A 144,179-nucleotide genomic window follows, 5' to 3' on the forward strand; every position below is an offset into this window, starting at 1 on the left:
AAGAGATATTAGAAGAACAACCCCCAGCCAACCCTGCTGTTATTTTCTTGTTTGGTCATATCTAACTTTTCATGACCCCATTTCAGCTTTTCTTGGCAAAGATACTGGAGTGGTTTCCCATTTTCTTCTCCAGTTTATTTTACAGATGAGGAAACTGAGGTAAACATGACTTGTCAAGGTCACACAGCTAGTAAGTATTTGAGGCCAGAAGTGAATTGAAGAAGATGAGTTTTCCTTGTTCCAGGCCCAGGGAACTCTATCCACTGTACTACCTAACTGCGCACACCTCTCCCTACTTCTTTGCAAAGGTAGGGAACCATGGGTGTGGAACACTGTATACAATGGCAGACTTTTTTTTTTTTTAAAAAAACAGTTTTGAAGAATTTTTTTTAAATGCCTTTTTCTTTATGCTTTAGTATGACAGATAGCTTTCTGGGAGGGAGGATACAATGGAAAATTTAAGTGACTTAACTTTTTAAATGTCAATAAAATGTATATTTAAAAAGATACTATTTTTCATAAATACTTTTTCATGAATCAGTATTCCAGAGCCTTTCCAGAGTCATAGTTAATTGAAAGTAATAAAAAAAAGAGTAGAAAGAAAGGTCAGGAAGACAAGGTTCTTCCCAGGGAAGATCTACCTGTGTAATAGACCAGGTAGCAGCCAGGAAGCCATATTAGGCCATATCAGGGAGCTAAGAAGGGCAATTCAAGAAAGGAGACACAATTCTGTAAAGGCCATCTCTGGCCTATGACCCACCCTGAAAATGATCTTGATCCCATTAACCTAGTAATGGAGAAAAGACTTCTCTTCTTGTGACACTGAATCTCAGGTCTTCTCTTATTTAGAACCTACAAAATACCACTGAGGAATATATTCTCTACCTAAATTGCTACCTGAAATATCCTAGTTATCTTACTGAAGGAACTGTGGAAATCATTCCAAATAGGAGTAAGGAAAAACAAATTACTTCTTGACCAGTGCTAGCCCTAGCCTGGAGCTAAGGAAGCTAGTTTGTCTTCATCAATTCAAAGAGATCACTTGTGTACAAATAATGTCATGAGAAATATCAAAATATTGGAGAAATACAAAATAACAGAGAAACAAATAAGCAAAAAAAGATTACAGGGTCCTTGTCCTACTAGAATTTTTCACTCAGTGGAAGACAAGAACCATATCTCATACTATTTGAATTGCCCAAGGTCTATCACAGTGCTTTGAAAAGAATAAGTGCTTGATAAATACTTGTTGAATGAATGAATCAAATGGATAGATTCACAAGTCATCTAAACCAAAATGGTGGTAAGCATATGTGTTTTTAGTAACTGTTGTGCCTATTCAGTTGTTTCAGTTGTGTCTGACCCTTCATGACCCCATTTGGGGTTTTCTTGGCAAAGTTACTGGAAAGATTTGCCATTTCCTTCTCCCACTCACCTTATGGATGAAAAAACTGAGGCAAGCAGGGTTTAAGTGATTTGCCCAGGGTCACACAACTAGTGAGTGTCTAAGGCCCGATTTGAACTCAGATCTTCCTGACTCCCAGCCTGGTGCTGTATCCACTGTGCCACATAGCTGCCTATATTCAGTAATTATTTACTAACAAGTTGACTTTCAACTCTCCAATAAAAACTCCGTCTTAATGACTATGGGTAATTCAGTCAACCACACAGAACAAAAGACATTTTCTGGAGTCATTGAAATAGTCTCTACCTGCAATAGTTTTTTACTATCTAAACAAAAAGGTAACTGAGACATTCGAATCTCCAGATTTTAGAGCTAGAGAAACCTTATGCATCATTTAGCCCAAACTCCTCATCGTAAAGCATGGAAACTAAGGTCCAAAGGGAGTTGACAAGCCAGGATTCACATATGATTCCAAATCCAGTCTCTTCTGCTATCCAACAGCCTCTGAACTGTCCCTGAACCCTTCCAGCAATGAGGGGCTTACCACTTCACATGGTACCCCATTCCATTTTGAATAGCTCTAATTGTTTGAGAAGCAGCATGGCATAGTGTATAGAGTTCTGGCCTGGGAGCTGGGTACAAGTCTTCCTCCTGACTATTACTGACTGAGTGATCCTAGGCAAGTCACTTGTCCTATCAATGCTGTAGAGCAGTGGTGTTAAACTCAAATAAGACTTAGACCACTAAACCATACAAACGTAAGGATCCATGCGGACCACATATTGATTTAGAAAACCACAAATTAATATTATCTAGCTTTGTTGTATTTTTCTTTATTTGTTATATCTTTCTCAATTATATTTTAATCTGGTTTGAGCCATACCCTAGAGTGATGTGGACCATATGTTTGATACCTCTGCTCTAAGCAGAGCAGTCTGCTAATTGCACTGCTAATCTGGTCATTGGTAGAGGGATTTTTTTCATCATGGAAATCCCAGTGTCAATGGAATCCACAATGAAATCTTAGGTCCTCATCATGGAAATCCCAATGACAATGGAATCCATAATGAAAATATAGGTCGTCCTCGTGGATATCCTAACATCAATGGAATACACAGTGAAAGGCAGTGTGTCATAGTGGATAGAGAGATGAACTTAGAGCCAGGAAAACCTGGGCCCAAGTCTTACTTCTGATACATACTGGTTGAGTGATCCAGGACAAGTTATTTAACCTCCGAGTTTTCTGAGAAACTCTCTAAGACTCTATGTTATAGAGAAGGTGCCAGCTTGCATTAGTAAAGAGAGTGCCCTCACTGGGGAGTTTACCAGTCCTAGGCCTATCTTTAATTATTAGAAAACTCGTTGTTATATTGAGATGCTATTCCTTATGAAAATAACAAATGAAGTAGTCTTCATTTCAGGAGTATTCTTCCTGAGGAACCTCAATATCTCAATGGTGAATGCCCAATGTTGGCCTTACAAGTAAGCAGAGTGGGTAGATGCCTACATAGTATCATTTGAAGGGCACCAGGCAGGATCCTGGGCCAACACATTGCTTTCTCTGGCTTATCTAAAAGTCCACCATTAGAGATTTACTTCCTAGGCTATTGAAGATGGTTCAGTAAAATGCAAACTCTACTGGGAATTGACAATAGGGCAAGTGAAAGCCAGAAGACACTGAATGAGAGATTAACATTCAACAGTTATATCAAGGACAACATCCTGAAAGAATGAGACAGAGAGCCACCTGATGGGCAAAAGGAGTGGAGGAGAGGTCCTAAGCAGAGGGAGAAAAGTACTAGTGGAAGGCTGCCCCAAGGTCAACATGGCTTGTTTTGCTATCTTGCCCAGGACTGCCCTTGGTCATGCCTTCTGGGTTATTGCTTTTACCAAGCTATCACTGACACAGGTTAGTTTTGCCTACTCCAGTCAAGGCATCTCAGACACAAAGAAAATAAAACTTTTCACTCCACAGTACAATGAGATCTGTCCTTACGATCCAGGTGCAGTACCTGTGTTTGTATACTTCATTGTTCCAAAAGATTAATTAACAAAAGAATGGTTGTTCCTTTAATCTCCCACATATCTCAATTTACAGTTCTGGTGTTGCTGGGAAATGACTACATTTATTCTCTACAATTATAGTCAATGGGTACTTATTGAATCCACTATTATGCCCAGAGTCTTATTCCTCAACCACAGATTTTGCTAGGACTTGCTTATATAAAACAAATGTGAAAGAATCAGTTCTCTTTAAGAGTAACTCCTCCCTGTTCTGTGATGTTTACATCGAAACCCATTAAAATCACATCTTTTTCCTCTCGCTTTTCTAGACCTTTTCATGGTCTTTAAGAAGGAAGGCTGACTGATCCAAAGGTAAGAACACAGAAGCCCAAAGAGAAAAGAGAATATGTGTCTTAGAAAAGCCAGGAGCACACCCATCTTGGGCAGAATTTAAGCCTTAAAGCCTTCTAAAATCATGTAGTATCATGAGAAATCAGAGAATCATAGATCTTAAGGACTTTCAGCAATTATCTGGTCCATACTTTTACCGTTAGAGAGACAAGGCATTATCTTCACTTTATAGATAAGGCAATCACAGGTCAAATGTTTCCATTTTTCAGAATAGAATACCTAGCTAGACCCAGAGAAAAGTGCTTTGCTGAAAAGATGCAGGTAGTTAGGTCCTAGATGAAGTCCCTAGATAGGACGAGAAGTAGATCCTTGATAAAGAACAAGAAAAAAAAAAAAGCAAACAAACAAACAAAAAAACCCTGTATTCAGAATAAGAGAATAATAGGGTTAAAAATTCTGGTTCTGCTACTTACTGGGCCTGTGCCCTTAGGCAAAGTTTGTCATCCATAAAATGAGAAAGCTTGAGGAAATGATTTCTGAACTCCTCTCTAGCTCTTAGACTTTTGATCCTGAGTTCAGTGTTCAGTCCACTCAACCTTCAGTCCACTATCTTTGTCTCTTTCATTGACCCAGGAGAGGTAAGAATGAATGCAATTGGGCCTTTAGTATATGACTGTATATATGGGCTAATATGCAGGGGGATATAAATGAGCCATAGCCTAGTGTGTAAAACAATCTTGTCCTGTCCTGCTGAGCCTTAAATGATGATGCTGCTGAACACACTTTGCTTGGACCTCTGTTTCTCATACAGCAGACCATGAAGAAGAGAGTAGCAATCATTGGAGCTGGAGTGAGTGGTCTGGCCTCCATCAGGGCCTGTTTGGAAGAAGGGCTTGAGCCTACCTGCTTTGAAAAGAGTGATGACGTTGGGGGCCTGTGGAAATACGCAGTGAGTTGAATTTCATGACGCCACACTGGGGACTTGAAGGAGGTGTCTATGGCAAAACAAAGTATAAACTTTGTGTTTGGGAGATGGCAAAAGCTTCAAAAAGGCAAAGGGAAACCTGTTCTCTCTCACTGGGCTTGAAATACCAATCCGAGTCAGTGACATCCCATTTTCCATCTGAAAATAGCACCTAAGACATACTGAGCATTATGATGAGAACTCAGAAGCATAGGATACCAGACTATGAGGAGTAGCTGATGTTTGAAGTATCTAGGTGGCATAATTTTTAGAGCACTGGATTTGGAGTTAGGAAGACCTGAGATAATATCTAGCCTGAAACACTTATTAGCTGTGCCGCCCTAAACAAATGACTTTGCTTCTCTCATTTTCAGTTTCCTTACCCATAAGATGGGGGTTATAGTAGCATCTACTTTATAGAGTTGTTGTGAGGATTAAATGAGATGACGTATGGAATGTGTTTGTAAACCTTATAGCACTATATAAATGCTAAATATTATTTTGGCTAGTAATGAAATGGAGTTTTTTGGGAATTACCCAAATCTATTTCTTCAAAAGAACAGAGGATCATGGATCTATAGCCAGAAAGCACTTCAAAGACCATCAAGCTCAACTGCCTTGTTTTGGAGGTTCAGAAAAGATAAGTGAATTGTCTATTTTACACAGAGTAATAATCAGAGGCAGGATTTGAACCCAGGTCTTCTGACTGCAGAGCCAGTGGGTTTTTTTTTCCCACTATATCAAATTGCCTCTTTAATTGTACCATAGACACTCTCTGCAACTCTTTAATAGCCTTTGTGACTTTCTGTTGGAAAATAAAATCATTGCCTCTTGGCCAACTTTTTGGCAATGAGCTCCTCCAAACTCAACTAGGTTCATCCTCAGATCGTTTCCACGCTGTCTGTCACTGAGCCTCTAAGTGAGGCTTTTCAAACTTGTAAGGATCTGTACTTTGCTCGCAAGATGCATTTGGGCCCCTAGTACAAGGCCCTTGCAATGTTGAAGGGCTGACCCATAATAGATTAAACTGAGAGCCAGAAGCTTTAGGTATCAACTTTGGGAAAGACAAAATTGATTTTCTGCTGTGAAAGTTTGGATTCTTGCCTAGGAAAAAGAATAATGTACTTCAGCAGGCAGCTGAAGATCAGGGGTAACCATGTAGGGGGAAACCTCTATTTTCAGTGGCTTTGGGGGAATCGCAGCATATTTGGACTAATGCCACAAAGTAAGCTCACTAGTGGGGATCCTTTGAGGCTGACAAATGTTGGCCTGATGGATTTAGGACTCCAAGCCAGGAGAGACACGGTCCCTTCATCATTCATCACTGCCAAACTCAGACCTGTCTACTTTACTGAGGGAAAAACTAAACCCAAGAGTCATGGTCAAAAAGGGACTTTGGAAAATAGCATCAAAATGGCCAGAAGATCAGGTCCATGCCAGGAGTTCCCAGCTGCCACCCTGAATCCTCAAAGCAATGAAGATGTCTGCAGCAGCCATAGCAGAAAAGGTCAAAGATGCTCCTATGGACCCTACAGCAAAGAAGAGTACAATGAAAATTATGGAGTCATGGAAGGGAGGCATGTAATGATGTTTGAAGGCCAGCTAGATGGTATACTGGTAGGGCATCGAGTCTGGAGTCAGGAAGACTCATCTTCTTGAGTTCAAATCTGGTCTCGGACACTTACTAGCTGTGTGACCCTGGGCAAGTCACTTTTACCCTGTTTGTCTCCTTTTCCTCATCTGTAAAGTGAGTTGGAGAAGGAAATAACACACCACTTCAGTATCTCTGCCAAGAAAACCCAAATGCAGTCGTAAAGAATTGGACACAACTGAAATAACTCAATGACAACCACAACAATGATGTTTGACAAAGCCTGGGTTGCTCAGATTCCTCCCAAAGTTGAGCCTGCTTGGGTCTAGGAAGAGTAATTGACAGCTCATGAGCCCCAATGGTATTGATTTCATTTGTGACCTTAGGCAAATCACCCTGATAAGCTAAAAAGACAAATATTTGTCCTTTGACAAATTCATTTCTCACTGACAGCCTAGTCAGTTGGGAGATTAATGGGATTTAGAGTCAGAAAATTCTGGATTCTGACACTTGTGAAGTATGTTAATATGGGCAATTCATTTTCCAGTCTTTTCAGCCATAAAATGGGGATAAAAATATTTATATAGGATTGTTTTGAGGAAAGCACTTTGTAAACATTAAAATGCAATATAAATGGAAACTAGTGGAAAGAAAGCTGGTGACTCTGGAGTCAAAGTAATTGGTTTCACTCTTACCTCTGACACCAACTATTTTGTGTGACCTTGGGCAATTCATTTAACCTTTTTAGCTTTAGTTTCCTACCTGTAAAATAAGAGGATTGACCTGGTTGACCTCTGAAGGCCCTTTCTGATAAAACTCTATGAGATGACGAAGATGAAGAGGAGGAGGATGACAGTTTGCTTTTTGTCTGCAGAAGCATCTTTTTGAGAGAAAAAATTGAGAGGTTGTCAGTGATTGGCCAGAGGGATAGACTTTTACTCTATAATGCAAAAATTACATACTAACACCCTCCCCACAGGGAGTTCTTCCTCACTTTCTGCTGATATCAAAAGGGTGCCAGTGGAGCACTCCAAGTGTCCACTTGTCATCTGGCACTCTTGTCACTTACCCAGTCCATCTCTCTTCCTATCATAGAACTCCTTGATGTCATCTTACACTGCTGTTCTTCAGCATTCCACATTGGTTATATGTTAATATAACCAATACAAAGCATGTATATCTGGGACAGATAATGCAAGTGAACAAGAAGCTAGGTTCAGAGTTAGAAGTTGTTCAGTCATTTTAATTGTGTCTGACTCTTTATGACCCCATTTGGGGTTTTCTTGGCAGAGATGTTGGAGTGGTTTGCCATTTCCTTCTCCAGCTCATTTGATAGATGAGGAAACTGAGGCAAACAATGTTAAGTAAATTGTCTAGGGTCACACAGTTAGTAAGGGTCTGGGGCCAGATTTGAACTCAGGAAAAGGAGTCTCCCTGACTCCAGGCCCAGCACCCTATCCACTGCATCACCTAGCTAAACATTCAGAGTTGAATAGGAGGAGGACAAAAGGTCAGATTATTTTCCAGAAATTACAATGCTTCTTTGCTAGCCTCAAATTTCTCATGAAAGCAAAGGTCATCTTTTAGAAGCAAACAATTTACTTATGTTGCTATATGGAGGTAAGACATGGACCATTATTGCCTACAAAGACCTAAAAGTGAGTGTTACAGAGAGGGGTGGTTAGATAGCACAACGGATAGTGCTCTAGTTTGGGAGTCAGAAAGACTCCTCTTCCTGGGTTCAAATCTGGCCTCAGACACTAACAAGTTGTATGACCCTGGGCAAGTCACTTAACCCACTTTGCCTCAGTCTTCTCACCTGTAAAATGAGCTGGAGAATAAATGCCAAACCACTCCAGTGTCTTTGCTGAGAAAACTCCAAATAGGGTCACAAAGACTGGGACATGACTGAAAACAAGTCAAAGACAACAACAACAGCAACAAAATAGAGAGATCAATAAAAAGATACATGATGGATGTGAGCTGGCTCTTCTTCAGTGCTCCAAATCGGATATAACCAATAAACTATCACTGAAATTGAACTGAGAAGAGCTGGATTTGAACCCCAGATCCCCAGTTATGTAACCTTAAGTAATTTATTTACTTCCTCTGCACCTCAGTTCCCTCATCTGATAAAGAAGGGGATTAGATTAGATAATATATAAAATTCTTTCCAGGTTTAATGTTCAAGGACTCCACAAAGTTTTCTGCTGGTTTATTCTTTAAACTTTGTTTTTCTTCCTAGGATCATGCAGAAGAAGGAAGGGCCAGCATTTACCGATCTGTATTCACCAACTCTTGCAAAGAAATGATGTGTTTCCCAGACTTTCCTTATCCTGATGACTATCCTAACTACATGCATAACACTGAGCTCCAGAAATACATAAAGATGTTTGCTCAAAAGAAGAATCTTTTAAAATATATACAGTTTGAGGTAAGACTTCTGGTATCTGCTTTTTTCTTAATATTGAAATGTATAGGATGAGGAAAGCACATTTATACAAACACCCCATTATGGAAATAGAAGCTAAATGTTCACACCCTTCACAGATCTAATGTGAATTTGTACCATCACCTAAAGAATTATTCATGTGACTATTCTTTAGGGGAACGTTCTCCTCCACTCTGAAATCAATGTATACTGACAAACAATAGAAAAATGCCATCAAGAGACACAGAGACACAAGTTAGCTCAATACCTGTGTGGCCCTGATCTTCCAAAAATAACCCAAGAACTCTTGAGTAGTGGTTTAGATTACTGTAGAGAGAGGCTAGCTCTGGGCTTCCTTCTAATAGATACTGGTTCAGAGGAATATGGCACCTCATGGAGACTGTGTTGTTAAATGCAGAAAAATTCAGATAAATGATGAATCTACTTGCTTCCTTTACCTTGCACTAAATTAGTGAATTTCACCCCCCCACACACACAGAGCCAGAGGAGTGAATACATGACTCATTTCATGATAATAACTTTTGATATGTTCTTGGAACTCTTTACCAATTTTATATATAAAACAGCATGGAGAAAAAAAAAAGCTTCCTGAGTCATATATTGAGTTTCTGCTTATACTTTTTCTACAAAGGGTAATCCTTCTACTTGGTTTATTAACCAACATAGTGCTAAAGCCAAATGTGCCAGTATCGATCACAGATTAAATTGTCTTTACCTATTTTAATTAAATTCAGATTATAAAGAAACTTTGCCACATGAAGCCATTCACTGAGTGGGTAGAAGATAAAAGTTTTTGTCCACAACCAACAACACAGTCTCATGCCAAGCATAAGAGCTATGAATGCCACAGTCTGTAGGCAGTTTATCAATCAATCGGAAAACATTTAGTAAACATTTACTATGTGCCAGGCACCGAGATAAGTACTAGGGATACAGAGAAAGATAAAAATAGTCTTTGTCTTCCAGAACTTCACATTCTAATGGAGAACAGAACATGTAATTAATTACGTACATACACAATATATACAGAGTAGACAGAACATTGTCTTAGAGCTGCTAATCTGATTAGTAGTTGAAAGAATTAGAAAAGTTCTCCTGAAGAAGGGAGAGAGAGAAGGGAGAGACAGAGGTGAGGAAGGAGAAGAACATTCTAGGCATGGGGAACAGTGAGGGCTTGGCTCTTATTACTGACTTGTTTCTGAATTTGTTGTACAGCTTGAGCCATATTGATCCACTTGTGAAACGATATTAACGTTATCTGGGACAATATCTATTTAGATGACTCAATTGACTACTCTCTCTCCTTTAACCCAGTCTCAGAGGAAGAGATGATGCTTCTTCCAGCAGACACCAACCGCTTTACTTGTACCTGTGATCCTGTCTCTCCTACATCCTCACCTTGGAAGCTTACCCCTTGGCTCATCCCCATCTTTCCCTAACTTTTAATTTTTCCTTAAAGAATGACTCCTTCCCTATTGCTTACACAAATGCCTTGACCTTCACTGACCTTAAACAAGCCTTCACTAAATCCTACCAGATGCTCAAGCTATCATTCTCTATTTCTCCTTCCTTTCATAGCCAAATTCAGAGAAAAAGCTAATTTTTATTCACCTCCATACTGTCCCTGAGCATTCATGTCTGTGTGTCTTATAATCTGGATTGCAACTCCCTTATTGAGATGAAACTACTTCTCTAGGATCACCAATAATCTATTAATTGCCAAATCCAGTGTTCCCTTCTCCATACTAATTCTTCTTGATCTCTGTGAAGCATTTGACACTGTTGACTACTCTTCTGGATTTTTACATGCTATTCTCTCCTCTCTGGATTTTTATCACACTTCTCTATCCTGATTTTCTTCCTCGATGTCTGGTCATTTATTACTAATGTCTTCTGCAGAATTATGATTCTTGACCCCATTCCTCAAGCCTGTGGCTCTGTCCTGGGCCCTCTTCTCCCTACATACTCTTTCAGTAATTACATCAGCTCTTTAATTTCAACTATCACCTCTATGCTAACAACTCCCATAATCACATATCAAAGCCCAGCCTCTATCCCTAAATTCTAATCACATATCAACTGCTGATCAACATGTGCAAAATAAATTATCTTGCCTCTCCCCCACCTTATTCCCTCTCCCATTCAAACCCACAACTCTTCCAATGATCCTTGTTTCCGATGAGGGCACCGCTACCTTTCTAGTTACCTCCATTCACGACTGCAGAGTCACCATCTACTCTTCCTTCTCCTTCATCCATCATATCTACTCAGTTCCCAATGTTATCTTGTATCTTTCTTTATGTAATTACATGTTATCTCTCCCATTAGACTAGAAGCTACTTGAAGATGAAGACTGTTGGACTTTTTCCTTTTTACCCCCAGGGTCTAGCACAATGCTGATGCCTGACTCATCATAGACACTTAATCAATGTTTATTGATTGGTTGACTCTTGCAAGAGTATGCAGAAAGTGATGTTTGGGCAAGTCACTTGCCTTCCCCCCACCTCCAAATTTTGTTTTAAAGTTTTTGTTGTTTTAAGGTAGAGACTTGGAAATGTTTGAGTAAAGAGGGGAAGGAACAAGTAGATTGGGAGAAATTAGAGATTACAGAGAGAAGAGATGATTTAAGGGACAATCTGCTGGAATGGACATAAGACATGAGATCAAGGGCATTCATAGAAAGATAGATTTTGATAAGGAGAAGGGCCACCTCATTATCAGAGACTAGGAAAAAACGAAGAGAGATTAAGAGAGGATGATGCCAAGAGGTTTGAAACGAAGAGAATTTGAGAAGAGAGCTCAGGAAGAATGGTTTCAATATTCCCAATAGAGTAAGTGGGGAGGTCCGCTACTGAGAGAATGGGGAAAGAGAGGTCTGGGAGCCTTGAGGAGAGAAGGAAAGTTCTAGAATAGCTTTGGTGTGAATGAGATAGGGAGTCAATTAGGGAGGAATAAAAAGGTCACCTTGGTGTCCTGAGGACCCCGTTGGAGCAGGGTAAGTTCATCTAGCATCGCATAAGGAGTAAAGGAGAGAAATAGTGGGAGCATTAGAGTTTGGTAAGGGGTGGGCAGCCAAAGGACAAAGGGCTGAAGAATTTAAGAGTAGAGGATAGTGTGGGGTAGAATGGGTAGAATTCTGATTAGGAAGGGAGGAAAGTGAAGTCAGAGCAGGTGTATCATCTGATAAAATATTGAGAGGTGGAAAGATTAGAGGGCATGAAGAAGGCAAGGGAAAGGGGGAGGAAGAACAGGAGGTTGGTGTCATACAGGAAGAAGTAAGACTATCTTTCCATAAAGGATTTATTTTCGGAGGATTTTAAGACATTTTAGCCACAGTGATTTCTATTTTAAACATATAGACTATTTGATGATTATTTAATCATGGAATTCATCTCCCAATGTTCAGGACAAAGCACAAAAATTATGTCATTTAACTGCAGAAATACTCCAAAGATTGTAGAACTACATATTTCTATGCACATGTATGTATGTGCACCTACACATACAGCAGCTGGTAGACAAGAAAATATTGAGTATTAGTGAAAGTAGGGATGAGAGAAGTTGCATGTGTATGTATTTATATGGGATCTTTTTCTCCTCTGGGTTCCTTTAAGACAGCGGTCACTAGCATAAAGAAACATGCCAATTTCTCAGTCACTGGTCAGTGGGATGTTATTACTGAAAAGGATGGAAATCAGGAATCATCTGTATTTGATGCTGTGCTAATTTGCTCAGGACACCATGTGTATCCCAATTTGCCAGCTGATTCATTTCCTGGTAAGTATGAAAGATACAGTTTTCTATGAAACTTCCATAAATCCCAACAATTTCTGAACAGATGATAAATATGTTACAAAGGGACAAAGAGAACACATTTTTTTAAAAAATTAAGTTTTATTGATATTTTCTATATTAACAATTCAAACATTTACATTTCTCTTAAACATGCTAGAAAACATAGGAATAAAAGGACCTGTCCTTAAAGTGATACACAGTATGTGTGTGTGTATGTATGTATATATATATATATATATGTATTTATGTGTACACGTGTGTGTGTGTATGTATGTATGTAGGTAGGTAGGTAGGTGTATGCATGTATATATGTGTGTGTATTTGTATATGTGTGTATATATACATATATATTTGTGTGAATGTGTATATGTGTGTGTATCGGTTTGGTTGTTGTCCTTCATTCTCAAACAGTAACAAAATGGCATCACTACAATGCAGTCAGTTGTTGCTTAGTCATTTCAGTTGCATCCGACTCTTTGTGACCCCATATGGGGTTTTCTGGGCAGAGATACTGGAGTGGTTTGCCATTTCCTTTTCCAGTTCATTTTACAGATGATGAAACTGAGGCAAACAAAGTTAAGTTACTTGCCCAGAGTTGCATAGCTAATAAATGTCTGAGAGCAGATTTGAACTCAGACCCAACTCTCTATCCACTGCATCTTATAACTTTAAATATGTGTATATATATATATATATATATATACATAAATATGTGTGTATATATATATACAGAGAGAGAAATACACACATATACATACATATATACATACATACATATATACACACATACATATATATACACAAACCATATATATGTATATATTATATATATATATGTATACAAGCTACCATTATTTATAAAAGAGATAAATCAGAGTATTTTCCAATAAATTAAGTAGTGAACAATTTGACATAGTTCTAGAAATGCTGGCTATAGAAATAAGACAAGAAAAAGAAATTGAGGGAATAGATAAAAAAGAAACAAAATTACCACTTTTGCAGATATTATGGTGGTGTACCTAAAGAACCCAAAAGAGGCAACTTAAAAATTAATTGAAACAATTGATAATTTTAGTAAAACTTACAGGACATAGAACAAATCCACAATAATCATCATCATTTCTATATAATACCAGTGAAATCCAGTAGAAAGAGCTAGAGATATCCCATATAAAATAACTGTGGAATGTATTCCACTTGGCATTCTACCTTATAGGATGCACATAAAAACTACATTAAATACAACTACAAACAACAGAAATAAAGACAGACCTAAGTTATTAGAAAAATATTGATTCCTCATGGGTAGGATGAACCCATGCAATAAAAATGACAAAACTCCTGAAATTAATTTAATTATTCAATGTCATTCCAATCAACTAACCAAAGGATTACTTGACAGAACTAGAGAAAATAATAAAATTCACGTGGAGGAAAACAAGGTCAAGAATCAAAAGAGAAACAATGAAAAGAAATGGGAGTGGGGGGGGGGGGGTCTAACAGTGCCAGACCTCAAACTATACTTCAAAGCACTAATGATAAATAATAGGGTATTGGCTAAAAATAAAATAAAAATAAAGATCTCAATCACTGAAACAAATTAGGTATACAACACACAGAAGCAAATGTTTCTAATACCATAGTCTGCAATTAACCCAAAGACCCCCAGTAGTGGCATAAGGTCTCATTACTTGACAAAAACTTCTGGGGAAATGGGACAGCGGTAAGGAAGAAAATAGATTTAGACCAACACATTATACAAAGATAAGATCCAAATACGTATGTGACCTAGATATAAAAGGACTATAAACAAATTAAGTAAAATAAACAAATTAGAGAAATATGGAAAAAAGTACCTATCAGAACTATGGATAGGAGAAAAGTTCATGACTAAGCATGGAATACAGAGGATCACAGAAGAGAACACACAATTTTTTTTTTACCAGATCGTGATTTCATTGATATCAAGAACTCTAGGTAAAGGAATTAACTCCCTCTGGCAGTGCAGATCAATAAATATCTGCAATTGATAGTTTTAAAAAGTTAACTGGGTCACTAAAAGGTTAAGTAACTTGCCCAGCATTGCAAAACCCATGTGTGTCAAAGGGAAGACTTGAACTCAGGTCTCCCTGACTCTGAAGCCAGCTTTCTAGCTATTACAGGGCTCCATACTGCCTTTTAATATGTAATTATTACAACAAAAACCTTCATAGTTACCCAGATATGGTAGTAGACATTTTTTTCTCACCTGAAATGAAAACAGTTCAGGTAGGTGGCAGGAAATGGAGGACCTGGGATTGAGGCATCATCACAACTTGGAGAGGGGGGTTGCTGCAGCCTAAGGGCAATCACTGGGCCAAGAAGGAAGAAGCCTACTTGCCCTTTTGTTGATTCCCTAAGGCAAATACTCTAAATCCCCCATTACTCATGGCTCTATGTTTGTGCAGAGGAGGATTTCAAAGTCAAGTCAACAAAGACAAGATCAGAAAGGTAGGAGGAGAACCCAGGAGAGAGAAACGTCATGGAAACCTGAAGAAAGGGGAGTTTCAAAGAGAAATTGATTGACAGTGTCAAAGGCTGGACAGGTCAAGAGATGTGTGAAGATTGTGAAACCATAGAGATCACGGGTAACTTTGGAAATGGAAGTCCCAGTTAAATGATGAGGTTAGAAGACAGATTTAGGAGAGTTAAGACAAGAGTGAGAGGAAACAAAGAGGAGACAACTATTACAGACATTCTTCTCAAGTAGTTTAGTTACAAAAGTGAGGAAAGGTATAGGGTTAGAGGTAGTGGGGATAGATAGATCAAATGAGGGTTTTTTGAGGATGGGGGAAGACATGGGCATGTACATAGCAGTAGGGAAGCAGCTGGTAGACAAGAAAATATTTAATATTAGTGAAAGTAGGGATGAGCAAAGCTGTGATCTGCTGGAGAAGATGGGATGGAATGGTATCACTTTGGCATTTAGAGGGGTTTGTCTTGCCATGTAAAAAAGAGGTGAAGGAAGAGATAATATGGGAAAACATCTTAAGTGAGATGAGGAAGAGGGAAGAAGAGGGAGGAAAAAAGTCTGTCCCCTACTGTGTTCTTGCTCTATGCCTCTGGGTCTGTTCATTCAGTGGTTGGAGAACAACGAGGCTAAGGTTCCAAGTTTAATGTCCATGATAAACAGTTAGCTGGGCTCTAGACTGTGCCCTTAACCTCATCTAGCCATAGTACACATGCATGTATTGTAGTCACTGGGGACATATATAAAAAAATATGTATCAGCCAAAATCCTACAGGAAAAATAATTCAAAAGGAATCTCTACGGTGGGTCAGAAATATCACCAGAGAACCATGCATTAACTCAAGAGCACAAGCAAGTACAACAGGCATTCCCACAGCTATTCTTCTTTCACATTACAGGGTGAAGAAGAGGCCACATATGCTGTGGAGCATTCCCAAAGAAGGCGTGTTCAGTTTTCAGTCCCCTTTTCTCTGACATTTCTTGTCTCTGCTTGCAAAGTCAGGTAGAATAGCAACCTAATCAGTCTCTTTTGTAGTCCATTAACTAAAGGGAGAGCCAAATCCCAAATAAATCATATTATGGCAGGTTTTCACAATATTACGGTGCAATTGGGTATAATATGTTAATGTTGCTAAAAATGGCAAGTGAATAGATATTACGTAGGGTCAGCCTATATAAAAACAGGTACAGGAGAGGTAGGGGAATCCTGAGCACACAGTGTGATATGGCAAGGGGACATGTCTTGTGTCCAACCTTGGGTTTGACCAGGGTCTTGAGTATGACCATGGGCCCTGTACCTTCTCATATATGGATCATCTTATTGAATTTTTATCCTCCCAACTGCTAGTGCCCATCCACACTAAGGGTAATAGAGTGAAAAAATATGACTTTTTATTTTGTATATACTTACATGTTTGCATGTTGTCTCCCTGATAGAAAAAAAGCTACCTGAAGGTAGAGACTGCTTCATTTTTGTCTTTGGATCCCTAGAACCCAGGACAATGCCTGGCACAGACAGAGTAGGTGCTTAATAAATGCTTATTGATCAATCATCAATTTTTATAGTACGTAATGTAGGGAAGAAAATCATAGATGGCTTCTAGTCTCTCAGACATGGACTGGATCTCCATATGACCCACAAAATGAAACCTGGACTGGTCAGCTCAATCAGAATAGTCAGTCATCATCAGTCTTTATAGTCACTCTGGGTTATTACAATTATGTCAGTTGTGTTACAATTAGTCCCTAGCAATGAAGGAAACTGATCATTGTGACTAATACCCTCATCCATGTTGTTGTCTGCAATGCCCATGGATGTCCAGTGATAGTAGAGGCAGGTAGGTGGCATGGTGGTTAGAATGCTGGAGTCAGGATGAACTGAGTCAGAAATGTGCTAGTTATGTGACCCTGGCATTTCATTTCACTTCTGTCTGTCTCAGTTTCCTTATCTGTAAAATGGAGATAACATTAATGTCTACGACCCAGAGTTTTTGTGAGGATCAAATAAGGTAATATTTATAAAGTGCTTTGTAAACCATAAAGCATTATATAAATACTAAGTATTATTTTGGTTACTATTATTAATATTATAATGGATTTTATAGCTAAAATGAAACTTAAAATTCCTCTCATCCAACCTTTTCATTTTATTGAAGAGGAATCTGAGGTTCAGAGCAGTTGAGTGATTTGTTCTAGGAATTTCTTGTTCCCTTCAAAATTTGGTTCAAGAACCATCTTTTACATGAAGCCTTTCTTTATTCCTACCTCCTTCCGAACTGCTCCTGTCCTTTCTCCAAAAATTATCATGTAATTATTGTGTATGTATTCTGCATATACTTATACAACCAGCAAGTGTTGCTGTGGGGCAAAGTTGTATGTACAGCTGTTCCTTTTCAACATTGCTCTCTACATAGTAAAAAGGTGGGACTGAATTCTCCCAAGCCACGCTTCTTTCCTCTTACTGAGAATACCTAGTGGATTATCTAACCTATTTAAATTCTGTATATTTCCGTTTAGCTACTGGCTTCTCCTTTTCCGTTTTCCCAGAACAAATACATGCAGTGCCAATTGCTCATGATGGAAAGAAAGGTAGATAGATATAGATAGACAGACAGACAGACAGACAGATAGATAGATGATTGATCATTAGATTGATAGAGATGTATAGTGATACATGATGTATAGAGATAGAGTTGACAGATGGATAGATGGATAGATAGGTAGATAGATAGATAGATAGATAGATAGATAGATAGATAGATAGATGATAGATAGGTACAATTTTTACTATGATCACTATGTGCCAGGCACTGTGCTAAATGCTGGAGATAAAAATAACCAAAAAAGATAGTCTTTACTCTCAAAAAGAGCTTATACTCTAACAAGACATAACAAAACACACAGGAGAGTTGGAAAGCAGAGGGGAAGGAGAAGGTATTCTGGAGAGTGGGTTGAGCCAGGAGTGAAGTGAGGGACATGACTGGGGCTCCTCAAGAAATAATGATCCAGGGCAGGGATTCACCAATTGGTGATTGACCATAGATTTTTGTGTAGCAAAAGTTACAGATAAAGAAACAACTTAAAGGAATGGAGAGAAAATCATATGAGCAACAGACATGAGGAGGGGGAAGAATTAAAGGGTAAAAATTTTCTTTGGATAGTTGCCTTAGTTCGTAAAGGGGCAGTTATCAGAGAGGCTCATTCCAGGTTCTTTGTTCCATAAAGGCAAGGTTTGGCTCTGAGCTCAACCTGCCGTCTTCCGTCCTAAGTCCCAAAACATACATTGCAAGATTTCTGTAGAGAGACCTGATGGTCATCTCCGCTGCTGTCCCTACTGCTCCCTCAGCTTTGTCCAGACTAGTCCAAAACTTCCAGGTGGGTAGATGTCCTCTCTCCAAATGCAAACCACAGTCAATCTCTCTCAGGACTAGGAGGGAATTCTGTCCTCTAAACTACAAGTACCAGAATCCATTTAAGCTTCAGAACACTGTCCCTATCCATGGAGGATTCTCAGTCTGTCTGATTACCCTGTAACATTCACGTATATATCTACTGTCCCCTCTGATAGACTGTAAGCTCCTTCAGGCAGGGAATGTTTCAGTTTTGTCTCTGTATCTCCTGACACAGTGCTTGGAACCCTGTAGTAATATGCATTAAAAAAAATGCTTATTGATTGATTGGCTGACTGTTTAAGATAATACAGATAGTAAGTAGGGACTCAAACTTAGGTCTTCTGACTCCAAATCCAGGGCTCTTTCCCCTGTGCCTTGTTAAATGACTCACATGATTAAAAAAAATAAAAATATTATTTTCAGATTTATCTAGAATTTGAAATCATGAAAACACCTGAATGGAACAATATGCAATTACTAGTGACCATTTGACAAACATCCCTTTGACTTCTCTGTCAAAAACCACAAGCTGCAAAGGCATCGTGGTGTGGGTTTTTTCAATTATTAGGGCAGCTAGAATTTAAAGGCAAATGTACAACCAAAAATAATTTGATTTTATTCTCAGCAAATGAATGAATGAAAAAGTATTTATTAAGTACTTTCTATGAGCCAGGTGTTGTGCTAAGCATTGGAGATACAAATACAAGCAAGGGAAGCCAAGTCCTGCCCTCAAAAGTCTTACAAGAAAGACAACACAACAAAGATGGACAGGGAAAGGAGGAAAGGAAGGATGTATGCAAAATTTGGAAATAGGAAGTGAAGCCTGGATCCAACAGCAGGAGGTTGAGGAGACAGCCAGGAACCTGGTTTGGAAATACCTAGGAATTTAATTTGCTTCCCATTCCCCTCACAGGACTAGCAAAGTTTCAAGGCAGCTATATCCACAGCCGGGACTATAAGGATCCAGAAGCCTTCAAGGGGAAGAGAGTGCTTGTGATCGGCCTAGGGAATTCTGGATCAGATATAGCTGTTGAGCTCAGTCACACGGCATCACAGGTATGGCAATAAAAAGCTTTCAGAAAAGAACTTAGATTCTTTCTAATCTAAGAGATGCATTGCTAGAGATCAGTGATGGGATAAACTCTGTCACCCAGAAAGAATTCCAACCACTTTTCTGAACTTTTACAACCTAATCAATTTTCCATAGGAAATTTAGGTCAGGTGATGCACACCAATAATCAAGTAAATTCTGTAGATCTTTTCACAAGGATTCACAAAATTGAAATCCTCACATGCAGTTGGAATTGAAGGTCTAGGTCAAAGGACACCTCTTTCATGGAGTCTTCCCTTCTCTTGTTGCTGTTAAGTCATTTTTGAGTCATGTCCAACTTTCTATGACCGAATTTGGGATTTATTTGGCAGAGATACTGGAGTGGTTTGCCATTTTCTTTCCCAGATCATTTTATAGATGAGAAACTAAGACAAATAGGGTTAAGTGACTTGCCCAAGGTCTTACAACTAAAAAGTGTCAAAGTCTGGATTTGAACTCATAAAGACGAGTCTTTCTCACTCCAAGCCCAGTGCTCTATCTACTGCACCACCTAGCTGCCCATCTTTTCTACCCCAGCCCCAATTTCCCCCGATCTCAACCTTTTACCTTTATCATGATCGCTTGTTCTAAATAGTTATGTTGTATTATTTCTGTATAACATACCACCCTGATCAGTTTGTAAACTCCCAATCTACTGATCTTTATGTCCCCCCTAACATGCATAATCAAAGAATGCCTGAATGAGTTCATGTGTAAATGCATTAGATTGACCATCAGTTTTTAGGGGAAAGGAACACTTAGTAATAAGAACTGTATTATTAACTTGTGTTTGTCAAGCACCTACTGCTACATGCTGGGCACCAAGCTAAGTCCTCGGTATTCATCATTCGTACGCCGCTTTCAGATTTTCAAAGCATTGGTCATACATCTCTTCATTTGATCCTTACAACAATTCTATTAGAGAAGCAAATATCACAGGCATCATGCTCCCATTTTATAGGGGAGTAAGTGTCAGAGGAAAGACTTGAACCCAGTTTTCTTTTGGCTTCATGTCCAATATACTCTCTACTATACCACACTGCTTTGTGGGGATTTACAATCCCTCAGTCATTTAATATGTGTTTGCTGAACAATGCTTACAGGTAAGGCAACAGCTGGACCTTGTAAAAAATATAAAGAAAGACACACAAATAATGGTTTCTGGGCTCAAAGAATTTCCAATGAGATAGAGGAATGGGTGGGAGAAGAGAAGGTTTGTCATGAAAACAAGATTAGCACACGTGGGTAAAAATGAGGGACTTAACTTTGGGGGATATGTGACATTTCAAGTTAGATTTCTCTTGGCCCTTCACTTTAAGGATACTAATAAGCTGGAGCATGGACCCTGGAGTCAGAAGACCCCAGTTTAAATCCAGTCTCAGACACGTACTAGCTGTGTGACCTTGGGCAAGTCATTTAACCTTTTTTCCCCTCAGTTCCTCATTTGTAAAATGAGCTGGAGAAGGAATTGGCAAACCACTCCTGTATCTTTGCAAAGAAAACTCCAAATGGTGTCACAGAGTAAATGATTCAACAGTGACAAAAAAATAAGCTGGAAAAATCACCTAATTTGTAGCTAAATTGATTTTATTTATGCAAAAATGATTTTATGTGATCAAGACTGTCCATTTCACTTCCTATGAGCCTATCCCTTGTTTGCTCAAAAATTCCTCCCTAATCCATAGATCTGACAGGAAATTTCTTGCATGTTTCTCTAATTTCTTTATTATGTCACCCTTTATATCTAAATCATGTACCCATTTGGACTCAGTTTTGTCGTCTGTAAAATGGGTGTGGTAGCTACTTCATCCCATACCACCTGGGGTTGCTGTGGGGATTTGAATGAGATCATTTATACAAAACACTTTGTAAACATTAAAATGATACCTAAATGGAAAAAAATAGTCATTAACTGCCCCAGCTCTGCCACTTTCTAACCTTTCATCCTTGGATAGGTCACACAAACTCTCTGCGTTTGTTTCTTCATATATAAAATGAGAATGAGAAGCAATCGTGGTGCAGTAGATAGAGAGACAGTTTAAAACCTGCCTCTATATGCATACTGGCTATGTGCCACTTAACCTCTCAATGGCACAGGCAACTTTCTAAGGCTATAAGTGGCAACATGAGTATTAGTCTGCATTAGTAGAGGGAACTCCTCATTGAGTGCTCTCTTTACCATTTAAATCACAGTCTACTAAAAAATAAAATAAAATAAAATGATAATATATGAACTGCTCAGAATGGTTGTGAGGATCAAATGAAATAATGTCTCCAAAGGATTTGCATGCTATGGATATTACTCCAACCCCTTCATTCTGCAGATTGACTTGCCTATAATCATGTATGTTGTCCCAGTGCATCCTGTACTAGAACTCAGGTCTCTTCACCCATTGCCTCCCCTCCCTCTTCTGCCCCACCCTCCATCAGTCCGCACTACTGCTCTTTTCCAAATCCACGCAAAATTCTGTGTAGGGGAAGGTAGAGGTATCCTTCTAAACTCACCCCATCCCAAAAGCATATAGACAATTGACCTCCACCCATCATACTTTAGTTTAACCTAATTCAATTTGATTTAAAAATCCATCAATAAAGTCAATTTACTAAGTATTTATTGAGTCCCCACTAACAGTTGGTGGTCTTTCAGGATTGGAAAAAGCTAAGTATTCTTCTACTTGGTTTTAGCTATGGATTTCTCCTGCTGACTCCAGGAGTTTCTTTAAAGAGGCTTCTAAAACAAGATTTTGAGTGGAATGCATGGAGATTGCCTAGGATATAGTTGTAAGGTTCCCCTTCTATTCTTCACAGGTTAATTGTTGAAACTTATATCTCCTTTCTTTTCTTTCTCTTTCTCTCTAGGTCTTTATTAGCACAAGAAGTGGTTCTTGGGTAATGAGCCGTGTTTGGGACGATGGCTACCCTTGGGATATGGTATATATAACTCGTTTCAAAAACTTTCTCTGGAATATCCTCCCTAACTTTGTCTCAGACTGGTTATATGTTAAGATGATGAACTCACGATTTAAACATGAGAACTATGGCCTGATGCCTTCCAATGGGTATGTTATATAGTTTAAAAAGTGAGGAGATGGCTTATGACTAAAACTCTCTGTTTACTCATATACCTAATTCAAGCTCGTGAGATCCATTTGAGGATTAGATGGGTAATAAGGTATATACCCAGGGTCATATGTATCCCATACCACCTATCGCCCAAGCACTAAATTTGCTTCCAATTCTTTGCTACCACAAAGAAAACTGTTATCCATATTTTGGTATATATTGGACCTTTGTTTCTATCTTTGACTTTTCTTGAGACCAATTCATAGTTTCACTAGGGGTGTTTTAATTTTCCTTCAAACTTGACATTTCCTATTTTGGAGAAGAGGAGGGGGAAATTAATTTTGCCAATTTTCAAAATATAAGGTAAAAATTCAAGATTGTTTTAATTTGTATTCTCTTATTATTAGTGATTTAGAACATGTTTTAAGTGGTCATTTGCACTTTGCAATTATTTTGAAAATTGTTCACATTCTTTGACCACATATCTACTGAGATAGAAAGCATTTAATTTTTCAGAGAGAAAAAAATCATTGCATTACTTCTTTAAAATAAGAAGGTATGACACTCTTACACAATACTTTTTTTCCAGTTCTGCTAGTTGTTCTATTCTTAGAGCCAATAACTACTTTATATTATTTTATCATTTTTTTTTTTGTTTCATGAGACAGTAGCGGCATAAAGTGTTAAGCTTGAAAAGGGAGGGGCTCTGGGCAGTTTCACTGACTGTTCACTATGCCTGAATTTCTGTCTTTCCTCATCTCTGCTCTCTGCCTTCCCTGGATTTCTTCAACTCTCAGCGAAAGCCCCACTTTGTGCAAGAAATATTTCATCAGTTCTCCTTAGTCTTAGTAATTCCCCCCTGTGATTATCTCCAATTTGTCAGATAGGGATAGTTAGATAGAGAGAGAGAGAGAGAGAGAGAGAGAGAGAGAGAGAGGGAGGGAGAGAGACGGAGACAGAGACACAGAGAGAATTATTTGTAGGTAGTTGCTTGCCTTTCATCTCCCCCATCAGAATGTGAGTTTGTCAAGAGTAGGGACCTTGGTTTTTTTGTTGTTGGTGGTGGTGGTGGTTCTTTTGCCTTTCTTTGTAGTCCCAGAATTTAGCACAGTGCCTGGCACAAATAAATACTTTTTGACTTTTTTGATTTAGATTCAAAACTACTGCTTCTGATATTTGCTGACTGTGCAATCTTAGGAAAGTCCTTTAACCTCTCTCTGACTTAGGCAGCTCTCCAGGACTTATCTTATCAACACAGTACCTGGCATATAGAAAATGCTTTTAAAATGCTTATTAACTTGATTTATCTTCTTAAGCCATATAGATAGAGATCAACCCCAGGGAGGGCATTTTGCCAAGAGAGTTCCTCAAACTAATAAAATCACAGATCATTTACCATTTCACTTATTTAATTTTGTTTTTTCTCCCAACAAGGCTTAAGCAGTCTGGGATTTACCCAGATGTTAATCTTTGGAGACCTAGGGCAGTTTTTGTACTCAAGAACAATTATAACCAACAAACTCTCTTTTTGTACAGACTTGTGGGCAATAAATTCTGGTTTTGGAAATTCACCAGTAAAAAGTCCTGCATTTCCCTTCTCATTGAAGTAGGAGGTTAACCAGTGATTTCATTGGTACAGAGAACTCCCCCTACCAAAGTGGATCTGTACATTCTCTACAGGTTAGAACAGTAGAGAGTCACCTAGAGTATTGAAGGTTCAGGTGACAGAGTGAAGGGTCACATAGCTGGGATGTGACAAAGCAGGATTGAACACAAGCCTTCCCAGTTCCATAGCAGTCAGCTCATTACCCACTATACAATAGTATCACAATTTTCACAAATTACTTTGTAATATCTTCTCACACTTCCCTACCTCCACCATAAAAAAGGCAGAAGATATCACAAGCTATTGTCTGTTATCTTCTAAGGTGCGAGGAATGGGATTACATGATTTGCAGAGGTGAAATAAATTTATATTTCCGAATTGTGAAAGTAGAGGGGAAGGAAAAGAGAACAAGCATTTATTTTTTTTCATATAATAGACCTTTAATAAATGTTTGTTGATTGATTGATCTTCCTTGATTGGGTAGACTTTCCAAGAAAACTGTGTCCATTCCTCCTTGGTTCATTCCCCAAAGCTTTTGTGTAATTACTTCTTTTTTAATTAATTTATTTTTAGTTTTCAACATTCACTTTTATAAAATTTTGAGTTCTAAATTTCCCCCCTCCCTCTTTTCCTCCTTCCCCAAGACAATGTAATCTGATATAGGCTATATGTGTACAATCATATTAAATATATTTCTGCATTAGTCATGTTGCGAACAAAGAATCAGAACAAAAGGGGAAAACCATGAGAAAGAAAAAAAAAACAAAAAAGAGAGAATAGTATGCTTCTATCTGTATTCAGACTCCATAGTTCTTTCTCTGGATGTGGATAGCCTTTTCCACCGTGAGTCTTTTGGAGTTGTCTTAGATCATTACATTACTGAGATGAGTTAAGTCTATCAAAGCTGGTCATCACACAATGTTGTTAATGTGTATAATGTTCTTCTGGTTCTGCTCACTTCACTCAGAATCAAGAACAAGCATTTATTAAGCACCTACTATGTGCCAGGCACTGTGGCAAATGATTTACAAATATCTCATTTGATCCCCACAACTACAACAGAAGGCAGGTACTATTATTATCCCCATTTTAAGGTCAAGGGAACTGAGGTAAACAGAGGTTCAGTGATTTACCCAGGGTCACACAACTAGGAAGTATCTAAGGTTGGATTTGACCTCACATCTTCCACCTAGCTACTGAGGTACAAAGAGAAATCCCATGGTTTGTAAAGCTTCACTTGACTTGGGGCTCTGAGGCAGAAGGAGGAAAACATTAGACTCCCCTGAGAAAACAAGCTAAATTAGTATATTGAGGGGGCTAAGTGGTATAGGGATTAGAGTTCTGGACTTGGAATAAGGAAGACCTGAGTTCAAATCCAGCCTCAGACACTTACCAGCTGTGTGACCTTGGGCAAGTCACTTAATCTCTATCTGCCTTAGTCTCTTCATTTGTTAAAACAGAGATAATAATAGCACCTACCTTTCAGGGTTGTTGTGAGGGCCAAATGAGATAATAATTATAAAGCACTTTACACAGTATCTGACACATACATCTGACACTGTATAAATGTTATTGTTTTTATTGTTATTGTCCATAGGCAAGTCACTTAACCACTGTCTACCTCAGACAGGATTGTTGTAAGGATAAAATGAGATACTATTTGTAAAGTGCTTTGTAAACCTTAAATCACCATATACATGCTCAGTATTATTCTTGTCATCATTGTTAGTCATGCAGATTTTAGCATGTGAAATTGCACCATGGAAAACCGTGACAGCTGATTGCACATGTATAACCTATATCAGATTGCTTACCGTCTCAAGGAGGGGTGGAGAGGAGGGAGTGAGAGAATTTAGAACTTAGAATTTTAAAAAATGAATATTGAAAATTGTTTTTACATGTAATTTGGGGGAAAATAAAATACTGCTTTAAAAATATGACAGCTAGTTTCATGATTAAACTGTAGAAAATAAACCAAAAGTCACCATATGCTAGCCCACTCTCTTCAGGCCAGTGAGGATGAGGGTGAAACGAAGAGAGATCAGTGAGGATGCTGCTGAAACTACCTTGCAATTGCAGTATGAGTTTAGGTTTCAAGGCACTTTCATAGCTTCAATCCCTCTTTATTTTCATCCACTTAGTGAATAGCCAGGCAAATACCCTATATAAGCAGCACAGAGAGTAAAACTGTGAATTATTACGGATAATAAAAGCAGAATCATCACAAAGGAACATAACTTTGTAAATGAGATAAAAACTGAAGAGCTTAGTACAGTGCTTGACACATAGTAAGTCCCATATTAATGTTTATCATCATCATTATTATTATTATAACCCCAAATGTCCATTTTTACCTCCTAAAATTCAGCTCCATAGTCTATAGACTTTCATAGGGAACCTAAGTAAAGGAGGATTATCATTCCTGGGACATTTGTTTATCCTTTCTATACAGAACCTTGAGAAAAGAACCTGTGTTCAATGATGAACTTCCAGCCCGAATCCTCTGTGGTGCAGTATCCATCAAGCCAAACGTAAAGGAATTTACAGAGACATCTGCGGTGTTTCAGGATGGGACAGAGTTTGGGCCTATTGACTCTGTCATTTTTGCAACTGGCTATGGTTATGCCTACCCTTTCCTTGATGACTCAATCATCAAAAGCAGAGACAATGAAGTGACACTGTATAAAGGCATCTTCCCTCCTCCTCTTGAGAAGCCAACCCTGGCTGTGATTGGCCTCGTCCAGTCCCTCGGTGCTGCCATCCCCACAACTGACCTACAAGCCCGCTGGGCTGCTAAAGTCTTTGCAGGTAGACAGTACCATAACTTCCATGTCATAGACTTAAAAAAAAAGTTGGAGGTAGACCAAAAGAGCACTCATACATACATATATGCATGCAGGCATACATATACATGTATACATATGTGTATGTATATGTATATGCATATACATACACGTGTATATGTATTGGGCATATATACACATGCGTAAAAGAATCCTGAAGGAAAAGTCAGGATGCGTCAGAAGGTTGCCCTTAAAACATTAGTGTTCAACCCCACCTGTACCTCTGTTAGTGATCTATTTCCTCCTTCCTTCAGAGGCTACATAGTTGTCCCTAAGAGGGTAAATAAAGAAAATGTGAGCTGGATGAGGGAAGGTAATGTCTTAAGTAAATTGACTTTTGTCACTTCAATATTATCAATAATATTCTATAATCTCACAATTAATAATATCCTATAACTCCATAATTAATGTTAAAATAATTTTATATTCTACAATGTTCTATAGTAAATAATATTAATAAGTCTAAATATCATTTTATTTAAGAATTCAAAGGACTTGGATAATCTCAGTATACCTCACTTTCCACAATAGAATCATAAAATATTTGAGCTGAAAAGAAAGACTTTAACCTAGGAATATACTGGTTCTGCTTACTTCCCACCCAAAAAAATAAACCCATGACAGTTTTAAGTTAAATCTTCATCATTAACATTTTCTTTGTCACTTTCTTAAGTCTAGATAATCAACAAAAACAATAATCAGACACTGATTTGTAATGTTTGCCAATTTCTGAAGTGTAAATGCTCATTCTGAAAATTTTGAATTGGCCCTCAAGAGCCCATACAAATCTGCTCCACCATACCCTTGCCCTCAGATATCATCTAAAGAGGTCATCTCCCTCACTTTAGAGATAAGGAAACTGAGGCCACAGAGTGATTTGTTTTCTGTTCATTTCTTTATTTAACCTTTATTTTCTTAACTCAGTGGAGTCCAAAAGAATTTAGCACAAGGAAAGAGATATGTTTGAATAGAGGGTTGGCCTTACAATCAGGAATAAATGATGAATGAATGATAAAGCATTTATTGCTTACTATGTACTAGGTACTTTGATAAGAGCTGAGGATACAAATACAAGCAAGCAAGTCAGTTCTATCATCAAGGAACTTATATTCCAAAGGGGGAAAGACAGCACATGAGGGGAAACTAAAAAGGATTATGGGGTACACATGCTCTACAATAGGGTTCAGAAATGGCCAGGGTGTGAGGTAGAGGTCTAGTTCTAGACAAGATAAGGAAAAGGCTCACCTATCAGAGCACAGGGTCTCAGAGGCAGAATCCAAGTTCCAATGGAAAAGGAATGAGAAGAAAGGGGAAACTGGCTAGCGCATGGCATGGAAATTTGGAAATGACTGAGAAATGGTAAGGTTCAGATCCTACTTCTGACACAGATAGACAGATAGATAGATAGATAGATAGATAGATAGACAGACAGATATAGTTATAGATATGGCTTCTAAATTTAAGATATTAATGAAGAAAATGTTAATAATGAAAATTTAACTTAAAAGTATGTCAAGGTTTTATTCTTTTTTAAGAGTGTTTGTTAATATTTACATATAAATATATAAATATCTTGATATGTGTATATGTATATACAGATATAGTAGCATGGGTACATATATGCATATAAATATATATAAATGCATACACATATCCATATACATGTTTTTGTATATGCTATGTGACCATGGGCAAGCCACCCTCTTGGTGCTTCAGTCAACTCTCTAGGATTACAGATGAGTAACAGCCAAGTTGGTTTGGGAACATGAACAATCCTTTGTCATGTGTTTGATTACCTATAATTCATCCATCCTGTAAGTTGTCAATTTAAGATTCTGATTTTCTCAAAATAGAGCCAGAGTAGTCTTAAGTGTTTGGGGACACAGAGCATGGATGGAAGTAGGGAAATGAGACACACTCCTTGACTACACACAGCTTGTGAAACACAGGGTGTTGTGGCAAGAAGTCTGGCTGTGATACATCCTGTAGTTACAGCTATCAGTAGTGAATGTATACAGACAAATATGATAATGATTTTCAGGCACTGTTTCAAAAGCAGATTGCTGTTGGCTGCCATTTGCTTTCATCACCAGGGTAGGACAGGACAGGGCAGGCCTTATCCATAGATTGAATAAAGGAAGACTACAAGTTGAACCAGAAGCCTTTATCTAGGTCTCATTTAGGGGGATACCATTTATGGACATTTCTTTCTCCATTTCCATCTAGGTTCTTGCACTCTTCCTACTTTAAGTGCCATGATGGATGACATTGATGAGAAAATGGGGAAAAAGCTCAAGTGGTAAGTGAATGCGTATGTTAAGGAAATAATTCCTGAAGTTATCCTTTGTCTACACAGGCATTACGGGAAGTGACAGCTGTTCCATAGGGTATGTCCTACAGGAAAATTCTATGTCTGAGATCATAGGATCAGAGATACAAAATTGGAAGGGCCCTTCGAAGCCATATAGCCTGACCCCCTCATTTTACAGATGACAAAACTGAGAGCCAGAGATGTTGAGTGACTTGCCTGCTGATACTTGTCTAGTAATTAGCAGAGCCAGGATTCAAACTAGGTTAACTGAGTCCAAATCCAGAATATTTTCACCATGCTACTTCATTTCACATAGTCCTGCAGATCCACATACTCATAGCAATGACTCAGGTTTACGCAGGGATCACTAGGAACCAGTTTTGTGACTTGACACTCCACATCTAAATGATTTTTTTTTCACATTGATGCTCCTGGAAAGGGAGTAATCCTCCAAAGTGATGTTTTAGAAAGGTTTTGAAAGAATAATAAAGTAATAGATCACACCTGGATGAGTAAGCCAGGCTGGCGGTAGGTCTTAAGCACCTTAGAAGGGCCTTGACTCTTCCAGACCTTTGGTAGGACAGGAAATGAGGGCCCTGGAGAAAACAGGGCCTGACTCAGAGGTGAAAGGAGGGCCTTGCCCATAGTCAGCTGGCAAATTGAAGAGTTGGCATTTGAATCCAGATATCCTGACTCCAAAGCTAGTATTCTTCCATCCTACCCACTCACCGAAGGTTGGAACAAAATGGGATTGGTCATTCACTCATTTTACCAGCACATTATCAGGTGTCACCTACTGATTATCCAGATACACTTCCTGAATTTGTCAACAACAAAAGCCAAGCTGAGCTTGTGAAAATAAAATTATTTGGGAGCTGGTTTTTGGGTGGTGAAGTGCCTGGTTAACTTAAAAAAGCAAACCACAACAAATGATGACCTGAAAAAATGATCTCTTCCTCTGAAGAATGACTTTACCGAAGAAAAAAACAAGCCCCAGATTATTCAGGGTAATGATTTTTAATTGCTAGCATTTCTATAGTGCTTTAAGGTTTGCAAAGCACTTTACATTTTATCTCGTTTGAGCCTTGAAACCACCCATAAGATAGGTACTATCATTATCCATACTTTACAGATGAAGAAACTGAGGCTGACAGCAGTTAAGTGACTTGGTAAGGGTCACATAGCTAGTGAGTTTCCGAGGCAGGATTTGAACTCAGGGCTTCCTGACTCCACAGTGCCACCTAACTACCTCAACTGCAAGAGGCTAGATTCTAGAAACTAGAGGGCATCTAAACTGGAGTCAGATGCTGCTGATTTTATTCTCTTCTTTGATCTTTCTGGTGCTCACCTTTGCCACAGGTCCTTCCACCAAAGGAATTCTGAGTCCACAAAATGGAGAAATAAACTTAGAAATGTAGGCTGGGTTTAGATTTTGAAGTATTTTTAATTCCAAGACTTTCTCCTGGGGGAAGTGAAAGAATCACAGAATTACAGAGTTGAGAATGATCCTGGAGGTCATCTGATCTAAGTCGCTCATTTTACAAATGCACTTTGCAGTTTATAAGGCACCTCCATCACAAAGTAGAGAGGCAGGACAGAGAAGAGAACACTGGATTTAGAGTCGTAGGACATAGCTTCATATCCCAGCTCAGCTGTGTACTAGCTGAGTGACCTTGGACAAGTCATAATCTCTCAGGGTTCCAGTTTCCTCATCTGCAAAGTGAGGGCCTGGACTAAATGAGGCCTCTTGTAAGTCCTGATCTATGATCCTCTGATTAATTTTCTGAGGATGGAGCAGTATTGTTGTGTCTGTTTTATAGATGAGGAAAATTGGATTCAGATGAGTTCCTGAAAAGAGGGAATCCATAGCAAAGGCTTTGTGGAAGAAGTGACACCTGGTGTGCAGGCAGGGAAGGATGGGATATAGCTGCAGAATAACACCAACATGCCTTGCTGTAATACCCTAAGTTGATAGATGATAAGTTGTACTTCTGGGTATGATCTTAAATTTCTGCTACAACGTTCTTTTCTCTTTCAAGGTTTGGCCAGAGTCAGACTATACAGACTGACTACATCACATATATGGATGAACTCGCCTCCTTTATGGGAACAAAGCCCAACGTACTGTGGCTTTTTCTAACAGACCCCAAACTAGCGGTGGAAGTTTACTTTGGCCCCTGCAGCCCTTACCAGTTTCGTCTGACTGGGCCAGGGAAGTGGGATGGAGCCAGAAATGCCATTTTGACCCAGTGGGACCGGACAATGAAGCCAACCAGGTCAAGGATTGTCAGTGGTGCCCAGAGACCACAACCTTTTTTGCATTTGCTTAAAATACTCTCCCTCTCTATACTCCTTCTAGTTGTTCTGTTTGCATATCACTAATAGCCAATCACTTCCAGGGTTTATAGGGCATTCTCAAAGATTAACATCCCCACCCCTGCAAAGAATAATCCAAACATTTTGCAATATGCTAGCACTCCTTCTGGCTGAGAAGCTACTGTTGAGATAGCAGTTACAAGTATTACCCCATAGTTCAATCAATCAACACGCATTAGGTGCCTGGGATAAAGAACTCACACTCAGCTTCTCAATCTTTTTCCTTTGATTCCTTTCTTATAGATTTAGCAGATATGCCAAGAGACTAAAAGAAATCAAGCAGAGACTAGTAAAAAGTGGATTCATAAGAAATTTAGTATACCCTACCTCTTGTCTCTATTTCCTTTTTGTTTGGTTTGATGGGAGCCTATGTTTGGCAAGAGCGATGAGGATATCTGCCTCAAGATGTGGCCCTGTTTTAGCAAGCCTGTCATGCAGCCTGAAGGCATGGGTCACAGAATCATAGGTTTATGATTAAGAATCTTAGAGGCCATCTTATCCAACCCTCTCATTTTAGAGAAGAAGAAACTGTAGTCCAGATCCAAACACAAGTCCCCCAATTCCAAATCCAGCCCAGTTTCTCAGAGGAAAAGAGAGGAAGTGTAAAATGATGGGAAGCACAGCACTGAAGTCTTCAGCTTTCTAAAGGTTGTGCTGCCCAGTGTTTTGGTAAGCTGCAGAATGATGCTGTCCAACATTCCTTCTCCTTTGCATTTTTACTGAATTGATTTTTGATAAGCCCCATTTTCCGAATACAGAAAAAGTTGATCCCTATGAATGTAACCAACAAGCTAACCCAATAGATTGGAAAAATTAGTGTTGGGTTTGTTCTGAGTTTAGCTGTTTGAAGAGCAACTAGTCACTTCACAAGCTACCATGACTACAGGTTTACCCCGAGTAATGTCACTTCTGGGTTCCAGTAAAAGAGCTATAGAGAATGGTAGTTCATTTCAATTCAACAAACATTTATAGAGTTATCTTCTATGACAATGTACACTGTCTTGGGGACCAGGGATGTAAAGACAAAAATGAAATGAAGTAGTCCCCAACCCTCATGGGCCTTTCATTTTACTGGGAGTGGTGGTGATATGGTCTGGAAAGTGTCCTCAGAGAAGCAAATACAAGGTACTGTGGGAAGGGACAGAGCATTAGATCAGGTGCTACTGAGGGACAAGTACCTGAACGAAGCCGGGACAGTGAATAAGGATTCAGAGGGGCTCAGCTGAGGAGTGGAGGAAAGAATATATTCCATGTTGGGATGGACAGCTTCTTTGGAGGTAGGAGACACAATGCCAAGTTCAAAGAATAGCCAGTAGTCCAATTCAGCAGGAGCAAAGAATATATAGAAGGGGAGAATATAAGCAAAGACTAGAAAGGTAGGCTGGAGCTGGTTAGTGGAGAGTTTCAAATACCAGAATGAGAATTTTATGCTAGAAGCAATGGAAAGCCACTATAGGTTGTTGTGTTGCTACTGCTGCCGCTGCTGTCGCTGTTGTCATTTGAGGTAGGGGAGTGGCTTGCTCAGATCTACTCCCTAGGGAGATTATTTTGGCAGCTGTGTGGAGGATGGATTGATGATGGAAGGAACTGGAAGCAGGGAGACTAATTTAATTAAGACTAATTATTACAATGATACATAAGTTTGGTGGTTATGGTCATACAAGTGGCGAGAAAGGTGTGGATGTGAAACACATTAAAAAATTAAATGAACAAGACTTGGCAATTAGCTAGATGTGGAGTGTGAGGAAGTGTTTGAGGAAGACGCTAAGGTATCTTCTAGGTTATATACCTGACTCAGGAAATGGTGAGGTGCTCCAAAGGAATGGTGCTCTGTCTAATCTCAGTTTTCTTTATGCAGCACTTATTTGTGTATTTGGTTTATACCCCTATAGCACACTCCTTGAGGAAAGGACCTGTTGATCTTTATCTTCATATAGTGACTAGCACAGTGCTTTTCACATAGCTGGTGCTGAATAGACATTAAGTCAATTGAATTCAATTGGAGGGACGGAAAATTTAGGGGGAAGATAATGAGCTTCACTTTGGACAAAATGCATTTGAGATGCCTATAGAGAATGCAGACAGCGCCCTCCAGTAGAGAGTTAGTGATGTAGAAATAAAGTTAAGAAAGAAAGATCGGGCGCTGGATATGTAGAGCCATCTGAACATTATCACCAACCATTTGACTGATTTCTTGGGCAATCTGCTCAAAGATGATAAAATCTGGCTCTGTGATATTTTGGGGGGTTTAGTTATAATTTATCAAAATGTTGTAAAGCAACATTATTAAGAAGGGCGACATTACGTAAAAGTCATGGTGCTTTGCTCCTCCTAGGTATTCACTCTTTTTTAGGTATGGTTGTATGAATATCAAATATACCTTTGCCTAAAAGACTTTTACAGAGAATTCACACAAGGGAAGCATTCAACACAAAGGTCAGAACAAGCAATACAAGGACACTTTCAGGGTCTCTCTGAAGAATTTTGCAATTGATTGTGAGACATGGGAGACACCGGCACAGAACTGCCCAGCATGGCGTACCCACATCAAAGAAGGCACTGTGCTCTATGAGCAAAGTAGAATTGCAGTAGCCCAAAGGCAATGTAAGATATGCAAATTTAGAGATATCACCACTCCAAATATTCACATAGACTATTTGTGCCTGACCTCTGGTAGAGTGTTCCAAGCTCATATTGGTCTGATCAGCCATAGTTGGACACACTGTACCCTGACCCCAACACAGTGATGTCATTTTAGTCGTCTTCAAGAAAGGATAATAACCAATTGTGACTGTTGGTTTGGTTTTTGTTGTTGTCATTTTATGAGTAAATGAATGACTTTTGAAGAACCATTCAGAAAAGCTAAATCCTCAATGACACTAAAAGGAGCTAAATTCATTACTAACTGCCTTACTAAGTTAATTTTGTTGAGGAAAAAAGAAAATAATGAATTGGAGAGTATTGGGGTTTATTAGATGAGGAAAGAATACTTAGTGAATTATACCTGCCTGTACCTTTACAATTATTGGTTAAGCTGGCATCCCTCTGGGGGACAGGGTCTTAAACTTTTTTATGGCATGGAGCCCTTGGGCACTCTGGTGAAACCTATGGCCCCTTTCTCAAACTAATGTTTTTAAATGTATAAAATAAAATTCATGCGCTTACAAAGGAAGCCAATTATATTGAAATTAAGTTGTATTTTTTTCTGATCCAAGTTCACAGGTATGTTGAAATCTATCCATTGACTCCTTGCTGGTCTATGAGCCCCAGGTTAAGGACTTCTTTAGAAATAAAGAACTGATTCTAATACCCAACAAGCTTCTGGGGATTAGAGAAGTAGGGAGAGGGCATCTAAATGGAACAAACCACCTATAATCCATATATGTGCAATAAGGAGCACCCAGATCTCACGGATGACACCTGTATGCCTCCAGAAGTATAATCTCCTAACCTAAAAACAAGGAAAGAAATACAATCCAAGGGCAACCCCTTTGCAATTATTTCCTGACTCAAGAGAGACACGCCCATGTGTTTTATAACAACTTTAAACAAAATGAATTCAAGGGCAAGATATTTGGCAGCCTTTAATGTGTCCAAGTTCAGTGTGTCCTAAGTCTTCACAGGAAGGAACCAAACCCTGTCAGATACTTTCCTGTGCTTATATGGTACAGAGTTAACAAATTATTGTGCTAATATCTTTCACTAAAGAAATACCAATAGAACTTTGCTTCATGAATTTGCTCATTATTTTTTCTCTACTGTGGAAAATAGCTGAAATTCTTTCTTTTTGCTGCAAAGTCACTGTGTGTGCGTGCATGCGTGCATACATGCATGCATGCATGTGTGTGTGTTATACCTCTGAGCTCCCTTCCAGCTCTATGTCTATGGTCCAATAGATACGGCATTTATAACACATACACAGTCCGTAACTTAAGGCTTTTAAAATACTATTGCCAAGGAAGCCTGAACCCATCAAGATGCCTCAGCCAGCTAAGTCCCTTAATTGGTTTCTCCCTTTGTCAGGGAAACTGAGGCCTGGGAAAGACTTTAATTTAGAAATGCCAAGATCATCCACTGCATCTCAGGCCATCACCAGTCACCTTAACTTTTTTCTTACCACTGGACTTCGATGATTCTGGAGAAGAGAGCGGGGCTGACAACTTCACAGCTCTGCCTCACTTAAATGCAATTCACAAGCAAGTCAAGACATCACCTTTGTGACATCATTGATCCTCTTTGAGAATGAAGAATGCACAGCAACAACGGGAAACCGAGAGCACAGCGGACCCTTTTCGGGGCTCATGAGTCCCACCCTCAGAACCACCATTATCCTCACACAGTGAGCTCACTTTTGCATCCTGGAACAGTACTTCCAAAGCAGAAACTAGACTATTTACTTAGGATTGCCAGTCATGGTGTGATATTGTAATCATGTTGTAAAAAGTGAATTAGTTAATGAAAGATTAATTTGTTAATGAAGGACTTATGAGGAACCGTTCAGTCACAGTGGAAAGAATGTCAACTTTATTGTCAGAGCACCTGTGTTCAAATATTTCTCCTGTAATTTACTCATTGTGTGACTGTGGGCTTAAGCTCTCTTGGCCTCAGTTTCCTCATGTGTAAAATAAGGATATTGGGCTCAGCAGTTCTTAGCCTGGGGTCCATGAACTTTTCTTGTTTTAATAATTTGGCAGCTGTATAATTAATTGGTCTTCTACGAAATCCTACGTATTAGCAGAAGCCAAATAGTACAGTGGGTGGTGTACTGATCTGAAATCAGGAAGAGCTGAGCTCCAATCTGACCTCAGACACTAGCTGTGTGACCCTGGGCAAGTCACTTAACTTTTGCCTGCCTCAGTTTCTTCAACTATAACATGGGAATCATAATAGTACCTACCTCCTAGGGTTGTACTGAGGATCAAATGAGATATTTATAAAGTGCTTAGCACAGTACCTAGCACTTAGTAGGCATTTAAATGATTATTCCCTTCTCTTTTCCTATTTTATGCATTTAAAAAATTATTCTGAGAAGGTGTTTATAGGCTTCACCATATTGACAATGGAGTCCATGATACATCAAAAAGTGTTTAAGAACTCTTGAATGACTAGATGAATGAATGAATGGTGATTATGATAGATATGATAGATAATGATAGAATTAATGATTTGTTTAATTACTTATTATGTGCCAGGTACTAACTAAGCAGTAAGGATGCAAATACAAGAAAGCAAGCTTTCTTATATCCCTTCCAGCTCTAAACCTGTGATCATCTGATCATTCAGAAAACTCAAACTTTAAAAAAAATCGTGGGGCAGAAGGTTATTCTAAACCTGTGGTTTTGTTATCATGAAGAACTCCCAGTGTGGGAAGACTCCACCCCCAACAAACACAGCTAAGCAGCTCCCCTGTAGTCTTGGGAAGTTGCCTGGGGACACTGAGAAGTCTTCACTTGTCCAGCATTCACAAAGTGGGTATATGTCAGTTTTCATCTACTCAGATTCTTAAGGGATAAACTTCCAAGCCAAACCAAAGTTTTAGTTACAAAACTGAGTTCAAAAGAGAAATAATTCATCCTGTGATCAGTGAACCTCAGATGAGAAGAGTCCAATGATCTGCCTATTTGCAGTAGCTCACATTTATGCAAAACTTCACAGTTGACAAGATATTTCCCTCACAAGATTGGCCTCCCCATTTCATGGATGTGAATGCTGAGGCTCAGAGGAACTTACCACTTAACTGAGGTTAAGTGACTTGCCAAAAGACACATATATCACAAGAGGCAAAGCCAAAACTGTGACCCAACACTTTTAAGTCCGGGAACCCAGATCCTTTAACTTCAGGTGCAGCATTCCTTATGTGATACTTGCCGACCAAGGCTGTCATGTGGAGTCCAGGCTCAACCGTAAATTATTTTTCCAGGTCTTCTATGTAGCTACACTGGCTTCTTAGCCCAGGGCTTCATATTACTATTCTCTCTTTAGGCTGACTGACTCCTGGAAGTTACATAACAAATTTTCATTGTGTTATCCCAGAAGAGAATCATAGCTTTGTGATGCTGATTGGACCCTGCCCTGACAAAGCAAGCTACTTCTAATGTATAACCAAGCATAAAAAGTATGGCAAGGCTGGGCAAAACGGGAGGCAAAAATGCACCGGAGTTGAGTAAAGAGCCAAGCAATGTAGAGCTAGAGGCCAAAGGTGTCGGGACAGCAGAACTCAGGGTTAAGAATGATGGGAAATGGATCATCAGTCCATTAGGTCCTTGTAGTGGTCTCTGTGACTGAGCTGCCTATCACTGAGAGGACTCCACTCTGAGGCCAAGCCCCTACTGATGCTTATAACCAACTTGAATTCATTCATCAATGATTAACCAACTCCCACCCTACCAAAGTCTTCCCATCCCATAGACTGTCATTCGAATCTGTTCTCCATCCCCCACTGCCCTCTCTTTTTCCCATCTCCATCAACCAATCTCCATAGCCAATATAATATCATGCTCTAAGGCTAGCCACCTCTTCTCTACGCTCTCTGGAATGCTTGCTCCATAGATAACAAAGTTGCTTTCATATTAAACATTTTTCTTTCTCATTCCTTTCATCTTCTGGCTCTTACTGAAATCTTAATTCCTTCCCAATGATATAGCCTCCCTGGCCACTTTTTCCATTAATGGTTGCACATTTCTTGACTCTCTGGTCAAGGTAGGGGAAATTCAGTCATTCTCTATCTACCACCCAATCAAAATTCTGGTGGCTATTGTCTACCAAACTCTGGGACCCTCTTCTTTCCTCAATAAATTCCATTCCTAGCTCATAGTCATTCTCTCCTTCTCAATACCTGTCCTCATACAAGGGGACTTCAACAAACGTACTGATATTCCCCCAAACACCCTTATCTCCCTTACCACTCTTACCTCAACTTGCATATTTTCCATGGCCTACTCCTTTACCCCACTTCATCCACACACACAGAGATGGTCATCCTCTTGATCCTTCCATAACTCAGTGTCCCACTTCCATCTTTATGAACTCTGATCACTATTGTTATTCCTCTTCTCTTTCTGCCTTAAAACCCTGAACCTTCTTCTTCATCCTCATTGTGACTTCCAAACTCTCTCAGCTCCTTAGTTCTTTCCTGGGGCATGACCCCTATACTAGTAGCTACATTCCCCTAGGTAGTATCATAGAGGATAAAGCACTGGACCTGGAGTCAAGGAAGACTCACTTCCTGAGTTCAAATCTGACCTCAGACACTTACTAACTGGGTGACCCTGGGCAAGTCACTTAGCTCTGTTTGCCTCAGTTTCTTCATCTGTGAAATGAGCTGGTGAAGGAAACGGCAAACCAGTAAAACCTCAAATGGGATCACAAAGTGTTGGAGTAAGCTGAAAACAACTGAACAGCAACAACAACCAAGCCTACTTTATTCATGTTGAGTTAAAGCAATGTTTGTTGAGTAATACATGGGTGTGTTGATAAGTGCTTAACCATCATGATTTGGAGGGAAAAAATGCATACACACACTTTGAAATTTAAATCTGTATTATTAATATTTTCCTAAGTCTATACAATCAACAAAACCATAAGCCAAAACCTGATTAGTAGCAATTGCTGATTTACGAGATGAAAATGCTCCCATGGAAAACTTAGCAAACAGCTCTCAAAATTCAGTTAGAGTTGGCTCCAGCACAGCCCTTGGTCAAAGAATCCAGAAGTCTGCCAAGACAAACACAATACAGGAGTGCCACTCGAAGGAGATCAACAGAAATCCGATAACTTGACGAAGTAGACAGCAATGAAAATGGTTTGAGAACATACCTTAATGCTATTGGGTGAAGCACACATGGCCAGGCACTTGTGTTAAAACTTATCACCTCTGAGAGGCGTAAAGAAACCAGAGACAGGGCATTCTCTCCCCCTGTGGGCCCCACATTACAGAATCACAGACCCTCAGAGTTGTGATTAAACTTGCACCTGACAATGAAATCCCTTTACAGCCATTAGTCATCCAGACTTTGACTGACATCCTCTAGTGCCAGGAAATCCGTAACCTTCCAAAATAGAAAATATTCCATGTTAGGTTAGCTCACTTACCTGAAGCAGAAATCTGCTTCTTTGCTATTCAGGATCATAAATTTAAAATCTAGGGAGGACTTTCGTGATCATCATGTCTAGTCCTCTGGTGCCCGCATCATTAAGGGAGTCGATTCTCCTGGCTTTTCTAAGTCTATTTCATAAGGCTGTTTTAGTTTCGGTCCAGAACTGTGATTTCATCAGCTTCGGTAAAATGCACTCCCCCCACATTACCACAGCTGAGTGCCCTGGCGTTGAAATCCAACACCTCTCATTACCTCCGTTAGCCTTTATCATACGCTCTATACTGCAAGTCTATTTTTCCCAGGGCATTTATTTACAAGAGGAAAGAGTAAATGAAGAATTATCGGTAAGAAGGTATAGTTCATCAAAAGTGCATCTAAAAATATTCTAGCCAGCAGTGAGTGGATGGTCAACAAGCATCATGTACTATACAACCTACATGAATGGTTCTATTCATAGATAGAGCTCTAAATGACACTTTCACTGGTGATCTGACTGGGCTGGCCAAGTCCTCTAAGCAAAATTGATTTATCCATTTGGAAATATTGAGCTCATTCATTAATGGTAGGCTTTGGGTGCTCCAACCACGTATTCCCACTTAACTATTATCTAGATCACTTCCTACTTACTCCCATGTTGTAGCAGCAAGCCCCCTAGCATACCCAGGATGACCTGCTAGCCCAGATTCTTTGATCTGCTTTTCTAGGAAAGACTTCTCAAAAAGGGAGTAACAATGCTACTTTTAATTACATTCATTAGTTCAGGGGAAGCGTCAGCACCCTGAACATCAGAGAAAATACAATCAGAGAAATTAGTATGAAGACCAACAAACAGGGCTCTTAACGGCCTGAACCAAAGCAATATTGCTATACACTTTACATACACCACTGGATCAAGAGAGCCTCTATATCTGAGCAGTCCGGGGCTACTCAGAGTCTCAACCAGGGAATCAAAAGATCCTTTGCATAAGCGAACCCGAAAAGCAAAATACCAACTCAGAGTACATATACACTTCTCAGAGCCAGAAGGCATCACAACCCTTGACTCAGTACTTAGTACCAAAAGGTATGAAAGTCTTCTTACAAGCTAGCCTCCCCTAAGTAAGCTTCCTTTAATGGGCTCCACTTGAGGTCTATTAATGAGTGGAAAAGATCTTCATATCCCATTAACATTACACATGTGAACCCAGGATGATTAGGCAACTAACATATCTCCCCCGCTCCACCTTTCACTACACCTAAATGAGAGCATTCCACCGTCCCAATAAATACTGCCCAGGATGCCAAAGGTACAGACACCCCACGTGCGGTTGTATAGAGCCTTCCCATTTTCACTCTCTTTAACTGCCTTACTTTGCTAGTTTTCATTTCACATATGTCTTTTCTTTCTCATCGAGCTAGAAGCTCAAAGAAAGTTAAAGACCATATATTGTCTTTTTCTCTAGCCCTCAAAAGTATCTAATACATTGCTCTACACAAGAGGTATTAAATAAATATTTGTTAAAGGGAGAGTTTTAATGGAGAGAGGAAGGATGTATGTACAGAAATTACTGAATTATTATGACAAAAACAAAAAGAATGATTAGCAAGTCCTAGCCTGGAAAGAACATAGCTGCCACACAACTCCCTCTCTACTTCCAGCTCATCTTCCAGCCTACTCTTTGGCTACCTAAATACCCCTTTCCTTTTCCTCAGTTTCCTATTATGCTTTGCTTTGGTATTTCCAGCCCTTAGCTCATAGTACATACTTAATCTATCTCTTTCTAATCGTTGAATGAAAAAGATGCCTAGTCTACATTGTGACACATTAGTGGTATCCAGATAAGGCAGCAAGGTGAATAAGGGAATAAACATTTTCTAAGTACCTACAAGGCAAGGTACTATGCTAAACATTTTACCACTTTACAAATATTCTCTCTCTCTCTCCCTCTCCCTCAAAAATCAGGAAATACTCCTTGAGCCTTTATGTTGTGCAAGACGTTGACTGGGCATCTGAGCCTGGATCCTTGAGGTAAAGGAATGAAGTTTTCCCACTGAAATCTCAGGCTTCAAGTGGGTCTGTGGAAGGTATTTGTTGGGGCAGGAATTTCCTAGAATTCCTGAAATCACAAATATGTCTTTTACTTTGTCTAGGCCAAAGCCCAGCTCTAATGTTTGCCCTGAGGCTCAGTCGTGAGGTTTCTGTTCTTACCTCTCTATCTTCTCGCTTTCAGAAAGGTCACCTTTGGAAATGTTTCACTCTCTCTTTTGGTTTCAACTGTCACTTCTGTGCTAAAGATTTCCAAAGCCAAGTCTCCAGTCCAGGCCTCAGGCAAGATTCAGGATTCCCCTTCTTTGCAAGTGCTATCATGGCCTCAGGCTCAACAAGTCTCCAATTCAATTGAATTCAATTCAGGAAGTGTTTCTTTTAAGCTGTGTGCCCAGCAAATTCTGAGCTGGTGAAGCAGACACCAAAATAAATCAGAGCTTGCCCCAGGGAATTTACATTCCACAATGTAAATAGGGTATAACAAACAAATAAATTAGTAAATTGAAAATATCTGCAAAGTAAAAACAAAGTGGTTGCGAGAGAGGATAAGCACTAACAACAGAGACAATCAAGAAAGTTCTTGTGCAAGAAGGAATTCTCAAAGTAATAAGCCTTGAAGGAAGCTAGGGGCCAGGAGAGGTGGAGGTGAGGAGGAAGAGCATTCCGCAGGCCAGGGCAGCTTGTCACCAAACAGATCTCATCATCTCCTCTCCTTCCAAACTAATTCCTTTTCTCAGCTTCCAATTTCTGCCATTGATACTACAGTTCTCTTGGTCTCCAAGGTTTTAAAATTCTGAAACTCTCACCTTCATCTTTATCCTATGTTCATGCCTGATAAGTTACCAAGCTCTGTAGATGGGACCATACTTAGGGGGTTGAATGATTAAGGGCTAGACCCAAGACAAGTCACAACGTGCTCTTTATCTCTCAGTGGCTCACCTCCCACCAAGGGAAATGAGATTGAAGCTAGAATGAAATTCAAGCAAGCATCCAAAACAGCCTTCAAGAAGAAAATGAGTCACTTCTAGCAGACTCCCCAACAAGTTACTAGGTACGTAGTAGAGCAAGTGTAAATAGCAATTGTTTCTGTTTTGGCCAGAAACCTTGAGGGTCTTTCCCTCTCAGATTGATTTTTTTTTTTTTGACTAGCTAAAAGACGCCATTCTTTGCTTCATTTCGTACTAGCCTTAATCTCTGAATGGGCATTTCCTCAGTCAAACTGAGACCTGAGAAAGACCTTAACTTAAAAGGTCTCCCAGTGCATCTCTAGTTGTCCTGATCTATATCTTGCCACTGGACACAGATGGCTCCAGAGGAGAAAATGAGGCTGGTTACTTTGCACAGACCTCCATCACTTAAATCCAGTTCACTTGCAAGTCGTGATGTCACCTTCCTGATGCCGTGGTCTTTTTCGAGAGCTAAGGACAAGCAACAAAAACAGCTAGGTAAGACAATGGATAGAGCATTGGACCTGGAATCCAGAAGATCTCAGTTCCAATCAGGCTTGAGACACTTCCCAGCTATGGTTAATCCACTTAACCTCTGCCTCAGTTTTACCATTTATAAAATGGAGACAATAACAGCACCTACCTCCCAGGATTGTTGTGAGAATAAGATGAGATCATATTTGTAAAGTGCTTTGTAAACCTTAATATACTATTTAAATGCTAGCTTTTGTATCCATTCTGTCTTCTTTTCCAATGCCTCTTAATCTTGACTTTTTACAGGCTTACACTCCCACTATTGGGTGCCCTTTTCTTGCCCATCATCATCTTACCCCTTAACTGACAAAACCTTCTGTATCTCATTCCGTGTGTCATTATGTCCTGGACCTCCCACTACATTTCCAGTCTTCTTAGACCTTGCATGCTTTAACTTCCCCTGCCCCCTCCAAGTTCCAGGTAAATTCCCACTTCAAGAAACCTTGCTGGATCCCCTTAATTCAACTGCCTTCCCTCTGTTAATTATTTTGAATTTATTCTATCTATATAGCTTGTTTGCATTACACTGTGATCTCTTTGAGAGCATAACTATCTTTTACCTTTCTTTGTATTCCTAGGACTTAGCATAGTGCCTGTCACATAGTAGGCACTTAATAAAGTTCATTGAGTGACTTACTTGTGGTTCTGCTAACCTTTAGTTTCATGGGATTTTGAAGTTTAAAAGGAGCATAGAGATCATCTAGTGACCAAGAGTTCTTAACCTTGTTCTTCCTAGACCACTTGGGATTTTCTGGTGAAGCCTATGGACTCTTTTCCAGAAAAAAAAAATCTAAAGAATGATAAGCATATAGGAATAGGCATTAAGAATAGGAATAATAACAAAGAAATGCTAAATTTCTGTTAGAGGTTAGTGAAAATAAAGCTGTGATTCTTTTTTCCCTTCCAAGTTCATGGACCTCCATAAACTCTATGAGTTCTTGGACTCTTAGTTAACAGCTAACCCATTCTCCTCATTTTCCAAATGAGGATATGGAGGCACAAACAGGTTAATTGTCTCATCCAAGGTCACACAGGGCCAAGATTTTAATCCCCTTCCCCGCTTCCCCACCATGGGAAGAGAAGAGAGTGGACTGGAATGGTTCTTTTCTTTAAAAGCTGTAAAACTGTCATTAAGAATTAATTGGCTTCAGAGATTAAGGGAGTTATAGACTTGGCTTGGTGCCTTAGTATAAATAACCATAAAGAGCTTCAGCACCTCCCTGATTCTTGAGTCATGAGCAATTGGGAGGCAGGGAAGCTGATTCTTCACTGAATATTCCTGTTGAGTATCTTTCCCCTGCTATGGAGGGCTGAGTAAATCTCCCTTTGTTAGTGGTTAGATGGGCTTCTAATCTCACAAAGGAGGAAAGTGGCCTAGTCAGCATGTACTTGCAATTCCTTCACCCTAAGACTATCCTTTCCATCACATCTTGCCACCTCTGACTGGTTTTGGTTGTTGTTTTTTTTTTCTTCTGGTGGTGTTGTTTATTTATGTGTTCATTTGTTTGTCTGTTTGTTTTTTAGGGACCAAGTCTCCCTATCTCAACCGGGTTGGAAGTGCAGTGGCCATTCATGAGCCCAATCCCATTAGTGATTGTCATGGAAGCTTTGACGTGCTATGTTTCATCTCTGAACCTCTTCCCCCTCCTTAGGCTGCCTCCCTATCCCCAGTCCTAGCTCATTAAATTAATGATAGATTTAGAGTGCATCCTTAGTTGGCTTTGGCCCTACTGCAGTTCAGAACCCCAGAGCTCAAGAGATCTACCAGCCTCAGCCTCCTCAACAGTAGGGATTACATGCAGGCCCCACCACACCCAGCTGCTTCTACCTGTTCTGATGCATCCTACACTGTGCCTTTACCTCCCCCTCAAAAAAAAAAAAAAAAACCTTATACCATATCACTGGGCTTTGCAGAAATCTACAATGGCTCCCTTCCTATTTGGGTGATGAAATCAAAAATCTTTGGCCATCCAAAGTCCTTCAATTTCAGTTCCCACCATTTATCTCATTTCATATTTCTAGAATCAGGACAATCTCCTTGCTGCAATTCCCCCCTCCACCCCCAAATACATACATACTTGCACCAGGCTCATCTCATCTCAATGCCTTGGCCTATGCCCTATGCCCTATCTCAAATACCCACCCCCTTTCTCTTCAATAATTCAAATTTTCTATTTCTCTTTAGGCTGCTTTACTCAAGGGTCACTCCTTCCATAAAGTTTTCCCAGAGTAATCTTACTCAACACTAATGTGTTCCTTGCTCTGAATTACTTCAGTAAACATTTTTCATTCATTCATTTGTTTATTCATCCAACTTATACTTACTGAACACTTGATAAGTACAAAGAACTGTTGAAAAATAGAAACAATAAGACACTCCATAGGCTTTCAAGGAGCTTATGTTTTAGAGCTTCCTGTTGTTCAGTTATTTCAATTATGTCTGACTCTTCTATGACCCCACTTGGGGTCTTCTTGGCAGAGATACTTGGAGCAGTTTGCCATTTCCTTCTCTGGCTCATTTTACAGATGAGGAAACTGAGGCAAGCAGGGGTAAGTGACTTTCCCAGGTCACACATCTAGTAAGTGTCTGAGGCTGCATTTGAACTAAAGTCTTTCTGACTCCATGCCCAGTGCTGCCCTAGATGTCACATTACAAAGCAGCATATGATGGATGCTCTATGAATGGTAAAGACATTAGTGCTCTAAAAGTTCAGAGAAAACTTCCTCATGGAGTAATCAGAGAAGGCTTCATGGATGAGAACAGGACACAATTAAGTTGGACCTTACAAAATCAGTAGCATGTCAACCAACAACCATGGGATGAAAGGCAATAATAACAACAGATAAAAATATATTGATCTAAGATTTGCAAAGAGCCTTTCAGATATTATCTCATTTAATTCTCACAACAACTCTGCGAGATACATCCGATTATTACTCCTATTTTGTAGTTGAAGAAACTGAGGCAGACAGAGGTTAAGTGACCTTCCCAGGGTCACACAGCTATTAAATGTCCAAGGCTAAATTTGAACTCAGGTCCTCCTGACTCTAGAATCCAGTACTCTATCCATCATACCACCTACCTGGGAATTTCATCTGATATTTCAGGCAGAGGAAACAGAATCAGTAAAAAAAAAAAAAAAAGACCCAGATGAGGGAAAGCATTAAACATGGCCAGGAAGTGGAAATTATTCAGTGTGGCTGGAGGTGGGTTTGTGTGGAAAGGAAGAGTAGGTTGGCACCAGATGGTAGAAGGCTTGGAATAACAGGCCCTGGAATTTGGATCTTAGTTTATATGCAAAGAAGACTCACTAAAAGCTTTGGAGCAAAGGAGTGATACAATTAGTGTTGCTGTAGAAAAAAAAAATAAATCTCGTATCAGTGTGCAAAGCAATTAGGAAGGGAGAGACACTGGAGACAGGGCACCAATTTTTACAAGATTTTCACATACACTAAAAAAGGCTTAAACTATAGTGGTAGCACTGGGAACAGAAAGGAAGGACAGACATGATGAGAATTATACATGAATAATTTCCAGACTTGATTAGACAGATGGGGTGAGGAAGAAGAAGAGTCCAGGAGAAATTCAAGCCTTTTAGTGTGGATGATGGGGAGAATGGTCATGCCAGCAGAAATAGGGAAGTCAGAAAAATGAGCTAGTTTTGCTCAGGAAAATGGTATTTTCTCACTTAGGGTTATGTAAAATTGGAGATGACAGCAGATATCAGGTGGAAATTTTGAATTTCTGAGCCTGATGGATATACATATATGTATATGTGTGTGTGTGCATGTATATGTAAATGACAAGTATTGTAGTAAATACTATCACAATTCCACCAGCTTGTATGTATACATATCTGTATATATGTATACACATATATACTTGTATACATGTTTAGACTCTGAGCTGTAATAAAGATGGTGCGAAAGTGCCTACTTCAGGGATACAGGAAAAATTATATGAAATATCACCTTTCTCAAACATGTCATGCCATACCGTTATATAAGAGGATAAAATTCCAGACCATTGCCTCGGGTGCAAAATTAGCCTGCTATGCCTTTCCTTAGACCCATTCATTTTGGTATGTGTTTGCTGCTTAAAACTTTACTGCTTCCCAAGCTCTCAAAATTAATGTAGTTCCTCCAAGAGAATACATTCCTGAAATAATCTGAGTCTCAAAGCCTTGGCTGCACAATATTCATTTCATTAGTGGAATTTCCACCACTGAAAGCAGTCCCATGCTAAGGGTTTTTGAGTCTTAGATTACACTGAGAACCTGGGAAACTAAATTCTACTCCCCACACCTATCTTCATGCCATCACTTTGAACTCTTAGTCACATTGGTAAATAGCAGAGATTGCTGATATCATTGGAGGATTTGAATAGGCCCACTCAGTTGCTTATAGATTTAACCCTGGGTGGAATTGGACAGGCAGGTGGTGCAGTAGATAGAGCTGGAGTCAGGAACACTCATCTTCCTGAGTTCAAATCTGGCCTCAGATGCATACTTGCTGTGTGACCCAGGGCAAGTCACTTCACCCTGTTTGTTTCAGTTTCCTCATCTGTAAAATGAACTGGAGAAGGAAATGGCAATATCTCTGCCAAGAAAAATCCAAACGGGTCATAAAGAGTTGACTGAAAAAACCTGAACTGAAAAACAACTGAACAACAAGAAAGGTGGAGTTACTCTCCACAAGCCTGGTCCTGTTCAGCAAGAAGGAGTTGGACAAGTTTCACACTCACCCTGGACGATGAGTGTTCCACCCCAGTGACCAGAAATGTTGAGGAGGCTTTTGGTTCTCAGGGAGTGGATGACCTCCTAATCAACATCTCCCTTCTTCAACATCATACCTCTCCTCTCTGGATGGCTACTTGACTCATAATTCTAGAGAGTGGGGTTTTGTGAACTCACGCAACCAAAATTAACTGTTGAGCCCTCACCTTACATAAATCCAGACCCTTCCTTCAACTTTACATATTTACACTGTGCCTTTGGAATGATGTCAGCTCCTTGCAGGTAGTCTTAGAGTCTGTGCGCAGGGTTTCCCTTCTTTGTATTGACTTTTTATCAAATAGGGATGAAATGATACTATATTTTTAAAAAATCTACCATGTGACTATAAGCCTGCAGATTATCCTGGAACCAAACTGCCCTCAAACAGTAAATAAACCATGTTGAACCAAGGAGTTCTCAGGAATATATAGTTCTGTTTATCTACTCACCTTAGAGGGGAAGAGAATAAGTATTTATATAATGCCTACTATGTGCCAGACACTTTCTATATCATTTGATCCTCACAACAACCCCGTGAAGTTGGTGATATTATCTTCACTTTACAATTGAAGAAATTAGGGTTGTGACTTGCCCAGGGTCACAAAACTAGTCAATATCTGAGGCCAGATTTGAACTCAGGTCTTCCTTACTCCAGGACTTTATCCGCCATACTACCTAACTGCTATCTCAGGGCCTCTCCCCTTTGGAGTAGGTAAAGAAGTATGAGAAAAACAATAAAGCTTCCAATTTGGCTTATGCATCCACCAGTCCCTAGATGAGGAACTCAGAACCTCTGAATCAGATTTCAGTTCCTCCTCACAGTTGACGGTATGGACTGAGAAAAATTCTAACATTCCCCCTGGCTACTGCTTACCTAGTGAATGTCTGAAATTCTACCTACTGGTCCACGACTAACCCATCATTCCTAGTGTGGAGAAATAGGCAAGGGCAGGTCGGTCACTGAGAGAAATTCTCTCCACCCCAGTTATTATTTTCCTTCTTCTGTCCCTCTCATGTCTGACCTTGAGCCTTTCAGCTAAAATGTCTGGTGCCCAAGAGATATATCACATCCCTTCTCATCTCTTTACTCTCTTGGCTTTTCAACACAATGAGAGGGTCTGACCCAAGGTGCAGAGATCTGATCATCAAAAGGGCATAGATATTTAACTCTATATATCACAGGAGAAATTCTTCAACCATCAAGGGAGAAACTGAGGTGTTTTATTGGCTCCTGAACCAATTAGAAGTGTTTCTTCAGGTGAAAAGCATCCCTCCCCGATGACCATGCAAGAGTTTTCTTGGGTTACAGGTCAAGAGGAGCTGCCATCCAACACCAAGTTTAGAAATGGTGACTATAGACCAGAGGATCACAACTCTGGAATTAAAAGGAATCTTTGAGATAATTTAATCTTGTCCCCTCATTTTATGACTAAGGAAACTGAGAAATTGAGTGGCTTGTCCAGAGTTACAAAGCTAGTGAATGTCTGAGGTAACATTCAAACTTAGATTTTCCTGGCTCCAAGCCTAGTGCTTGACAAAGTAGGGAAGATCTTTTCATAGGCAATTAGGTGTCATAGTGATAGAGCACTGGGCTTGAAGTCAGGAAGACCTTATTTCAAATTTAATCTCAGACACTTGCTAGTTGTGTGACCCTGGGCAAGTCACTTAATCTCTGTATGCCTCAGTTTCCTTAACTGTAAAACAGTAAAAATACCACCAATCCCACAGGATTGTTGTAAAGTTCAAATGAGATAACACATGTAAAATGCTAGCTATCCAGATATTAGTTATTATTATTATTTGCTATGTAGTGGTGGCCTGGCCAATGAAGCTCCACCTGCTGCAGGCCTATGTGGAAGAAGCTTGGAATCCTGCTTCCAGAAAGACACAATGACATATAGTAGATGATCCTGCTGTCTGGTTCAGAGCACTTGCTGACATATTGTACTTGATTCTGTTCTTTTAACCATGTGGTAAAGAGATAAACTGGTGATCGGCTACTCGAGGGCTTCCAAAAGCCACTAGCTGGCCAAAGCGAAGACCATTCTTGCTCTTGTTCATTCCTGCCAGGTTGCTCTTCAGGTGAGAGAGATGATGCTGTCTACTTCTGAATCGGGAGAGGCTGTAGGACCTCCCTACCTGAGGGCAACCGGTGGCTTGTGAGTATGGGCCTCTGTTCTTTGTCGCTTTGCATTTATTTTTCCCTGATCTTAGGTAGAGGACCATTGGAGACAGCTCTGATGAACTTCAAAAGGACAAAATGATGGATCATCAGAGATCCAGGATTTTATAGGCAGCCCAGGTGGTGAGGAATAAAGTCCCAAATGACCTGTTTAACCCAGCATAAATGGGAGGTAGGAGCTACAGCAATTCTTTCAGCAAAAGGGGCAATTCATTAAGCTGCTATGTGAAATTTATTTTTTATTTAATTTAATTCTATTTTTTTGCTATAATTAAAATTCTGAAAGTCTTCTTCCCTCCCTACCATGCACCAGAGAAGGCCATCATATCACACACACACACCATATATACATACGTATATGTATATATACATCTGATGCATATATGTATACTTATATGCATACTTCTGTTTATTTATTTATTTTGCATACTTCTATTTATCAGTTCTTTCTCTGGAGATAGCATCTTCCTTCATGGGCCCTTTGTAGTTGATTTGCATATCATAATACTCAGAATAACTTAGTCATTCACAGTTGTTCTTCAAACAAAATTGCTGTTACTGTATATAGCTTTCTCTTGGTTCTGCTCATGTCACTCTTCATCATTTCATGCAAATCTTTCCATGTTTTTCTAAACTCGACAAGCTCATTTCTTATGGCACAGCCTTACTCCATCACAATCATATACCGCAGCTTGTTCAGCCATTCCCCAATTGATGGACATCCCTGCAGTTTCCAGTTCTTTGCCACCACAAAGAGAGCTGCTGTAAATATTTTAGAACATATAGTTTCTTTTCCTTTTTCCCTAATCATCTTGGGAAACAGGCCTAATAGTGGTATTTATGGTCAAAGGGTATACACACAGTTTTATAATTCTTGTTTTTTTTTGGGGGGGGGGCAGGGAAATTGGGGTTAAGTGACTTGCCCAAGGTCATACAGCTAGTACATGTCTCAAATGTCTGAGGCTGGATTTGAACTCAGGTCCTCCTGACTCCAGGGCTGGTGCTCTACTCCCTGTGCCACCTAGCTCCCCCAGTTTTATAATTCTTTTGGTATAATTTCAGAGCTATGTGAAATTTAGACGTGAGTGTTATGGGACAAATGCTATTTAGAAACTGCTTTATGTTTGAGCCTACCCTCTCCAGGGACTGAAGTGATATAAAGGAGAATGTGTCCCCAGATTTTGGGGCAAAATTTGTATTTCTATTCTTGCTATATTAATGCTAACTGATTAAATGAAACTGAGATGCTAATCGCTGGTGGTTGACAAGAGGAAGAATATGTTGGAATGGACTCATTACGTTAGACAACCCCAACCATTCGGGGGTATCCCTAGGATCCTAGAAGAGAGAAGTAAACTTACTTGGGGGTGGGGAGGGCTGACTTATCAGTATGAGGAAGTTAGGATGAGGATCTTCAGAGCTGATGAGGGTTGCACTAATAATAATTGACATTTATGTAGTGTTTTGCAACATACATTGTCTCATTTGATCCTCAAAACCACCCTATGGGACAAGCACTATAGGCATTCTTACTCTTACTTTATTAATAAGGAAATAGAGGCCCAGAGAAATTAAACCACCTCCCTGCAAAGTATTGGAACCACTAAGTATCAGAATCGGGAATTAAGCCCATGTCTTTCAGACTCTGACTCTTACATTCTATCATACTATGCTGCCTGAGGGAGGTCTCCCTGCTTGGTCAGGAACCAATACAGTACCCCCACTTCCCCCTCACTGTCTCTCTGGAGTACTAAAAACTCTATCTTAAGCAAATGGATGAGATTCAAAACACTCTAGGCTGTGAATAATCTATGCTAGGTACCAGCATTACAAAAGGTAGAGGGGAGAGAGCATCACTACTCTAGAGCCTCAGGGACGTCCCCCATGGGAACACTATTCATTCTGAGAGGTGAAGAGTGGAAAAGATCCTGGCACCAACCCCTCAAATGTCTTGTCTCCTAAATTTGAGTCTAAGTGCCTTTTAAGATAGAACTTGGGATTTCATTGTCATCGGAAATTCCCTGGCACAGCAGAGAACAAAAGACAACTAAGAAGGAAGCAAAGAAAAGATGGACAGCTCTCAGCACAATGCATAGTACTTATTATATAGGCTTTCTTGAAATAGAAACTTATTGCTATATATTTTGAATCCTCTCTTACATTCTGCTGTGCACATGACATGCATTTTTCCTTTTCTTATTATGGATTTAAGATGGAAGGAAGGAAGGAAGGAAGGAAGGAAGGAAGGAAGGAAGGAAAATTCCCTGTGAGGAAATTGCCTCTACCCAGTATGGGCAAATACCTTCCTTAAAACTTATGGTCTTAAAGACTTGACTTGATCACCAAGAGGTCAAGTGACCTACCCAGCCTCACATGACCAGTCTATGTCAGAGGCCAAACTGGAACTCACATCTTCCCTACCCCAAGGCTGTCTCTCTCTCTCTCTCTCTTTCTCTCTCTCTCTCTCTCTCTCTCTCTCTCTCTCTCTCTCCACTAGGCCACACTGTCTCTCTTAAATCCCTTAGGGGCAAGAAAAGTATATTCTATATCTTTAGGAGCCCCATTGAGTAGAGGACTTTATACTGCATGTAAAGAATGCTTGCAAAATGAAGCCAAACTTCATAGTTAGGGACTCTACTAAATGATCCTTTGGACAGGAGGAGAGCTGAATTCTACTTTTGTTTGAAGAAAGAAGAATTTGCCTTAGGCATTAATAGCATCTGGGACTGTAGGAAGAGTGTTTAGGCCAGGGGTGGGGAACCTGCTGCCAGGAGGCCACAGCCCTCTAGGTCCTCAAGTGAGGCGCTTTGACTGAATCCAGACTTTGCAAAACAGGCTATAGGAGACACCACACCTTAATTACATATAAATAACTACTATGCTGATTACAAATAACTTTCATTCCTTCTTTAAGCCTGTCCCCAAAAGACCTCCATTAGACTTGTTAGCATCCTTCAAGTTAAAGTTTGTTTGTTTGTTTGTTTAAATTATTGTTAAAATACTTTAAAGGCTGCTGGGATCTTGTAGATGTGATTCAAACCCTTTATCTTACAAATAAGGAATCTGGAAATCCAAGAGGGTTAGTAGCTTGCACATGGTGAGGAAGAAAGTAATGATATGAACTAAGGTACTGATTCTAATTATGGACTCTCTTCCAGTATCAAACAATCCATCAATTAGCATATTTTAAGCTCCTATACCATGTGCTAGGCAGTAATACTAGACTATAACGGAAAAAAACCAAATGAAAGTCCCTGCCCTCAAAGAGATTGCATACTATTAGGGAAGTCAGCATGGCAACCATACAAAAATATACAAAATAAATAAATCACATTTCTTTTTTTAAATGCTTCTATCATTTTCTAATTCAGATTTCCCTAATTTAGACTGGCCTAACCTTTCTGTGATTTAGTTTCTATATCTATAAAAATAAGGATGTTAGACTAGGTGATTTCTAAGACCTCTTCTGGTTGTAACATTCAATGTAGGGTAGGGTAACTGATTTACTCAACCCCACCCAACTTAATCTCTAATCTAATCTAATCTTTCCCCAACTTCCCCTCTCAGTGCTGTTCAGCCATAAACATTATATTATATATCTAATATTATATGCTATTTCATAACTAAAATATTTACCTTCAACTGAATTTTATATCAACGTCTAAGAGGCCAGGGGTTAATTAGAGGTAGATATAAATACAAATTTTGGCAAAGAGTCAACCTTCTGACACGCTATAGGGGTGTTACAAATTGGGAATCTCATCTCAGATAAATTTTTTTCTTTCTTTACTTTCCCCCCCCTCCTTGGGAGTTTAAATTAAATCCTGTATTAAAGTTTTAACTTTTTTCTTCTTCTTTCATTTGGTTTCCTTTGAAGTAGGATTGCCCACATTATTATTCAAGCATGAAATTTTAAATATAATTTCTTTTAAGCATTTTTATCAGAAGATCATTATTCTGATCTATGCCTCAGAGACACCATTGGTTTTGTAATTTCTATAACCTGCTGATAATTGTCACTGTTATGACTGTTTCTAATTTGATTTGCCTTGTTAGAAGTAGTCCAAAGGTTTGGTTAATTTTTGTATTGCTCTTTGGTGGTTGGGTAAATACTTGCATTATGGGAAAATATTGTGAAGATGTGAGAATGGTATTTGAAAAAATAATATCAATTTATGAAGGCTGATATTCATAAGGGCGTACTGATACGGAAAAGAACATGTATTTAATGAGGATGTTATAATAAACTTTATGAAGATCAAAGTTAGAGAATTGGGGGACTGCAGATAAGTGCATACGGCAATGAGGTCAAAAGCATCCACTAGGGATGTGTTTTGTGAATTGTTTGTCATTCAGACATTCAAGAATATCAGACAAAAAATCCAGATTATACAGTGGCTTATTAGACATTAGACAACTTTCTCAAAAGAAGCTTTGAAAATACAGTAGACTTTTATTAATATAATCCCAAATAATCAGTAAGCAAGGGTTAAATACAGCTTTTTAAGCTTTATTTTTTTTTAAAGTTTCAATCAATAAATCAATCAACAAGTTCTCATTGAGCACCTACTATGTGCCAGGCACTATGTTAAGTACTCAGAATACAAAGATAAAAATGACATTGTCCCTGCATTCACTGAACATACATTGGGTGGAGGTGAGGCGAAGCTGAGGAATAAATGGTAGAATTATCAGGGAAATATTTTATTTAAGAGAAGAAAGTGCATTCAAATACTTTAGCACTTTAACATATCAACATTTGTTTAACTTAATTTACATAAAATAACTGGTAATTTAGTTAGAAATCACTCCTCTGCTCACTGAAGTATTTCTCTGTGATCACTCTAGTAAGAAGTTTCTTCCTTCCCATGAAGTACCTTGCTAGATTTTTGGCACGAGGGGCCAGGGTAGAGGGGAGACAGATACAAGAACCAGTCCCTACCCTCAGTAAGACATATACACAAGCAATTCTACTACAGCTTGGAACATAGTGATGATTATAGCTGATATTTCTATAACGCTTTAAAGTTTGGGAATCACTTTACTTTGTCTGCAAAGTACAAAAAATAGTGAGCCAGCCTTGAACCTAAGATTAGAGTCTTTGATACATATTGGCTGTGTGACCCTGGGTAAGTCTCATGTCTCAATGTTCTAGGCATGCCCCTAAGACTGTAAGTTACCAAAAGTGGCTGATCTCTATTGGTTAAAGGTAGTTTCCTCATTTAGGGAATTGCTTCTACCAATAAAATCACAAAGCTAGTCTCTATCCCTAACCGTATCTCAAATGTACCTTTCGACAGCTCTCAAGGTAAGTATTATTGCCCCCACTTAATAAAAATGATAACGAGCTTTCATATAGTGCCTACATTGTGCCAAGTGCTTTACAATTATTATCTAATTTGATCCTCAAAATAACCACATGAAACAGGTGCTATTATCCCCACTTACAGATGAGGAAACTAAGGCCCCATTTACAGATGAGGAAACTGAGGCAGAGGTTTAAGTGACTTTTCCAAGGTCACACAGTTAGAAAGGTGTCTGAAGCTGGATTTGAACTTGGGTCTTCCTGACTCCAGGCTTATTGCACTGACCTACTGTTCTAGTAATAATACCTCACATTTATATACTTTTGAAAATTTTTATATTTTTCCACTTTCTTGTAAAAGCAATTTTTAACATTTGTTTTCTTAAATTTTGAGTTCCAGATTCTCTCCCTCCCTCCTCTTCCCCTCCTTAAGAAGGCAAGCAAGTTGATAGAGATTATTCATGTACAGTCATATAAAACATTTTCATATTGACCATATTGCAAATGAAAACATGGATTAAAAAAAAAGTTTTTAAAAGCATGCTTTAATCTGTATTCAGACACTATCAGTTCTTTCTCTGGAGATGGATAGCATTTTTAGCATAAGTCTTTTGAAATTGTCTTGGTCTTTGTGTTGCTGGGAATAGCTAAGTCATTCACAGCTGATCATCATACAATATTACCATTACTGTATACAATTTCTCCTGGTTGGAAAATAGAAGGGGAAGGCGATGAGAAGAGGAGTGTGGAGGTGATAGAAGGGAGAGCAGATTGGGGGAAGGGGTAATCAAAATGTATGCTCTTTTGGGAGAGGGAGGGGAGAAATGGGGAGAAATGTTATTCAAAATCTTGTGGAAGTGGATGTTAAAAACTAAAAATAAATAAATAAAAATTTTTAAATTAAAAAATATTTCTCCTGCTTCTGCTCACTTCACTTTACATTAATTCATATTAGTCTTTCCAGGTTTTTCTGACACTATTATGCTTATCATTTCTTATACCACGATAGTATTCCATCATAATAATATACCACAACTTGTTCAATCATTCCCCAATTGATGAGCATCTCCTCAATTTCCAATTCTTTGCCACCATAAAAAAGAGCTCCTATAACTGGGCCCTCCTCCTCCTCCGATGTGTCTGAGGAGTTGGGGTACTCATCTGAGTTTCCATCTGTGGCCCCGACCCCAGGCTCCCTCCAGGGCCGGTGATGCAGTCTCTGCCTCAGGTGGTGCATGAGAAACCAGAGCATGTGGCTGTCAAATAAGTCAGTGTGGTGCAGGCTGTCCTCATCCCTCTCCCGTTTGTTGAAGCCTCAGCAGTAGGTGCCTGCCCAGATCTTGACATTATGGTCTAGACCATTAGTGGCCAGCACAGGCAAGCCTCCCTTTTCCCCTTCCATGAAATGGATGATCTGGCAGGATGATTTCTCCCAAAGGAAAATGTGCCTACAGTCTCTGCCGCTCACCACAAATTCGCTCTTAGGGCCATTGAAATCCTCGCCTTTCACTCTAGCATTATTTTGGTGCACCTTATATCTCTTGATGTACTGGGCACCATGGCTGTGAGAAGAGTTGAAGAGATAAATGTCTTCATCATTGTAACTGGCAAGTAGTTCTGTGCCATCGTGGCTGCACACAAGACAGGTGATGTTTGCTTTGGACTCACTGTTTACCAGGTGATGAGGACAAAATTTCTTCAGCACACCATTATTATCATTCTCATTAATTTTACGCTGGTCATAAATCCTCACAAATTGATCTCGCCCACCCACTGCAAATTCGTGTTAGCGGGGTTCACGTAGATTGTGTATAACCCAACTTTCTTCTCCTTCTCCTTTGTCACCACCAGTTTAGATGCTGTTAGGTCTTGCTGGAGGTCAATGGTGAAGACAACTGCATCTTCAACAGCAGATAGGAAAGTACAGGGAGAGTGGGGCTCCAGGGCCAACTTATGGGAGGCTCCCTTGTGCTGGGAAAAACACTTGGTGAATGGCTCTCCTACTCGCACCTGCCCATCACGGGCGCACACTGCAAGAGTTGAGTCACCACTGCCGGGAAGAAACTTGGCCTGGAAGACATTGCTTTTATGGCCACTTTCAAATCCAATACAGGTCGCCTTCGAGCCCAATCCCACACCACCACCTTGAGGTCATCGCTGCCACTAGCCAGCCAGATGCTACACTGGTTAAAGTGACGGGTGCAGACACAACCATTGTGTCCCTCCAGCCCATGCTGCAGGCGGAAGCGCTGCACAAAGACTCGTGCTCCACAGGCTTCATACACAAAACGAGCACTTGAGCCCAGCTCTCTCTCTCTCAGGGCTGAAGGTGCCTGCCAGGGAGGCCGAGGCAGAGCTGATGACTCTGAGGCTACCCATTCCTCAAGGGCTTGTTCATCATCTAATGAGTCTCGTTTGCATTGAACCCAGCGCCAGGGCTGCGCTTCTTCCTCTTCTTCTTCCTCTTCTTCTTCCTCCTCTCCCTCCTCCTCTGAGAGGTCATGGACCCGGTTTTCATCATTAATGGAGCAGTGGCCAGGGTCCTCCATGCTATGAGAGTCCTTGCCTTCACCTGAGCTCTCTGTGTCTGTTCCTGGGCTTTCCGTGCTGGTGAGGTTGGGGCCACCCCAGTCATCCCAGGTTAGGCTCAAGCTCAGTTCTGAAGCCTCTACCTCGATGCCTGAGGATATTTCTCTCCCCTCTTCTGTCCCAGACATTTCCTCTGGACTGCTGGATAAGCGTCCATTCGCAAGGTCTATTTTGCCATCTCTGCTGCTACCTTTACCAGACATCTTGAGTTGTTATTTGTTGTAGCCAGCCTTCCCACTTTATGGCTAAAGTAAGGCCTGGCTGGACTCCTAAGAAAATAGTTCTGTAGATTCAATGAAGGACGAACAGGTCAGAGGGTGTCCGGCTGGGGCGGTTACAAGCCCGGGAGCCAGCGAGACTCGGCGCCCTGCGCCCGGCTTAGGGGCATCCTCCTGCCAGCGGCTGCTCTGGCTGCTCCCGGGCTGGCCGCCTGGTCCGCTGCCACGGCTGCCGTCGCCACCCTGGCAATGTAATTATTATAATGGCCCAGCCTACCCAAGTCTGGGTAGCTAGGTGGTGCAGCGGACAGATTGCCTGGCCTGGAGTCAGCCCATTTTCCCGAGGTCAAATCTGGCCTCTTATGCTTTCTAGCTATGTGACCCTGGGCAAGCACCTTAAATCTGTTTACTTCAGTTTCCTCATGTGTAAAATGAGTTAGAGAAGGAAATGGCAAACTGCTCCAGTATCTATGTCAAGAAAACCCCAAATGGGCCACAAAGAGTTGGCCCCAACTGAAAAACAACTAAGCAACCACCAAAAACCCCATGACCAATTAATATTTCTTCAATTGTTTAATTATAACTTTATTTGTATGACAAGTGGCTTTATAGTTTCTGGGTTTGTCTCGGCAGGTAAACACCCAAGTATTTTATATTATCTACAGTTATTTTAAAGGGAATTGCTCTTTCTATTCTTGCTGCTGGACTTTGTTAGTAATATATAGAAATGCTGTTGTTTTATATGGGTTTACTTTATATCCTGCAGCTTTTCTGAAGTTGTTAGTTATTTCAACTAATTGTTTAGGATTCTCCAAGCAAACCATCAGGTCATCTGCAAACAGTGATAGCTATGTTTCCTCATTGCCTAACCTAATTCCTTCCATTTCTTCTCCTCTTATTGCTATAGCCAGCATTTCTTGTACGATATTAAATAATAGCAGTGATACTGGGAATCCTAGCTTCATTCCTGATCTCATTGGGAAGATTTCTAGCTTATCCCCATTACAAACAATGCTTGCCATTGGTTTTAGATAGATACTACTTATCATTTTAATTCATATGCTTTCTAGTGTTTATAATAAGAATGTGTTGCATTTTGTCAAAAGCTTTTTCTGCATATATTGATATATTCATATGATTTTTGTTGGTTTTGCTATTGATATGGTCAGTTATATTGATTGTTTTTCTCATATTGAGCCAGTCCCACATTCCTGGCATAAATCATAGTGTATGGTCTTTGTGATATGTTCCTGTAATCTCCTTGCTGTTATTTTCTTTTAAAATTCTGCACCAATATTCATCAGAGAAATTGGTCTATAATTTTCTCTCTTTGTTTTTGTTCTTCCTGGTTTAGGTATCAGCACAATACTTGTGTTGTAAAAGTAATTTTGTAGAACTCCTTCTTTGTCTATTTTTCCAAATAGTTTATATAATACTAGGATTAATTGTTTTTAAATGTTTGGTAGAACTCACTTGTGAATCCATCTGGTCCTGAGGATTTTTTCTTAGGGAAATCATTTATGGCTTGTTCAATTTCTTTTTTCTAAGAGAGGGTTACTTAATTATTCTATTTCTTCTTTTAACCTTAGCATTTTGGGATCTCTTTCAGGAGGTGATCAGTGGATTCTTTCAATTTCTCTTTTACCCTCTGGTTCTACGATGTCACAGCAGTTTTCCTTGAAAATTTCTTCAAATGTCATGTCTAGGCCCTTTTTTAATCATGGCTTTTAGGAAGTCCAATAATTCTTAAATTATCTCTCTTCAATATATTTTCCAGATCAGTTGTTTTTCAGTGTGATATTTCATATTTTTTCTATTCTTTTTCATTCTTTTGATTTTGTTTTACTGTTACTTGATGTCTTATGGAGACATTAGCTTCCATTTGTCCCATTCTAATTTTTAAGGAAGTATTTTCCTCAGCGAGCTTTGTACCTTTTCCCCATTTGGCCAGTTCTGCTTTTTAAGTAGTTTTTCCTCTTCAATGGATTTTTGTGCTTCATTTACCATTTGGTCAATTCTATTTTTTAAAGTATTATTTTCTTCAGTAATTTTTTGTCTCCTTTACCAAGCTGTTGACTCTTTTTTCATAATTTTCTTGCATCATGCTCATTTCTTTTTCCAACTTGTCCTCTACCCTCTTATTTGTTTTTTAAAACCCTTTTTGAGCACTTCTGGGAACTCTTTTTGGTTCTGTGACCAAGTCACATTTTTTTTTGAAGCTTTGCCTATAACTGTTTTGACTTCTTTGCCTTCCAAGTTTGTGTCTTGATCTTCCCTGTGACCATAGGAACTTTCTATGGTGAAGTATTTTTTTTATTGTTATTTGGTCACTTTTCCAGCCTATTTCTTGATTTTTAACTTTATGTTAATGTTGGGCTCTCCTCCTTGGAGAGAGGGTGCATTGTCCCAAGCTTCAGGTTTTTTGCACTGTTGTTTTCCAGGCTAGTTCTGGTGGTCTATAAGCTTCTGATTCTTCCAAGATGGTATGATATAAAAAGAGGTGTGGTGACTGCTCTCCTGGTCTGTGCTCTTGTCTATGAGCAGACACAAACACTCTTTTCTGCCCTGAAACTGTGGCCACAACCACTGCCCCCCTATGATGGCAGATGCTTTAATTCCTTGTGACCCTGGAATTATGACTTAGAGTCCTACTCTCCTAAGGTTTTCTCAGTGTTCCTTTCTGCCTTAGATCTGAGACCCTTTCCCCCACCGGCTCCCTATGGGTGATTACAAGCCCTCTTCTCCACCCCGGAACTGTGATCCCCTGCAGCTGCAAACACCAATGTGCAAGTATTCCTCTTTGCCCTGGACCTGAGACCCAGAACTGCATATAGGCAATGCAACAGAATGCTGCACCAAGTACCTGCAAAAGATCCCCTATAATCTCCTTCTAATCAGTTCTCTGACTCTCTTACCATCAATGGACTGAGAACTCTAGAAGCTGCCTCCAATTCAGTTGCCTCCAGGGCCTGCTGCTGGCTTGCCAGGTGCAGTCTCCACTAAATTGCCCTCCAGGTCTAACTACCACTCTATGAGACAGACCTTTCCTGCTGACCTCCTAAGTTGTTTTGACAGCATTAGTGTTATTTGGGAGTGCTCAGATAAGTCCCTGCCTTTACTCCACCATCTTGACTCTGCTTTCTTGTATACTTCTAAAATTTACAAAAATACATTAATTCATTTGATATTCACAAAATACTATGTGCTAGTTATTACAGGTATTGTTATCCTGATTTTACAGATGAAGAAGCCTATAGAATTAAATTGGCTTGATTATGGTTATACTGTTAGTATCAGAAGAAAAATATAAAGGTCCCTACTGACACTAGATTCAATGTTCTTTCTACTCTGTCATACTGTATATTGTCAATATTATCACAATATATAGCAATCGGAAAGGATTTCATTGACCACCTAATAAAATCCTACTCAAAAAATCTCCACTATTACATACCCAATAAGTGGTCGTCCAGTCTCTTCTTGAAGACCACCAAGAAGGGGGAGCCCCATTCCACTTCTCCAGACACTCCATCTCACTTTTAAACAGCTTCATCAGGAAAATTTTCCTGACATCTAGTTTGAATTTATTTCTTTGTAACTTCCACCCATGGCTCCTAGTTCTGGTCTCTAAGGCCAAATAGAACAAGGGTAATCCCCTTTCCAAATGAAAGCCCTTCAACTTGAACCCAATTATCATGTCCCATCCCATCCCATCTCCCAAAGTCTTTTCCAGATTAAATGTGTTCAATTTCTTCAGCCAGTCCTCATGGACTCAAACCCTTTCATCACTCTGATTGCCAGCCTTTGAATACTGCCTAGTTTATCAAGGTCCTTTTTTTCTCTCTTTTTCTTTTCAGGAAGACTCGACGTTTATTGAACACTTTTAGTGTGAAAGGCAGTGCTGTGCACCATGCCAAGATATAAAGAATGACACAGAAAAACATTCTGCCTTTGAGAGGACTTAAAGCCTAATATGGGTTTATGTAATACAAAAAGTGCTGTAAAATAAAGAAACAATGATCTCTATTCTTTACTGTTCGAAGTCTTGACTAGCCCTAAACATAATTAATATCAGTTTTTAGTTAACAGATCATCTCTTTAATGATCAGGTATTTCCATCACTATTATTTAGTTCTCCATAGAGGATTAACTCAACCCAAATAGATATGGGAAGTCACTTCATTAATACTTTGAAAATTTTTTTTAAAAAGGGTAAAAATGAGTTTTCAATTAATAGGCCATCCCTTTAATGGCCTGGCAATTCAATTATTATTAATTAGTTCTCCACAAAGAACCTTAACAACCCAAATAGATATGGGAAACCACTTCACTAATATTACAAAAACCGGGTAACTCCTGAAGGTGATGAATTAATTACTTTTGATTTGCTGAAAACTTATAAAATAGGGGCTATCTCTCCTTGTCTTTTTTACTTTGTATTGCTAATTTCCCACTCCCAATTTGCCTGGGAATCCAGGCTGCAGTAACTATTTTAGCCTTAGTACTAATAATCAAGACCTCCCAGAAATATCCAGCTGGGCTTTCTCTCAATGACATATAAAACCTCATTAAGCAGCTGATTAAAGTTACAACACTCAGACACATCCTCAAGAACTTTTCCTAAGTGGGAAAAGCTTCACATAGCAAGAGACTTGGTTTCACTCAATTCTCTTCCTTCCAAGACAGAAAACACAAAGCCAAGGAATGGACTGTCTTTTTCCTGTTAAGACGAGAACAATGAAACTCGGAATTGGAAACTCAGAACTTGACCCTTTCTGTTCTTACCTCCTCCCAGTTCAAAATGCTTATACCTCTTAACGGGAAGCATCCTTTTAGACCTACAGTTGGGTTCCACACACTTAAGCCGCAGAACAATCTTTTTTGTGGTCTTTGCTTTTTTCCTAGAAAATTGGTTTGCCACTCTGCTTCTGATCATATTGCCTTTTCCTCTGAGCACACAGGGAATCCTTGCCTTTCTTACTCTGCATCACTTTGTGAGGCTGGTGCCTGCCATACATTTTGCAGAAAGTTCTTTGGGTTTCGGGGGACATTCACCAAAGGGCAGTGCTGCGCTTCCAACTGGGTTTCTCTGATGTCCAGGCTGCTGGGATCCCTTGACCGAGTGCTCAAGGATGAGCACTCTGCCGAGGACTTACCTGCTTTGAAGGACTACGGTGGAAGACTGATCAACGTCCTTCTTTCACTGTGCTTCTAAGAACCAAATATAATACTCTAGAAATCTGAGAAGAGTAGACAACAGTGAATCTGCCATCCCCCGCTTCTCCCTCTCCCCCATTTCTGGAAGCTCTCTTGATGAATCCCAAGCTGGCATTAACTTTTTTTATTAGCTTTTTGGGATGTCATTAAGCCCACTACACACTGCACATCTTTTTTAGTCACTTCTGTCTAACCATATCTCCTCCAATTTTATAATTATCAAGTTGATTTTTTTATACCCAAGTCAACATTTACCCATATCGAATTTCATCTTTTTCAATTCAGCCCAATGCTATACCCTGACCCAATCTATTTGGATCGGGATTTTGTTAGCCAGTGTGCTAAATATCCGTCCCAGCTTTGTGTTATATGCAAAGCTGATGAATATAGGGTCTGGGTCCTTATCCAAATGATCGATAACAATGTAAAAAAGCCCAGAGCCAAGCAGCTAGGTGGTACAGTAGTTAGAGCACCAGGCCTGGAGTCAAGAAGACCTAAATTGAAATCGAGCCTCAGACACTTAATAGCTGGGTGACCCTGGGCAAGTTTGCCTCAGTTTCCTCATCTATAAAATGAGCTGGAGAAGGAAATGGCAAGCCACTCCACTGTCTTCACCAAGAAAACCTTAAATGGGGTCACAAAGAGTCAGACATAACTGAAATGACTGAAAAATGACAAAGCAAAGCCCCCTGGGGTACTTACTCAGTTGAGGTTCTTCTACCATGTTGACGTTGAACCATTAACAATGATGCTTTTAGTCCAGCTACTCAACAAGTTCTGAATCCAGCTAATTATTTTATCATATTATTAGTTAGATGACTCAGTGGATAGAGCTCTGGACTAGGAGTCAGGAAGACCTAAGTTCAAATCATGCCTGAGACACTTACTAGCTAAGCAAGTCATTCAACTTCTATGTATCTCAGTTTACTCCGCTGTAAAATGGGGATAAACAACAGCTCCTACTTCAGAGGGCTCTTGTGAGGATCAGATGAGCTAATATTTGCAAAGCACTTAGAAAACCTTAAGGCACTATGTAAATACTTGTTATTATTATTATTAATTAGTTATTATTATTCCTCTTCAAGCTTTAGTTTCCTCAGATACAAAATGAGAAATAATAATACTTGCCCTTATCTAGCAGACAGACAGCCTCAGAGTCAGGACACCTGTGTTCAAGTCCCACCTGTGGCACACACACACACACACACACACACACTGGCTGTGTGACCAACCCTGAGCCAGTGTCTAAACAGCCTAGTGCCTTGGGTAACTCTCTAAGACTCAAAGTTGGAGAGTGGGGTATTTATCTGCATCGGAGAAGGGAATTACCTCATGTGGAACTCCCTACATGGATGAATCCGCAGGTGCTCCCATAGATATATTCATGTATATATATATATATATATATATATATATATATATATATATATATATATATATACACAAATCTATATAATCCTTGTTTGTATACACGCATACACACACACACACATATCTGTCAAGCCCATATGTTGTAATCATATGGGGTGATTAATGAGAAAGCATCTGGCAAACTGGAAAACATGTAACATACGCAGTTATCATCAGTCCATAAGCATTTAAATGCATACTACAACTTGCACGAAATAATGAAGAGCGAAATGAGCAGAACCAAGAGAACGTTGTGTACAGTAACAACAATATTGTTTTAAGAACAGCTCTGAGCAAATAAGTCATTTTGACTATTATAAATACTCAAATTAATTACAAAGGACATATGAAAGAAGATGTTATCTGCACCCTGAGAAAGAACTGATACGTAGTAATATATATAGAATGATTTCGTATCTCTCTATCTGTATAGATACATACATATTTATGTCTAATGATAGCCATCTCCTGGGGAACGGGAGGAAAGAAAAAAAGAAAAATACATGGTAACTTTATTATTTATTTAAAAGGAATAGGAAGTTGTACATAATAGATTTGCAGTTTCACGGGCAATCATCTTTTTTATTATACTATGTTATGGAAATGCCCCGCAAATTAAAAATTAAATACACAAAAAATTTTAAATGCATACTATGGACCTGACATAAGGGTTTTATACCGTGGTAGGTTTCAGTGCCCTCTCATCTTAGGCCACCAGCCCCTTGCCTAATTCTAGGAGGCAGAGCCTGGTCAGCAAGATGCTGGAGGAGGGGAGAGAAGCTCCTCCCATTTCTCAAATGCTCCTCATACTCTTAAAACGATTCCGTCTGCCTGTCATCTGGCACTCTGGGCTAAGGAGAGAGCAGCTCATTCCAACTAGAGTGAGGAAAGGGAAGGGCAAGAGGTAAGAATGACATCGATTTCTCAAAGCAAGGATGTGGATGGGTGTGGAGGAGGTGGGGGTGGGGGAGAGGAGAAAGAAGAAGTAATACAGAACAAGCCTCTGGAAAATTGGCTCCTGTCCCTATTCACGCTAATGAATGGTTTGGCAGTACTACTTTTCGACATTAAACTCAGATCCTACAAACAATGCTTATAACAAAAGACTTCTAACTTAGCTTAGGAAATATGCTTCTCCAAAGGAGCTCAGGTTCAAGCAGGAGGAGGGATTATATTCAACAGCTAGGATACTAAAATCTCAACATTTAAAGAATCCCATTGAAGCACTTCCCCACTGTTAAGAGGCTGCCCTTAATCCAACTGTTAACACAGGAGACCATGGCGAAAAATGTGGCCATCATAGGAGCTGGGGCCAGTGGGCTGATCTCTCTGAAGTGCTGCCTGGATGAAGGACTTCAGCCCACTTGCTTTGAGAGGACGGAAGACATAGGGGGCCTGTGGAGGTTCAAAGTAAGTGGCATCTCCTTGCTTACTAAATGGGGTGGGTTGCTTGTTGGTAGACTGATTCTCTTTCACGATTAGCCCTAATAAAAGATTTTGAAAGGTGGTTTTAAGCAGACATCTTTCCAGTATTTCCATGAACCACAAGTCAGATTGGCATATTTTAATTAGTTTTCAGTCACCTTACGTAGGCAAGACAAGTTAGCAAAGGGATAAGAGTCCAGGAGCAGACCACTGTCTACGTCTGACTTGGACTTAAGGTAAAGAAGAAGCTAGTGAGTTTCCAATTCCTGATAAGTCTTCAAGCAGCAAGTTATATTATTTTATTATGATTTGACCTCTCCATGCCTCAGCTTCCTCAGCTACCAACTGAAGAATCATTATGTCTTTGGTGACCCCTAACAGCCAGGAAGACTTGAGTTCAAGTACCGCTTCTGACATACTGGCTATCATTTAAGCAAGTCACTTAACAGATCAGTGCCTCAGACAATTACTAGTCATGTTGGAGAAGAGATGGATGTTTGCTTCAGGTAGCAGTTTAACCAGAAGCTGGCAATCATTAATAGTCAGATAACTTCATTAAGAACAGCTCATGTTGCAAACTAATCACATTTCCTTTTTTTGACCAGAAGATCAGGTTGAAAGGTCTTAGGGATGTTTATTTGGATAAGAGAAGAAACAAAGGAAATCTGAAAATTCTCTGTATGTATTTGAAGATTCATCCTGCCTGGTCCCAGGGGGCATTACCAGGATCAGTGGGTACAAGCTGATGAGATACAGATTTCAGCTAGGTATAAGGAACTAGATTTAATAATTGAAACTGTTCATAAGAGAAATGAGCTATCTTAGGAGCTAGTGGGTTTACCACTAGTAGGAGTCTTCAAGTGAAAGTTGGACAGCCGCCTCTTGAATACTTTGTGGAATTGATTTCTGATCAAGTAGGAGTTGGATCAGAAGTCCCTCACAACCAGAGGTACTGAGGCCTGTTAGAACTTTTCTTGAGGCTTGCTTGGTAAATTTTCAGTGTGAGTACTCACAGTTCAGAAATCAGCAAATGCTACAAATCAATCCTTGATTTATTGTTTTATTGATTGCCTAAAGTGATGGAATTGGGAGCAACTAGGCAGGAGCAACACCCCTGGAATCAAGACCTGAGTTCAAATCCAGCCTCAGACATGTATTATCTGTGTAACCTTGGACAAGTTACTTAACCCAAACTCCCTCCCTGCCAAAAACGTGATGGAGAAAAAGTTAATAATGAAGATAAAAGTTAAAAGCATGTTACACTGAGATAGCCAGTTGTTTTACCAGCATTCCTCCATGCTAATCTCTAAGAACCTGTAATTATGAAGTCTTCATAAAACTTCATTGGAATACGAATGGCTTTTATTCAACCAAAATGACAATGATTCTTTTAAACTTTTTTTTCCAGAAAATTATTAACAAATATTTTTGTTGGGGGAGTTAATGCAATTGAAGCAGTATTATCATTATCGGCCCTTTTATCTGATCAATCATATGATTTAGTGCTGGGAGAAACCTTCAGGATTATCTAGTGTAACTCCATTTTACACTGAGGCTCTGATAGGTTGCTTTTCAGTTGTTGTGTGTCTAACTCTATGTGCAGATATATGGGATGGTTTGCCATTTCCTTCTCCAGCACATTTGACAGATGAAGAAACTGAGGCAAATAGGGTTAAATGACCTGCCCAGGGTCACACAGCTAGTGTCTGAAGCCAGATTTGAATTCAGGTCTTCCTGACTGGAAGCGTGGAGTATGATCATCATCCATATTTTAATGCTTGGACCATCTATGCGAAAATGTAATCCTTCTTCTTGACCTACTTAAGGGGATATCCAGGAATCCAATCAGGATCATTTTTGACTCCAACAGATTTCATTATCAAATATGTATTTAATAACAAAGCATCACTGGTGTGTTTTAATATTACTTATTTTGTAATTCAATGGGCTTTCTTTTGGGGAGTTCGAGGGACAGAGGACAGGGCAGAACTGTCCCTTTTGGTGGCTCCCCATCCAGGTCATTCCCTCTAACCACAGGGTTCTGTCCTGGGTCCTCTTCTTTTCCCCCTCTATACTACTTCATTTAATGATGCAATCAGCTGCCATGGATTTAATTACCGTCTCTATGATGATGATTCTCAAAACTATCTGTCTTATCCTAAACTCTCTCACATTTCTAACTTCCTTTCAGACATCTCAAACTGGATGTCCAATAGAAAGCCTATACTCAACATGTCCCATACTGAACTCATTATCGTTCCTCCTAAACCCTCTCCCTCTCCAAACTTTTTTTATTACTGTGTCTTTTTTTCCAAGTATGCGCTATGTTTAGACTCCCATTAACTATAGCCATGGCTGCCAAGATATTTCTGGTTAGGAATGGGGCAAAGAGTATGTAAAGGAGGAATCATCCAGTCTTAGGGCCTAGTTGGGCCATGAAGAGGGAACCACCACAGGGCATGGATCACCTGTGTAGAACAAAAGGGTGAGTGGGAGCCCTTGCAGCATCTGGGACAGGACCTTGCCTTGAGTGGGAAGAACAAGGCCAAGACAAGCATGGCAAAGCCTGGCTGACCAATAGCCCAAAGAGGGATCCTCCCTTCAGAATGATTCATGATCCCCAGGGAGGAAGCCTGGGGCCACTGACCTGATCAGTTGCATACACAGCACAGAGAACAGGCCAAGGCTAGAAACAGTATTTTGCAAAGAGTAATGGGGAAAGGGGGAAGAAAGACCCACCTTGGCTAGAAAACCACCCTTTCTGAGAGGGAAGTCTCTTCTTGCCTCTCATTCCCTCTCTACCATTTCTCAGGAGGATGTGAAGCCTCCTAAACACATCATGGGAGATAGGATGAACTATCCCCATCCCAATTTTCCCATGTAATAAGAGTCTTTAGACTAGACATTCCATTTCTTAAAGTTTGGCTTAAGCTGAAAAGAGAACTTATACTTCTTTTCTCTAAAAACTTGAAGAATGGGTTCCCTAGAAGGGAGTGAGGAGGAAAGGTTAACTGTCCTGCTTGCCCTGGCCCAAAAAAGACGAGCTGGGTGGATGCTGTGCCTTCAGTTCTCCCTGGGCACTAGCTTGGCAGTCCTACAGTTTCCAGGCCTCAGAACCTGGGTTAACTCACAGGGCCTACCTATGCTTCTTCAGGCAGGAGGAACAGAGGCAAAACTTGCTAATTTTCCAGGAACTCGAATTATTTCCAAAGATGTGAGATGTCATTGGTGTGGGTATTTCCTTAATTAGCACATTCTACCTTCTTTAAACCTTAGTAGATTATGTTCACTAGTAGCTGTGGTCAAAAAAGATGAACCATCTGGTGAGTGGTCTTCTGGTTATGAGCTCCTCCATGCTTACCTTGGCTGGTCTTCAGACTCCATCTCACAGTTCATCACCTTTCTTGCATGGTAAAACCTGTCAGAGTCTTTAAGAACCCAGGGTCACCTCCACACCATCATGAGGTATTAGGAGATTCTTTGGCCAACTCAAATGTCCCATGAAAGTTAAATATATGTATATATATTTCAAGCCCCAGATGTTTACTAGGGTTGTGGAACAACTCTATGGAGCCTACTTCATCCCTACTAGCTACCACCCCACTGCTGACCAAGGAGAGGAAGAATCAGACCCCTTGGAGAGGGAATTGTCTTGTGGAGCTTGCAGACTGCCCAGTTCTTGGCATAAAAGACCAGGGCAAGAATTCTGAAAGTGAGCCATGGGTCCAAGAAAAACCTAATCTTAGATGGGAGGGGGTAGTATATCATCCCTCCCTCTTTACTTGTGCCTACCCCAATAGCTTTCTCATTCCCTATGCATTTCCAGCTCCCTCCAGACCCAGGATTTCCACTACCAGGTCTGAGCTGATCAAAGGGATCAACTCAGCTTTAGCCAGTGTCTCTCTCTTATCCTATGGGTAAGGGGTAACAAGAGGTTATGGAGAGGACATACTAAAGTTACTCAGATCCAGGCCTGAAGGGGTATGGCAGAAGGATAGTGTCATTTGAACCCAAGATTCCCCCAACCCCTATATAACAGGCCACTCAAGATGCCAGTGGTCATGAGTCCCTACCCAGGAAACTTTTGGTGGATAGTTCTTATAATCACAAAGTATAACACAAACACAGCAAACCCACTGGACCTGGGGAAGGTCTTTTTCACAAGGCCCATTCTCAGACCTGTGATGTTGTGTTAACTAAAACTACGCACAAGGCTGAGAAGACTGAACAAAATGTGAACATCTAATGATACACACACACACACACACACACACACAGAGACACGCCAACTTCATTGGGGATAGGGGAGATGGAGACGAAGGCCAGGAGGGGAGCATATTTGCTCTGTTGGGAGGGAAGTTGAGAAAGGGGTGGTGTTTTCCCAACGAAGTGCTCATAAACAATCCATCCCAAGAAAACCCTCCTAGCTGAGCACCCTGGAGGAACTCAGTGGCACCTGTTGATATGGAGGATATAGAAGGCCCATAGTTTCAGAATGTAGATGACTCCAGTGTAGATGACTTCCTGAATCACTCACTTCCTGTGATCATTCTGCAACCACAATACCCACAGGACCATAAGCCTTCTTTATCACTGTCAAGGCAACCATCCTCTCCTAGTCTCCCAAGCTTACAACCTAGGTGTCATCCCCAACTCCTCACTATCTCCTACCACCCCATTTCTAAGTTGTTGCCAAAGCCTGTCCCTTTCACCTTCGTACCATCTCTCAAAGAAGCTCCTTTCTCTCCTCTGACATGGCTGCCACATCTTGATTACTCTGATATCTTGCTAGTGGGCCTGCCTGCCTCAAGTCTCTTCCCACTTCAATACATTCTACATTCAATCACCAAAGTGATTTTCCTAAAATTCAGGCCAGACCCTATCACCCTGTTACACAATGAACACCTATAATAGCTTCTATTCTACTCCAGGATCAAAGACAAAATCTACTGTTTGGCATTCAAAGCCCTTCATAACCTATTCCACCAACACCCCTTTTCCAGTCTTCTTTTAACTCATTCCCTATAACATATTCTCTGTTTTTGTTTCTTATCTATCTATCTATCTATCTATCTATCTATCTATCCATTCATTCATTCATTTATCTATCTATATGTTTACTTATTTATTTTTAGTTTGCAGACATCCACTTACATAAGCTTTTGAGTTTTAAATTTTCTCTGCCTCCCTCCCCTTTCCCCCTCCCCAAGACTGTGTGCACTCTGATACAGGTTCTACATATACATTCTTATTAAATGTATTTTCACATTAGTCATGTTGTAAAGAAAAATTAGAACCAATGGGAGGAACCATGAGAAAGAAAAAAAACAAAACAGAAGAAAAAGAGACAGCAAATAGTACTCTTCGATCTACATTGAGACTCCATAGTTGTTTCTGTAGATGTGGATAGCATTTTCCATCACAAGTCTTTTGGAGTTGTCTTAGATCCTTGCATTGCTGAGATGAACGTAATCTGTCAGTCAGTCATTGCACAATGTGGCTGTTACTGTGTACAATGTTCTCTTGGTTTATAACATATTCTTTGATCTAGTGACCCTGACCTTCTGGCTCTTCCATGAACAAGACACTCCAGCTCTCAGCTCTGGGCATGTTCACTGGCCATCCTCCATGCTTGGAACAGTCTCCCTCACTTCCACCCACTGACCTCCCTGCCTTCTTTCAAGTCCCAGCTAAAACTCCACCTTCTACAGGAAGGCTTCCCAAGCTTCTCTTAATTCCAGTGCCTTCCTCTGTTAATTATTTCCTATTTAATCAGTATATAACATTTATTTGTTTTCTGTCATTTTCCCCATTATATTGTGAGCTTCTGGAGGGCAGGGACTATCTTTTGCCTCTTTTTGTATACTCAGCATTTAGCACAGTGCCTGGCACAAAGTAAGTGCTTAAGAAATATATATTTAATTACTGAATGATTAACTGGTTTGAAAGGATCAATTGATAATGGCTAGCATTTATATATGGCTTTAAAACTCAGTGCAGCACTTTATAAATATTATCTTATTAGATCTTAACAGCCCTGGGAGGAAGGTACAATTGTTATCCCCACTTTACAGGTAAGAAAACTGAGGCAGACAAGATAAATTACTTCCCCAGAGTCACACAGATGATAGGTGTCTAAGGCAGGATTTTAGCTCAAGTTCTTCATTGCTTTAGATCCAACACTATCCACTGCACCATCTAGCTGCCTTCTGATCAAGTTAAAACAAAAACTTTCTTACTTATTTTTGCTGGCAATTAAATTTTCATCATGAATGGGCTTTCAAGAAAGTAGACAAGATAGAAAACTTATGCAAGTCATCGTCTATGTGGCCTAATTTGAGGGGCACTGGAAAGGCCCTTCTGCTCTACATTGTTTCCTCTATTAGCCTGTCTCTGAGGTCTGAAATGCTGCCATTAGAAATCTCTTCCATTATACCTACCTCTATACTCCATTTATATCTATGTCTTAGATCCTTGCATTGCTGAGATGAACGTAATCTGTCAGTCAGTCATTGCACAATGTGGCTGTTACTGTGTACAATGTTCTCTTGGTTTATAACATATTCTTTGATCTAGTGACCCTGACCTTCTGGCTCTTCCATGAACAAGACACTCCAGCTCTCAGCTCTGGGCATGTTCACTGGCCATCCTCCATGCTTGGAACAGTCTCCCTCACTTCCACCCACTGACCTCCCTGCCTTCTTTCAAATCCCAGCTAAAACCCCACCTTCTACAGGAAGGCTTCCCAAACTTCTCTTAATTCCAGTGCCTTCTATGTCTGTATATGTCATTCAGTTGTATCCAAATCTTCATGACCCCATTTGAGGTTTTCTTAGCAAAGATACTGCAGTGGTTTCCCATTTCCTTCTCCAGCTCATTTGACAGATGAGGAAACTGAGGCAAACAGGGTTGACTATGGTCACACAGCAAGTAAGTTATCTGAGGTCAGATTTGAACTCCGAAGATCAGTCTTCCTGACTTCAGGCCCAGCGCTCTATATACTAGGGTGCCACCTAGCTATCTTTGTGACTGTGAGCAAATCCCTTAACTCCTTGTTATCTGTCCCCCTTTTCCAAAATGGCAGTAAATGATACTTCTGTAACCTTCCCCAAAAGGCTGATATTAGGAAAGTGCTTTTAATCTACAATATGCTTTATAACAAATATGGGAGCAGTGGTTTCCAGCATTGCTACTTAATAAACAGTGTGTATGTGTGTGTGTGTGTGTGTGTGTGTGTATGTATATATGTACATATGTACATATGTATATATATTTCTGGAACACCCAACATTTTAATCATAGTAAACACCTCAAGCTAAAAAAACGTCTCAAACTCAACCCGAGAGATCTCATCAGAGGCTCTCTGGCGCCCCCTAGTGAGTTTTGGTAGCGTATGTATCTCAGAGAGCAGAGTTAATGCACCAGGTGAGAGCACATAGTACTGTACTTAAGAATCTCCATTCCCTTGCTCCATCTCATACTAACTCACCAATTTGCTGCTGGTACCCAGGGCTGCTAGGAAAGTTAACCATTTCTCACCCTTTCTCTTGGCTGTGCAGAGCCTGACCGAGAAACAAGCAGGTGGCAGAACCATTTATAGGATTTCACTCTGGAAAGGACATGGAATCACAGGTCATACAGATAAGCAGCAGAGCCAGCATGTATACTCGTATCTTCTGATCCCAAATTCAGGGTTCTTGGTCACTGTACTGGATTGCCCCTTTTCTTTCGTGGGCCCCAACCTGGTTAGTTTGGTTTTCATTTTTAAGATTTAAACAACTGATGTGAGGCTACTAGAGTTTGTGAAATTAATAGCTTTATAGAGTCTTAGAAACAGAAGGTCCCTTAAAAATTATCTAGTCCAACTTCTAATCGAAGCATGAATTCTCATCTGCAACATCTCCTGCTAATTCAAACCATTGCTTGAACATGTCTGGCCATCAATACATAATGAGGCAGCCCACGTCATTTGGAAAGAATGCTAGGTTTGGAGTCAGAGGAACTGGGTTCAAAACTTTGCCCCACCCTTCCTCATACTATCTGTATGACCCTTGGCAAGTCAATAAACTCTCTGGTCCTCAATTTTCTCATCTGTAAAATGAAGGGCATGGACTATATGACCTCCCAGATTTCTTTCAGCTCTAAACCCATGATCCTATGACTCAGGACAGCATTATTTGCTATTTAATATTTCCTTGTTTTTAAACTTCTTCTTATTTCTGTCTGTTGGTCCATGCCTGGCACATGTTTTGTTGTTTAGTCATTTCCAGTCATGTCTGACTCTTCATGACCACATTTGGGGTTTTCTTGGCAGAGATACTGAAATAGTTGGCCATTTCCTTCTTCAGTTCATTTGACAGATAAGGAAACTGAAGCAAACAGAGTTAAGTAACCTGCCCGGGGTCACCCAGCTACTGTCTGAAGCTGGATTTGAACTCAGGTCCTCCACTGCACCACCTAGCTGTCCTGTTGGTGCATGTTAGTGCATAATAAGTGTTTGTGGATTGAATGATTTGCGTTTTCCTCCACTGAGATAACACAGAATAAATTCAGTCATTCTTCCACATGTCAGCCTTCCAAATATTTCAAAAGAGTTTTTCTTGTTCTCCTTAAATCTTTGCTTCTCTAGACTAAACATTCCCAGTTCTTTCAAATGATCTGCATATGACATCTTCTTTTCATAGTAATGCCAATCCTGTGGTATGTCACAAAACTGAACTCAATAGTAGACAGTACTTAAGCTATGGCCTTCAATGAATTAATAGAGGCTGTCTTGCCTCCCCAATCCACAATGAGTCGGCGGGGGGGTGATACCTTTGTAGTTTCCTGCCTAGTTCAGACCACATCTGGACTACTGAGTTAAGAAGTTTGACCACCAGGTGATGAATTGTTTTGTCCACAGCTACTCATAAAAACCTCTATATAGATATATGTGTATGTGTCTGTATACATATACATACATATACATATATGCTGTTTTATCATGGCTCATGTAGGAGGTCAAGGATGTAAATGTACCTTGTGAGCTAATGCTTGTATCATCAGCTAGGTGACACCACAGGTGGAGTACTGGGCCTGGAGTCAGGAAAACCTGACTTCAAATCCAGCTCTGTGACCCTGGGCAAGTCACTTAGCCTCAGTTTGCCTCAGGTTCCTCAACGAAACTTGGAATAGTAATAGCATCTACCTCATGAGGTTGTCGTGAGGACCAAACGAGATAAATTTTGTAAAACATCTGACACATGATAGGTACTATATAAACGCTAGCTATATGTTAACTATTGCTACCTATTATCTCAATGGAAGAATGGATGTGAGCAAATAAAATAATATGTAAACCAAATTACCAGAAGATCTAGTTTATTTTTGAAAGGGCAGAGGAACTAGAGACCAAATTGCTAGCTTTTGCTACATTATGGAGAAAGCAAGGGAGTTCCACAAAAAAAAAATCTCCTTCTGCTTCATTGACTACACTAAAGTCTTTGGCTATGTGGATCTCAACAAAATGTAGCAGGTCCTTAAAGAGACAGGAGTATCAGATCATCTTTCTTGTCTCCTGAGGAAACTATATGTTGGCCAAGAAGCAACAGTTAGAACCAAACATGGTTCAAGATTGGAAAAGGAATACCACAAGATTGTATCAACACCTTATTTGTTTAACTTATATGTGGAGCACATTATGGGAAATGCCAGACTAGATGAATCGAAAGTTGGAATTAAGGTTGCTGGGAGAAGTATCAACCATCTCAGAGATGCAAAGGAAACCACTCGGACAGCAAAAAGTGAAGATGAATTAAGAAGTCTCTAGGTGAGAGTGAAAGAAGAGAGTATAAAAGCTGGCCTGAAGCTTAATAAAGATCTTGACATCTTGTCCCATTACCTCCTGGCAAATAAAAGGAGAAGAAATGGAAGCAGAAGATTTTATATTTTGGGGCCTAAAAATCAGTTCAAACAGCGACTACAACCATGAAATTAAAAGACTTGCTCCTTGGAAGGAAAGCTATGGCAAATTTGGAGAGGATACTGAAAAGCAGAGTTGTCCCCTTGCTTACAAAGGTCCATATAATCCAAGCTGGGGTTTTCCATTGGCAATGTATGGCTGTGAGATTTGGACTATGAGGAAAGCTGAGTGCCACAGAATCAATGATCTTGAATTGTGGTGCTGGAGAAGACTTTTTGAGAGTTCCTTGAATAGTAAGGAGATCAAATCAGTCACCATTTGAAAGTTTTAATTCAGACTATTCATTGGAATGTAAAATACTGAAAACGAAGTTTAAATACTTGGGCCACATATTGAGAAGATGAGATTCATTGGAAAAGACCCTGATGTTGGGAAAAATTGATGGCAAAAGGAAAAGGTGATGGGAGAGGATGAGATGGATAGATAGTGTCGAGGGAGCAATGAACATGAGCTTGGACAGACTTTGGGAGATAGTGGAGGATAGAAGGGCCTGGAGTAATATGGGCCATGGGATCATGAGGAGATGGACACAACTGAATGACTGAACAACACATTGTGCTTTATGAGGAAACTGAAGTGACTTCAGTTAGTCAATCAACAAACACTTATTATTTAAGATGAATTTATTATGAAGTGCAGTCAGTACTATATGAAGCACTAAGAGTACCAAAAAAAAGGTAAAAATATGTTCCCTTCCCTGAAGGATCTCACATTTGAATAGCAATGCAAATAACTGTACATACAAAATAAATACAATAAATAGAAAGTAATCTCAGAGGGAAGGCCCCAGCAGTGTTGGGAACTGGGAAAGGACTCTTGCAGAAGAAGGTAGGATGTGAGCTGAGCCTTGAAGGGAGATAAGAGGCAGAGTACAGGAGGGACAGCATCCAAGCAGGGGAAACAGTGAGTATGGAGTAAAAAACACCTAGTCACCTGAGCTATTTAGAGCATAAAACACAACCTCTACCTGACACATAATATTATTAAATTAAAAATTAAATCAAGTTATTAATTTAATTAATAATTAATGTTATTTAATTAAATAATTAAAATTAATTACTTATAGATGCCTAGTTTGTCAGTGTCTGCTTAGAATGAGTCTTAAAGCTGAAAGGGAGCTTAAGCAGCAGTATCCAGTTCAGTTTCTAATCTACTAAGTAATTCCTTCCACATCACTCCTGAAGTAGGAGACTCCACTTAAATACTTTTAGTGATGGGAGCCTCACCACTTACCAAATTATTCCATTTGTAGTCAGGCATGGTGGTACAACTGTAATTCAAGTTATTAGGAGACTGAGGCTAGCTGATCTCTTGAGCTCAGGAGTTCTGAGATTCAGTAGGCTAAGCCAATTGAGTATCTGCACTAAGTTCAGCACTCATGGGGGTGAGCCTCCAGGAAGGTGGGAAGAAAGGAAGGGAGGCTTTATTAAGTGCCTGCTATGTGCCAGGCACTGTACTAAGCACTTTACAAATATTATCTCCTTTGATCCTCATAACAATGCTGGGAAATAGGTTCAATTGTTACCTCCATTTTACAATTCAGGTAAATTGAGGTAGATAGGTTAAATGAATTGTCCAGGATCATACAACTAGGAAGTGTCTGAGGCTGAATTTGAACTCAAATCTTCCTGACTCCAGGCTCACTGTGCCACCAATTGCCTCTAGGCATGTGTGTGTGTGTGTGTGTGTGTGTGTGTGTGTGTGTGTGTGTGTTGCAGGGAGGGGCAGTGTTGAATGTTTCCTTAAGGAGAGATAAACAAAGCCAGGCAAGAAACAGCTTCATACTGATCAGAAGTGAAATCAAAGCCATTAGTAGTCCCTACCCTTCTAGCAGGGCCAAGATGAGGATGGTCAGTCTAAAAAAATCATTCCATTTGTTAGGCAGGTCTAGTGACTATAATTATTGCTATAATTATATTTAATTTTATTTAAATCAATCAATAAACACTTACAAACTCCTACAATATATCAGGCACTGTGCTAAGTGCTAGAGATACAAAAAGAGGCAAAAAGACAGTCCTGCCCTCAGAGAGCTTACAACCTAACTCAGGTGACAACATGCAAACAAATATACACAAAACAAGCTATATCCATGACAAAGTGGAATACCAGAGGGAAGGTACCAGAATTAAGAAGAGTTGGGAAAAGCTTCCTGTAGAAGATGAAGTGTTATAATAACCATTATACTTATTACAAGGTTATTGCATCTCCTGAGTCAAAATTTACTTCTTTGTAAATTTCACCTGCTGATCCTAATTACTTCATCTACAGACACACGGATCAAACCTAATTCTTTTAGATAACAGAGCTTCAAATACTTGAAGAAGAAACTAATGTTCTATCTGAGTCTTCTCTAAGCAAAATACTTCTAGCTCTTTAAGCCTTTCCTTATATGAAATGATTTTAGCTACCCTCCCTGCATGATCTTGGTTCTCCTCCTCTGGACTGGTTCAACCCTGTGAATGTGAACCATTCACCTCTTGAAATATGGTGCCTATTTGTTGGTTCATTCATTCATTTGATAAGTAGTTACAGTGTCTAGGAGGTATGAGGAAACAAAAGTGAATTAGCTCCTACAAAGACCTTAAAATCTAGGGGTTTTATCAGCGTATTATGGGGCTATGGTCTCCTTTGATTTGGATGCTAAATTGCAATTAAAATAGCCTGAGAAATTCTTAAGGTTTTTTGGCAGTGATTTCACAATGCTCTATACAGAGATTACTTTTTACAAAGAAAACAAAAAGCCCAAACATTTTGTTGTTTTATACCTAAAAATACACACACACACACACAGATATACACTCATATATATGTGGGAGTGTTCACATATATACATGTGTGTATATATGCCAAATCTAACAAAATTAAATTTAACAGTGACGGATACAGTCACACACACACACACACACACACACACACACACACACACACACACCCCCGTATATAAGGCATGCATATATATGCCATGGTAGATATCCTCTGTCCTCTACTCTGTACTTAGGCAATACAGGACTTTGTTTCTGTTACTGTTGAATTTCATTTTGTTAGATTTGACTCATTGTTCTAGCCCACTGAAGTCTTTCTAAATCCTGAATCCTATGTAAGACATAAACTATCTCTCTCAACTTGGTGGAGAAATCTTCAGATTTCATAAGTGTGCAACTTATCATCTTGACCCAAATTTTGGCATATTTTACCCCCAATTCTGGCTTTTATTAAACCTGAATGCAACCTATAAAAGTGTTATTTTTCTAGGATCTACTCACATGTATTTTTTTCTTTCAAAGAGATCTATCCAAAAATGCAATGTGTTATTTCAAGAGGTGGTAGGTTCTCCATCACTGAAGACTATCAAGCACAGTCTGGATAACCTCATTGCTCGTGTTGTAAGGGGGAGGGGTTCCTTTTTAAGTATAGATTGGACTAGGTGGCTTCTGAGGTCCATTCTAAACCTATGAGTCTAGGATCTCATCTTATGGGTCAGATTTATTTGGACCAGTATGGTATAGCTGCATCCCAGCTGTCAATAGAAATTCAAAGCAAGATGATGCTTTGAGTACCCATTATATAACTTTGGCCTGCCCTGTTTGACATTTGTTTTCTCAGCTCTCTGTCTGGCTTCTGAGGTCCCTTCAAGCTCTAAAGATATAGTCTTGTGAACAATAGATATATATCTTCCTCTTCCAGAACAAACAGTTTTTATCTAGCACCAGCTAGCTTCTACTTTAGAACAATACTGTCTCCTCACTGAAGATTAAAACATTAAACAGAACTAATTTGAAACACTGCTATTTCCTTTTGAGAAAAATGAGCACCACACCCCTGTTGGCTCACCAGAAGTTTCCTTTCCTTGGATCAGAAGACATCCTTTTTAGCTAACTGACTTACAAAGTAATTATATCTTGGTCCAGAGGTAGCAAATGGTAGAGAGAGTTAATCCCAAGTCATCTAAGACAAGTTTCTGCTAAATTTTTCCATAACATTTCAAGGTATAGTGAATATCACTATAGGATAGGGACCAGACCTGAGATTTTATTGGTATAAGCAACTCCTAGTTGAGAGAATTCCCTCTGCCAATCCACATTGGCACTTTCTGGACAATCAATATTTATCTTTATGGGTCACCCAGAGCACTGAAATGTCAAGTTACTTGCCCAGGGTCATACAACTAACATGGCTCAGAGGCAATACTTGAAAGCAGGTCTTCCTGGCTCTGAGGTCAACTCTCTAAACATTATGCAACCTGCCTTTCAAATATATCAGTATTTTTTTAATGTCAAAGTCATCTCTGACACACTTCCGTGAATTTTTTGTAATTTATAAAAAGTACATTCTTTTATTTGAAACAGGTTCCACTGAAGTCCTAAGGTTTAGCATGTAGTGATCCCTAGGTACGTGAAGGCTATGCCAGCAGAGCACCTACTTTTACAAATCCTACCTACATGGAATGGCTTTGAATATGAGCCATGCTACAGACTTCTGTCTTGAACAGGCAAGCTTAAATCAGAGAAGGGTCACCACCAGATCGGCAGCAGGACAATGAATTCATAGACTGTAGCATCTCCCAAAGACTGTCTAGAAAGGCACAGAGGAGTTTTGGTTTGCATTGCCAAAGGAGTATCCACAATAAGAAATTAATGGACCTTGCAGTATTGAAAAATTATCTTTAAAAAAGAATTCTGTATCTGCATACAGCAGTCCTGTTTAAGCCATGATATCCTTTTGAGTAACTTTCCTATGATAATTAACTTTATACAGTATTGGAGAAATCAAAGAACAAAATTTTCACTTCAAAGGTCTCAAAACAGTCTTTGTTTTGTGGAAGCTTGTTGTGTATCAAAAATTTCAACTAAATAGATTCTTATCCCACTCCACCTCACCAGGTCAAAGTTCTCTGGGATTTTGGAACTATACCCAGGAGAGGATATAAGCCTGAATGATAACCTATCTGAGCCCCCAAAATGTTTTGTTCAATTATTTGTAAATAACTTCCTTTTGTAGAACCGGTTTCACCATCAAAAACATACAACCAGCTCTCAATTATCTAATATAACTGAATGGACATTGGATAGGGATAATCCAAATCCTTACCTTTGGAATGAATTACATGATTATTTTTAAAGAAAATCTCTCCTTTCCAGACAAGAGAATGTATGGAAATAAATAAGGACAGAAACTGGACCTGTAATTTCACTGATATAGCAATTTCTCTCTACCAATGCAAGTAGGCACCTTCTCTGCAAATTATAGTCTTAAAAAGAATTGTTTAGGGCACTGGAAGATAAAGTTTAAATACAGTGATTGTGGAGATTCATTTAATAGGACATAGGACTCCTCCATAGTAATAGACTTCTCTGGTCATATTTCCACTTCTACTTCAAGATCTCTCAATAAACACTACCATTGCCCTCAAGAGTTCACAGACTGTTCACTTATCAAAGATAAACAAATTCAAACTAATAGAGAGAGTGAGTAAGGACAGAACTTAGGTTCATTCGGTTAAAAATGTCAAATATTTTTGTACTTGGAGAGATTCATAAAAGTGTTTGTTTTCAGAAACCTGCAATGGAAAACACAGATGTTGCTAGCTCTTCTTTATGATTGGCTGAATTGAGAGGCTGTACTCCCCACAGACCCTTGTGAAGCTAAAAGTTGCATAAGGTTTTATGGCAAGGGTTCAAAAAAGGATATTTTAGTTCTGTATTTTTTAAGACAACAGAATTCTCCAAATTGGATAACAGAAAATAAAAGACTCCTGGCCAGAACGCTATGGAAATTGATTTTATCCTTCAGCTAACAAAGGGAAGAACATAATAATGATACATGGGTTTGGGGTCTCTTGGCAGGCAAGGAATAAATAAAAACAAAGTTTTTTTAATTTCACAAAAATAGAATGCTTTATACTTTTAAATTCCATTCACATCTATTATCCCATTTGATACAGAAATTATGTGAACTTGGTAAAGTAAAATATTACTATTTGCTGTCATTTATTATTTTTATAAATGTCATATTTGTATGACATTTACTGTCAATATTTTTATCAAATCTGTTATTTCATAAAGGAGGAAACCAAAGAACAGAGAGGCTAAATGATTTCTCCACAATTAGACAACCAAGGCAGACATGCAACGGATGTGTTCTAGTGTTATAAATATATGCTGTATTTATAAAGGTGATTTTTTTTAACCCCAGTGTAGAACTTTATATTCATCCCTCCTGAATTTCATATAATTAAAATCTGCCCAGTGTTCTGATCTGTTGAGAATATTCTGCATCCTGAATCTATACCAACATCTTAACTATCCCTGCTGCTCTGTGTCACCTGCAAATTCAATGGTTTCCATCCTTGTTTTCATCCAAGTCATTGGTTTAAAAAGTGTTTAAGAGAGTATGAGAGTATGACCATGGACAGTCCTGGGAAGACTCCACCTGGGATCCACCTTGTCCCATCACAGATCCACAATTTCACAATTGGAAATATCCTCAATGATTGATCTCATGACCCCAAAGGAATCTGCAGTACAACATGGCCTTCCAACCTTTACATAAAGACCTCTGATAGGTGGAAACCTGTTACCTGCCAAAGCAGCCTATTCCATTTGTAGATAAGCTCTAATTGTTAGGACATTTTCTCCTGACATAAAGCTTAAATTTGCCTTTTTAAAATTCCTGGCTCTGTCTTCTGGAGCCAAACTAAACAAGTTAAATGCCTAGTTCCATGACAGCTCTTTCATTACTAAGATATAGCTATTATGTCCCTTCTGCATCTTCTCTTTTCCATTTAAAAAATTCCTATTTCCTTTAGGCAGAGGGTAAATGAAATGGATAGATACTGTCATGGAAGCAATGACCATGAGCTTGGACAGGTTTTGGGAGACAATGGAGGGCAGAAGCACCTGGTGTGCTATGGTCCATAGGAACATGAAGCGTTGGATGTGATTAAAAGACTGAACAGCAAGAATAATGTAGAGGCTAGCAGTCATTACAGGTATTCTGAATATCCAAGCTACTCTTCTTAGTTCTAATAGTTTCTTCACCTACCCTATTGGATTTGGACAGCAATGATCTAGAAGGCCCTCAAAGGCAACATAGCTCAGTGTATCAAGTGTGGGACTTGGATTCAGGAAGACCTGGGTTTGACCTATTCCTCAGATACTTACTCTCAAAAGAAAAGTGAGATGCACAAATTTAGATATTGCCATTCTAAATGTTCGTATGGACTATTTGTGCCTGACCTGTGGTAGAGCCTTCCAAGGTTATGTTGGTCTGATCAGCCATAGTCAGACATACCATCCCTTGACTCCAACATAGTGATATCATTTCGGTCCTCTTTGAGAATGAAGGACAACAACCAACCAGATACTTACTGGCTGCGTGACCCTAAGTGTGAGTCACTCTTAACCTCTCTGAGGCTGCTAACTTATCTGTAAAACAGGGATGATTATACATGATATACAATCACTTACCTTACTAGATAATTTTGACGGCTCGAATAAACTATTTTTACAATGGATAGAATGGGTGTCAGGAGACATGTTGCTAGTCTGCTAGTCCTGCTGCTAACTCCCCATATATCTTAGGAAAATTCATGCAACTTCAGAGTCTTATCTATAAAATGAGGGGGTTCTTTGAAGGTCTTTTTCACCTATAACATACTATGATTCTATCATCTTTCCTCTGTTAAGCCAAAGGAGAAAAATAGAAGAAAGGGAGAGAGGGTCTCTTTCTCTTTTAAGCTATGATTCTTCTGCCTTGTTTTAAAAAAAGTGGGGGGAGGGAGGACTGCCAGTTACTATGGGAGCTTTCACCTACTTCTATCACCCTATTTAAATCTAATTTAAAATATAATGAAAATGATAAATCATTTTAGCTCAGTAAAAATTATCAGGACTTGAAGAGACAAGAATTTTTGTTCTTTATGAAATATTTCCATTTGGGGAGGATAAGTTATGTAAGTAACTCCCACTTCAAAACTTGCCAAGGGCATAGTTCCTAATGATTCTTGCTCAATAGAAAAGATTTCGTTTATAAATAACATTTTAGCTTTGATGTTGTTCTGAGTACAAGCTTTAAAACATCACATTTAGTTCATTCAGAGCCCAACTGCTGTTCTTAAATATGGCTGTCATAATACTTCAGACCCTAATACCTGAACATGCTTCACAAGAACACTAGACTCCCACCACCTGAAAAAAAACACATCATTTTATTATTCCTATTAAAATGTCCTGAGGATTTCATGTGGCCATACTCTCATACTAGACCTTGGGAAAGTTCAACAAAGTTATTATTCATGGAATTTGCTCATTTAACAAATATTTATTAAGTCAAGGCATTCTACTAGATTCTGGGGATACAAACATTTAAACAAGCTCATCTCTGCCCAAAAGGAACTTTTACATTCTACAAGCACTAGTGGGAAAGAGAATGATACATACACAGATTAAGTAGAATGCAAGGTAGGAAGTGGTGGAGCCAATGGAGACAGCCAGACAAAACGCTTCAGGGAAATTTGAAGAGGAAGCAATGACTTTCAATTGGGGCCATCAGGGGAGACTTTGTGGAGGAGGTCACATCTCGGTAAAATTAGCTTTGAAAGAAGATAAGACTTATCTTTCTTTATACTATATTAACTCTGTGGTCCAGTCAAACCGGCCTTTTCACTGACTGTCTCGTACATAACACTCCTCTCAGCCTCCATGTCTGGAATGCATGTCTTCCCTACCTCTACCTGTTAGACTTCCTAGTTTCTTCTAGATTTATCTCCTGTACCATCTTTATATGAAGCCTTTCCTGCTTCCCCTAGATGCTAGGTCCCCTAGACCTTTTTCCTCTCCCCAATATTTTGTATGTATTTCATATATTTCTATGCACATTTCTCTCCCCGGATAGATATCAGCTCTTTGAGGGCAGAGAGCTTTTGTCTTTGTGTTCCTAGCATTCAGCACAGTGACTGGCACACAGCAGGTGCTTAATGTTTGTTGGTTGATTGAGTCCCAGGATAAGGTACTCAATCAATTATTTTATTGATTAATGAGTCAATATCTGTTAATGTTAGTAAATATGGATTTATTAATGTTAGTAAATGCCACCATTTAAATGGTTTTAATGTTATTAAACATAATGATGCTTATTAAGATTAATAAATCAATAAGGAACTATCAAAGGTTTAGGTGAAAGAAGGGACATGGTCTATCTTCTGCCTTAGAAAGGTTAATTTGGCAGCAGTATTTAGGATGGATTGGAGACAGAAACTGGAGATGGGGAGGTCAATCAGGAGATTATTACAATAGTCCAAATGGGAGGTGAGGAGAGGCTACACAAGGGTGATGGCAGTGCAAATGGACAGAAGGGTAGAGAATATGGCAACTGATTAGATATGATTGTGCAGGAGAAAAAAGAATCAAAGTTAATGCAAAGTCTGACCCTCTGGTATTTTAGTATCATCAACAGAGACATTAGGAAGAAGAACAAGATGAGGGAAAAATCTGATGAAATTATTTTGTAGTGCTTAAGTTTGAGGTGCTGGTGAGACAACATAGATCTGGAGCCAGATGGGGCATTAAAGGACACTAACTCCAACACCTTCATTTTACATATGAGGTAACTGAGTCCCAGAGAGGTTACTGATTTGTGCATGGTCATGTAACCAGTAAGTATTTGAAGTAAGATTTGAACCCAGGTCTTCTGGGTTCTAGTGGCAGCACTCTATCTACTATGCTATGCTACACCAGGGCGGCTAGGTGGTGGCAGAGGATGTAGCACCAGGCCTGGAGTCAGAAGACCTGAGTTCAAATCCAGCCTCATATACTTACTAGCTGTGTGATCCTGAGAAAGTCACTTAACTCTGTCTCAGTTTTCTCATGTGTAAAATGAACTAGAAAAGGAAATGGCAAAACTGCTCCAGTATCTTTCCCAAGAAAACTCCAAAAATGGGGTGATGAAGAGTCAGACATGACTGAAAACAACTTAATAAATGCTACAGACAGTTATAGATGTGAAGCTGGAGTTGAGAGGAGATTTAGAGCTATACAGAGAGATTTGGGAATATATAACATCACCATAGAAGATAGTATAGAGGATAATGAGAAGAGTACTCAGGTAGATGTCATGGAGCCATCAGACAGATAAGAAGAGCAACAGGAGAAAGCAATGTCATAGAAAACAAGGGAGAAGAAAATATTTTAAAGCACCAAAGTTGGTGGAGGAGAGTGGGAGGGAGTCAGGAAGGGAGACTGCAGGCCACTTTGAGATTATTTGGGGAGAGGTGGGGATGGGGCTAGAAATGGCCTCGAGGAGTGTGGAAGCTCTTGAGGCTTCCTATTTAAATGAACCATTTCTGTTGACTAGGTGCTAAGACAGGTAAGGGCCACTGTCTGCTGTCAATGCCCTCTAAATTTTGATGCCCTAGGATAAAGTCCCAGTCACATTGCCCTAGGAAAAATCTGCATGCAACCAATGGCCTCAACTTCTTTAGGAAAATAGGAGGAGAGACTATGTGCTGAGAGACAGGAACACGGGAAAGGTAATGGAGGCTTTAGGAGAGAAGGGGCTTGGATCAGCCTCTGTGGGAAGTTGGACAAAGGCAAGAAAACATGGATAACAACATGCAGCTGTGGGTAGAAATGAAGTTTCACAACTCAGTTCAGGGAAAAACAATCATTTTACACCTCTGTTTGTTTTGGAAAGTAACTGCAAACTTTGGCCAGTTTTGAGCTAGGATTCTGTTTGTTGTTCTAACCAGCAAGAAAGGCTTGTAGACAAATAACCAAGAGATGACACTGGTTAGGTTTTATGGAGACCTAACTAGCTGTGGTCCTAACTGCTATCAGTGAATGCCATTTCTATACTTAAAAAAAGGAAGTTTTGGAGTGAGAATTATTAAGTCAACATTCTTCTAGCTTTGACAAGTCCTCTTAGGGATGCTTATGAATTGATGTATCCCACTGTGTGGTCCAAACAACATAAACCATCCTTCCAGAAGTGCTGGACTCCTCAGGCTTGCTTCTTTAGAAATACATTTTACCTTTTGTCTGTACATGATAATTGTTTCCCACTTTCTATCCGACAAGACTGAATTCTCTCTTGTAACAAAGGAACAGTCCAACAAAAAATAATCCATACCAAGACCACATCTGACAGTGTACATACCATTCTGTTTTCATAAATCTGTTCCCAGATTTACTTGAGGGCAAATAGGTGGAACAGTGAATAGAGCACTGGGCATGAAATCAAGAAGACTCCTCTTCATGAATTCAAATCTGTTCTCAGACACTTAATAGCTGTGTGACCCTGGGCAACTCACTTGACCCTGTTTACCTCAGTTTCCTCATCTACAAAATGAGCTGGAGAAGGAAATGACAAACCACTCCTGGATCTTTGCCAAGAAAACCCCCAAAATGGGGTTGTGAATAGTCGAGCACCACTGCAATGATTCAAAACAACAGATTTATTTTCTAAAATCCATATGCAAATAGATCACCCCATCTCAGTAACTGAGAAGTTTTATCTAGAAGAGGGATTCTTAACCTTTTCAGTGTCAGGGAGTACTTGAGAGTTCTGAGGAATCCCATCTAAGAAAGAAATATACAGGATTGCAAAGGAAGACAATTATATTGATATGCAATTATGAAAAATGTTTTAAAAAACAAGTTCACACACCCCAGGTTAAGACTTTTGCTCTAAAATAATTTAGATCATTCACAGTCAATATTGGATTTAAATCATAAGAAAAGATAAGGCTTTTATTCCATGGTGAATGTTGTTTGATAATAAGAACAAGCTTCACACTTCTTCGAAGACTTCCTCAAGTGTGAAAAGCATTGCCCAAATGAGGTCATCAGAAGCTTGTGGGCAACCTTTCCTTACTCCTCTTTCCTTGACCACCTTCCCCTTTCTACTTACTATGGTGAGTCAAAAATGATAGTGCCTCACTTTTTAAAATGCACAGAAGAGAAAAAACAAAGGCTAGAAGAAAACACAAATAAGCAGACAGTTTTAAAAGTTACATATTGAATTTATTATGAATTTTAAAAGAAAGGCAAACTATGTAATAGAGATTTAGTTTTTATACAATATTAATTTTCTGTTTTACCTTGTATATGAAAATAACCATTTTATTTGGTGTTTAAGTTCAGAATGTATTTTTGAAATTATTCCCCCTTAAAAATAGGACTTTTTTACCAGAATGTCTATTTACATGGAATTTCATATCTGTATTTATTTGCATTTTTCAATTTTGAAAACATAAAATAATGATAACAATAATGAAGACGGCAATGATAGTGTTTATACAGTGCCTCGAGGTTTGCAAAGCACTTTACAAATATTATCTCACTTTATCTTCTCAACAACTCTGGATGGTAAGTGCTATTATTATCCCTCTTTTACAGATGATGAAACTGAGGCAGACAGGAGTTAAGTGACTTGTCCAGGATCACACAGCTAGTAAGAGTTTGAGGCTGGGTTATATTCTCCCATTAAAATGTAAGGGATTTGATAGTACTAATTGTTTTGTTCTTTGCAGCACAGTGCCTGGCAAATAAGAGGCACTTACTAAATGCTTGTTGTTTGATTATCTGAGTAAAATAGTGCCATTTTCTAGGTACGTGGGATTTTTTTTTCTTTAAAAATGAACAAAGGATTTAATCAAGTTCTCCTACACATTTTAATTCCCACATTTGAAGATAAATGGCTCTCCAAATTAGTGATTATATAGTAAGCCAGCATCCAAATGAGGGGAAATCAGGAGGAGTACAAAAACAGAATTCATGCATCCAAATGAGACTCCTAGAAGGATGTTATTTCCAATTGACCTAGGATGTACATCTCCAAGGCAATTATCTTCTGTGCAGTTTGGAGGTGGGAATGAGTCCTCAAGGATGACTTCCCAGCTTCCTCCTTTTGTTCAGGGTATGAGTGCCTCCCCTGCCTGCCAATGCAGCTTATGAAGTCACAGAAGGTCTACATGTAATCATAAGGTACAAATAAAGAATGTAAAGGAGGCCTTCAGGAGTTCCTCAATGATACCATCTCAAAAGTTTGGAAAGAAGTCCTTAATTAACTTGAGAGATTATAGAATCTTGGCCTTTGGATGGATATAACCAACACCATATAAAAACACACACACATACACACAAACACAAATTTATATAAGATGGTACAGTGGATAGAGTGCCAGACTTGATGTCAGGAAGACTCATCTTTGTGAGTTTAAATCCAGCCTCAGACACTTACTAGCTGTATGACCCTGGGCAAATCACATAATCTTGTTGGCTTCAGTTTCCTCATCTATAAAATAAGCTAGAGAATGAAATGGCAAACCACTCCAACGTCTTTGCCAAGAAAACCCCAAACGGGGTCACAAAGAGTAGGACATGACTGAAACAACTAAACAACAAAAACTAAACTATCCCCTCTTCTGAACTTCTCTATTACTATGCAGAATATTATCATTCTCCTAGTCATCCTAGGCTCAATATATCAGTATCGCCCCTGACTTCTCATTCTCACTCACCCGCATGTACAATCTGTTGGTAAGTATTATTTCTGCCTTCACAACATCTCCCCTATATGTCCTCTTCTACATACTCATGCTACTTCAGCCTTAGTACAGGTCTTCATCACTTCACACATGAACTGTTGAAATAGCCTTCTGAATAGTTTCCCTGCCTCAACTTTCTCCCTTTTCCAACCCATCCTCCACTCAGCTGCCAAAGAGATTTTCCTAAAGCTTGGGTCCGAACTTGATAATCCTATACTCAATTAACTCCAATGACTCCCTATTACCTCCAAGATCATTTTAAATTATCTCTCCTGGATCTATTCTCCAGGTCAGTGGTTTTTCCAATGAAATATTTCACATTGTCTTCCACTTTTTCATTTTTTTGGTTCTGTTTTATACTTTCTTGATTTCTCATAAAGTCACTAGCTTCCACTTGCTCCATTCTAATTTTTAAGGCAGTATTTTCCTCAATGGTCTTTTGGACCTCCTTTTCCATTTAGCTAATTCTGTCTTTCAAGGCATTCTTCTCCTCATTGGCTTTTTAGAGCTCCTTTGCCATTTGAGTTAGTCTATTTTTAAGGTATTATTTTCTTCAGTATTTTGGGGGGTGTCCTTTAGCAAGGTGTTGACTCATTTTTCATGATTTTCTTACATCACTCTCATTTCTCTTCCCAATTTTTCTCTACTTATCTTACTTGACTTTCCAAATCCATTTTGAGCTCTTTCATGGCCTGAGACCAATTCATATTTTTCTTGGAGGCTTTTGTAGGATCTTTGACTTTGCTGACCTCTGGCTGTATGTTTTGATCTTCTTTGTCACCAATATAAGATTCTATAGTCTGAATCCTTTCACACTGTGTGCTCATTTTCTCAGCCAATTATTTGACTTTTGAGATCTTTGTCAGGGTATGACTGCTTCCCAAGTGGAGAGTGCTCTGTCCCAAGCTTCAGGGGTTTTGTGCTGCTGTTTTCAGAGCTACTTCTATTCTGAGGTGGTATGATACTCCTGTCCTGGCCTGTGCTCTGGTCTGTGAGTGCAGGCATTCCTTTCTGTTGTGTAACTACCAGGAGGACTCCCTCTCCACAGCCACCACAAGCTCTGCCACATCAGTGTTCCTCCTCACCCCAGGACCAACAACGAGGACTGTGACCCAGATACGAGCAGGTCAAAGCAAGAGAATCCTGCCTCAGCACCAGCAAAGCAATCTCTGCACTCCTGCTCTGATCAGCTGCTTCATTCCCCCCCACTGTGTAGGCCTGGTGTTGGAAGCAGCCAATGCCGCTGCTGCTGTTGCTGCTGCCGCCACTGCAGCTACCTCTGCCACCCCAAGGCTGGGGCCAGACCATGCCCTTCTCTTATCCAGGTCCAACAGTTTTCCCACTGACCTGTTCCATTGTCTTCAGCATTTGTGGGTTGAGAAGTCTGGAAACTGCCACAGCTCAGTGATTTAGGGCCTTGAGGCCTGCTCCATCAGGTCTACTCTGGCTTGGTCTGTTCTGGCACAGCTCACGTTGGGCTGTGCTCTGCTCCTAGTACGGTGCAATAGATCCTTCCCAGTGACCATCCAGGCTGTCTTGGGCTGGAGACTTGTTTCTCTCTGTTATTTTATGGATTCTGTACCTCTAGAATTTGTTTAGAGTCCTTTTTGACAGGTGGTTGGAGGGATTTGGGGGAGAGCTTAAGCGAGTCCCTGTTTTCATTACCTCTAAGATCAAATACAAAATTATCTACCTCACTTTTTAAAAATTTATTTCATTTTAAATTTTTTAAAGCCCTTCACAACCTTGCCCCTCCCTACTTTATAGTCGTTTTGCACTTCCCCCTTACACATATTCTATACTGCAGAGATATTGGCCTTGTTGCTGTTTTTTGCACAAAACACACCATCTTCTCACTCTGTGATTTTTCACTAGCTGTCCCCCATGCCTGGAATGCTCTCCCCTTTAACCTTCACCTTCACTTCTTGAAGTTCCTGGCTTACCTTGAAAGCATATCAAATCCCACATTCTGCAGGAAACTTTCCCCAGTCTCCCCACCACCACCAATGATATTGCTTTCCCTATGAGATTATCTTCAATTTTACATAGATAATAGATAAACACACACACACACACACACACATACACACACACACACACACAGAGAGAGAGAGAGAGAGACAGAGAGAGAGAGAGAGAGAGAGGTGAATGGCTAGATGCTAGATGGATAGATGAATAGACAGACAGTTAAATTTTCAAAGCACTTTACTTGTATCACTAGTACCTATCCCAGTGCCTGGCACAAAGCAAGTGTTTAATAGATGCTTGCTGGTTGTGTAGCATCCCCTCTAGAATAACTTTCTCTAACTCTCATTAAAATGCCAGATTGAGTCCCCAAAGGGCAATGACTCCTGCTCCCTTCAGAGTCCTAAGAATAAACCTAGGGGCTTGTGATATTCTAATAGTGTCACTCATGAGCCCCTAATATCGATTACCCAATTGACATCAATTGACATTTACAAAGGAATATTTACTTAGAAGCTATAGCAAGGACAGAAGTACAAATAATACCCCCCCCCAAATTAGGATAATACTATCCCCCTTTGTACATATCTGGTACATGGAATGAGCAAGCTTAAACTTAAATCCAAAGTAAGTGAGGCATCCATCCATTTAAGAAATATGTGTGGCCAAGGGGTACCTATTGCGCCGAGGAGTCCTTTTCTCCTTTCATGGAATCTCGTCCAACTTCATTGCTTGATGACATACTGCTCCCTCATATAGCAAGGTTAGTACTTTGAAAGGCTCAGTATCTCAGCTACCAGGTCAAACAGGTGGCTCTGTAGGGCCGAGTCTTTACCTAGCTCTTGCTACTACCCACTTTGATCACTAAGGGGACCCTGTCTCTAGATAATTATTCATCACCTAAAATCCAGAAAAAATAAACAATACATATTCACAAAAGTGTCATGCACTCAAGGACACATAATGGCTAGGTTCCCACCCAGCCTGATAAGGCAGCCTGTTTCACCTAGTAGCTTACAATTGTCTTCATTCAAAAGTCTCCAAGGAAGAGAGAGACACAATAAAGGCAATCCTTTCATAATCAGATTCAGTTTGAGTTCTTTTATTGGTCCTTTAGCTCCAGAGCCAACCAGAAAACTTTTCACTATGACATATCACCAGCCCCTCTATCCTTCATGGCTTAAAGAAGGCTCCCCAGAGTTCCTTGTGTTTAGATTGAAACCCAGATGGTAACAAACATATACTTTAAGGATTGGGCCCTTATTGGTCAGTCACCCATTACAAATTGTTGAATAGGGGATGAGTGATTGCTTTCATTACAGAGACCAGGAACTTTCCTTAAAGTCCTGGTGTAATGCCCTGTTGTGATGCAAAAGTGATCCTGGGTTCCCTCAATTCTGTGCTAGAAGCACATGAGTTCTAGAGGTTGAATCAAGCTATTTTTAAATAAATTGTTCCTGGTAATATGAAAGATGAAGCCTAGAGAATTAACAGAAGCAGAAGAGATAAAGAAGTGGCAACAATACACAAAAGAACTATACAAGAAAGATCTTAACATCACTGATAACCATGATGGTGTGATTACTGACCTAGAGCCAGACATCCTGGAGAATGAAGCCAAGTTGGCCTTAGGAAGCATTGCTATCAATAAGGCTAGGGGAGGTGATAGCGCTCCAGTTGAGCTATTTAAAATACTAGAAGGGGATTCCATGCCATCTTGGGGAGGGAGCGGGGGAGGGAGGGAAGAACATCCGGAAATCAAAATTATGTAGAACTGAGTGTCATAAACTAAAAATAAATAAATAAATAAATGAATTAAAAAAATACTAAAAGATGATGGTGTTAAAGGCTGTACTTAGTGTTCTAGCAAATCTAGAAAACTCAACAGTGGCCGCTGGATTGGAAAATATCAGTTTACATCTCAGTCCTAAAGAGGAGCAATTAACAAACTCCTTTTATTTCACTGACTACACTAAAGCCTTTGACTGTGTGGATCACAATAAAATGTGGCAAGTCCTCAAAGAGTATCAGATCATCTTAATTGTCTCCTGTGGATCCTGTATATGGGCCAAGAAGCAACAGTTAGAAGTGAACATGGAACAACTGATTGGTTTAAGATAAAAAAGGAGTGTTATAAGGCTGTATATTTAACTTATTTAACTTACATGCAAAGCACATGATACAAAATGCTAGGCTAGATGAATCAAAAGCTAGAATTAAGGTTGCCAGGAGAAATATCAACAATCTCAGATGCAGATGACTCTGATGGCATAAAGTGAAGAAGGATTAAGAAGCCTCTGATGAGGGTAAAAGAGGAGAGTGTAAAAGCTGGCTTGAAGCTTAACAACAAAAAAACTAAGATCTTGGCAACAGGTCCCATCTCTTCCTGGCAGATATAGGGAGAAGAAACGGAAAGAGTGTCAGAGTTTATATTCTTTGGCTCAAAGATCACTGCAGATGGCAACTGCTGCCATGAAATTAAAAGATGCTTGCCTCTTGGAAGGAAAGCCAAGGCAAATCTGGGCAGCATATGAAAAAAGCAGAGACATTGCCTTGCTGACAAAGGTCCATAGAGTAAAAGATATGATTTTTTCAGTAGTGACGTATGACTGTAAGAGTTGGACTATAAGTAAAGTTGAGCACCGCAGAATCGATGCTTTTGAATTGTGTTGCTGGAGAAGACACTTGAGAGTCCCTTGAACAGCAAGGAGGTTAACTCAATCAATCCTTAAAGAAATTAATTCAGACTATTCTGAAGGTCAAACACTGAAGGTGAAGTTTAAATACTTTGGCCACATAATGAGAAGATAGGACTCATAAGAAAAGCCCCTGATCTTGGGAAAGATTAATGGCAAAAGGAAAAGGGGATGGCAGATGATGAGATGGACAGTGTAATAGATGCAACAAACATGAGCTTGGACAGACTTTGGGAGATAGTGGAGGATAGAAGAAACTGACATGTCCATGGGGTCACTAAAAGTCAGACATGACTGAACGATTGAATAACAACAAATCAAGGTATCTAGAAGTCTAGCTGTTTTATCATCTGAATGTAGAATAGCTTTAATTTATGAGTGAACAGTGTCCTCCAGGATCATTATATATAGAAGGAAGTATAATGGACCAAGCATGTAGTCCAGGGCCAACAAATTAGATTTCTTTTTTGGTTAAAAACTAGGGAGATTTCAAGTTGTCATGGAAAGAACTTTGTACTAAAGAAAGCAGTCAAAAAATACACCGGAACTACAACACAAATAAAATAAATCCATAAATGCAATAAAACTGTGGTCAGATGCAATGGTCAATTTTATACTATCAAAATTAAAACTTTCCTCCTTCCTTTCCGATAACAATCAACAAACTTTTTGGCAGACTGCATTTTGGAGTGGGGGCTGCTAGGAAAGTATTTGGGTCTTGTTGAGAAGTGTCTCTTTCATTGACGTAAAAGTCTTCATTTTTTTTAAAGAAATGTCACAGTTACTTGGCAGACCTGGGTTCAAGTCTAGTATGCCGCCTTCTGGATACGTAATCTTGGGTAACACATCACATGAATAGTTAAGTGCTGAAGATGAGACTTGAACCTAAAACTTCTGACTCCTTCCTCCTGCCTCTAAGAGCACATGTAAAATGAAAGGATTAGGTCAGATGATCTCTAAGGCTCTCTCTGACTGTAAAGAGCTATGAATCTATGATTTTACAAGTCACTTAACTGCTCTGTGCCCCTCAGTTTCCTCATCTGTAGAATGGGGAGGAAAAAAATCTCTATGAGGTCAGTTGTATAGTGTCAGTATCCCCATTTGGAGATTAGGAAACTAGAGTACAGAAAGTTTACATGATTGGTCCATAATCACATAGCTATTTAGGTTTAAGAGGTAAGAATCAGGCCCAGATCTTCCTGCCTTCCTTCTGATAATTATTTCCTATTTATCCTGTATAAGCTTGCTTTGTATATATTTGTTTTCATGTTGTCTCACCCAGTAAAGTGTAAGCTCCTTGAGGACAGGGACTGTTTTTGCCTCTTTTTCTATCCCCACCACTTAGCACAGTACATGGCACATAGGAGACAATTAATAAATGTTTATTGATTGAATGATTGATGAATGTTATGTTCAGTATTCTATCCACAATGCCGCACTGACTCTAAATTGCTATATAATTGTGACCTGCCATTATTTAAAACAATTTATCCACATTTTGAATGTTTGATGTTCATTTTAATCAATACTCATTTTTTTTGTCTATAGGAAGAAGTGGAGGAAGGCCGAGCCAGTATCTATAAGTCTGTTATCACCAATACCTGCAAAGAAATGTCCTGTTTCAGTGACTTCCCAATGCCTGATGACTTCCCAAACTTCCTACACAACTCTAAGCTCTTGGAATATTTCCGGATTTTTGCCCAAAAGTTTGATCTCCTAAAATATATTCAGTTTCAGGTACTCTATATGTGGAAGGAAGGTTTTATGTATTTAAGTTCTGTTTATATTTAAATAGAGCTAAGCTCTCTGCTAAAGATGCTAAGTGGGGAGAGAACAGACCTAGAGGAAAAAAAAAACTGAACTAGGAATAAAAAATGTCAAATTTGAATCCTGGTTCAGCCACCATCTAGGTGTGTATCCATACATAACTCATCTCATCTCTCTTGTAGAAAAACTGGAAATGTAAAAGGATATTGATGCCTGCAAGAAAAATGCAACAATTAGGAGGAAAGCATAATGAATTCCATTTTGAATATGTTGAGTTTGCAAGGTCTGTAAGGCATCCAGCTAAAAATGTCCAAAAGGCTACTGACAATGTAGGACAGGAGATCAGGAGAGATACTAGAACTGGGTCCTGAGAGAGGAAGAAAGGAAGTGAAAAGGAAGGCCATTCATTTAATTACAATTTCCATTGTAGGAGACAGTATTATATAGTGGCTTGAGAACGACTGGGATTCAGAAAACTAGTGTTTTCTCCATCACTTGCTAACTTCACATTTCTTCCCTTCTTGGGGCTTTATTTCCTCATCTGTTAAAATGGGAATAATAATACTTATACTATCTACTTCACAAGATTGCCTTTAGATTCAAATGAGCAAATTATGTGAAAGTGTATGGGGAAGCTGTAAATCACTCTATAAATGTTATTCTTATTTAAACTATTCTTGACTCCCACTGAAGGTAATTGTTTTAAAAATCACATGAATGAGCTGTTTCTCTGCCCTCTCTTTTCCATGAAATCCTGCCATATGAGTGGTGTCTTGGAAATCTGATGACTAAATCCATTCTTTAATCATTGTTCATATTGACATAGTATGAGGACTTTATAGAACACTTTGCAATACGCCTTCTCCAAAATACCTCTATGAGGGAGATGCTACAAGCATGCTTATCAGCCTCATTTTATAGAAAACTGAAGTTCTAGAAAGTTAAGTGGTTTGTCCTCAAGGAACCATAATGGTTCTCATTACTGAGCCACGAATGGCTCAGTACTTTAAGGTTTAACAAAACTTTTCATCACAACCATCCTGGAAGGTAAGTAACAATTTAAGTTAGAATAATGACTAATAAATTGGCCGAATGTCCCTATGTGCACACACACATATGCATACACAACCAGATTAGCAACACAAAGAAGACTTCAAATTATAAGAATCACTACTTAGACAGCTAAGACACCTTAGACACCTAAGAAACACTGACTCCAGAGTCAGAAGCCCACAGGTAGACTCCCACTCTGCCATTAATCACCTAAGTGGCCTTGAACAAGTCATTGAATGTCTAAGGTCTCCACTTTCTTCATCTGCAAATGAGCGGGTTGGTCTCAATGGTTTCTGAGGTGTCTTCTAGTTCTAAATCCTATGGCAGGGCCAGGGGTCAGCTCAAACTGGAGGGAAACTTTGAAGGGCTACTTAATACTTTGTACATATCTGGCATAACTTATAATATGGCAATTTATAAATATTTAGTGCTGCCAATATCACTACAAGATGTGGAGCTTTTATAACCCTTCCTCAGAGCTTTAAACCAATAACCAAAGAAAGAAAAACTCCCTCTCCTCTCCATCCTCTCCTCTCCCTCTGCCTCCCTTCCTCTTTCCCTCCTCCCCCACCCCCATTTCTAATCTCCATCAGTATCATGCTCACACCAATGAAACCATGACTCCCTCGAAGAATGAAAACACTCAAGTAGCACTCTTTATTTTAATGAGATGTATGTACAGTGTCACAATTATTTCTTATCAAGATCATTTAAATAGGATTCTACCTGGCTTTTGCTCTTTAAAAGCTTCCTTACCTATATTACCAAACATAGCGCTGGCCATTATTGATTAATCGCTACTGTCTCTCTAACCAGAAGGTAATCTCCCAAAGGAAAAAGCCATTACTTTCTTATCTTTACATTTTCCCCAGGTCTTAATATAGTATCCTGCAAACACTGGATAGTCATTAACTGTAGATTAAAAGAGCAATTCCAGATGCAACACTATTTGTTGAAGTATAGCAAAATACTAGTCTTTTTCATCTAACAAATGCTCTATATATGATGACCTTACTGTTGGTTCAGTAAGCTACGTAACCTTTGGCAAATAATTTCACCATTCTTTGCTTGTCTTTCTTCAAGGTTAAAGTGAAGGATTCAACAAGATCAGTAGTTCTTTAGCTTTTTGGGGTCATGAACCACTTCGGTAGCCTGATAAAGCCTATGGGCACTGTCTCAGAATGGCATCTTTAAATGCATGAAATAGATAGAATGACAAAGAAAACTAGTTGTATTGAAATAGTTTTCAATTTTTTTAATAATAAAGTTCATGGATCCCCAATTAAGAATCCCTCCACAGGATGTTCTCTGAAATCCTTTCTTGTTCTAATATTTTAAGAATTGAGGAGAACTCATTCATCAGTCTCTTTTCTAATAAATCTGAAGTTGACTCAGAGAAAAAGCCATCAAGCCTTTCAACTCTCCTGCCAGAACAGCATATGGGACAATTCAGCAAACACTTATTAATTATCTACTGTGTACATGAAATTATGCTAGTCACTGAGGATGCAAAGATGAAAAATGACATGGTTCTTGTCCTCAAGAAAGTTACAGTCTAGTAGGGATAGGACATGTACCCAAGTCATTATAAATAAAGTAGAATACGATGGAGAAATGGAGAGATTCAGACTCCTTCTAAGGAAGGATTGGTCATTCCTGGTTCCCCTACTTTTATTTCCCTTATCCCTGCCTTCCTTTTAAAATCACCTCAAATTTACCCTATTTATATCTTATATGTAACATAGTTGTTTGCATGTTGTCTCACCCATGAGAATGTGAACTCCTTGAGGTCAGGGACCATGCTTTTGGCTCTTTGCATCCCCAGGACTGAGCATAGTGCCTGGCAAATAATAGTTGCTGACTTAATGTGAGAAACCTCCTAGAAGAGCTGGCACCTCAGCTGGGCCTTAAAGGAAGAGAAGGATTTCAGCTAATGGAAGAAGATGTAGAAGGAGACTGCATTAGGCATAGGGTGCATGCTTTGTGAATGCTGAGAGGTCACAGAGGGTAGGAGGAGATTACACATCATCCAGTGGTCTAGTCTGTCTGGAATACAGAATGAATAAAGGGGAATAGTGTGAGATAAAGCTGGAAAGGTATGGGTTGGAGTCCTATCTTGAAGGGTCTTAAAAGCCAAGCTATGAAGTTTGTTTTGATCCTATATGCCAGTTCCCTATATGCCAGAGAAAACCACTCAAGACTGTTAAGCAGGGCAATAGTGAAATTAGAGTGATCAACAAGCATTTATTAAGTGTTGTGATGTGCCACACACTGTGCTAAGAGATGAAAATACAAACACAAATAATGTAGAAAGTTTCTGCCCTCAATACGTTCTAATGAGGAAAAATAATGCATAAAAGGAAGATAATTGAAAAGGCAATTCAGGCCACATTGCCTCCCATAATTGGATACCTTCTAGAAAGCTAAATTTCTAGGGAGTGGAAGGGAGGGAGAAGGTACCAGGGAGACAAAAAAGTAGAGCCTGGAGAAGAAGGAAGATATGACTAACTTCTATACTCTCCTTACAATGGAGATTCTAGGGAGAACCGTCCAATCAGAAGAAGGGACCATGGGGGTGGAGTGAACTTCCAGGGTGAGGAGACTTCTATAGGATGGTGGAGAAAGTCCAGAGACTCAGGAGTGGAGCCTAGAGAAGAATGAAAATATGGCTAGCCTGCATGCTTTCCTTAGAATGGATGTTCTAGGAGAAAACAACCAGTTAGAGACAGTATAGTATGGAGGAAAGAGGGCTATATTTGGAAACTGGATATGGGTCTAAAGCCTGGTTCTGGTACCTGCTATCTGTATAACAATCACTTCTCTGGGCTTCAGTTTACTCATATGTAAAATGAGCAAGTCTAAAGTCCTTTCTGCCTCTTAATCTATGACCGCATGCAATGGCCCAATGTGCCAGGTATCATGATATGTACTGCGAACATAGATAAAAGAAACAGTCTTTTGAACAATTTGTGAAGGATTGTTGGGATCAGAGAGAAGCTAGAGTCAGAGAGACTGGTGAAGGGGCTATTGTAATAAGCCATATAGATATGGTCTAGGCAAACTATGGCTCAAGAGCTGAATCCAGTCCCACTGTCCTTTTCTGTCCAGCCTGAAGTGCCAGCTCTTCCAGGGGCTTTCTCCTTGAACCAATTCTGATGACAGTGAAGTTCAAGCATTGGCTCCTATGCCCCTATTTTCCCCTCCATTGTAAAAGCTCTTCCTTTTATGCCTCTTTAATGTGAGATAATTTTCCCTATTCTTCCTCTCTCTTCCCATTCTCCCAAGGCATCTCTCTTTCTCATCTCTTCATTTTTTTTAGATCATCCCAACATAATTGACCCATATTCATGCCCTCTGTCAATGTAGACTCTTTCTAACTTACTTAATAATGATAAAATTCTTAGGAGCTACAAGTATCATCTTCCTCTGCAGAAATGTAAACAGTTAAATTTTATTGAGTCTCTTATGACTTCTCTTTCATGTTTACCTCTTTATACTTCTCTTGAGTCTTGTGTTTGAATACCACATTTTCTATTCAGCTCTGGCATTTTCATTAGGAATGCTTGAAAATACTCTATTTCATTGAATATCCATTTTTTCCTCTGAAAGCTTATACTCAGTTTTGCTGGGTAAGTTATTCTTGGTTGTAATCCTAGCTCCTTTGCCTTCTAGAATATCATATTCTAAGCCCTCTACTCTTTTAACATAGAAGCTGCTAAAAATCCTGACTATGGTGTTTGATTAAGCTAGGTTACGTTCAGATTTGGATTCACGCTCGCAATAGGGCACACTCCCAACAGAACAAAGTTTTTTGTTGAAAGACGGGAGAAATACTCTATTAACCCTGCAACCACATTATTTAACAATTCCTACTACACAGATAACACAGTGACAAAGATAGAGACACAGACACATAGAGGCAACACCTGTTCAGAGGAACACCATTTCCCAAGGTTTCTCCAAGCTGGGGAATCCCTCTCTTTTCTACAAATGGAGCAACAATGACAAAGGACACACACACAATATACGACATACACTTCACATTCAGCACCTGCACCCAAGGCTTTTCCGAAGCTGGGGAACCCCTTTTACAGCCTCCTTGGTTGATCCTTCTGAATGTAATTCCAAGCAAAGCATCCTTTCTGTGGGTGAGGTTCCAATGTGATTTGCTCACATGGTGATTTTTAGAGGACTCTGAACAAAGAAAGTTTTTTTTTTCTGCCAGAGAGGGGAGCCACCCCTGCCCCCCTCATTCCTAAGAACTGGCCAGGTTAATGTTTCTCCAGCAGGAGAGGAGTTATTTCCCATCCTTTGTCTTAAGAGTTTCCTGTTCTTTGTTCAGGGCCTATCAGTGTACAAATGGGGGAGTCCAAAGGTTTGTTAAAGGGGGCAGGGAGCTTTACACATATGTACTGGGCTTCCACTGTAATGTGGAATGATTTATCATTCATATGGTTCCACAGTATTTGAATTGTTTCTTTCAAACTGTTTGCAATATTATCTCCTTGACCTGGGAGCTCCAGAATTTGGCTATAATGTTTCTGGAAGTTTTCATTTTGGGATCTCTTTTAGGAAGTGATCGGTGGATTCTTTAAATGTCTAGATTAACCTCTGGATGTAAGATATCAGGACAGTTTTCCTTTATAAATTCTTGAAAAATTATGCTTATGCTCTTTTTTTGATCATGGATTTCAGGTAGTCCAATAATTTTAAAATTATCTCTTCTTGATCTATTTTCCAGGCCAGTTGTTTTACCCATTAGATATTTCACATTTTCTTATATTTTTTCCATTCTTTTGACTTTGCTTTATTGTTTCTTGATGTCATTTGGAATCATTAGCTTCTGCTTGCCCAATCCTAATATTTAAGGAATTATTTTTTAGTGAGATTTTGTACTTTTTTTCTGTTTAGACAATTCTGCTAGTTCTTTCCTTCAGTGAGTTTTTATACCTCTTCTTCCATTTGGCTGATTCTGCTTTTTTAAGGAGTGCTTTTCTTCAGTGAATTTTTATGCCACTTTCACCAATAGGCCAATTCTGTTTTTTTAAGGTGTTATTTTCTTCAGTATTTTTTGCCTCTCTTACCAAGTGTAAATTCTCTTTTAATAATTTTCCTGCAATTATTTTCTTTCCCAATTTTTCCACAAGTATTCTTAACTCTTTCTTTAATGTTTCCAGGAATTCTTGTTGGACTTGGGTCCAACTAGCATTTTTCCTTGAGGTTTTGTTTGTAGTTCTTTTCACATTATTGTCATCTTCTGAGTTTATGTCTTAGTCTCCCCTGCCAACACAGTAGCCTTTTATGATCAAGTTTTTTTGTTGTTGTTCTTTACTTATTTTTCCAGTCTATTTCTTGACTTTGAACTTTATGTTAAAGTTGGAATTAGCTCACCTGGAGGTGGGGAGGCACTGTCCCAAGTTTTAGGCTTTTCATGCTGCTGTTTTCAGAGATAGTTCTGGAGATCTGCAAGTTTTTGGTGCTTCCAAAGTGAGTGTGTTCAGGGAGAGGTGAGGTCACTGATCTCCTGGTCTATGCTCTGGTCTTTACCCAGGAAGAGATCTTATCCTCTGCAGCCACAAGCACTAGCACTCTGCTTGGTCCTGGAACTGTGACCAGGGCCCCTCCTCCCTTGTGACCAACCAAAGGTACTCCTCTCTGCCCTAGAACTGCAACCCAGAATTATGCATGGGCAATAGAGTTGCCAGTCATCACCAGCTGTACCCAATGCCAGCAAAGGGTCCCTGGTAATTTCTTTCTGACCAGTTGTCTGACCCCCTTGCTTTCTCTGGACTGAGAATTCCAAAACTGTTACTACTGCTGCTGCTGCCTGTGCCACTTTCTCAGCCACTTCCAAGGCCCACGACTAGTGCTCCTGCAACACCTCAGGCAAGATTCTGCCCTGGTGTTATAGACCTATCTTGCCAACCTCCTACATTGTTGTAGGCTGGAAAAATGTCTCACTCTGACCTTTTGTTGGCTCTACTGCTCCAAAATTTTATGTGAGGAGTTATTATAAAGTTGTTTGGAGGGAAATGCTGGGAGAGTTTGGCTGGGTTCCTCCCTGTACTTCACCATCTTGACTCCCAACAAACTTTATTTTTAAGTATAAAAACCATTCTTAGCTTGTGGGTAACAAAAAAAAAACCAGGCAGTAGACCATACAGAAACAGGCTGCAGGCCAGATTTATCTCACAGGCATAAGTTTGCTGACCCCTACTCAAGAAAACTGGTGAATAACAGAATTTTTTTTTTCCCATTTATTCCAGACTACTGTGCGCAATGTAAAAAAACATGACAATTTTTCTTCTACTGGCAAATGGGATGTTATTACTGAGAGAAATGGGAAGGAGGAGTCAGCTACCTTTGATGCAGTTATGGTTTGCAGTGGTCATCACGTACTCTCTAACATGCCACTAAACTCATTTCCAGGTGAGCCTTGGATTTGCTGAAACTCTTTTCAAGTATGTATGTGCAACTTGTTTGTGTTTGAGGCTAGAGATAAACCTCACTGCTGTTTTGGAGGTGATGTTAAAGCTAAGAAAGATAGCATGGGATGTCTAGTGTATAAAGAAGTTAGCTGTTGAACCCTAAGCACATCACTTAGTCTTTATATGCTTCAGACCACTCCCTATGATATTATTTATGGGATTTCTCTTCTTCTGTAGACAGGGTGTCACCTGCATCATTGGAATTCTGTAGGTAATATAAAACATTTTCATTTTTTGACTTTGTTTCTATTTGCTTACTTGAGTCCTGAACATACTAGGAGAAAGTACTTAATCACACCAAAGAGATTTGCCTGTGGCTTATTTGTTTTTGTTTCTTTAAACCCTGACATGGATATGTACCAGCAACATTTGACCTTAGGCATTACAGGAATCATATTGGAGTTAGGGATAAGCAGAAGAAGGTGCAAGAAAATTCCAATCCCCTTTTTGTTCAAGGTTGATTTTCCCAACCCACTGAAATTCCTAGAGGCTGCTTGATTTTATGTGTGGTTCAGTGATTTACCACTATGAGCTCTTTATGCAATTCAGCTGAAATGTCTGGGTCATCAGATTTCACTGAGTCATCAAGCAGTAAGATGTTTCACCAGCAGGCCTTATCCAGGGCCCAAAAAGCATCCCTAGGGGCTCTAAGATCCCTCTCCTATGTCAATTTTGGAATATGGTTATATTTTGAACCATGTGTTTTCCTTAGCCTTTCTCCTCCCCAAAAAGATGTGTGAATACTGGACAGTCCAATGGGTTCTTTAGAAAAGGGAAGGGAGGAGGGACAACCTCTGCCCATGAGAGTATATTCACTGAGGCTAGGAAGAGGTCAAATTTCTAGAAGAGACTCCTGAAGGGGGTAGGAATAGGGACTCATGGTGACATTATATAATGTCAAAGGGAGGGAGGATATTTGCTACTGGCAGCTGGCTATTACTGCTTCCTACCATTTCCTTCCAACAGATCCTAGGATTCCTGTGTGCTATCAGGAAATGACTTAAATATCATCTAAAGTGGTCTCACTCAGCTTTTCAAGTTCAAAAAACATTCAAAATATTAATAAAGGGAATTATAAAGATATAACTGATGGAAAGACTGACCTCAAGGAGCTTAGTTCTGCTCTCTTCAGAGAAACAGTGGGTAACCATCAAACGAAGAAATCTGTATTTTATAGGATTCTACTCTGATGCATAGGGGCAATCAGGTGGCACAGTAGATAGAGTACTGGGCCTGGAGGCAGGAAGACTCCTCTTCCTGAGTTCAAATCAGGCCTCAGAAACTTACCAGCTTTGTGACCCTAGGCAAGTTACCCTGTTTGCCCCAGTTTCTTCATCTGTAAAATGAGCTGGAGAAGGAAATGGGAAACCACTCCAGTATCTTTGCCAAGAAAACTCCAAATGGGGTCAGGAAGAGTCAGACACAACTCAAAACAATTGAACGACCACAACACAGATGGAGGGCAAAAGCAGAGGCATCTTTAATTCAATGTGATAAGTATTTAGTAAGCACCCACATCATATTTTCATGGGAAAATGGAAAGAACATTAGATTTAGATTCAGGGTACCTAGATTCAAATCCTCATTCTACTGCATGCTACATATGGTGAATGGTGAATCACTCAACCTCCCTGGCTCTCAGTCTTCTCACCTGTAAAATGAAAGAGGTAGGGCTAGTAGATTACCTCTAAAATCCCTTCTTGCTCTAAATTTATGATCCTTTGTGTAAGACTTTGTTTGGTTTCTAATACTGCTGATTTTTTTAAGCTTTATCATGACTTATGATTTTATTGGGGAACTGGGTGGCACCATAGAGCATAGATCACTGGCCTTAGAATGAGAAAGAGTCATCTTCCTGAGTTCAAATATGGCCTCAGACATGTATTAGCTGTGTGACCCTGGACAAGTCATTTTACCCTGTTTGCCTCAGTTTACTCATCTGTAAAATTAGCTGCAGAAGGAAATGGCAAACCATTCCAGTATCTTTGCAGAGAAAACACCAAATGGGGTCACAAAGAGTTAGACAGGACTGAAAAAAACTGAACAAAGAAGGTGTTAGAAATAGAACTTGAAAGATGGTGTCTGGAAAGCAGGGACTTACCTAAAGCTCTTCCCCAGGTCCCTCCAAACACCTATAAAAATGGCTCTGAACAAATTCTAGAAGTGCACAACCCATGAAATAGCAGAGGAAAGCAGGACTCCAGCCCAGGACAGCCTTGATGGTTGCTGGGTAAAGTCTATCACACGGAGCTGGGAGCAGAGTGGAGCACAGCCCAGCGTGGGCTGCCCCAGGACCAACCAGACCGGGAGCCAGGCAGAACAGGCCCTAGCACCCAGAATCAGTGACTTGTGGCAGGTACCAGACTTCTCAACCCACAAACACCAAAGACAAAGGAGAAGGTTACTGGGAAAAGCTTGTGGGACAGAGCAAAAGGAGTTTGCGGTTGGCCACCACCCTGGTGGTGGTGGAGGTGGTGCAGCTCTGAGGTTGCTTCCAGAGCTACAGCTTCACCTACTTCCGGCCCCAGGCCCACCTGGTGGGAGGAATTGAGCGATGGATCAGAGCAGGAGTGCAGAGCCTGCTTGTATCTGAGTCATGGTTGGGTTGGTGGTTCTTGGGGGAGGAGGAGCACTGGTGTGGCAGAGCTTGCTGTGTAGAAATAGCTCTGAAAACAACAGCACAGCCCCTCAAGCTTGGGACAAAGTAGTCTCTACTCTACAAGCGGTCACACCCCAATGAAAAGGTCAAGGTTCAAGTAGTTGGCTGGGAACATGAACAGGCAGTGAAAACTGACTCAGATTCAAACTCAGACTTTGGAATCTTTCTTTGGTGACAAAGAAGACCAAAACATACAGCCAGAAGTCAACAAAGTCAAAGAGCCTACATCAAAAGCCTCCAAGTAAAACAGGAATGAGTGATGCGAGAAAACCATGAAAAACAAGTCAATGGTTTGCTAAAGGAGACCCCCAAAATACAGAAGAAAATAACACCTTAAAAATAGACTAACTCAAATGGCAAAAGAGCTCCAAAAAGACAATGAGGAGAAGAATGCCTTGAAAGGCAAAATTACACAAATGGAAAAGGAGGTGCAAAAGACCACTGAGGAAAATACAACCTTAGAAATTAGATTGGAGCAAGTGGATGCTTGTGACTTTATGAGAAATCAAGATATTATAAAATAGAACTAAAGGAATAAAAAATGGAAGCCAATGTGAAATATCTCATTGGAAAAACCACTGACCTGGAAAATAGATCCAGTAGAGGTAATTTAAAAATTATTGGACTACCTGAAAGCCATGATCAAGAAAAGAGTCTAGATATCATCTTTCAAGAAATTATCAAAGAAAAAAGCCCTGATATTCTAGAGCCAGAGGGTAAAATTGAAATTGAAAAAATCCAAGGATTGCCTCCTGAAAAAGATCCCAAAAAGAAAACTCCTAGGAATATTGTCGCAAAATTCCAGAGCTACCAGTTCAAGGAAAAAATATTGCAAGCAGCCAGAAAGAAACAATTTGAGTATTGTGGAAACACAATCAGAATAACACAAGATCTAGCAGCTTCTACATTAAGGGACTGAAGGGCTTGGAATATAATATTCTGGAGGTCATTGGAGCTAGAATTAAAACCAAGAATCACCTACCCAGGAAAACTGAGTATCATGTTCCAAGGCAAAATATGGATTTTCAATAAAATAGAGGGCTTTCAAGCTTTCTCTATGAAAAGACCAGAGCTGAATAGCAAATTTGATGGTCAAACACAAGAATTAAGAGAAGCATGAAAAGGTAAACAAGACAGAGAAATCATGAGGGACTTACTAAAGTTGAACTGTTTTGTTTACATTCCTACATGGAAAGATGATGTGTATGATTCATGAGACCTCAGTATTAGGGTAGCTGAAGGGAATACACACACACACACAGACACACACACATACATATATATATACATATATATGTATATGTATATGTGTATATATATATATATATATATATATATATATATATATATATATATATAGACAGGGAACACAAGGTGAGTTGAATATGAAGGGATGATACCTAAAAAAATAAAATCAAATTAATGGATGTGAGAGGAATATATTGAGAGAGGGGGAAAGGGAGAGATAGAATGGGGTAAATTATCTTACATCAAAGTGGCAAGAAAAAGTAGTTCGTTGGAAGGGAAGAGGGGGTAGGTGAGGGGGAATGAGTGAATCTTGCTCTCTTCGGATCTGACCTGAGGAGGGACTACCATACACACTCAATTGGGTTTCTTACCCCACAGGAAAGAAGGAGGAAGGAGATAAAAAAGGGGGGACAATAGAAGGGAGGGAAGATAGGGGGAGGAGGTAATCAAAAGCAAACATTTTTGAAAAGGGACAGGGTCACGGGCTAAAATTGAATAAAGGGGGACAGGATAGGAGGGAGCAAAATATAGTTAATCTTTTACAACATGAGTATTGTGGAAGGGTTTTGCATAATGATACACATGTGGCGTATGTTGAATTGCTTGCCTTCTTAGGGAGGGTGGATGAGGAGGGAAGAGGGGAGAGAATTTGGAACTCAAAGTTTTAAAAGCAGATGTTCAAAAAAAAAGTTGTTTTTGCATGCAACTAGGAAATAAGATATACAGGCAATGGGGCATAAAAATCTATCTTGCCCTTCAAGAAAGTGAGGGAAAAAGGGATGGGGGGGAGTGGGGTGACAGAAGAGAGGGTTATCTGGGGAATAGGGCAATGAGAATATATGCCCTCTTGGAGTAGGGGGAGGGTAGAAATGGGGAGAAAATTTGTAATTTAAAATCTTGTGGAAATCAATGCTGAAAACTAAAAATACTAAATAAAAATTAAAAAATTTTAAAAAAGAAATAGAACTTGAACCCAGGGTTTTGACTTCCCTGAGGCCAGCTCTCTATCCATTACACTACAATTCTGGACACATAAAGGCAACAAAACACACAATCCCTGCCCTCAAGGAGCTCACCTGACCTCACCACTTTGTCACTAAGTGTTGTTAAGCTAATCACTGATCATTGATCATGATCTTGAGATAATCATGTGGCCTTTCTTTCTGACTTTTTTCCCTGATGCAAAATAAGAATAACAGTAGCACCTGCTCAATTTCGGATTTCATATGAATGTTGTATTAAATCGGATCACATTTTAGAAAAGGCTCTGAAATCTTTGAGGGATAAGCATAAGTAGCAGACCAATTGAGAAAAGGCTGTTTAATGTTCAGAGCAAGGGTTTGATTTTGCTTCTCGCTGATTAATAATGTGTGTTTATTCCTAGTAAAAATGTAAACTTCAGTCCTTGAGTTCTGTCCCTGTGTTCCCCAAGCCAGATATTAAAGTTCTGAGATTCAAAAGGGCAAATATACCTCAGGCACTCAAATATTGGTTCTGGAGTTAATTAACTCTCTGCTTATGCCAGTTGGCATTGTTGAAGCTTTAACTCAAAAAACAGAAAGGGGGGAGAATGGTTACTGAACCTAGAAGGCATAAACAGAAGTAGAAATTGGTTGACAAGAAAGTGACGGTGTCGCATTGACATAATTGGCCTACTAAGAAATTCATATCCTTTCTCTTCTTTCCCTTACAGGTATTGAGAGGTTTAAAGGCCAATATTTCCATAGCCGCCAATACAAGAATCCAGAAGGGTTCGAGGGGAAGAGAATTCTGGTGATTGGGTCTGGAAATTCAGGCTCAGATATTGCAGTTGAGCTGTGTAAGAAGGCTGACCAGGTATGATGTTTTAAATAACCTTATTTGCCTCAGTGAAAATCTGGAGGCAAAACCTCATTTGGGATTTGTCGCCTGAGTGGTACAGACCAAACTGGCCTATGCTCAGCCCTACTTGGTATTGCTTTTCAGGTATTTATGAGCACCAGGCATGGATCATGGGTCATGGGCCGAATTTCTTGCCATGGCTATCCTTGGGACATGGTGTTCCAAACCAGATTTATCAACATGCTCAGAAATACCCTCCCACTGAAGATTGTGAAATGGATGATGGAGACACTGATGAATCGTTGGTTTGACCATGAAAATTATGGCCTGGTACCCGAAAACAAGTAGAGTGATTTTTCCTTTCTTTTATAAATTCTCTGATAGGCAAACACACTGGTATCTGTAGGATAGAGAGCCCCAAAATGAAACTTTCTTGTCTCTCCCAACATGATAGCCTCCAGAGGTTTCTGTTCCTTGCAGAGCCCAGAAACTATCAATAAGGCAGTGAACTATATTTAAAATCACAGTGTTTTATAATGAAATGCTAATGAAGTGGTGAGCACTCTGTCCCTAAGGGTTCAAACAGAAGTAAAAGGCCCATCTGCTGGGATTCTCATATAGAAGAGGTTCTTGTAGGAAGAGGGTTGGGTAACAGATTGGGATAGAAAACCTCTGAAGTCTCTAAAAGTCAATGATTATTAGTCTTTTGGGGAATGTAGATGAGATTCATTCATCAAAGGCTCCATTTTGACTTGTAATAATAATAATTATAATATGGGACAGCTAGGTGGCACAGTAGATGGAGCGCAAGGTCTGGAGTAAGGAAGATCTGATTTCAAATCAGTCATCAAACACTTCTTTCTGCCTGACCTTGGGCAAGTCACTTAAACTCTGTTTGCCTCAGTTTCCTCATCTTTAAAATGTGCGTAATTATAGCGCTTACCTTGCAGGATTGTTGTGAGGATCAAATGAGACAATAATTGTAAAACGCTTAGTGCAGCGCTAGATATACATTGAGTGATATATAAATGTAAGCTATTTATAATAATATTTAAAATGATCAATTATATAATTATTCTATTAATGATTGATAATTATAAATGTAACAGTTAATTATTATTATAATTAATAATGTTATTAATAATAATAACATCAACCACTGGGATTGTGTTTACATGGGAGCTTTCCCCATGGACGGCGTAGGAGAAAAATCCTTTTGAGATTTTTGTACGTAGTAAGTGCTATGTAAATGTTAGCTTTTATTAATCATTAACAACATTATTATTAATAACATCAACCACTGTGATTCTGTCCACATGAAGGCTTTCCCCCTGGATGACTCAGGAAAAAAAATGCTTCTGAGATTTTCTCTGCACTTTTAACTCTTTAATCTTAAAACTTTAAAGCATCATGCTTATAAATGCAATTAATGGCTAAAGGTATTGTGATGATAAGAAAGGGAAAGAACATGGAAATAGGAGTTGAGGAGATGTGGGCTCTGGTGCCAGCTCTGCCACTAATTAACTTTGTAGTCTTGGCCAAGTCCTTTTAATTCTGTAGGACTCAGTTTCTCCATCTATAAAATGAGGGAGTAGACTGATATAGTCATTGAGAGTCCTTCTAGACCAACAAGCAATGATTCCCCACATGTTTATCTCCTTTTTGCAACTTGGGAATCTTTCATCAGGCATCAAAGCTTAGAGATATCGGACCCATCTATTCTAGTCAAATAGAACCATGAGCCCACAGCTTTGGCTACTGGTATTAGAAATTGAGATGACTCCCAAAAGCTCCACTGTGAAAGCAATTATAAAAACAAAAGCCACAAGTTCCTGGGTGATGCTGGGGACAGGGACAGAATCTGGAATTCACAGACAATCTGAAAACTTCATTTTCATTTATTTTCATTCTCCATTCTACATAGATCATTTACTTAAACACGTAACAAATTTCAAAATTTACAGATACACATTTTTTCCCCACGGTTCCTGTTTCCTACTTACTCTCAGATGAGGTTTTACAAAACAGCAAAATAATTGAGGCAGCAGAAGGAAGGATAACAGATTGATAGTCCAATTACTCCCAAACTGATAATCAAGAGTGTACATTAGCATTCTTCCTCAGCACTTTCAGGTGATTATTTGTCCTGATACATATTGCCCTCATTTTTATTTTTTTATCCTCTTTTGTTTTATTTTTTATTTATTTTATTTTTCTTTTATTTTTAAATAAAATTTATTTATATTTTATATATTTATAATTTACATATAAGTATAGATAATACATTTATATATTATTTATTTAAATTTATTATTATTTTTTTATTTATCCTCTTTATCACCTCTTTTAATGGATCAGAAGCTATGACACAGGGGTCCAACTAGAACTAGATCATAAGGGCTAGGAGACACTGAACAAATTACAAAGGGTTTTAGGAATCGTTGAGAAAACTTTTTCAGGGCCTATCTCATATAAGATAGAATGAGCTTGAACCATTTCAGCATTTCAACAAACTACGCTGTTTTGTTGTGTTTTGTTCTATGTGTTTTAGGTACCTGATGAAAGAGCCAGTGTTGAATGATGATCTCCCCAGCCGAATCCTCTATGGGGCCATCAAAGTTAAAACCACAGTAAAGGAGCTCACGGAAACCTCTGCCATCTTTGAGGATGGAAGTATAGAGGATGTTGATGTGATCGTCTTTGCCACAGGGTATCAGATTTCTTTTCCTTTCCTTGATGAGTCCATTGTCAAAGTGGAGCACAACCAGGTGAAACTGTACAAGTATATTTTCCCTCCGGACCTGGAGAAATCAACTCTGGCATTCATTGGCCTCATCCAGCCCCTGGCATCTATCTTCCCAACCTCTGAACTCCAAGCTCGCTGGGTGACAAGAGTTTTCAAAGGTGAATGAGCGCACACGTGTGGCTAGGAATTAAAATGTAGGAATAAATTCCTGGAATCTAGCAATTAAAATTAAAAAGCAAAAACATTGCTTAATAGGTGGGTTACCATAAAGGTGGATTTCTGTTTACCTGAACAACCCAGAAGAAGGACTATCAGGTTGGGTATTATTGCTGTGTCTGTATTCATCACTTATAGGAAAACTCATCTGTTTTTATGTTGGCACCAACAGAGACGCAATAGCTACAACTGCGGGGGAGACAGTGTTTTATAGAAGATAAAGTATTAGACTTGAAATAAGGAAAATTTGGGGCCATATCCCATTGATGACACTTACTAGCTGTTTGAATTTGAGTCTGGGCCTCAATTTCCTAATCTGGGAGATGAGGATATTAGTAACCCTCACTCTTGCCTCATGGTTGTTATAAAACTTAAATGGGATAATTTCGGCAAAGTATTTTTAAATTGTATAGCACTCTAGAAACAACCATTGTAATTGGGGATAGAGACTGGAGCTGTGGTATCGCTGATGTGTGGAACTCTTAAAAGTCAATGCTTTCTCTGCAATGGAACATTAGCCAGTGGTATCAAACCCAAGTAAAATTACACATATGGGCTGCATGTTGGCTTAGAAAATCACAAATGAACATTATCTGTATTGCCCTGTATTTTTATTGATTTTTGTTAAGCATTTCTTTGGGAGTTTTGTAGGTCCCAGGGGCCTGCTAGCCTCCAGTTTGACACCTCTGGTCTTAGAGAGAGGCCTGGAGCACTGAGAAATTAAAGGACTTGAGCATGGTCACAGAGGAGGTATGTGGGGGAGGGGGAGACTTAAATGGAGGCTTAGAGGTCAGACCTATAACCACTCTATTACTGCGTCACTCAGTTATCATCACTGCTTTCAAAAGGACAAATCATCAAAAGGAACATAGAATTCATTCAGATATACTATGAAAGGCTAGGATTCCAGTTGACAAGAATTATCATTTGAATCTCAAAGTTTAGGCTCTTTGATTGCTACAAATTCTTTGGATTATCTTAGAATCAAGAGACCCCAGAGTATGGCCCATTCTTGATTTCTTGCTTTTTGAGACAATCATCCATTTGGAGCCTAGCCACTATTGCATAAATGTTCAGTGGCCACCCAGAAAATAGCCATAGAGCTCACTCCATTCCCCAGGAGGCATTCCCTACCACAACCCCACCCAACTATCTATGAAAGCCCCTAAGAGGATTTGTCATATTGGTGAGTTATATTTTTGTTCAGTTGTTTTAAGTTGTGTCCAACTCTTTGTGACTCCATTTGGGGTTTTCTTGGCAAAAATACTGGGGTAGTTAGCCATTTCCTTCTCCAGCTCATTTTACAGTTGAGGAAACGGAAGCAAACAGGGCTAAGTTACTTGGCCAGAGTCACACAACTAGTAAGTGTCTAGGGTCTGATTTGAACTCAGAAAGATGAGTCTTTCTGATCCCAGGCCTAGAATTCTAGCCGATGTGCCACTCAGTTGCCCCTTAATTATATCATTGGTTGAATATTGCTCCTGTAGAATTAAAAGCTTTTGCCATCAGACATTTATGACTACTGGCCCAATTTAATTTGGCTTCCAGACATTCTGAAGTGTCACTGCTGATGCATAAATTCTTGAAGCTCTTTAGATGAGAGAAATTTGGCAGATATATTGTGGTCCTCTGTCACTATGAATCTGTATCCCTGACTTTTGATTACAAAAAGACTGAGTATGATTGACTTGCACAGTAAGTATCTTTATGGGATCAAATCACCATAAATCTACCTTTTCTGTTCTAGGGCTGTGTACACTACCCTCAGAGAGCACCATGAGGGCAAGCATCGAGACGAGGAATGCAAAAAGAATTGAACTGTAAGGAATAGCATGTGACCATTCAACTAAAGTCCATTGACTTGGGGATGTTAACTCCTAGTGAGATTGAAAGATTTCCTTCAATTCCCTTACCTCTGCTGCCTGAAGCTTAAATTTGGGAAAGTCTCCTAGAGCTTTGGGGAATGGAGAGAGGTGAAGCTAAAGTAAAGTTTCTAGGAAATATACCTTTCGGTGTCATGAGGATTTAAGAGCAGAGAGTTGGGGTCAGATGTTTTAGGCTTTCAGATTAAACTTTCAAGTAGCATGGCCATCTTTGCCTTTATTTGGCAAGAATTTGGCTGCCTACAGAAAGTGCCTTATTGGCCTTGAGACTCTGTTGAAAGGTAACTGTCTTGAAATTTGCATATGATACAATTGAAAAGGGTGGACCATGGGAGTCCTTGATCAAGGAATATATGGTGTCAGCCATTATAGTTGTCTGGAAAAGAGTTTCCCCAGCCAAGTTGAGAAGATTATAGGTTTTGGATCATTGTTTGAAGACAGCTGACAGGACACAGGGTACTTGTAATGATCAGCTGACTTAGGATCAGCCATACCTCCTCTTGATATAGAAAAACAAGATGGCTACATCTTTCTGAAGTTCTCAGCTATTGAGGACTTTACTGGGTTTTCCCTGGTGACTTCATTCAAACTGGAAAGGGGGAGGTAGATCTTTTTCTTCTCCACCATTCTACCATGAAGAGACCATTCTAGTAACCAATGTGAAGAGCTTCCCACAGAGACCATGTCTTTCAGCCAGGTACAGCCTGTTCCACATCCAATTTCAAGAGACATTTTGCAATTTAACAAAGGTCCATGTTCTATAATCTTATGTGGCCAGCAAACTTATCAAGCCAGAGGTTCCAGTAATCATCCCTACTCCAGAGTACAATACAATATGATACAACGTAATGCAATACAATACAATGCAATTCAATTCCATCAATGGGTATTTATTGAGTATATTACTGTGTGAGGAAATGTGCTAAACACTAGAAATACAAAGACAGAAAGGAAATCATTCCCTCAAGGACCTTACATTCTACTCAATATGGTACTTTGGGATGTAATGCTTTGGAAGCCCTTGTGTCCCTTAAAGAGATTTAAAAAGTTGAGAGAGCTAAGTATACAGACCCTGACCTTATCATAGGCTACTCAAAAGAATATTTAGATGCAAATTCTCCATGTCACATTTCTGAGACCAAGAAAAGAAACTGAGTAGACACACTATGAAGGGAGCAATAGAAGGAAATCTTTAAGGGTAACAACTATGGTGAATGAGAATGATGTCATTGACTAGTAATTCTACACCCAATAAATAATCCCACGAGATGGAGTTCGTGGTCAAATCTTTAAGGGAAACCAATGTTTTTCATTTTGGTTTTTGTATTCCCTAGTGCCTAGTAGAGAACGTTGCAGTGAGTAAGTTTTTAATAAATGTTGTTACCTGGCACATAGGTAAGTGCCTAATAAATGCTGGTTAATTGATTTTAATTGAATTTAAGTGAACTGAATTGAGTTCATGGCTACCAAATCACTTATTTCGTAGAAATAGTTGCTCTCCCTTAGAGATATCAATGAAAGGTATCGATTATGTGATATAATTATCTAATAACCTCACATTTTCCACTGGGTATAAAAAATAGAAATTAGTAAAAGAGAGAGTGAAATCTTTTTGGATACTTTTGAATATAACCTATGATACTTGTATTTTTTTTATTCTGCATTAAGGTTTGGAAAAAGCCTGAGCCAGACTTTGCAAACCCATCACATCGACTACTTGGATGAACTTGCCACAGAGATAGGAGTCAAACCTGACATTCTCTCACTCTTTATAAAAGACCCTAAACTGGCCCTGAAAATTTACTTTGGACCATGCAATCCATATCAGTATCGCCTTGATGGCCCTGGGAAATGGAAAGAAGCCAGAAATGCCATTTTTACCCAGGAGCAAAGGGTTTTGAAGCCTTTGAAGACTCGCGTTATGAAGGATTCTTCCATGGCTTCTATTGCTTCTTTGTTGAAAGTCCTGGCCCTTATTGCTATTGTGTTGGCCATTTTTTTCAATATTCATTAAGTCTGGGTCATAATTGTGTAAGTTGGGGGAGGGAGATTGATGGATTTTAGTAGGGAGAGTATAAGTTCCTTGAGAGTAAGTATGGTTTTGTTTTTATTTTTGTCACCCACATGCCTAATATCAAGTCAAATCAAGTTAACAAGCATTAATTAAGTACCTACTATATGCCAGCCTGTTTTCTAAGGACTGGGGAGACAAAGAAAGGCAAAAAGCAGTCCTTGTTCTCAAAGAATTAGTAGTCTGATAAATACTTGTTGTTGAATTGAATTGAAGACATATATATATATATATATATATATATACACATATATATATATATATACAGAGATGCATATATTTACATATATACACATATGAAAAAAGTGCTTGAAACTTCCTGACTATATACCCAACTTTATCATCATAAAAAATAAGTAAAAAGGATGATGAGAGAAATTAGTGAGTTATTATTATAAACCATCTTTACAGATAATATATTAAAAATAATTATAGCGGGCTGAAAAGCAGGGACTAGTGTGACCTCCCCACCGAGTCCCTCCAAAAACCTATAAAAAATATGTCTCTGAACCAATTCTAGAACTGCAGAACCCACAAAACAGCAGAAGGAAGCAGGGCTCCAGCCCAGGACAGCCTGGATGGTCTCTGGGTGAGGTCTATCCCACACAGAGCTGGGAGCGGAGCAGAGTGGAGCAGAGCCCAGCAGAGCCCAGCGTGAGCGGCGAGGACCAACCAGACCAGGAGCCGGGCAGAGGGTATCCTAGGGCCCTGAATCAGTGAGCTGTAGCAATTACCAGACTTCTCAACCCACAAACACCAAAGACAGTGGAGAAGGTTAGTGGGAAAAGCTGCAGGAGTGGAAGGAATTCCTGGTTCGGCCACCGCCCTCGGGGCAACGGAGGTGGGGCAGCTACCGCTGCAGTTGCTTAGGGCCCCAGGCCCACCTGGTGGGAGGAATTAAGTGGCGGATCAGAGGAGGAGTGCACAGCCTGCTGAAGATCTAAGCCCAGTCCGGGTTGGGGGTTCTTGGGGAAGGAGGAGTGCTGGTGTGGCAGAGCTGGCGCATCCCCCCCAAACATGGAACATAGAACTCTCTAGTCTACAAGCAGTCATACCCTGCTGAAAAACTGGCCAGGCAGTGAAAATGCACCCAGATTCAGTCTCAGACTCTGGAATCCTTCTTTGGTGACAAAGAAGACCAAATCATACAGCCTAAAGAAGGCAACAAAGTGCAAGAGCCTACACCAAAAGCCTCCAAGAAAAACATGACCTGGTCTCAGGCCATGGAAGAGCTCAAAAAGGGTTTGGAAAAGCAAGTTAGAGAAGTAGAGGAAAAATTGGGAGGAGAAATGAGAAGGATGCAAGAAAACCATGAAAAACAAGTCAATGACTTGCTAAAGGAGACCCAAAAAAATGTTGAAAAATACACTGAAGAAAACAACACCTTAAAAAATAGACTAACTCAAATGGCAAAAGAGCTCCAAAAAGCCAATGAGGAGAAGAATGCCTTGAAAGGCAGAATTAACCAAATGGAAAAGGAGGTCCAAAAGACCACTGAAGAAAATACTACCTTAAAAATGAGATTGGAGCAAGTGGAAGCTAGTGACTCTATGAGAAATCAAGATATTATAAAACAGAACCAAAGGAATGAAAAAATGGAAGACAATGTGAAATATTTCATTGGAAAAACCACTGACCTGGAAAATAGATCCAGGAGAGATAATTTAAAAATTATTGGACTCCCTGAAAACCGTGATCAAAAAAAGACCCTAGACATCATCTTTCAAGAAATTATCAAGGAGAACTGCCCTGATATTCTAGAGCCACAGGGCAAAATAGAAATTGAAAGAATCCATTGATCGCCTCCTCAAATATATCCCAAAAAGAAATCTCCTAGGAATATTGTCGCCAAATTCCAGAGCTCCCAGATCAAGGAGAAAATACTGCAAGCAGCCAGAAAGAAACAATTTGAGTATTGTGGAAACACAATCTGAATAATCCAAGATCTAGCAGCTTCTACATTAAGAGATCGAAGGGCTTGGAATACAATATTCCGGAGGTCAATGGAGCTAGGATTAAAACCAAGAATCCATTACCCAGCAAAACTGAGTATCATGCTCCAAGGCAAAATATGGATTTTCAATAAAATAGAGGACTTTCAAGCTTTCTCAATGAAAAGACCAGAGCTGAATAGAAAATTTGACTTTCAAACCCAAGAATCAAGAGAAGCATGAAAAGGTAATCAAGAAACAGAAATTGCAAGGGACTTACTAAAGTTGAACTGTTTTGTTTACATTCCTACATGGAAAGATGATGTGTATGATTCATGAGACCTCAGTATTAGGATAGCTGAAGAGAATATTTATATATATATATATATATATATATATATATATATATATATATAGTATAGTATGTATATATATATGTTTATGTATATATATGTGAGTGTGTATGTATGTATATATGTATGTGTATATATGTATATATATATGTGTATATATATATATATATAGATATAGAGAGAGAGAGAGAGAGAGAGAGAGAGAGAGAGAGAGAGGAGGGAGGGAGGGAGGGCACAGGGACAGGGTGAGGTCAAGATGAAGTGAAGATATCTAAAAGAAATAAAATAAAATTAAGGGATGAGAAAGGAATATATTGAGAGAGGGAGACAGGGAGAGATAGAAGGGGGTAAATTATCTTGCATAAAAGTGCCAAGAAAAAGCAGTTCTGTAGGAAGGGAAGAGAAGTCAGGTGAGGGGGAATGAGTGAATCTTGCTCTCATAAGATTTGACCGGAGGAGGGAATACCATACATACTCAATTGGGTAACTTACCCCACAGGAAAAAAGGAGGAAGAAGAAGATAAAAAAAGGGGAGATGATAGAAGGGAGGGCAGATGGGGGTGGAGGTAATGAAAAACAAACACTTTCAAAAGGGGACAGGGTCAAGGTAGAAAATTCAATAAAGGGGAATAGGTTAGGAAGGAGCAAAATATGGTGAGGCTTTCACAACATGAGTATTGTGGAAGGGTTATACATAATGATACATGTGTGACCTATGTTGAATTGCTTGACTTCTTAGGGAGGGTGGGTGGGAAGGTGTATTGGCAACCAAAAATGGGCTCCTTAGCACTTAGTCAACAAGTGCCCTTGACTAGTTTGGCTTTTTCCCCTGAACTGAATGCTGTTTGTATCCTGGACTGGAGTAAGCTTGTCGGCCCCTTCACCTTGCTTCCCTTGCTTAAGCTGATGGAAAAAACCTGTGCTTTTCTGGTCGACCCCTTCGCCTTGCTTGGGCAGATTGGGGGGGCCTGTGCTTTCCCCGGCGTACCTTACACCCCCGCAGAAGCTGGATGGTTAAAAGCAGCTCCCATTGGAGCCAGAGGCAGTTACAGCTACAGTTACAGCTACAGTTACAGCTACAGTTACAGCTACAGTTACAGCTACAGTTACGGCTACAGTTACAGTTACAGTTACAGTTGCAGTCACAGCCACAGACACAGACACAGCTGAAGCAGGAGCTGCCAGTAGCAGAGCTGACCTACGGGAGGAAGCTGAACAAAGACTTCAGGCCAGTGGGTAATCTTATTACCATAGAGGGGGAAGCATGATTTTGCTTTACGCAATCATGCTTCTCTGTAGCCTCCTGGTTACTCTTTCAAGGCGTACTTGTTGGGCCTGGAAGCCTTTGATCAATATATCAAAATGGGGTTGCTGGTTCATGGGTTGGTTACTGTGGAGCCTAAATATATGTTTTGATTCTTTTGCCTTCTACTTTGAGAGTTTCTTATATCCGGCGGTTCCGAACGTTTCAGACATGTTTATGATCCTCTTTGAGATTATAAACTCTGCCCTCCTAATACAGAAGGGAAGAGGGGAGAGAATTTGGAACTCAAAGTTTTAAAAACAGATGTTCAAAAACAAAAAAAAAGTTTTTGCATGCAACTAGAAAATAAGATACACAGGCAATGGAGCGTAGAAATTTATCTTACCCTACAAGAAAGAAAGGGAAAAGTGGATGGGAGGGAAGTGGGGTGACAGAAGGGAGGGCTGACTGGGGAACAGGGCAAAATCAAGGCAGAAAACTAATTATATTAAATAAATCCAGGCACAGTGTTTTATCCTCTGTACCACCTAGCTGCCTTATAAAGTAGTTCAGAAACCTTAAGATGCTATAAAAAAATAATTATAGCACTGAAATATTTTACTATCTTATCCCTCCCATAGAGGGTGACAAAAGTTTAGAATGTCATCCTTTTTTTAGTATAGAGCATGATAAATATCATTGCTAGTCATGAGCATGTGGTAGTTATAGGGGAAAAAGCCATGGATCACACATACCCCTTGATTCTAAGTTGTAAGGCAATCAAAAATAGTAGAGGATTATTTAAGGCTTCCCATCTGGTGTCCATGTGGTAAATTCCTCTCTGCTCTGAACCCAAACTCAAGTTCTTGGCAAAGTCTCCAAAATGCTGAAGGGAAATATTTGAGCGGAGATTATACAGATGAACAGAGATGGTTCGGAAAGACCCATGCCATCTTTTCACACAGTCCTCAAGATTTAACAAATCATCACATTCTTTCAATTGTGGTCACAAGAAAACCTGCTATTTTTATGTGTCATTTAGTAGCACACATGAATAGGAAAAATATAATTAAGAGAACTGAATTGGGGATCAGAGGACTGGGACTCAAAAGCCAGTTCTGCCATGCCTTACCTGGGGCAAGCCTCCATTAATCTTCCTGGGTCTCTGTTTCTCCAAATATAATATAATGAGGGGTCAGATGAAATTATCTCTCAAGTGCCTTCCAGCTCTAAATCTATGATCCTATGCACTCTGAACTTCCTCTACCATGCCCCAGATTTTCATCTTGAAGCACGCTCCAAACCTGGAATGCCCGCATTGGCAGTGTCTTCTGTCCCGGTAGCCTCTCCCTCTGATGGGATGGCTCCTACCAGAACCTCCATTTAAAGAGGGCACCCAGGCCAGTTATGTCTCATTCCTCTCCGCGCTGCATTCTAGACTTCCTTTTTCAGCAGTCTTGGGTACCTTTGCATCTCTTCCTTTTAACCTTCTTTTTGTTTTGTCTTCCTCCATTAGAAAGTAAGCTCTTTGAAGGCACTGACAACTTTTCCTTTTCCTTCTATCTGTATTCTCAGCACTTAGCACAGTACCTGCTTGTACCTAGTAAGTGCTTAATTAATTTTTGGGTCTTTTATTGACAATTACTATTAATAAATCTCACTATTATTAATGGAACATTTAATTACATTTGTAATCATGCCTCCAATGATTTTTGTAGGCTTCACATATTACTAAACTCTTCTTTTTTAAATAAACTCTTCTGGAAAATATTAAATTAAGTGGATTGTCATCATCTGATTCTATGACTTCTTTTTGGAGCCATTCTTCCCATAAGCTTAGGATATTAGGCCCTTTAGCATAGAAATACCTTCCAAGATAGGTTAAAATACAGAGATATCTGAGGTCAGAGCAAAACCCTCTCTTCAGTTCCCCAAAGCTTTGGTTGAAATTATTTATAATTTTGTCCTGGGCTTCTTCCATTGGGGCTTCAAAGCATTTGTGTATATGTATTTTTTCTCAGTCATGAAGACATCCTTTTTTTTTTGCAACATTTTGGCATGCTGAAGAGGTGAGACTGTGTACATTTGGACATCTGGGAAAAAAGCACAAAATGTATATGTGGTTGTTTCTTGATGGAAAACTCATTATTTTGCCAATTATTAAATATAAATCCTATTAATGGTCATTCTCAGCATATACTACAATCAGGTGCTGACATTTTGATACAGTGTTAATGGGACAAGAAAAGAAAGGAAATGCATATTTCAGAAAGAATGCCATTCAGTCAGCGTAACCAAACTTTCGCTTCCAGAGATCTTTCAAGAAGAGAGAGAAATCCTTAAAATCTTTCCAAGCACGTGGAATACATGGAGTTTTGTGAAGCACAGAGGCTTTGTTTCTGGAGAACAATACTGTTTTTATATGATACAAAAACTGATAGATCTAAGGCCCATTTAACTACATACTATATTATATTTGGTTATATGTAAGTTTACACTTTGCAGCCCCATGCTAACCCTTGGAATGCTAGAGGTCTTATCCCCAGTGGTTGAATGATTTGCCTACAGCCACAAAAATGCTAAGTGTCATCAGGTCTTTGTGACACCAAATCCAGCCCTCTACACATTACAGCATGCTGCCTCTCCTAAGTTTCTGTCTCTTTAACTTCTGATAGCACCAATTCCCAAATCATGCCAGGCAGAGGATTTTTTCCTACTGTTAATCAAAAAATGAGTGCACAAATTCTTCAGTTATCTTTTCTAACCCTCAATGCCAAATTCGCTCCTATAGTTAACTCCCCTCTCTTGCTGTTTGAGATATTGCTAGTGTCCTCAGACTGCCTATGTGACCACGGACAAGGAAGTCAATAAACTTTTAGATGCCTCATCAATTCTCCAAGACCATAAATTGCAGAGAAAGTAGAGCTCTGCATTGGTAGAGAGGGTGGCTCCTCATCTAGGAGTTCACTTTATCAATGAAATAACAGATCTAGTTCTAGGGTATTTTGAAAGACAGTGTGGTACAGTGGAGACCCACCTTGGATCTTGGGAAATATGCTTCTGAAACATTCTGGCCTTGTGACCCTCGGCAAAATATTTAAGGTCCCCACACTTAGCAACATCACAAATCAGGAGAGGAGAAAAGAAAACAAGTTTCTTCTTATCATAAAAGAAAATTTAAAAATTAAATCAATGCCACTTGGCATGGTGGTACACATTGTAATCCCAGCTATTGGAAGGCAGAGGATAGAGGATCTCTTGAACTCAAGAATTCTAAGCATCAGTGCATTAAAATAATCCAGGTGTCTAAACCAAGGTCAGCATTCATATAGTGAGCCCCCAAGAACAGATGGCTACCATGTTGCCTGAAGTGGGGCAAACTGGCCCAAGTAGAAAATGGAGCAGATCTAGGATTTGGGGGTATGAGCCCAATGTGGCATAATGTGGTATATGCAGAGAGGAAAAAGTAAGAGGCTGGAACTCTGAAGAAACAATCACAGATCCAGCCTTGAGTGGCTACAGAAACTAGCAAGAATTCATAATAGCTAATAACAAGGATATATCCCACAGTTCCAGAATATAGGACCCAATAAGAAGTAAATAAATCCAAGTCTATTCAGTCAATCAATGTGTCTACTATGTGCCAGGAACTGTTCTAAGCACTGGAGATACAAACAAATGCAAGACGCCCTCTGCTCTCAAGAAGCTCACAGTCTACCACACTTATTCTGAAACCAGTCTTCAGAACTGGGCAGAATGAATACAGAAAAACAGGAAGGGTGTTGGGTTTATAGTCAGAAGACTTAGGTACAAATATCAGTCTGCATCTTATCTAAACAACAAATTTCACCTTTGGGACCTTAGTTTCCTTGTCTATAAAATAAGGGAGTTGGACTAAATTACTCATAGGACCCTGTCAGCTTTTAATATATATTCCTATGACCTTGCAAAAGTGTGGACACAGGGGGCAGAGCCAAGATGGGGGCTGAGCCAAGATGGGGGCTGGAAAGCAGGGACTTGCCTAGGGCTCTCCCCCAGGACCTTCCAAACACCTACAAAAATGGCTCTGAACAAATTCTGGAACTGTAGAACCCACGGAACGGTGGAGGGAAGCAGGGCTCCAGCCCAGGACAGCCTGGATGGTCTCTGGGTAAGGTCTATGTCACAGAGCTGGGAGTGGAGCAGAGCAGAGCATAGCACAGCATGGGCCATGCCAGGGTGAACCAGAGCAGGAGTTGGGCAGAACAGGCCCTACTGCCCTGAACCAGTGAGCTGTGGCAGTTACCAGTCTTTTCAACCCATGAACACCGAAGACAACAGAGAAGGGTAGTGGGAAAAACTTCTGGGACAGAGTGAAAGGAGTTTGTGGTTCAGCCAGGGCCCCAGGGGCAGTGGAGGAGGTGCAGCTACAGAACTACAGCTGCAGTTGCTTCTTGCCCCAGGCCCACCTGGTGGGAGGAATTAAGTGGCAGATCAGAGGAAGAGTGCAGAGCTAGGTTAGATCTGAGTTGCATTTCGGTTGGCGGTTTGTGGGAGAGGAGGAACACTGGTGTGGCAGAGCTTGCTGTGCAGAAATAGCTCTGAAAACAACAGTGCAGTCCCTCAGCCTTAGGAGAAAGTACTTTCTACTCTACAAGCAGTTATACCCCAACAAAAAACTCAAGGGTCAAGTAGTTGGCTAGGAACATGAACAGGCAGTGAAAACAGACTCAGATTCAAACTCAGACTTTTGAATCTTTCTTTGGTGACAAAGAAGACCAAAATATACAGCCTGAGGAATCAACAAAGTCAAAAAGCTTACATGAAAAGCTTCCGAGAAAAACAGGAATTGGTCTGAGGCCATAGAAGAGCTCAAAAAGGATTTGGAAAAGCAAGTTAGAGAAGTAGAGGAAAAATTGGGAAGAGAAATGAGAGTGATATGAGAAAACCATGAAAAACAAGTCAATGACTTGCTAAAGGAGACCTCCAAAAAACTGAAGAAAATAACACCTTAAAAATAGACTAACCCAAATGGCAAAAGAACTCCAAAAAGCCAATGAGGAGAAGAATGCCTTGAAAGGCAGAATTAACCAAATGGAAAAGGAGGTCCAAAAGAACACTGAAGAAAATACAACCTTAAAAATTAGATTGGAGCAAATGGAAGCTAGTGACTTTATGAGAAATCAAGATATTATAAAACAGAAATAAAGGAATGAAAAAATGGAAGCCAATGTGAAATATCTAATTGAAAAAACCACTGACCTGGAAAATAGATCCAGGAGAGATAATTTAAAAATTACTGAACTACTTGAAAGCCAGGATCACAAAAAGATCTTAAATATCATCTTTCAAGAAATTATCAAGAAGAACTGCCCTGACATTCTAGAGCCATAGGGCAAAACAGAAATTGAGTTGAATATGAAGGGATGATATCTAAAAAAATAAAATCCAATTAAGGGATGAGAGAGAAATGTATTGAGAGAGGGAGAAAGAGAGAGATAGAATGGGGTAGATTATCTCCATAAAAGTGTCAAGAAAAAGCAGTTCTCTAGGAAGGGAAGAGGGGGCAGGTGAGGGGGAATGAGTAAATCTTGCTCTCATCAGATTTGACCTGAGGAGGGAATAACATCACACTCAATTGGGTATTTTACCCCACAGGAAAGAAGGAGGAAGGAAATAAAAAAGGTTGGATGATAGAAGGGAGGACAGATATGGGGAGGAGGTAATCAAAAGCAAACGCTTTTGAAAAGGGACAGGGTCAAGGGAGGAAATTGAATAAAGGGGGATAGGATAGGATAGGAAGGAGCAAAATATACTTAGTCTTTCACAACATGAGTATTGTGGAAGGGTTTTACATAATGATACGCATGTGACCTGTGTTGAATTGCTTGCCTTCTTAGGGAGGGTGGGTGGGGAGGGAAGAGGGGGCAGAATTTGTAACTCAAAATTTTAAAAGCAGCTAGGAAATAAGATATACAGGCAATTGGGCATAGAAATCTATCTTGCCCTACAAGAAAGTAAGGGAAAAGGGGACATGGGGGAGTGGGGTGACAGAAGGGAGAGCTGACTGGGGAATGGGACAATCAGAATATATGCCATCTTGGAGTGGGGGGAGGGTAGAAATGGGGAGAAAATTTGTAATTCAAACTCTTGTGAAAATCAATGCTGAAAACTAAAAATAATAAATAAATTAATAATAATTAAAAAAATATGGACACAGCAAAAGGAAAATAACCATGCAAGAGGTGTGGCAGAATCATGTTGTTCTCGGCTGCCAACATTGCTGGGGGCAGTCAACCAGAGCCTAATTGAATCAGGGTCAAAATTCCTCTGATACTGAAGATCAAATACTGGCTGCCAATCACAGTCTATGTGAAAAACGTTGTTGAGGAATAACAACTTGGTACAATTTCATAGCTGTAACAACAAGATGGGAAGGACCCAGTATACTAGGGAATTCTTAATATGCAGTGACTTTAAGCAGCCTGATGTTCATCTACCTAAATGTCCTATTTAGTAAATTTTATCTCTTATTTGACCAAGCCATTTGTGACTGGCACGCACACGCACACACATACACACACACACACACACACACACACACATTCTGCCTTGTATTTTTAGGAGGTCAAGGAACTCTGGGTAGGGGCCCCATTAGGCTGTGCTTGCCTTTGCAGAGTGGGACAACTAGTCTGGAATCCTAGAAAGATGGGGGAGTGAGAAGAAACCTAGGGTGCAGCTCCCCCCACCACCCCAAACTATTAAAATACCCCCAAATGAAGCAATATAACAATGACAAAAAAGAAAAAAGTTCAAAAAACCCGACACAATTTTTTCTTATGGATAAAGCTAACTGAAGACCAATCACCAATCTGTTGTTTCTGTTTACACTTCCATTGCTTCCAACAATAAGTACAATGTGAGGTCTGAGGGAAAAGGTCATTATTAATATGACAGAATAGGAAAGCTTCATAAAGTACATATTCCTCCTAATCCCATTTGTTAGCACAGTCTGAATTCACCCAGCCCTGGGCAATAGTGTGGCTACTGCAATTTTAATTACTGAACTCTTGAAATTACATCTCTCCAATTTCCCAGGGAGAACCTCACTACCAGGGTCTGTTAAAGCCCATGAATCAAGCCAACTGTAAGGCTCAAAAGAAGGAAAAAGGACAGTTGTTGGAGGAGCATGGACCCTGAAGAATAAGAAAGTCAATGGGGGAGGAAGGGAGAGAATTACAGAAACACAGTATTGATTAACATTAAATAATGCAATGCTGGAGAAAATGTTATTATTCATCCTTCATTTTCAAAGAGGACCAGTGACATCACGGCATGATGCCTTGATTCACATACGAATGGGATTTAAGTGAGGCAGAGTTGCAAATCTTATCTCCCAGACAAGATTATAAATTCCATTCAGAAAAGTACTGAGTAATGAGCATTTTCTGGCTACCTCACATAACAACACCTGTACTGGGCATCCAGCATAATAAATGGGTTTAAAAACACTTACGAAGCAGTAGGTAGACAGAGGGGCAGCCTTGGAGCCAAGACCTGCCTCTGGTCCTGTCTCTGACTCTCACTGCTCCTCTAAGATTATGACTGTCTAAGGCAACCTCTCTAAGATTGTAGAGGGAAGTTACCGCACTGGGAACTTTCCTACAGAGAGTTCCCTATGTTAATGAAAGCACAGAGCTAGAGAAAGAAAGAAAGAAAGACAAAAAGAAAGAAAGAAAGAGAAAAAAAGGAAGGAAGGAAGGAAAGAAGGAAGAAGGAAGGAAAAGAAAGGAAGAAAGAAGGAAAAGAAAAATGGAATGAAGAAAGAAAATTACTTATTAAATCAAACAGCTGAATTTAACAGCATAATTCTTTAAGGATCCTTGCAGTTCTGAATTCCCCTGGGTGCAGGCACCCATCACCTTGAACCTGAATTATTGCCATAGCCTTCTGATGGTCTCATTGGTTCAAGTCTCTCCCCACTCCAATCCATCTTCATCTCAGTTACCATAGAGATCTTTCCGAAGTACATGTCCAACTATATAACCTCTCTCCTCCATTCAGTAAACTCCAATGCCTCCACGTTACCTCCAAGATCAAACTGGCCTCATCAAGCCTTTGGGATCCATGGCGTGCACATCAGAAGTACAAGCCCGATGGGTCACACAGAAAGAAAATGTAACTTGAAGCAATTTAGGTAGAAAGAGAAGGATTTGGCAGATTTTAGGCTACAAACTTAACATGAGTCAACAGTGTGATAAGGCAGTCAAAGAAAAAGTTCCTGTGATTCCAGCTTGGATTAAGGAAGCATGACTTCCAGAAGATGAGTGGTGATTGTCTAACTGTACTCTGCCATGGTCAGACCATATCTAAAGTGTTCTGGTTACTTCTGGGCATCATATTTAACTAAGAACATTGATAGACATGAGAGCATCACGAGCAAGATGATGAGAATGACGTAGGACGTTGAGGTCCTGTCACATAAGAGTCTCTTGAAAACAGTGGGGAAGTTTAGCCTACCAAAAAGAGACATGGAATACACATGGTAACAATATTTACACTTACAAGAATATATGTATCTGACTTGGCCTCAGAAGACTTTACTAAAAACAACAAGTAAAAGTTGCAAGGGGACACATTTATGCTTGGTTTCAGGAAAAAATTCTACCAATTAGAACTATCCACAAAGGGAATGACTTGCCTTGAAAAGTAATGAGTTCCCTCCCATTAGAGGATGACCATTGTTCCAGTACAGAGCAGAGATTTTTATTTAGGTGTAGTTTGGATTGACTGGCTTATGAAGTATTTCCCAACTCTGAGATCTGGTGATAAAGGACAAACAATTATAAATTGACTTAAGTTTTACTTTTCCGCTGGTTACTTTGACACCATATAGACAAAGACATAGTAAGCCTAAGTCACAAATATTGCCTAGTGACATATTAACCACAATTTGCCTTTTTGGAAGGTCCCAATGGCCAGGAACCCAAACCATTGGCTTTTTCACTCTCTTGGGTACAAGAAATACAGTGGCCAACTTCACCAATTATAACTTGTGGTACTTGACTCTGGTTGCCCAGAGTTCTAATAGATGCCTAAAGGAAATCTTTAATTTTATCTTGTAAGCTTGTATGAACTACCACCTCAAGAGGCCATGAGAGAAGACATTAACAGAATGGAAGCAAATAAAGCCACTGGGTAAGCCATGTCCCTTAATTACTCACATATGCTATTTTAATTTACAACTAGGGTTTTCAAAACTTTTCAGTATTCGAAGCAAAGCATTTCCCTAAAGGGCCAATTATTGGCATCCTAAACAGAGATGGCAAAAAGCAGTGAATTTCAAGCAGGAGGAAAAGGGAGCATCAAGAACTCTGGGAGAGTTCTAGCACAATCTTTATTTGCAATTGCAGGTTAAAGAGGAAATGAGGGGATCCAGCATGTCACGTCAGTGAGGACACTAGATCATTACCATCTACCATGTCAAAGAATAATGATAGAGACTTTACTAGTGACTTAATTGACATAAACAACTCCAACGTTAGGAAATTCCTTCAACTAAAGTTGGTCAGTACCTTCTCTGAAACTTACAGTTTAGAGAGTTGTGTAGAGAAGTAAAAAGTTATGTGATTTCCCCAAGAACATATTGCTGGTCAGAGGCAGAACTTTAACCAAAGCTATCCTGGATTTAAAGATAGCTCTTTATCCATTATACCATACTGATTCCCATGGACCTAGAATTTCAGAATATATGACAGCAGGAGGGATGTCAAGGAAGTTAACATCATCGTTTGGTCTGGGGCCAGCTAGATATAGTTCATTCTCACCAATCTCTACAGCATTGTCCCAGGGTGGTTGTTCCATAGCTGAGTGGCCTGTCTCCTCCAGGGCATGATTTCTGGAATTCCTGTTGAGATGTTACAGGAGGAGCAGGAAGGAAATTGAGAAGAAAGCTAGGATGAAACATGGGGCAGGCTAGGCAGAATTTGGATCTTACCAATCAGAACAGCCCAGCCATAGGGTGGTAGTGTTTTTAAAAGGAGTTCACTTTATAGTTGGGAATAGCAGAATTATTTTGAGAATAGAAGACATATTAGTTGCATGTTAGAATAAAAGAAAAATCAGGGATATGATTCTGAATTTTAGGAAGAGAATTTCAGTTTTACCCATAATAAGATGACCTTTCTTTTTCCTTCTCCTCTCCTTCACAAAGGTTTGGTGTGTCATTCAATGAGGTTTTGCAAACGGATTATGTCACATACATAGATGAGCTCTTGTCCTTCATCAATGCAAAACCCAACTTGTTATCTATGCTCCTGGAGGACCCACTACTGGCTTTTGAGGTTTACTTTGGGCCACTTACCTCATACCAGTACCATCTGACTGGCCCAGGGAAGTGAGATGGAGCCAGAAATGCCATTCTGACCCAGTGGGACTGGACAATCAAGCCAACAAAAACTCGAGTTGTACAAGAGCCTCCAGATGCTTTTTCCTACCTACTCAAAGTCTTCAGCTTTTGGCTCTACTTGTGGCTGTATTTCTTATTTTCTAATAGCTGAAGCCTTTGGTTCCTTAGAACAAATGCACAGGGTAGTAGAGTAATCTCCTAGATCCTCCATCAGAGCAGAGCTTTCCCTCCTGTGCCTCTTTCTCAGGATAACTAACTTGAGACCTTACTCTTCCCACCTGGAATCCACATTCACTGCAGAAACTCTATGAAAGCCCTATTGGCCAATAGTCTCCAGGGGGTACTTTTCCCATCCTTGTCCCTCTCCAGCTGTGTACTGACCTCTATATTCTACCTACCTATGGGGAGGAAACAATCTATAATTGGGACCTATGATTATGATCATTGTTTCCTCTTTATTATCTGCATCTAATGCCAGTGGAATAAAATAGTTTTTCCTGATTTTGGTAGTTTTAGAGGACTTACCAATCTCAGTGTCTACATTTCCTTCTCCTTTGTGAAAACTTGTTAATTTAATTCATGTACCATAGGCAGCCACAGCTTTACAAATACTAGGTCTCTGTAGAAGTTATATGCTATGCTTTTCACTGAAGAACAATAAAACAAGCAGTGAACATTTTCAAATGTTCTTTTAATCTCTTTATTGTCGGAAGAAGAGGAAAGGATATCAAGAATGAGGGGAATCGGGAGTGAGGTAGAGAGAGAAGAAATGGGAGGTAATGTCTACTCAGGACCAACATGAAGAGTAGGTGGATTAATTAAATATTTAAATGGCATGTACACACACACAACTACACACACATGCATAGACTGGTTTCTCAACCTGTATTAAGTTTCTGTGAGCCCCAGCTCAACCAGTATGAAATCATTTGGCCTCATAATTTGGGAGTAATTCAGTCCTTCCAATTGGTTTCAAATGAATTCAATGTCCCAGGAAGCCAACAGACCTACCTCACTCTCATTAGCCTATGTATGTGATGTCACTTCCTATCAAATGAACACTGACTCTTAGAGCTTCATCTTGTGACAATATTCTATATTCTAAGGAATTAGGGGGAGGTTCTGTTCAGATTCATGACTCCAAACAATACTTAGGCTCAGGACTTATAGAAGAATAATGCAATTCTCCATATCTTTTACATACTGGATTTCTAGAACTGCTTTTCACCACAAAGTTCAAGCTATCCTTCCCATAAGAGAGATTACTGACATCATTTATTACTGTGCTAGAAAGTGAATGAGCAAAGAGAGATATTCAAAGAGGGAAAGCAGGGAGAGAGGAAAAAAAAGAAGGCAGATTAGGGAAGCAAAGTAACTATGGTATCAGACAATAGAAATTATCTAAATTGGACCTAATATCAGCTAGGTCTGCACAAAGTACACCTTGGTCATTGTACTAGGAAGATCACAGACTTAGAACTGGATGAAAACTGAAAGCGTTTTTAATTCTATCCCCCTCACATTACAGATGAAGAAACTGAGGCAAATTGTAGGCAAGGTAGTAAGTGGTAGAGTTAGGATATGACCCAGGGTTCTCTAAACTGCTCTTCCCATTGTGTCATGTTTTTTTTTTGAGTTGGTTTAATTGTACATCTAAAATCAACAAGAAAGATATTTCCATGGGACACCCAGTCATTTCATTTTGCAGGGTTTGTGGTTAGCATTTGCTAAATGACCAAATATGAATATACTTACAGTTTATACATGAATATTTGTTGCAGAGAATGAGGAAATCAAGAAATACTATCCAGAACTCATTAAGATCCTCTACATCAAGTGAACATATGACTTTGCAAGACATGGATCTTCTTTCCAGCCTTAAATACCCTCCATAGATGTTATGGTGGAAACTTGATGAGTCAGAAGTAGCTGTCTCACATAGAACAAAAGACAACCCATGGGACCAGAGAAGGGCAAATGTTACATTTTTCAAATAAGAGAAGTAGATGAAGTCTGCAGACTTTAGGCCAGTGAGGTTGACTTTATTCCTGAAAAAAAATTTCAAATGTATTACTAGAGGAATGCTGCATAAATATTTAGAAAGGGAAACAAAAATCACTAAGAACCCTCATGACTTCGCCAAAAATTGATGTTCCTAGACTAACTTCATTGCCTATTCTAATATTAGACTGATAGAATGGGGGAATGTTCTGGACATAGTAAACCTATCTTTTAGTAAAAGTGACTGGGCTTAAAAAAGAAAAACATCAATTCTACCAGCCTGTGAGACACACTAATATCTCAGTTAGATAGTTTTTTTAAAGGGAATCATTTAATATTATACATTTGCATAGTTATTTAAAAGGAATGATTTAATGTTATACTTTTAAATAGTTGTTTAAAGGAATGATTTAATATGACACATTTACATTTAAATAGTTATTTAAAAGGAGTGATTTAATATTATACATTTAAATTACTGATATTATTTGTTCAGTTCTCTTTTTTACTACACCAAGAGATGTCAAATACTCCCCTACACAGGCAGCTTATTCCTTAACACTCCCAAGTGTGGCTGAACCAGATTAAAATGTACTTGGGAAATAGTTAACAAAATAAATCAAAGTAAATAAATAAAATCCAAATAAATCAAAACATAAATAATGTTAATACTATGTGGGTTTCTAAGGCAATATGCCACCAGAAGGTTTCCTTACTCATGTTAGCCCCATTTCTATTTGAGTCATAAGCAGAATAGGAGAGGAAAAGAGACTGAAACTGTTTGTCACAATAGAATGTTTGAGATTTTGAAAGAATTATGAAATTCAGCTTTCCTTACTGGTCTTCTTTAGGAATGAGCTGCTGACCATGGTTTGCCCTAGACCAAAGCTTCTTAAAATGTAGGGCACAACTCCATGTCGGGTCACATAACTGAATGTGGGACCACGAAATATTTGGCAATAAAAGGTTTCTGAATGTACAACAAACAAAAAGTAAATCAAAATCAAATGTGGAATAAATCTGAAGTGTTTCTGGCATCACTTGTCCATACTGCATCATGAGAATTCACTGGAGCCTTGGTTCTGAACACACAACATGAGCACCTTGCACTGTGCATGCGTTTACACCTTGCCATCAGTGACAGAAACAACTTGGCCAGAAACAACTTGACTCAGATTCAAGACTATTCTGTATTATGAATTGCAGGGGGTTTTTTTTGGCACATACTAAGTTTTCTGTTGTTACGAAAATGTCATATTTTAATTACAGAAAATAAAGACTTTTAATATTTTTCTACCATCATTCCTCAGTATGTAAGTATCAAATTATTATATCTTTTTATTATATTGCATTAGAATGTTTGATTTTTAAAATCATTGTTATCTACTTCTTTTACAAAAACACGTTTAATTGCAGCAAGTAAAAACAAAAAGTCTTTAATAATCACCATAGTATACATATAGAAATGTGAACATCAATTTTTTAAATTAAGTACAAACAAATGTAATTTCATAAACTAAAGCTAGTATTTATTTGAGAAATTATTAGCAATATTTCTTTGTATTTTAGAACAAAATATTTTTGACTATGGATAAGTGGTTAAATTTAGAAGAAGGGAAGTAAAAATACTGATGACAGTGTGGCAGAGTCTTCACTACCAGATTGTAGCACACCTAAATTGACAAGAAAAATAAAATATTTCTCATTATTTTTGCAATATGGCTTTAATTCTAATAATGATGATGGTAAGGAAAAATCTCTTTGCTTAATTTGTAATGAAGTTTTGGCTGCAGAGAGCCAAACAAAAATGACATCTTCATACCAAGCATGCAGCATGTTACATTAAATCAAAGGAATATTTTGAATGACTTTTAAAAACTTCAAATGAATAAAAATAATGTTTTGCGAAATTTGTTACTGTCAAAGAAAATTATTTACTTGCATCTTATGAAACTTCTTATTTAATTGCAAAAAGGTCTACTCAAAGGGAGATCTCATGTTACCTGCTGCTAATAAAATGTCAGAAATAGTTCATGGAGAAAAGTATGGGGATGAAATTCCTAAAATTCCTTTATTGAATGACACTGTTTCCAAAGGAATTTCTGAAATTAGTAATGACCAATTCTGGCAGCTTATTACCAGGCTTAAGGGCAGTCCATAGTTTGCCACTCAGGTAAATGAAACAAGTAATATTTCTGACATAGGCCCATTGTTACTTTATTTAACATATATTTATTTATGAGGAGTTATTATTTTGTTGTCCTTTGGAAGGGCACAGAAGAGGAGAAGATATATATGTGTGCATGTGTGTGTGTATACATACATATATACATACATACATATATATATATCTTAAAGTCAATTAATTTTTCACAAACTAGGTTTTACAGTGGAAAAATTGCACTGGAGACTTCTGGGGGTGGAGCCAAAAGGGCAGCTGGAAAGCAGGGACTTGTGTAAGCACCCCACCAGGTAGGTCCCTCCAAAAACCTACAGAAATGGCTCTGAACAAATTCTAGAAGTGCAGAGCCCATAAGATAGCAGAGGGAAGCAGGGATCCAGCCCAGGACAGCCTGGAAGGTCACTGGATGAGTCTATCACTCACAGAGCTGGGGGTGGAGGAGAGCAGAGCCCAGCGTGGGTGGAGGCAGGGCCAACCAGAACAGGAGTCAGGCAGAGCAGGCCCTAGTACCCTGAATCAGTGAGCAGTTACCAGACTTCTCAATGCACAAACACCAAAGACAACAGAGAAGGTTAGTGGGAAAAGCTGCAGGGGACAGAGTGGAAGGAATTCGTGGTTCGGCCACTGCCTCAGTGGCAGCGGGGGTGGTGCAGTTACAGAACTACAGCTGCAGTTGCTTCCAGCCCCAGGCCCACCTGATGGGAGGAATTAAGTGGTGGATCAGAGTAGGAGTGCACAGCCTGCTTAAGATCCCAGTCAGGTCCTGGCTGGCAGTTCTTGGGGAAGGAGGAGTGCTGGTGTGGCAGAGCTGGCTGTATAGAAATAGCTCTGAAAACAACAGCGTATCCCCTCAAGCTTGGAACAAAGTACTCTTTACTCTACAAGAAGTCATACCCTGAAAAAAAACTCAAGGGTCAAGTAAGTTGGCTGGGAACATGGCCAGGCAGTGAAAATGGACTCAGATTCAGACTCAGACTTTGGAATCTTTCTTTGGTGATAAAGAAGACCAAAATATACAGTCAGAAGAAGTCAACAAAGTCAAAGAGCCTACATCAAAAGCCTCCAAGAAAAACATGAACTGGTCTCAAGCCATGGAAGAGCTCAAAAAAGATTTGGAAAAGCAAGTTAGAGAAGTAGAGGAAAAATTGGGATGAGAAATGAGAATGATCCAAGAAAACCATGAAAAACAAGTCAAAGACTTGCTTAAAGGAGACCCAAAAAATACTGAAAAAAAATATTGAAGAAAAATTGCACTGGAGTCTGTACAGATATTGCTGGAACAATGACGGTTGAGAATGTTGGATTTGTAGCAAAAGTTAAAGCTGGTGGCAATGAATATGTCACTTTTTACTCAATGCAAGATCCAACAGGAGGGACTCATAGCCAAAAAAAAAAAAAAAATCACCAGAGTTAGATGTTGTGCTTCACGATACAATGAAAATCATTTACTTCATTAAAAGTTGTGCCTTTAGGAGTCATTTGTTTTCAAACCTTTGGAAAGACATGGGCTCCAATTACAAAAGCTTATTACTACATGCAGAGGTAAGGCGGCTCTCAAGAGAGTAACGTTTAAACCGATTATTGAAAGTGAAAGATGAAATTGTTCTATTTTTGACTGAGCAGAAATATGATTTTGCTATTTTTTGATAATGACTTATGGCTTTCAAAAGTGTGTTATTTGTTGGTTATTTTTGGAAAACTCAATGAAAACTCAAAATGCCACTTCATGGAAAATATTGTCACATATTTATGCTAAAAGACGATATTGAAGGTTTTGCTAAAAAAAGTTAACATATGGAAGAGGGTTGAAATGGTTTTCTAGAAATGTTTAAAACTACAGATGATTTTATAACTGAAAATAACTTTCCTGAAGATTTAATTGTAAGAGTTAAAATAGATTATCAGAATTGCCTAGAGACATTGTTTCAGAAATACTTCCCTTCAAATTTTGATTCTAAAAAACTAAGTCAAGTTCATAAGCCATACTCAATTGAAATAAAAAATGTCAGTCATCTGCCATTAAAAGTCAAGAAGAATTTGTCAGATTATAAAGCAACACGGAATTAAAACTTGAGTTTCCTGAAAAAAAAATCATTAAATAAATATTGACTTGGGATTACAACAGAATTTCCAACAATTTCTGAAATGGCCTGAAACATACTTCTGTGGTTTTATACTATGTATTTTGTGCAAAGTAGCATTCTCAGCATTAATGATTATGAAATCAAAATACTGATCAAATCTGAAAAACATTGAAGATGCTCTATGTCCTGCAGTATCAAATATTCCACCAAGATTAAATTCATTATGTAAAAATAAACAACCACATGCATCTCATTAGTATGCAAACTTGCTTTTATGTTTAGTAAATAATAAAATTATATGTATACCAAAGAATTGTTTTAAAATAATTTTTTTTTGATTTATTCTCAGTTAGTGTTTGATTTGTAGATCTATTTTATATAACTACATACCCAGGGTCACATAAAAATTTTTCAGGCAAAAAGCGGGTCATGAGTAGAAAAAGCTTGAGAAGCCCTAACCTAGACCATTTTCTGGGACTGAGATATCATTATGTAAGCTAAGGGTGGAGATGGGTGAGGTCTGGACTTCCTTCCCTTTTTATCACAAGATTCTAAACCAGATGTAATAATTCTGGAAGTAGATTGTCCCTTACAAGAACAAAGAAATATAATAACAGAAAGACAGTGTGGACAGCCTTTAATAGTTTTAACTGAAAAGAATATTTGATGTGAGTTGGTTGTGAAGGGATGATGTCTAAAACAGAAAATTAGGGGTGAGAGAGGAATATACTGGAAGAGAAAGACAGAGGTGGAATGGGGTAAATTATATCACATAATAGGATCAAGAAAAAGCTTTCACAGTTGAGAGTCTGAGTGGGAAGATGAGGAGAAATGAATGAAATTTACTCTTATCAGAACTAGCTTAAAGACAAAATAACACACACACACACACACTCACACACTCACACACATATACACACTCACTCCACAATCAAGTCTAGAAATCTATCTTCCCCTACAGGAAAGTAAATGTGGAAAGAGATAAGAGAAGAGGTGCAGGGTAGAAGGGAAGGCAGATTAGGGGAGGAGGCAGTTAGAAGCAAAACACTATTGAGGAGGGATAGGGTGAAAGGAGAGAGAGAGAATAGAATAAATGGGGGTGGGGAATAGGTTGGAGGAAAATACAGTTAGCAATAGTAACTGTGAAAAAAAATTGAAGCAAGTTTTTCTGATAAAGGCTTCATTTCTCAAACATGCAGAGAACTGGGTCAAATTTATAAAAATAAGAGCCATTCCCCAACTGATAAATGATCAAAAGATATGATCAGTTTCCAGATGAAGTAGTCAACACTATCTATAGCCATATTAAAAAATGCTCTACCTCACTATTGAGAAATGCAAATTAAAACTATTCTTAGGTACTACCTTATATCTATTAGGTTTGCTAATAGGATAGAAAAGGTAAACGACAAATGCTGGAGGGGATGTGGGAAAAATGAGACACTGATGCATTGTTAGTGGATATTAATGAGACACTATGAGACATTAATGCATTGATTCAACCATTCTGTGCAGCAATTTGGAACTATGCCCAAAGGGCTATAAAACCATGCATACCCCTTGACCTAGCAATACCACTACTAGGTCATTATACTAAAAGAAATATAAAACAAAAATATGTACAAAAATATTTATAGCAGCTGTTTTCTGGGGGCAAAGAATTAGAAATTGAGGGGATGTCCATCAGTTGGGGAATGGCTGAACAAATTGTGGTATGTGATTATGATGGAGTACTATTGTGCTATAAGAAGTGATAAAAAATAAAAAATAAAATAAAAATTAAAAAAAAGAAATGATGAGCAGTATGCACTAAGAAAAACCTGGAAAGACTTGCATGGACTGATGCAAAGTGAAATGTGCTCTATACAATGTAACAGCAGTATTGTAAGGTGGTCAGCTGTATATGACTTGGTTATTTCCAGCAATATAATGATCCAGTACAACTCTGAAAATACTTATGATCAAAAATTCTATCCATCCCTGGAGAAAGAACTGATGGTGTCTGAATGTAGATTGAAGCATACTTTTTTAAAAATTTTTTTATCTATCTTGAGAGTTTTTCTTTGGACTATGTTTTCTTTCGCAACATGACTATTATGGATATGTTTTTCATGACCACATATATATAACCTATATCAAATCACTTGCTTTCTCTATAAGGGGTAGAAGTGGACAGGGAGGAAGGGAGAGAAGTTGGAACTGAATTTAAAAAAAAGAACGATAAAAATGTTTTTACAAGTTACCTGGGAAACATGAAATGCTAAATAAATAAAATTTTAAAAAAGAAAACGATGAAGAAGTCTGACAAGAAACTAGTGAATTTAGAATAAAAGACAGGGACATGTTCCATGACAACATTTTCTCTTTTAAAATGACAGATTTGGAATCAATTAATCAAATGGGCCATTTAATAAGCCCTCTCTATGTGCCAAGTACTATGCTAATCATTGGGAATACAACGAAAGGTAAAAGAATGTCTTCGAGGAGTTTACCTGCTAATGGGAGAAATAACATTAATACATAGGCATATTCAGAAACAAGACATTTTAGGAGGGAAGGCTTAAATGGCTGAGAGAGCTGGGATGTCTCCCTACCCAAAGTAAGGTCTGGAAAGAAGCCAGGGATGTCCAGAGGCAAAGGTGAAGATGGAGAGAGAGCATTCCAGACTCAACAGACAGTCAGTATAAAAAAGAATCAGATTATGGGGGAAGGGGAGGAGAAATAGGGCACCTCATAAAAGAATGAGACCCATCCCCATCACCATAAGTCATCTAACAAAGGCTGAATGGGCCCCTCATCAGACATGTTATCTCTAGGATTCTGGGTCGGGTATGAGTTGGATTAAGTTACATTTGAGGTCCCAGCTAACTCTAAGATTCTACAAGGGTGTGGTTCATTGCTCCTATAACTCTTTGTCCCTGTGCCTGTTTGTTATCTCTCTAAATATCTAAATCTGGTTTCCCCAAGCCCATTTCAGCTTTGCTTTTCCCTTTCATTCATTCCAAGTCAGCTGCCTCTGCATTCTTCAAGTCAAAAAGCCATGTCAACAAGCATTTATTAAATAAGTGCAGGTGCCAGGCACTGCAAAATGCACTGGGGATACAAAAAAAAGTCCCAAACAGTCCCTGATGTCAAGGAGCTCGCAGTCTAATGGAAAGGAGACAAGAATATCTCTGGATAGTTCTTCAACTTTCAACTCAATTCAAACACTATTTAGCCAGCCCCTAGACTCAGGATCCCCATTCTGCTACAACGAGAAGGAAAGGGAAAATTAATTTATATAGCACCTACTAGAAGCCAGGGACCATGCAAAGAGCTTTATAAATGTTGTCTCATTTGACTCTCACAACAACCCTGAAAGGTAAGTTCTGTCTTTATCCCACTTTTACAGTTGGAGAAACTGAGACAAGCAGAGAGTAAGTGATTTTCTCACTAACAGCTATTAAGTATCTGAAGTTGAATTTAAAATTGAGTTTTCCTGACTTGAGGTACAACACTCTATCTACTATTTTTTTCTGGACTTGATCCAGCTTGTCAATATCCTAAACCATGGGGTTCAAAATTGGACACATTACTGTAGATCTGGACGGAGTCAAAAGGGGCCATTGTCTCTTCTTCTATACATTATGCTTCTCTTCATTCATCTGAAGTCCATATTAGCTTTTTTCAATTGTATTATCACTCATACTGCCCTTGCAGTTTACTGAAACAGTACGAAACATTTTCCATGCACCAATTTCTTTTTAATTTTTAAATTTTTTTTCAATTAGCAATCATTTCTTTTCTCTTCCTTCCATTGAGAAAGAAAAACAAAGCCTTTGAAACAAATCTGCATAGTCAAGCAAAACAAATTCCCATATGTGTGATATCCCCAAACACATAGGTCTCATTCTGCATCTTAAGTTCATGACCTCTCTGTCAGGAGGTAAGTAGCATGATTCATCAGTGGAGCTCTAGAATCATGGCTGGTTGTTGCTTGATCACATATCTTAAGTCTTTCAAAATTATGAGTAGAAACAGGAGAATAAGCTGTACAATCACAATATTGTAGACATGATCGCCTTTGAAAGACCTGCATCTTTTTCCAAATAAAGAACTTTCTAGCCACATCTCTCTTATCTGTTAGTTATGTTTACTATTTGGGTCTGGGGCATTGCCTGCTGAAAGCAGCCTGAGCCATCAGGGATTCTAGCGGCTACACTTACCTAATCAAACTGAAATACACAGTTGGTTGTTGATAGCAGAGCCAAGCAGATAGGCACCGTTGAAGCTTCCTGTTTTGGCCAGGAGGTATTTAATCACTTTAAAGTTATATCTTCCCCCTCTTCACTGCTCCACACCATTAAATCAAACAACTTTTTCAGTGGCATTATCTGTTTCCCTTAGCATTTACTAATTAGGAAATAAGCAGAAAATAGCATATGCTCAAAGATCAGGTTACTGAGGGCTGTACCATGGATTAAGGCACAATATAAGCAGCCCAACAGTCCAGATTCTGACCCAACCTAGGTTTGTATGATTTGATTCTAGTACAAAGACCTACCCAAGGAAGGAAGGAAAAAAGAAAGAAGGACGGAAGGGAAGGAAGGAGGGAGGGAAGAAAGGAGGGAGGGATGGAAGGAAGGAAAGAAAAAAAGAAAGAAAATTACTTATAAAATCAAATTGAATTGAATTGAGCTGCATAAGTCTTTAAGTTCCTTGAAGTTCTAAATACATTGATCTTATGTATTCACCCTGGTGCAGGTATCCGTCCATCACTTTGCATCTGAATTCTTGCCATGGCTTTCTGATGTTCTCCTTGGCTCAAGTTTCTCCCCACTCCAATCCACCTTTGACTCAGCTACCAAAGTGATCTTTCCAAGGCAGATCTCGAATTATATCACCTCCCTCCTCCATTCGGTAAACTCCAGTGTCTCCACGTTACCTCCATTTTCAAATGTAAAATCTGTTTGGCTTTTAAAACCATTCATAACCTGTCCTAGCCCCTCCCTTTCTATTTTTTCAATCTTCTTATGCTTTATCCTCTTCCTCTCAATCTATAATTCAGCAACATTGGCCTTGTTTCTGTTCTTTACACATAACTCTCCATCTCCCAATGCTACCATGTCTGCCATACTGTCTCCCATGTCTGAAATCTGCTCCCTCTTCATCTCCACCTCCTATTTTCCTTCAAGAATCAGAAAAAAATCTTATTTTCTACAAGAGACCTTTCCCAGTTCCTCTCCACTAATGATTGCCCATGGTCACACAGGTATTGAATTAGCATATCCTTTATAATAGTGCTTCATGTAGGAATCCCTTTATCAGTTTTAGTCACTCTGGAAAGATATTATTTCTTATGAGATTACTTCCCAATTATGTTTAGACAGACAGATATAGATCTTATTACTTACCTCTTAACTCTACCATTTGAATGTAAGCTGCTTGAGGATAGAGATCATGTTTTTGCCTGTCTTTCTACAACCCAGCACTCAGCACAGTGCCTGGAACATAGAGTACATTTAATAAATGCTCATTAACTGATTGAAATAAATTGTATTTTTTTTTTATAAGCAAAGTAACTCTGATAATGGGATATAGATACTAGCTCTGAAGTCAGAGAACCTAATCTCCACCTCTGACTCTGATAGATACTACCTGTGTAATATTGGGTGAAAAAGCTTGTCTACATGGCCTAAAAATTCCTTTCCAGCTCTGGATCCATGACCCTATACTCATTGATATGAAAAACATGGCAACTTACTACAATAGTGAAACTTATTAAGTCAGTAAAACAACCTTCTCATGAAGCAAGAACATAAAGGCCATGCCAACTCTTTATGTGTATGACCATGAGCAATAATAACAGAAATAACAATGACTTACACTTATATAGGGCTTTCCATTTATTAAGCATTTTTTCTATCCGGTCACTTCTCCTCTCTTGGCTTCAATTTCTTCTCTGTGTTGTTGTTCAATCATTTCAGTCATTTCCAACTCTTCATGACCCATTTTAGGGATTTTCTTGGCAAAGATACAAGAATCGTTTGCCATTTCCCTCTCCAGCTCATTTTATAAATGAAGAACTGAAGCAAAAAGGTTAAGTGATTTGCCCAGGGTCACATAGATAATGTGTCTGAGGGCAGATTTGAACTCATGTAGATAAGTCTTTCAGATTCCAATCCCAGTACTCTATCCACTGTGCCACCTAGCTGCCTTCCTCTCTGTACTCATCTGTTGAAAAAAATCACTATGTTGGAGTCGATGACCTCTGAAATCCCCTTTAGCTTTGGTATTCTAGGATACTTCTAAAACTTTTTTTTAGGAATGACAGATCTTAAAGTCAGACTGATGACAAGATCATACAACTACTCCAGTAAGTGGCATGGCAGAAAGAGCTCATGATTTGGAATAAATGGACCTTGGTACAAATCCATGAACTTCTACCTACTACCTGTGTAGTGATAGGATGAGATTTTTTACTGGTCAAAGTGAAGCACCAAAGAAATGAAGATTTACTGGTAACAGGTATGCATAATAAAGACAAATTTGTGGCTAAATGGAGGGAGAAAAAAGATTTTGACTTTTTAGCTTACTGTTTATTCCGATTCAAATTTATTTTCTTGCTTAGCACAGTGCCTGGCACCTTTATAAATTCTAGTTGGTAGACTGATGCTAAAACAGACAACATCTTGTAGCTAGTTATCTGCAACAGAGAGCTTTGATCTTTGTGCAGACACAGGGGTCTGGGAAAGACTCAATATTAGCATGCCTGATTTTTATTAGCTGGGGATGGTGGCTATGATTAAAGTGCTGTCAGTCAGCCTTTATATGGTAGAGGTTCTAGCTTGGAAATTGGAACTGAGATGATCCACAAGGAGCCATAATGAAAATAGTACTGAAGATAGTAGCATAGAATAAAGCTCATGATGTGATGTCCAACAGTCAAAAAAAGCAGCAAAATAATTCATCCAGCAGACATGCAACAAGGCCAGTGGAGCGATGCTCAGCTGAGACTATTTGCCCAGAAATAAGCACAATAGCAGGGATAGCACACTGATTCAGCAAACCAGTTCAACAAAGGAACCCAACACAGGTGCCATTATTAATAGAGAATAGGCCCAGAATGAACAGTGGGGCATCTCTGGTTCCGGACTATCTGAGATATGTGAATAGACTCTCCGAGGATTTCCACTGTGTATGCTCTTCATGGCCATTCTCTCCACTGGTGTGTACATTTGTTAAAAAGAAAGAAGGAAAAAAAAATAAGAGAGAGAGACAGAGAGAGAGAGAGAGAGAGAGAGAGAGAGAGAGAGAGAGAGAGAGAAGGAAAGAAAGAAAAGAAGGAAAGAAAGAAAAGAAGGAAAGAAAGAAGGAAAGAAAAACAAAGAAAAGAAGAAAAAAAGAAAAGAAAGAAAGAAAA

General features: G+C 39.3%; 3 protein-coding genes and 1 pseudogene across 5 annotated transcripts; 2 read left to right on the plus strand and 2 right to left on the minus strand.

Moving 5' to 3' along the window:
• Positions 1 to 4,571: 4,571 nt before the first annotated feature.
• LOC118847928 (putative dimethylaniline monooxygenase [N-oxide-forming] 6) lies at positions 4,572 to 31,758 on the plus strand. The gene is made up of 8 exons (XM_036756627.1): positions 4,572 to 4,709; positions 8,561 to 8,749; positions 12,382 to 12,544; positions 19,377 to 19,519; positions 22,413 to 22,612; positions 26,675 to 27,030; positions 29,292 to 29,364; positions 31,416 to 31,758. The coding sequence occupies exons 1-8, from the start codon at positions 4,578 to 4,580 to the stop codon at positions 31,756 to 31,758; spliced, it is 1,599 nt and encodes a 532-aa protein (XP_036612522.1). The 5' UTR covers positions 4,572 to 4,577.
• Positions 31,759 to 50,092: 18,334 nt separating this feature from the next.
• On the minus strand, positions 50,093 to 58,428 carry LOC118846750 (DDB1- and CUL4-associated factor 8-like). The gene is given in 4 exon segments (XM_036755499.1): positions 50,093 to 50,269; positions 56,732 to 57,399; positions 57,402 to 57,722; positions 57,725 to 58,428. Coding segments are annotated over 4 exon segments (1,851 nt in total). The 5' UTR covers positions 58,410 to 58,428.
• A 4,719-nt stretch (positions 58,429 to 63,147) lies between these two features.
• LOC118846751 lies at positions 63,148 to 63,475 on the minus strand (annotated as a pseudogene).
• A 2,403-nt stretch (positions 63,476 to 65,878) lies between these two features.
• Positions 65,879 to 116,649, plus strand: LOC118848637 (dimethylaniline monooxygenase [N-oxide-forming] 2-like). Of its 3 annotated transcripts, none has more exons than XM_036757626.1 (9): positions 65,879 to 65,955; positions 66,324 to 66,461; positions 96,193 to 96,381; positions 103,731 to 103,893; positions 109,553 to 109,695; positions 109,825 to 110,024; positions 112,232 to 112,584; positions 114,390 to 114,462; positions 116,194 to 116,649. In XM_036757626.1, exons 2-9 carry the CDS (start codon positions 66,330 to 66,332, stop codon positions 116,537 to 116,539), a joined length of 1,599 nt encoding a protein of 532 aa, XP_036613521.1. In that variant the 5' UTR covers positions 65,879 to 65,955; positions 66,324 to 66,329; the 3' UTR covers positions 116,540 to 116,649. The 3 variants fall into 3 exon arrangements, with proteins under 3 accessions (XP_036613521.1, XP_036613524.1, XP_036613523.1); XM_036757629.1 differs by having other exon boundaries at positions 112,232 to 112,390; positions 116,194 to 116,280; XM_036757628.1 differs by lacking the exon at positions 65,879 to 65,955 and having other exon boundaries at positions 66,249 to 66,461.
• The last annotated feature ends 27,530 nt before the right edge of the window (positions 116,650 to 144,179 follow it).

Source organism: Trichosurus vulpecula, chromosome 4 (genome assembly GCF_011100635.1).
Source record: "Trichosurus vulpecula isolate mTriVul1 chromosome 4, mTriVul1.pri, whole genome shotgun sequence".
NCBI classification, from domain to species: domain Eukaryota; kingdom Metazoa; phylum Chordata; class Mammalia; order Diprotodontia; family Phalangeridae; genus Trichosurus; species Trichosurus vulpecula.

Coding starts and splice junctions, on each gene's coding strand:
- LOC118847928 (XM_036756627.1), top strand. CDS start 4,578: ATGAAGAAGAGAGTAGCAATCATTGGAGCTGGAGTGAGTGGTCTGGCC. Junction 4,710..8,560: donor GGGGCCTGTGGAAATACGCA/GTGAGTTGAATT, acceptor TTTTCTTCCTAG/GATCATGCAGAAGAAGGAAG. Junction 8,750..12,381: donor TAAAATATATACAGTTTGAG/GTAAGACTTCTG, acceptor GGTTCCTTTAAG/ACAGCGGTCACTAGCATAAA.
- LOC118848637 (XM_036757626.1), top strand. CDS start 66,330: ATGGCGAAAAATGTGGCCATCATAGGAGCTGGGGCCAGTGGGCTGATC. Junction 103,894..109,552: donor GCCACTAAACTCATTTCCAG/GTGAGCCTTGGA, acceptor TTTCCCTTACAG/GTATTGAGAGGTTTAAAGGC. Junction 112,585..114,389: donor GGTGACAAGAGTTTTCAAAG/GTGAATGAGCGC, acceptor TTTCTGTTCTAG/GGCTGTGTACACTACCCTCA.